This window comes from Drosophila ficusphila, unplaced genomic scaffold, assembly GCF_018152265.1.
Source record: "Drosophila ficusphila isolate 14025-0441.05 unplaced genomic scaffold, ASM1815226v1 contig_791, whole genome shotgun sequence".
In the NCBI taxonomy this organism is placed as follows: Eukaryota; Metazoa; Arthropoda; class Insecta; order Diptera; family Drosophilidae; genus Drosophila; species Drosophila ficusphila.
The window spans coordinates 5,705,923-5,850,101 of NW_025064737.1; the positions used below are offsets into that span (position 1 = coordinate 5,705,923).

Genomic DNA, 144,179 nt, shown 5'->3' on the forward strand with positions numbered 1-144,179 from the left:
GCACGCGCGTTATGAATGCGAGTGTGTGTGTGTGTGTGTGAGAGTGTGTCGCAAATGGCGACCGCAAGTTGCGGATATTATCTGGAGGGTGTCACTTTGTCGGCAACAGATACTTAAGTGCTGTCCGGCAGCCCCAAGCGCCGCATTCCGGCGTAGTTTTGCCGGACTGTCGAGCGGAAGCACGCGACTACGGCGGAAATTGCTGCACATGCAACGCACGCGGCCAGCCACTTGGATATTTCCCCCTTTTCCCAGGGACCCCTTCACCGCCACCACCCATGGCATCGAGATGCCATCAACAGCCGGAGCTGGATTGCTTTCCCACTGGTTTCCCCCCGTTTTCGAGTTAACAAATTAAAGTAAAAATTACAATGCATCGCATGCCATAAATACGAAAGTTTAAGACCTTGACAGCCATGACCAATTGACCCAATTGTTTGCCCGTTTTTCCCGCACTTTGCATGTGCCGACGAGCTCCAGCGAAAGGTGATTGTGTGTGTGTTTGTGTGTGTGGGTGGGGGTTTGTTTTTCCGGGAAGGGAACGGAGGTGGGGAGTAAGCCCTTTCTGGCTTTTGAGTGCCCGAAACTGCAGCAGCCAACGTGAGAGTGGCCAAATTGAATTTGAAGCGCAGACCCAAGCCGAAACGAAATAGGGCAATATTCCCAAAGGCCTTAATCGCCGAGCCAACATTGACTTTAAGTTTGTTCCGAAGCGAAGAGAGTGGGTTGGCTCTCTTACAGTCCTGCTGCTCGGTTCTCTTGGCTGGTTTTTATCCGGCCAAGAGATCGGGTTTTTCGACTGGCGCTTCGGCAAACGGACACGACCTAGGCGAACGGAAAATGGAAAAGCGGCGCGCTTTCCTCGCCTGTCAGTTTGCCGCAGTCGAGCAAAGAACACGCAGCGCGCGGTGATTGTCAAGCCTTCGCGAGGATAACTCAGCCAGGATAACAATATCGAGCTCTCGATCCTTCGAGGGTCGGTCGAAAAGGTGGCCCAAAAGCAAAAGCGGAAAATTCACAAATTCACCAAACAAAAAGTGATAGTGAGTGAGTGTTCTTGTGTTTGTGTGTGAGTGGCATTATGAGCTAACTTCCGGCGAGCGGGGTCACCGCCTCCCACTCCGGCCACCCACTTTTTTGACCCGGTCCACGCGGATTGAGTTTGTGGCAAAGCCGCAAATGCAACCGCTAGTTGCGAATTCACAACGTGCCACGGGCAAAACACTGACACCTCCATCTCGTTTGGCCACCCAAAAATCCGTGTCCGTGTCCGGAGTAACCCGCAATCCGTAACCCGTTACCCCGTTACCCCGTTACGGGTATTCTGTATCCCGTATCCCGTATACCGTATTCCGTATCCCGTTACCCGTAAAGCGTTTCGTATCCGTATTCCGTGTTCGCGTCGCGGTTCGTTGAGCTGGCAGCCAAAAATGTCGGTTTAGTTGCGCCATCGCCATCGCCATCACCATTATCTATATGCACACGAAGCTGGCAGATAGTGCATCCTATATCCGCGGAACGTGTCGCCATCGCCACCGCTGGCCATGTAAGTGATATCCGTGTGGGTTTTTGAGTTGCCACCGTGCGTTGGTGGTGCCACCATAAATTACCTGGCAACTGACATGTTTCCGAATCGAAATGCAGTTGCGCCGCTCGCCTCCGGATAGGCAGGCACATTCGTAATTAAATTTCTGTGAATTTTATCAAAATTTACGACACTCCTGCAGCAGCAGCAGCAACAGCAGCAGCATCAGTCCTTCTCCTTTCACATCCTTTCGTCCTGTGGTGGTCCTCTGTTCAATAACAATAGAGCCATGTCGAAATCGAGCCGCGGGCCTTTTTGCAATGCTCCTGTGATACACGTTTTTGTGTCGGAAAATGCCGCAAAAACTAAAGGAAAACTCCATTAGGAGGCTGCAAAAGCCGCATGATTTATACAAGGGTCATGCATCATATTCCTCTAAACACGCCGACATATGTACGGCCTTGTGTATATAGAGAATATATCGAAAATGTTATTGATCTTTTTTTGGCAGATTTTTAGCTGCGGGTCAAGCAATCACAGCAGAGATTTGACCTCAAATAATAGATAGTGATTTCCCTGAAATATATAGCTTGTGTTGGGATGTTTTATGTTTCGGCAAGAAAGAATCCCAAATCCACAAAATATCAATTCGCATTTTAGCATTAACATCTAAGGATACTGAAATCCCTGCCCGGTAAATAGTTGCCTGCTTTTCGGATTAGTTTCCGCTGGTTGCCTGCCATAAATGTAGGCCATTACTTCTGTGCCACCCTCACCAGATCGCAATAAATCAAAGTTCTGCTTGCTCAAAATTAGTAAAATGCAAATAACATGACAATATTAATGATTTCGCCCGGGGACATGCACACACTGCACATAATAATAAAATATGAAACAGGGCAAATACGATTCGGCCGTATTCGGAATGTCTTAACGATATGACTGGCTGCCTGCGCAGTGACGGGAAATATCGAATACCCGGTGTTTTATCAATTGCCATATCGCGTGCTCAAGCGAGCAGAAATAAAAAAGCATAAAAAAAAGAACGAATATATACATACCTACATATTTGGTAAATGAATGTAGCGAAAGCGAAATTGTTGCGAGTGGCAGCCATCGAGTGGAACAATGGACTCCCGTTCCCTCAAAGTGTGTGAACCGTTTTGGCTAACAAGAAACCTGATAGCGACCCGCACAAAAGAGCACTTTCACTTGTTCAGTTCAGTTCAGTTTAGTTTAGTTCAGTTCCAGAATGGCACGGCCCTTCGCCTTCTGCCATTCGATGTCGGCCATTAGATATTTGCTACCGCTAATCGAAGTTTATGTTTTGCATTTATGTAACTCCCCCTAATATTTTTTGGCTGAAATGGGTGAGGGTTGGTTAGGAGCAAGGCCACGCCCTCGATCGACCCACTATCAACTAACGGCCTCGTTCTCATGTTGCGACTGTCAGTTTAATACAAATGAACTGTTTATGTTAATAAATGAGCTCACCGGTTTATGCCACACTCTAGAGTGGGGCAAGTCTCTCGAAGGGGGGCATTACATCATTAGAGCAACACCTGCTGTGTGTGTGTGTGTGTGTCTGTCCAGAGGAAGAGGGGAAGGGGAAGGGGGAGGGGGAGCGGGTGGGGGTGAGTGGCTCCCGGAGTGAGTGTGTGTCAATGTCAAGTGTGTCAATGCCCACGCATTGGACCCCGTGCCACCTCCTCATTTGGACCCTAGCAACGCTGCAAGCAAATTACAGCTAATTAACATTTCTTTTTTCAATTTGTGCCACAGATATTTGGCCAGGTTTCTCTAAAGGTATACACTCAACAAAACAACACAAAAGAACAATTAGTGAATAAATTAATATTAAAACCCTTGCTTATTGCATTTTTCTCATAAGATTAAATACCTTTATCAATCAACGCCAATCATTATACCGTTACTTTAAAGGCCTTTTGAAATGATTTATTTTCTCGAAATTCTAATTTATATTTAAGTGGATGAATTTATAAGGGTATGTACTGAAGAAATATGGTAAAAAGCTAAAAGTGAAAGTTGGAAACTATTAAGGCCGAAAAGCCAAAATGTAAGACTTAACGTATCTTTAATACAAATTAACGTTGCTCGGTACAACAATTGATTACAATTATTTTATTAAATTGCTCAAGAATTGCTTTAAATGATTTGACATCACTTAATGGATAAATAAAAGTCAATTTAAACTATAAAACTTTCACGTGACAGGTATCTTTTGCCAGCAGTTTTTGAAACTTAGGTGAAAATATTTTAAAGCGCTTAATTTGGATTAAAACATATTAAATTAGCTTTTTTTGGTGATCTGCTAAAAGTTACTGGTTTTCTCGCAGTGCTGTCAGCTGAAAGCCGCCCGTGAGAGTCTTTGCCGCTCTGTTGGGCGTTTAATAGCCGGAAATCTGTCTATTTCCGCTTGCCGTGGCGTTGATTATACTTAATAGATGACCGGCTGGAGCTCCCCTTCTCGGCTGGCTGCTAATTTTTCTTTTCTGCTGCTTTTTGCCTGATACTCGAGTATTAGTCGAGCTGTAATTATGCTCTAATTATATCCCATATGTGTGCAGGCGATGGTGTGTGTGCGAGTGTGTGTGTGAGTGCGCTTGTGTGCCTGTGGCGCAAAGAAAAATCTCTGCTCTGATGTAATTACAACCCGACGTGTAAAAAGCTTGAGTGTTGCCTCCTCCGCCCGACTGCGACTTAAATCCAGGATTCCTTTTTTTTTTTTGGTTTTTTCTGCTTCTCTGCAGGGAATTTGGGAGGCAGGTGGTGAAATCCAGATAGTGGAGGCCCCATTCGAAGGTCCTTTGAAGGGGCAGAGTGGCAGAGAGGCCGAGTGGCCGAGTGGCCTTGCATGTGTTTAATTGGGCTGTCACTTGTGTGAAATTATCATTGTTAACCGCAAATAATTGTCTACATTAAAACAAAAAATTTCAATTATGTTTTTTCTCTCGTTTTTTTCCAGGTGAACTGAAAAGCAAGCAATTAAAGCCGAAAAAACCAATTAATGACAAATAAAGGATAAATCGCAGAAGCGATTAATGTAAAGACAAAATTTAAATTAACGCCTAACTTTAACGATACATATCAATGTTAGTCTGATTTTAATTTAATACTATTAGAGCAACAAATGTTTAATAAACACCAATTTAAATAACGAATAATATAAAGTGCTCAAATTGATCAAAAATATCGAAGTTTGAAGAATATCCTAGAGTAATTTAATCGATTAAAAGTTCAGAGAACAGCAAGTGAAGCGTTTAAACAACAAACTCTGGTGGCAAAATAAATCCTTAATTAAATCGACTGTGCAGAAGAATGCATTTTAATTGAATGGAAATAACGAATCACGCGAGTTTTCCTATAAAACACGCACATTTCCTGCGCGTAAAATCGCTTTGTCATGTAATGTCTTTATGTCTTTATGCCTCTCAGCGGATCAAGAGCTTAGGCGATAAGCAAAAGCAGCTGGCTGGCTCTTTCTTGGATTTATATGCATAAATGAAAACACGCATGCTCCGGTTGTAAGCCAAAGTTGAAGGGGGCCTAGAATTTCATCGCACGGCGGATTAGCTGCAACATAAAAGGCGCAAAAACACAAAGCAAGAAGGAAATAGAAAGGAAAACTGGGGGAAAAGCCCAGCAGGAAGCTGCGATTTGGCGCCCTCCGTGACGTCAACAGTGTGTAAATGGGCAAGCAATTAAGCCGTTAACGATGTGCCCGCTCCCAGAGGCATCAAGCAGGTCCAGGACCTCTCCGATCCAGATAGCGATAAAACGTCAGATAGAGTCCTTTACGAGCATCAGCGAACCAATGAAAAATGCATTCAACTGCGCTGCGTCCAATGTCGCTGATTAATTCCAAGTAAGTTGATGAGCTTGTGCTTTTACGCTTCTTTTTACGAGTCCACTTGGCAACTTTACGGGACTGCCGAAGAACCAGCTAACGCGTTAATTTTCTGGTAATCATCAGGGTTTTAAAACCGAGAAAGTGGGGTTAAAATATAGTGTCGAGGTATGTGAAAAATCAGAGCTCTTTTGATGAAGGAAAAAACAAGATTTAAGTCACTTAGTTAAGAGTTTATTTCATTTTTTCAATTTGATTCCGCCGTGATGAGTTCCCCTATACAAAATATATATCTTAAAATGGGAAAGTATCTTAACAACTCAAATACTTTAAAACAGAAAATTAATTACTTGCTGGTGCTGGAAAATGTTAAATTTACCTGTTCAAAAAACACTTTATTTTTAGGAAATCAAGTTTTTCCTCCTTCTTTGTATTCGATTGCAAGCTAAGAGCAGATTAATTAATTTTAAAAATCCTCTCGGGGTAATTATGTAATTACGGTAGAAGCAAAATATTCTGCAATATTCTGGCTGCAAAAAACCTTGTTTTTTCCCGAATTTAATCTCTTTCATGTACAACGTGCAACATTGCATGCAACTCGTCTGGAAAAACAGCACCATGTCAAACTCATAATAAATTCTTATCCTTTATGCTCTTGCAACCGGCAATCAAACAATTTTCTGGAAAATGTTCCTCATTTTATATATGTAATTTCGTTTTTAAAATTAGATTACAGACATTTGCCTGTGGGTAGCGACCAAAATAGCAGCATACTCTCCAGCGCTCATCAAAAATGCGAGCGAATTTATAAAGAGATAGCAACGTGCCGGCAGCGAGAGGAGTTTCAGTTGGCTGGCGTTCCTATTATTGTTAGCCTGGCTGGCTGGGTTGTACTAAAAATACAACGTCAAAAATACGAGTTATTTCTGAAGGCAGGCAAGCGAATAGAACCGAACCGAATGGCAGGCGGCCTCAAGGTCTGTGCTTTCATAGAGTCTCTGCGTGAATTAAGTGCGGTGAGTGGACCTGGCATTTTGTTTGCCAAAAATCAGACGACCAGACAAATACATGCATAACTTGAAAGCGAAATCTTGGCAGCACGGCCCAGAAAGTCATCTAATTCTCTCAATTCAAACACTTTTACCTAAGCCGCACTCGCACTCGCACACAAGCCCAAACACCAAACATCGGAGCTTGTTTGTTGGCAGCCATTGAAAAGTGGGTAAACTGAATGCGAAAGCCAAGCCCAGTTGATGTCTGCACTGCGAAAACAAGTTAACGAGTTATTTAGAGAGTGAATGTGCTATGAAGAACCTATTCATAAAAGTTAAGGACTATTTTAATGAACCATCTTAAGTGTGAGGTTGTATCTCATATTTATTGCTCTATTAAAGTTTTCTTGAAGTGTTTTTAACAGTTTTGGAAGTCATTTTTCTAGAAACGATTAAATTTATCAAAAGCAAAAAAGGATTCTTAATTTGAAAGGCTTATCAGCATTTAAACATTAAACATTTGAATTTAAAAAAATTTATATTTTGTTTTGAAGATTTATATCTTGTTTTAAGTGTTCGTCTAATTTGTTGCTTAACTGGTCGTATTTTTAGTTTCGGGTAATTGGGTCGTATACGTCATTTAAGAATAGAATAACTTGATATGTGGAAACTTTAGCATGCCAGCTCAACTGAAGTGAATGCTTGCAGTCCAAATATTTAATGATATAGTACGTCGTAGTTTTAACCAAAGCACTTTATGATACCCTTAAAATTAAACTTCGCCAGTGAATCATATTTAAAAAAACTTCTGCCTTTGAACTGCAATCATTTTGAGCTGACTATAATGCTCTGAAATATCGCTTGTAAGTAGGAGATACTTGATTTTTTACTCTGTGTGCCGACATCGAGAGCCGGGAAGTGAAAAGCCCGGCCTAAAACAGGCAATTCATAGGCAACTGGGCTGCCAGCTCGGATTCAATGGCGCTCATTCACCGGCTTAGAGACTTACCCATCGGCAGGAAAAGTGGAAGGGGGGTAAAAGTGTGGCATACACATGTGTGGGCGGGAATGAGGGTGGTGTATAAATCAAGCACACACACACAGATATGCACACACTAGTGGGCGGGAAAAGAGACCGCCCACCAAAGCTGCAGCCGATGGCGCTTAAAGGCATTTTCGCAAAAGTTTTTGACTTGAGCATTTCAATCGCCTGTTTTATTGCTCACATATTTTATGCCGTTTATGCTCAAAATTCAGCTCAACATGCGCGACTTTGGCTTCGCACACACATAAACAGCAAGGAGCAAGGAGACTTTCGCCTGTCTGTCCGCCTGAGTATTTGTGTTGGTGTGTGTGTATGTCTTTGTATCGGTGTGTGTCCTGCGGCGTTGAGCAAGCAACTCTTGCCAGCACTGAGGAAAAACCGCATTGCGGCACATTATGCGCGCTGGAATTCCCTCAAGTCCCTTTCATTCCCAGAAAAGAAGGAGGGAAAACGCAGCCGCGAAAGAAATGCGCAAATGTTTGACGGCACCCTCGCTCCCCGATCTCCGCCCTCCCTCCCCTTTTTTGGGGGCGTGGCAGGCAGTTGGACATGGCTATTTGGTTGCATTTTCCCGCCGCCTGATAAACTCTGAGCCTCCCAGTGTTTGCCTTGCGGTTTTCCGTTTGTTTTACCGTGCTTTGCTCTACATCAACAACAAACAAAAAACTACAACTAATTAATGTTTTTGTGCGTGAAAATGTATTTTAATTGTGCACCTGCTGCTGCCGACATTGCGGTTGGGTAAATATTAATGTTGCCTCCTGTGCGTTGACATTGCTTTAAATCCCGTCTGCCGACGACATTTTGGCCCTTTGCCTTTTGGCAGGAAAGGCAGGCTTACGGACTGGGAACTGGGCCTTCCACTTTTGATTGAAACGGTTGTCAAGTTTATTTGCCGGAGGCCCCCCAAAAATGATTTGCCAGGCAGGCCGGCAACAATGTAAACACTTTTGTGTGCGCCCGTGTCCTCAGCAAAGATGAGAGGAATCCGGAGGAAGCCGACACGGCCATGAGAAAGGACTCAAAGGCTTCTCGGCCTTAGCTCGGTTCAATTAAGACAAAGCTGCACTGGCCGACTCACATATTGATTTTCATTCACTAATGAAAAGTGAACATAAAAAGCAAAAGACACTTAACCCTTTTATTGAATCGGCCACGCAATCTGCCGATGACGTCAGATACTGCCTGACTAACGGAGAACTCGCCGATCGACTGACTGACTGACAAACTGACAAACTGAGAGACTGACTGGCTGATGGACTGACGGACTGACAGACTGGCGACTGAATTTCCCGACAGCACCGGCAACAACTTGGTTCAGCGCCTCCCGAGTGGCGGCCCTCGCCCACTGAAACAACACTTTAAAAACAAGGCACTGACACACTAAAGGAGCGTGTGCACACTGAGAAAAATATGTATGCGAATGACAAGTGGGGCTTTTAATTTTAAATAATATTTTTATTCCAAATTGTCCAAATTCCAAATCTGTAAAATTATATTTAACATTGGCAAGCGTTTTAATTTTGTCATATATTTTACATGATTATTCTAAAGTCTTTTCTTAATTTCCTTTAAAAATCTGATAAAATGGTCTTGTTATATAAAATTTGAGAAGATGGGTTCCAATTTCGAATTCCCTTTCCATTGCTATTTCTTCAGAATCATTCAAATTATGGGTTGTAATTAAACCAATGAACCTTTAATTAAATTACTATGGAAATTATTGATTTCCGTTGGTGTTTTTCTGCTCAGTGGCAGTGAATGTCAGTGTTTGAGGACGTGTTCGTGTCTGACTGCCTCTTGAAGCGCACACAGCACGCCTCTGGTTGAAAAGGGGCTTTTAACCCACATAATAATTACTGTAGTGAAAGGTTACCGCGGTCGAATGCGAACAGTTCGAGTCGATAATTGCAGCGGCTGTTTGGGCCTTGGCAAGCGATTGTTAAATATGACTATTTGCAGAGCGCTGTCTTATAATCGGGTACTACTAATTGCGCCAGGCATTCCCCCATATGAAGTCGGGGGAGCTCCTTAATTGTGGAGCTACGCATGGATAGCTCTGAATTCGGTTTTCTCTCGTTTTTTATTTTGGTATTTCCTCGGGAATTTGGTAGTTGGTTTTTCGCATTCGCGATTGAGTGAGTAAGCAATGCGCGGTCGGCTGCATGTGCCACTTCCGCTTGATAGCGTCATGGTTCCGGCTCCGTATCCGTATCCGCGTGGCAAGTGGAGAGTGGGTGGCAACCGAAATCACCCACTGGCTTTTTTTCGGATTCCAGGACAACTGCTGCAACTGCTGGAATAGAACAACGATTGCGTGACACTCGCGCGTTAGTCGCAAAATGCGTTTGTTTTTGCGAGGAAATGCCACATTGAGACCGCTTTTGGTATTCCTCACTATGTTCGCAGGACTTTATTAGTTGTTTGTCTGCGGGACAGGCGCACGCCAAGTTTTATGATAGACCAACTATTAATAGTTCCCCCCAGCAAATGCGGGACAACTTTTCACATTAATTTGTATAATTTGAACTATTTTGTTTAATACTCGAAAGGTACTTATGCATTTGCTTAAAACTCCGCCTTTGCAGGACGGCTGACCACTTGGCGCTGAAATGTAGGCAACACTTTAATCCCGGAGTCCCCAAGGAACCTTCCTTTGGTTGCATTTAATATGAGTTTGGGTGTGTTGGAGCGGGAGAGTGTGTTTGAAAGTAGAAAATGCATTTAGTATGCAAACAAAATGGGCACAAAACTGTCGTTACTTATGCAAACCTAACTTCTGCTCTTTAGAAATTATTATTTCGCTCCTTTCACATTCGCCTTCTCTGCTTTTTTGTTTATTTCATCCAGTCCGTTGTTTCTCTTGCTGTTGGTTGTTGGTTGTTGCCAGTTGGTTTGCATTTCCGTCTTTATGTTTGCCCACTCGCACACAGACGCACTGCCACCAACACTCTTACACTCACACGCACACAAGCGCAGACCACACGGAAGTGGAGACGCATAATGAGCGGCCGGAGCATTTGGCCCGCTTCCTTCCGTCTTCTCCGCTGCCATTTAAATTGTGCAAGCTGCATCCCTTCGCCCGGACGGCTTTAACCCTTGACGCGTCGTTAAACACAATTATTACGTCAATAACATAAAGGGACTTCCAAAAATGAAGCTTCAATTTTGTTAAATAAAGAACTTCCATTTTTGCCTGTTTTTAACTTGACCGGTAAAAATAAAGGAAAAGGTATTTTTAAATACCGTTTATTAAGTATATATAGTTTTAAGAGGTTAAGAGTTGTTTAATTTTATTGAAAGTAATTTTCACCACAGAGTAAATCTGACTTCTGTTAGCTTTTGCATTATTAACATATTTCTAATCATACAAAACAATTAACACAATGGACAATGGATTTAAGCAAAAAGCTATGTAAAAACAATAACAAAATTAAATGTACTATTTTATTTGTTTTTTTTATCATATAGTTTAAAATAATATATAGTTTTTTGTTTAACTAAATCTTTTCATTGCTACATTTTTTATTGTTAATGTGTTTTTTTAAATATGTTCTTTAAATTGTATAATAATTTTAAGTCAAACAAAACACATAACACAACCCATAAAAAACATAAACAAAACTGAATGGCTAAATTATAAACAGGTAAACTGTTTAGATAGCGGAAACATTTGTTATCTTAGTTTACCGTTTAATTAAAATGTTTAAGCAAATGCGTTGCGTAACGAAGGGTTAAGCCAGCATTAGGTTGAATTGCCAAGGGCTGGCTTAAAGTCATCGCCTGGTGCCATCAATTAAAGCCAAATACTTTGTGCCGTGCGCCGGGGAAATAAAGAGGAAAAAATGTATAACGCCCATTGACGTGGCCCGGGATTCAGGGACAAAGCCTGGCGCCCCGTCACCAAATGAATGGCCACCTGACAGGCATCTATTAAGCCGGCTTGGAGTGGGCCCATTCTGATGGGACTGGCTGCTATGAGTGGCATGGCTGGTGAGGATGGTGGGGCAAGAGGGCTGGCTAATTTGCCACAGGCCTGCGGCCATCCACTGCGTTGTCTGCGACTGTCCACGCGGGGTGGAGTCCGTAGTTGGAAATTATATGGCGCGGGAATCATCAACGAGTCGCCATCTCAACAATCACTTTCCAAATATGTCAACATAATTAATTTTCAATTATCCCAGTGACATTTGCCGCACACACATACACACACACCAACACGCTCATACACTCGGCCACTTGGAATCGAGCTAATTGGGAGGGGCCTTTGGGGGGCAAAGTGGGCGTGGCCTATTATTATTAATGGCAGAGCTCGCTTTTGCCGACGACCCTCTGGTGTCATTTAGTATAATTGAGCGGCGTTTGATGGAAATAATTCACAATCCCGCTGGCTCACAATCGAGAAAGTAAATTATTTTTGATGGTCCTGCTGATGTTGATCGATTAATCACGATGCCAAATGCCGATTCATAGTTTTTGAGAAGAAATAATGTACTGTCTGTTGACCCCTCGATGAACCTGACCCAATGCCAAACCGCAGAAAGGTGACAAGTCTGTGGTTTTCCTGGCGTGCGTGTGTGTGCACGATTTAATGGCAGTCCATCAATTTGACGCCTCCGGATTGGGCCAAAAGCAAAAGCCATGCCGATACGGACTGAGTCAACAATCGTTTCGTGCCGCATCTTCATTCTCAGTCGAAAACGTGTCTGCCGTTGGGAGACATGGCATTTACCCAAATTAAATTGGAGCTTCAAAGACCTTTTTATCACCTGGCGTTAATCAAAATTCAAAACCCGGTAAATGTAGCGGAAGTAATGAGAAACGCTCGAGGAGCCGAATCGGATCGGATTGGTATCCATTCCAGCCGGTTGCCTCGTTTTTCGGCCTGGCCCGGGTAGTTGGCTTAATCATCGCCTCCGGCCTGGTGTTAAACCGCAAATGTATCGCAGCGATGGAGTCGGAGCTTTCTTGCCAGCTTGGATGCACTGACAAAAAACACTAAAATACCTATGAAATAGTTTCTCTTAATTAAAGGTAAAAATTCAAACTAAGTATTTTTCGCTTTCAATAGCTAGCTTTTGCTAAATATTTTAACGTATTATAAAATGTTTTGTTTACTATCAATAACACTCATCCGAATATGATGGGATTTTTGCTAAATTATGAGATATGATCAATGCAGTTCTATTTAAATAACAAAAAAATTTCGTGCACTTATTTTTTGTAGGTCATTTGTAGGACAAGAAGGCAAAAACGTTATATTTTACCTTTGCATTAAATTGCTAATTTAACAAAAAGTATGAATTATAAAATTTACACAATATTAGCATAGAATTTAGTGGATAAAGTAAATAAATAATTTGTTAATTACGTTTTTATAGTGTACTGCCTTATCATATTGATTGCATATTTATAAAATGACTAAATTGCCTGATAATCGTTTTCAAGAAAACTTATTAAACACGAGGAAACATTCACATTATTATTTTGCTTAGTGTAATTACGGATTTGGCAAGCTTCTTGTCTGGCGCTTTGCTTTCCGGCTTGCATAATAAATGTCACAGCTCACGACTGCGAAGGCGAATGGCAGCGGAATGAACTACAATGGCTAAGAGGACGCGAAGAAGGACGAGAATGGGAATGAGAATGGGAATGGGAATGGGAATGAACAGTGGCAGGGGCAAAACAAGTCGCTTAACAAGCAACAGCAACTACTTATGCTCAGGTGGAGTCCCGCAAAGGAGCACAATGGGTAGGAAAAAATGGCAAATGGCAGAAAAGGAATCTTAACCGGAATTATTCATAATGTTCAGGAGGCACGCATACATTTGCATTTCACGGATGCGAGTGTCACTATAGAGACGACGGTTGGAGCGGGGCGGGGGCGGGGATACATTAACATGCCGCCTGAAATGGAAACATTTCGGGCCGGGGTGACAGGATCGCCGGAGATATGGGGATACGGAGATATACGGGTGGCGGGATAACCCCGATACACGGGCCCAGCCAAGCAAGTCATTCAATTTAGCCACCAGACATTCACACACACGCACACACACACACATTGCCGAAATAGGGACACCCACAGACATACACTAATAAAAGTGAAAAAGGACGTGAGCAACGCTCTCGGAATTTCAAACATGTTGCATCTCCGTCAGCTCGCAATCAGTCGAAACTAAACGAGAGTGTTTTCAAAAGGGCGTGGAAACGCTGAAAGCGACTGGAACAACAAAAACAAAAACAAAAACAGTTGAAACAGGAAGCTAAACATTCAGCGGAATCAGCAAGACAAACAGAAGGACAGCTGAAAAAAAATAAAATCAACAAAAAATGGAAGCGCAACAAAAGGAGACAAATAATTAAAGTAAAAGTTTCCTTCATCAGTTTGCTTATTTTGTATTCACTTTTTGTCAAATGTACTCGGGCTAAGGTACTTTACTTTATCTGTGTGGGTGGTTTCTAAAAATGTTCTTACTTTTTATTGGACTTGACCTTGTTCTTGGTGATATCTAAACATTGTTTGTAGCAGAAGGGCAAAAGTTGCTACGCCACCAGAGGTTGAAACCCTTAAATCCTAGTAAAGTATGATCAAATTAAAATAAACATATTGTTAAACACTTATCGTTAGATAAATATTATTATTATTTTAATAGTTCTTAGTGTTTGATTTTTTAGGATTTGGGTATATAAAAAATATAAACCATTAAATATAGTATTTTGCAATACACAGTGTAGATTGTTTACCATAGCACCTCATTCTTTTATGTAAAAATGGAATTTTAGAGCATTCAACATTCATTGCTTCTAAGTAAACATTTGAGCCCGGTTCTTATTCATTTCACGTTGATTTTTGTGGCTGGGTCAGAAGCTCTTATCAGACGGGCCAGGAAGAATTCATCAAGGTCAAAACGTTGATGGCCTCTGCTTCCTGCGCCTCCTGCTCTGCGCCCCATCGCCATGGATTCGGTGGTTAGGTCAGGTTCCGGAACTTTTCCTTTCCGTTTTTTTTTTTTTTTTTTTTTTTTTTTTTTTTTTTTTGGTTTTTTTTTTTGGTTTTTTGTGCTGCCTTGTGGCTTGTCTGCTTCGGCTGACTGCCTTTGACAACGGCTCCAATGACTCGTTGGCAGATGGCTGTCGGTTTTTCGGGGAGATTGGGCTGCAAACCGCGTCTTGTTCTTCCTTCGGGTTCAGTGTTTATCGGCGGGCCAAAAAAGTAATTTCTTAAAAAAGTTTAGCGTGACCGGGGCCAAAAGGGTCGAAAATCGGCAAAGAGTGTCAAGTGTTATTGACGATTTGTTGATGATGTGACACAAAGAGTGGGCGAAAGACTGAGAAAAAGACTGAGCAAAAGGTATGCGAATGTAAATTGGGAAAGGGTAGCATCCTTTGTAGTAACTCGTCTCGTTTGTCCAACTCCGGAATTTCCATTGCATATGCTTAGCACACAAAGGGAGTTTTCCCTGTTTTGTCCTTTGCCGCATTCCCTTTTCTAATGCTTTGGTCCAAGGAATAGGAATAAGGGATAAGGTATGTCCAGGACTTTTTCGCTGTCATGGAGGTGAAAGCGTGGCAGCACAATGAAAGCTTGGCAATCGAAAATAGAATACCCTATTATTAAAAAATAATACAAAGGGATTTTACAACCATAAATATATTTGTTTTTTTTGTTTGTTTGATATGGAATCTTTTTATATGAAATCACACACAACATACTAAGAATTCATAGTCCTAAATGTAAGTGGGATGACTTTCTTGTGGATGATAAAAAGAGAAACTAAAACTAGAGAAAGGATGTTTTCTTTTTTTTAAATTACCTTTTGAAATGTCAGCAAAACGAAGAAAGGTGAAACCTTTGATAATTTGTGTCTCAGAAGTCAGGGCTCTGCATATATAAACTAGAATTTTCTGAAGTCGTAAGGACCCTTTTCAGGCTGTCACAAACACGTAGAGGAACAGCATATACCCAATATTAGATGGAAAAGTGACGGCCGGGAAAGCAATGTCCAAGGTAAAAACGCAGAGCACGAAACATCTTTTCAGTGCGATAACAGAAATATTCCGCCATTCAGGCGGACACGAGGCACGTAACAGTTTTATCTCTTATTCAAAGTGCTGGCCTTGCCGTGGGTGTAAGTAAACTTCTGGCCGACAGTGTAAGCCGCCGCCCAAAAAACTTTTCAAGTGTTGAGCAATAATCAGAAAGGCTGGACGAACCAACGCACGCCCCCTCTTCACCCGCCTTTCATCGCAAATGCCCTCTGTCCTGGTGGAAAAGTTTTCGTGTTCCGGGCATTGCTTAAATGGGTTTATGGGTTCATTTGCAGTTGTAATAGGCGTTGAAATGCCGGGGATTGTGGCCCTTTCAGCCGCCGCCTCTTTGTTTCCTTTCCCATCCACGGGATTTCTTATCCGCACCTCTAATTCGCTCCTTCATCTCCTTGATGGGCTGCAAATGAGGGCCAAGCTCCAAAGTTAATTACACTTTGACCCCGAGCGTCACGCAACCCGCAACCAGCTAACTCGCCATTTTTTACATTTTTATTTACGGCCTTAGAAGTTCCGGCCTGTCCTCCGCAAAAGTTTAGAGCACATAAACAGTTTTGTATTTCAATTAACCCAATGGACACGCCACGAAATCAATCCAAACCGAATCATAGGACCCAAGGAGCATGGCAGCCGATGAAATGAATCAAATCAAATATTTATTGTTTTCGATCCAATAAATTTTTATCACTCACCGGGTAGCTGGCGAATGGCCAGCAACGTGGGCGTGGTAGGTGCGAAACATCCAAGTGACAACGCCGCCGGCGACAGCGCACATTCGCTTTCACTTACAGAAGGCTTTTACACAGAAGGCAAAACAGAAAAAAAATCGAAAAAAAAATTGGCAAAAAATAATAATCATAAAATGGCGGATGAAATTCACAAATAAATGCGAAAACGAATACAAATCAAGCCCGGCCCTTCGGCATATGAGTGGGTGGTAAAAGGGGGAGGGATTGAAAGGTGGGTGGGATTCTGGGGTGTTTATGCGTGAGCCGAAAATGCGAGCATAAAGAATTTGCAATTTAAAAGGGATTTACTGCGCCTCGTAAAACAAACACAATAAAAGATCAAACGACATGACAGGCTAAGGCCTGTGTCCCTGACCCCTGACCCCTGACTTCGGCCCCCTCGGGCTCCAAAAAATGTCAAAGGATGGGGCACAAATGTGCGACATCAAGGCAGCGACAACAGATACGAGGCCGAAAGATGGCAAAATAAAAGTAAAGCCGAATTTGGTGTGACAACTTTGCAGCCAACGAGATCGAGATGGATATGACAGCACCATATATGTATATATACATATGCGTGGAAGTGGGCTAACGCACACCCACACACACATATATACAAAATCCAACACACGAAGGGAGCTCGGCGAATTGTTTTTCCTTGGCTTCAGCTGCCTGCCACTGTTGACGTTTTAATCGAATCAATCCGGCAGCCGAGCGTGCCGAAAAAAGTTATAAACTTGTTGGCAGTTGGACTGAGAGTTCATGTCCTCGATTCTCCCCCCTCTCCCTGCTACCAATGCGGTTTTGGCCCGAATTAGGGCCAAGATTGGGTGGCCCGCACACATGGGGCTGCTGCTGCTGCTGCTTCTCTATTTCTATCTGGCAAGCTAATTTGCGCAACAATATAAAAGTTGTTTGCTTGTTTTCCCCATTTTAGGAGTCAGCCTGTTTGGAAAGCATTCCATGCAAAATCAAATGAATTTCGGTTGTCCCTGTTCCGGGTCCGATGTGCAAATGAAAATTACTAGCCCAGCTATGATTTGATTTTTTTATTCTTGGTGGCTCTTCCTGTGGGTGAACTTCCCTAGCTCAGCTAATCAAATACGAAAAGCTACCAAAATATATATTTTGCTTTAGTCTGAATATAGATACCCTCCAACTTACATACATATTTATATCTGTATAATATTATTCAGTTAGGATTTTTAATTTGATTTATATAATTTTTCTAATTAATGATTTTTAATTACCATTATGTGTCTGTACCCCGAAAAATAAAAATTCAGATATACCAAAGACCTCTTTTTGAACTTGGACTGAACAGAGTATACATTTTAAATCACAATTTCGAAATGGAAGCAGAGTTGTTACAAAAATATCACATTCTATTTCAGGCCAAATATAAAAGTTGTAAAGAAAGTAAGGACCAATGCCTAGGATTATTTTTATTAAATTTGGTCTTAAATTATTCCTAGTAAATGAAAACCAATTCCTTGCTGACCATTACTGGCATTGTTTGGCCAAATCACCAGAAATATGTTGAGGAACTCCAGTAAGTCAGCTTAGTTTAATTGCCAAATGTATGTTGGTTTTGGGAATGACAGACAATGCCTTATCAAACCGGCAACAAATCAAATTTACCGAGCTCAAAATTAAATTTAATTGACAACTCATTGAACCAGACTCTTGCCATTCAATTATTTCTGCTGTCTACCGCAGAAGCGTCCAAACAAATGTCAAATGATGAACATCGTACGTGCATTTCTGTCTGGACGACTGGGTTTGGGGGATTAATTCGTAATTTAATAAGCTTGTCTGCAATTATGCAAAATAAATAAATTAGAAATGCGGCGACGGATAGGCAACTTCGCCGACGTGGGGGCATTATTGCACATGAGCAAGGGAGTGCGATGAGTGGCGCGCTCGAGTAAACAAACCACAGACTTAATCCAATTAATGTCGAATTTAAATGCTCGAGACGATTTGGCATGCCCTGACAGGCAGCTCATCCCAACTCGATTGGCCATCGAGGGGTTAAGGGGGTCGGGATCGGGACATCGGGACATTGGGACATCGGGGGAGTTGGAGCTAGCGATTCACATTTCAGCTTGCAGCCACAACCGCATCGTGTACGAGTTACTCCTGGGAACGTGGTGGAAAAAAGGCAACTTTTTCTGCGACGTAGATAGTTTTTCCTAACAGCTCATGTGTGTGGGGGCGTAGCAAGAGGCGTGGCAGCATGCAGACTCTATACTCTATACTCTACATTCTACTCAGCACGTAGACAGCCTCTCAACGAAATCATGCACCGAGAAAAATTGTTACATGGTTGGTTTGGACTATGAAAAACCACAAAAAATAAATACAAAGTTTTATAAAAACCAATCTAAAGAACTGGTTGAGAAATAATATAAAAGCAACCGCATATATTTGAAAACTTTAAGCATCTGATTAGATCTTAAGATTGAAACAGACAATTTTGTAAATTTATATCGTGGAACAATAATTAAAAATCGGTGATTTAAAATATTCAAATATTATTAGGACACGAAAATCTTCATAAAGAAAAACTTTATTTTCTATGAAATATAGATAAATCTAAATATAGGGTGCCTTAGGTTGTAGTTTGAGGTTTATTGTGTTGAACAAAATTCTTATTAAATGTAAATTCTTTATTGACTCTATGAATTTGTTTTTCTCAGTGTGCGTGTGTGCAGGGCGGGAGGATAGGTAATGCGTCATGTTCGAGTTTATCGTTGGGGCCCCGAAATTGCCATACTGGGTGGAAAAGAACAGCCAGATAGATAGCCCCCTATCCAAGTCCTTTGCTGCAGGGACGTGAGTCGAGCCTGGTCTCCTGATGACTCGACTGTGGCCAGAGAAAGGAGAAGCAGGCTCGGGGAGCAGACGGGCCGTGGCCAATGTCGGCGGCAACTTGCCTCAAACTGACAGGCTGTTAAGGAGAGTAGAAGGAGGAGGGGAAGTGGGAGTGGGGGAGTCAGCGGAGCATGTGGCAATGTGCTGTTAGTAATGGAACCGCAAATTGAACCAACCAGGCTGGGCGAAAGCGGAAACGGAAGCAGCCAGCTGGCCGCCTGCAATTTGCAACCAGAGACCTTTCGAAGTTGCAACAACTGAAACGCCTGCTCATCACTTCGATTCACGAATCGCTGGCCACCATAAAACATATTTAATGCATTTGCTTGGCAAATAGTAATTAGATTTCCCTTTCATTCGATTCAAATTGGACGACTGAGTGCACAGAATCCAATGCACAAGCGCACCGATTTAAATTCCATTTCGGTCGGAAACTAAAGAGCGGAAAAGCGTTTGTGGTTTTTAGCAAAAATAAGAATGACCCAATTGTGTTATTTGGCATTAATATCAAATTTTAATATAACGAAATTCATATCAAAAAAGAATCGATTTTCTATGACGTGAAAATTCAGCTTCTATAATTATATGGTAATTATACGGCGGAAAGATTTCTAAACAAAATTTTTAGCACGCTGAAAAGCTTTTGTTTTTCTTTTTTTTTTCAAATTTCATTTTATTTTCGATTTTTTTTAACTGGTCGCGAAATGCTCAATAGTGGCAACTAATTTGATTTCTATTCCACTAAAACCAATGAAATGAATGCACAGGATCCATCGCATATGCTCACGCATTTGATTTTGGGCGGAAACTGAAAGGCGGAAAAGCGTCAGCGAAGCGTGCTAATTCACCGGTTCAAAGGCGTTCCGTTACTCGGAAATGTGTCCGTTCACATGCTTAGCCGCCGCTGAGTTTCCTTGTGTGCCTGTCTCAGCGGCTGTGGTCGGTTTGGTCACCTGTCGCACTTTCTCCGCTTTCCCCACCTTCAATTCCTTTGCCTGGCTGCACACGGACGCACCCTCACGCACACAAACGCAACTGTCGTTCTGTGGCTGCTTTGTTTTCCTCCTTGCTACTTGACTTTTGCTTTGTTTTACTTGTGGCATGCAAGTATTGTGGTTGCTTTACACAGAGAAAAATAGTTGATGCTTTTTTGTTTACTTATTTAAAAAAAAATTATTTAAAATGCACAAATGAACCTAATGCGACTCAAAATAATATAAAATAACGCAATATTGCAGTTTTAATTTCACTACACAATTATATATTGCTTAAATATTTGTTGTACTACCGCTAAATTATTTATTTAAATTATTTTCCCCGGTTATTGATAACCTATTTTTAAAGCATCAGTAATGAATCCATTGAACTTATATAAACACCTGGATTGAGTGCATTTTTATTTACCAATAGCGCGTTCCCTTTTTATGTTACACATAAAAAAGAAACCAGTTAGTACAATTTTCTTTATGTCCGAAAAAAGCAGGCATAATGTAATCCTGCATAACTTGTTTTTGTGTGTAGCAACAGGATTGACCGTTCTGTTCTGTTGTCCCGACAACAGGATTTATGCAAAACGATTTTATTGTTGTCTCGAGCATCCAACTTGAGCCCTTAACGTTCTTTGGCCGATTGTTGACATAGCGGTTGGGCCAGCTGCTGGGCCATTTTAATCACTCAGATGCTCGTGGCTCATAAAATTAAATTCCCTCTAAATTTGGGCGACCGTGGAGGGCTGTCAGTGGGCCTGGCCGAAAGTAAGCTGTCTAAAAAACCGGAGCTGAAAGTTGTAAATGTGCTAAGGAGCAAGATGAATTGCCGGTTATTATTGCCAACTTCATTTGCTATGCAATCAAGTGGGGGCTAACTGGGCCAAGAGCCTCTAAATGAGGGACCATCTTCAAGATGCAAAACGAAATGAAGAGGGCCTTCAAATTAAGCCCACCTCGCCAGTTGGTCGGCTGCGTTACAAATGAATATTAATTATGTATGGCATGCTAATTCCTCGAATCCATTAATCACAATTATAATTTATGCTGTTATTTTCACCTTTTTACGTGCATTAATTTTCGCATTTTTATCGAATAAATTCCGCCGGCACTCGAGCGCCCATTTGCCTCATTAGCATTGCCATGGATAATAGAAATTTAAGTTGTAAAATCAATAAAGTGGCACATTAATAATTACAGCAACAAAAATAATCACAAGGACAATGCAATCACGCGACACTAATAAATCCCCGGGGCTATGTACAAATCTGCGAATAATTAATGTGTGAACTCGAAATGGCATTCGAAATGGCCCAAACCATTATGGAAATTATAATTGCATGAGAGTGTTAGACTCGAATTATTATTAGCATTATCCTGAGGTTGGCAGAGTCACAAGAAATTCCAAAGCATCGAAATACATAAAGGCCAATGGAACCTCCAGGGCATCAAAGGATTTATTTTTGGAAATGTTAGCCAACTTAGTTCATTTAAAATGTCCAAGGTCGAAATTTATCTCGTAAAATTAAGTAAAGCAATTTCAATTATAAATATGGGATTATTTTTACAAATGGAGATAGGGCATAAACATTTCGCTGCTTGCATTAAATGGAACCCCGTCAGAAGCTATTTTAAAACAACATCATAATTTTATTTATGCTAGAGTAGCTTGACAAATGAATTTTAAGCACTTCCTGCTGACTTTGGTCCAATCAAAATGTGCATAATTTGCATTTCGCAATTTACATTTGCCAAGATGCAGCCGGCCACTTGTATGCCGTGACACTGGCAACATAATTGTACAGTTTACATTTCGTATTTATTATTTGCTTTTCTGCCATTTCATTATCCCCACGAATAGCGTTGGCCGCTCAAAAAAGGGAAATTGTAAATATTGTTACGTGTCACAGTTTACTTTATTTTTCTTTGGCAATTATTCAACTGTTCGCTTCAATTTCAATAATTAATTGAACAAATTGTATTTCTCTCGATTGCAGTTGAACGTCCTCAGATATCTGGATTTAATTTGTGAAACAACCAATGACAACATGCTGAAACCGTTGGCCGTGATTATTGGAATTTTTTATTTAGGTGAGTTCTCAGAAAGTCTGTTGCCGTCAAGCGGTCGGCGCAAATAAATTTTTTTTTTTTAATTTTATCCCGGTGCCACAAGTGTTATATACTTATTATTATAGCCTGTTTGCTGGGCAAGGATTTTATTCAAGTATTATGGACTTAAGAACTTACTTAAAAACTTTTTAATTTGTCTGTACTTTTTTTTGCTCATTAAGTTGATTCGATTCAGTTCGATATGCGCCGAGTGTTGAATACATTTTTGATGAAGTTTAATATATTGATGGTCGAGAAGTAATATTATTTATTCAGTGGGCATTTAATCACTTACGGAAATTGCATTTATCATGTACATAGTGCGTAACAGTTTGGAAAGGATTATTGGTGTAAAAATGGTTGGCAAAAAGGATACTGTAAGTGTGAACTGCTTAGTAGATCAGTTCCTCTCAAACTGTAATTGTAAGCAGTTTATATTTGTACGATTTCGTTTCCTTCCGAAAGTGGCGCTTTCAAAGCTGCAGAAGCTTACGACGTAAAGCTTATCTACTCGAAGCTTAAAAATCCTGTTCTTTTGCGATTTGGACTTAACAAAGTTTTTTGGAACTTTTCGGAAGCTTTAAGGATTATTTAGGATTACGTGAGCTTAAAAGCTAGGTTCAGAAGTACTAAAATACGCACCTAAAGCTTTTGCTTGAAGTAAATTTATTTGTTCGTTGTTCTAAAAATATTTGAGTATATTTAAGCTTTTGTGCTTTCCTGAAAAACATTTATCCTTACACAGACCTCAACCATTACATAAAATACTGTATACAAATCGTAAAAATGTTATCTATCAAATGGTAAACGCTTTTGGCAAAACAATGAATAACAATTTTTGCTGTCAAAAAATCCTTAAGATCCCAGAACATTTATCAAAAAATCCCCCCGAAGCATAACTTTAATCGCATTTCAATCGCCAGACTTTCGCGATTAGAAAGCCACAAGGGCTGCGGTAAAAACCAACACATAACGGCAAACTATAATTATGTTTATCTTAATTATATTGCGTGACGTAAGTTTCTTATTAACCGGCAACAAAGTCACAAAAGTCAGCAACAATTTACCATGTTTATGGGCGGCGGGGCCAAAGCCCCAAGGAATTATTATTACATTCAGGTGGTCAGGAGGACCTCGCACGGTCCTTTTGAGTCGCGTGAGCAATCAGAGCACGGGTGGGCAATCACCAGAAAGCCAGAAAGTGACCGAGCCGGACCACCAAGTGGTCACCGCCGAGTGGCGCCTTTGTCCACCTGCTCCATCTGTTCCTTTCGGGCCCCCTTAACTTTATTTGCATATAAAACGTGTGATGAGTGAGGGGGGAAAACGCGTTTCTAATGGAGCCACAACAATTGCCAGGACGTCGCTGTTGTTCTTGATTTCTTGCGCCTTGCAGCGCCGAAAAGTATGCTAAGAAATTAAGCACGTTGGTCATTTTCATTTGCGTGCCTGCGAGCTGTTTTGGGGCCACACGGCGTATGCGCAATGCAAAGTAAATGCCTCGAGTCCAGCGACACACGCAAAAAAATAAAACTGCACGTCATTACCTTTGTGGCGACTTTCGAACTCCACCCCTTTTAACCCTCAGTCCTTCGGTGGTTAGGTAAGCCTTGCAGATTTCTCAAAGCGATCGAAGGGCTTAACTTTAGCAGGCCTCATCATTTATGCTAATCAAAGGCACTTTAAGACCGCTCATCGATAGTTCAAGTGTCTTCGCTGGCGATAAATCAAAATAATTAAGTCGCCTTAAATTGACTCGAGTTGCAGTGGTGGTTGAGAAAGGGGAAGGGGGGACCATAAAGTGACTGGCATTAACCAAACTCCCAAGTGGGGCTAATAAGCTTGAGACAGCGCTAATTTTACCCTCATTAAACAAGCTGACATGCCAGGCCCAGGACCAGGACCAGATTGGTGGCACACAGGACGATGCCTGCTAACGGTTTAGAGAGCTCAATAAACTCAAAGGGCTGGCCGACGTTCGTCCTTCGCTCCTCACTTCTCCCTTGGCCCACAAAGCCCCAAACCCCCTGATTTCCAAACTGCGCCCCTCTCGATTGCCATGCCAGCAAGCGTCGCCATTTTGGCAGTCATTAACGGCAAACTGCTTCATCATTTAATAACCCAAAAGTGAGCTGGTTAAATGCCGAGCGATGCGATGGGGTTTCGGGCTCTTTCGGCCCCAAATACTCCCCCACACACAAAAACAGGCACACGGACACATAGTCGCACAAACACACAGACAACAGCTTGGGCTGGCAAGAAGCAAAAAAAAAAAAAAAAGAAAGCCAGAGTGGCACAGAACATGCCACACTTATTTTTATAGATTTCATTTTAACACCGAAAAAGGCAAACGCATGGAAACTTAACCGATGCCGTTCCCTCTGCCAGACCCTTTGCGCCCCCTCCCCGCCACGCCCCATTTTTCGGTTGGCAGGACCGAGACTACATAAAATTGGCAAGGCGTCAAAAGCAAGAAGGCGGCGGCGGCGGGCACGAAAAAAAGGGTTCATTATGGCAATTTGCTTAAACTCTTGGCGGATGCTCCTCGCTTCTAGGGGAACTTTAGCTTTGTGGCCCCTTTTTTCTGTTTTTTTTTCGTAGCGACTATCTTAAAGCCAACAATGATTTTTGAGGGTTTAACTGGAAAAGAGCGGCATCATTTGCCGGTCTGGCATTCATTTCACATTCGCCACACTTGGCGTGTCGACCGGGCTCATAAAATATAATGAAAAGCAACATTTCCGTTCTCGGCTAATTCCCAACTCCTGTCACCTTAAAGTCGAAAGAAAAGTTCAATGCACTCCTCTGCATTTTCTTTGCTTATGGATTTTCCGATATGTGCGCCTAGTGTCGCTTTGTTTGGACGACTTGAATTTATAACATGATTTCAGTGCAGCAGGCTGTACAAATTTTTTAATTGAGCCCCGATGGCAGTGGCACACACGACACGCAACTCTTGACCAGGACTTGAGTCGCAATTGGCATTAGTGAAATATTTCAAAAAGCACTTAAGTTACGGTCAGGTTAAAATCAGGCACCCACTACAAAGAAACTACACCAGGAGAAACAAGGAGGATATAAACCCCGGAATTTTATAAAGAAAGTATTGAGTTCGATTTGGAAAAACTTTTAGACTCTGTTTTATTAAAAATCTGCTATCTGCTTTAAGATATTTTTTAGAATCAAAAACAGAAAATATTGTTTTTTTTTGAGTTATACTACACTTTAATTTTAGATTATTCGGTTTTGTTTCACTGGAATGAAGATACTATAGACAAATTCGAGTAGTCAAGTGAGAAAGACTGTAGATGGAGAGTTCTAAATAACCGAATTTTAGTCTTTATTCTCAAAAGCTCTCACTCTCAATCGACAGCAGAAAATTAAGTAATTCATATTCAATTTCGAGTTGTGTAGTTTTTCCATTCAAATCCTTCGCAGTCGTTTTCCCAGTTGTCGTCGCTGTGGCCGGAAGTCCTTGCCGCGGCAAATTGGAAGGAGAAAGCCGCTTGGCGTGTCGAGTTTTCATTTTTCGTGCGTGCCTAATTATATTTGCGTGTGCATGGCCAATTGCAGGTCGAGGATGAGAAAGAGAAGAGGCCTGCGGCTCCGCCCGGCTTTAAAGCCATTTAAAAGGATATTAGCAAGGACGCATCATCGGCGGGTGACAAGCGACATGTGTAGGCGTCGCTCGATCTGCTCGCCATCAGCGTGTCCTTGGGCCCGCAATGTTGACTTTATTGTCAGCAATATGATTTGTCACCTCACAGGACATGGCCAGCGGACAGGTCCTCGTGACCTCCTGACAGATGGCTGTCTGGTGAAGTGGAGTCCACTTCGCAGGACATGGCGTGTCGGCTTTGTGGTCTCACCCACCTTTTGGCCGGCGCCTTGATCGATTACCATTCCATCCCGATGCCAAGGAAGACGAATAAGAGGGGCCTTAATGGGTAATAAGTAGATTGCGTGATTGTTCCCAGAGCTCGTCACATTTTGCAGTGATTGCTCACTTTTCGACACTTTCGGCCAATGGCAGACAAAGGCAAAAGGTCCAAAGGTCCGAGGGTTTAACTCCTGGTCCTTCGGACCTCAAGTGGGCGTCCATTAATCAAGTTGGCCAAGAAGAGATGAGTGTGCTTCGAAAAGGGCGGAACTATTCGTTTGCATTTTCTATTATTATGAAGACATTCCGTGTCGCAGGCCTAACTTTTCTGTTTGTTTCTGCTTTAGTTTTCCACCGCGCTGTTTGCCGAGTAATTAGTGGCATAAGGCAAAAGTTTTTGAGGCAAATGTGTTGGCATTTGATTTGGAGGCGCTTCCTGAACGGAATAGAGAGAGAAACTCGGCGAAAGCGCCGCTTAGTTTGTATTCGAATTAAGGTCAAAGGCCACACACATTTCCACAATTTATTCCTTCAACGGCATTTAATCAGTCGTGCTGGCGGGAAATTTACACATTTATCGCTGCACCGAATCGCTTTCGATATCCCTTCCATTCGATCTAAATTGTTTTATGCGTGGGACCTTGCCGAATATGTTAAACAGATAGCAAGTGGATTCCATTCGATTTGCCTTTTATTCGCTCTGTGAGTTCCGTGGGGATTTTCAAATTTATTTTCCGGCATTCCTCGGGCTGTAATTGTTTCACGCTTGAATTTACAATTGTTTGGGGGTCGTGTTCCTTTGGTTTGCCATAAATTTAAGGCCAGAATGTTCGAGCGGACGGGGCCGAGTGTTTTGGCCAACTTGTTTTGCATGAAAAAGTGTCAACAACAAGCGGCGGGTCCTGCCTGAGGCTGTGACACCAAAGCTGACAACACTAATGAACGAGCGATGGGCGCACTTGCCACGCCCCCCCCCGCCTCATTGCCCTTTGACCCCCGCCCACCGGATTGCGCCTGCAACTTTACGGCATTTGTTCTATGCAGTTTTCACCTTTCCTTCCCTTGGCATCTTTTTTTTTTTTTTTTTTTTTTTTTTTTAGTTTAGTTCAGTTTTGGTTTTGTTTCTGCCCGCCCGCAACTTTGACATAATTCAGGGCAGGGCTGCCAGGCTGGCCAAAAAATATGAAAGTTTGCGGGTGTCGCTGCAATATTCTCTCTTATTTTTTGCCATTTCCCCTTGGTTCTGCTTGTTGTTGTTGCCGGCAAAAGTTGATAACGAGCAGGTGTTAAAATGTGACCAAGTGCTGCCTGGCTTCTGGCACGCCTACTTCGGCTGCCGCCCCCGCCCTACGCCCCCTGAATTCACCCTCAGCCCCTTTGGCTGCCTTGGTGATTACAAGTTGTTGACACTTTTGCAGTTTGCGGCAACAACTCAACTCAGCCCAGCTCACATCGGCTCAAAGCGAAAGCCAAAGTTGGCTGGCTGGCTGGATGGCTGTGACCATGGCCAAAATGTCGCCACATCACATCGTTCGTCCCCTTGAGCTGAGCTGCACTTCTGCAGCTGGCAACTTTGGCGAGACTCTATGTGGCAGTGTTGCCAAAATGCCTGATGGATGTTAAACGGATCTAAACGCAATCATAATGATATGCGGGAAAAATCAGGGCGTACGCCTAAAATTCTCACAAAAAAATGTTTCTTAAATTGTATACATTTTTTTAAATAAGTGTTTTGTAATGATTATCTAAACCACTTCAGTTGCAATATTTTTGTAAGGTGGACGTTAAAAAATTTGACGAAATGTTTAACACTGAGTTTAATAAATGTTTTATGTTTCCAACGTAAATGTATACTGTACGTTCGTTGAATCCTATAAACCTATTATGCCAAAATTGGTTTTAAAAGTGTGTTATAAAAATATATTAAAAATGGAAAAGATTTTAAAAACTACGAGCTAAAGTTCATGAAATCTTCAAGTTTTACTTAAAAAAGTATCTTAAAATTAATTTTATTTTTAGCATATATTTTGCATTTTAAATATAATTTTTCAGGTGTATCACCCCTATTTTGAAAAGGATTTCTTGAGAGCATCTCAAATTTTGTTTTATTTCCTTCGATAATTTTTAAAGTGTGTGTGCATATTGCCCCTGTTACAGCCCCTTTCTATTCTCCTATTTTCTGGTTATGTACAAGTTTACGACGCTGGCGTTGACTTTTTAATGAACACGGCAATTTGCCGAAAGGTGAGCAGGAACACTAACACACAAACACACACTTATACGCACACACCCACTTAAGCAGGTGGAAAGGGGGCGTGGCATGGCCTGGCATTTTTGATCAGCCTCGAATATCATTTCACATATCGTTAAAATTCGTTTAGGCACAGCATACAAATTGCTACATTTCCGCCAAACTTCAAGGCGTTACCAGGTACTCTCGACCTCAACCTCCAGTTCGACCTTTCAAAACACCACCCACAGCCCACCAACCACCTACCGCCTACCGCCCACTCCACTTTTCCTGCTCAACGTTCCGCTGGTGGAGTACTTTCAAAAATTTCCTGCGTGCGTCTGCGGTGGGCCTCGTGTAAATTGAATGAAATTGAAAAATTTAACGCAACAGCAATTCCATTACGTTTGCCAGGCTCATTTTCACCGCGTTTTGGCTTGGCCTTTGCCACCCCCATCCCCCCACCACCCACTTTGACACCCCGCCCCCCCGTTCAAGTCTCGAAATTTATTCATTACATGCAATTTTTTGCGCCGTCTTCACTTTCGTTTATCTGGGTTTCCTCAACATTTTCGAGCGCATTAGGCTTGGCAATCAGAAATCATGTGTGAAATGGGAAAAATGTGAGGAATAAAATGAAAATCGCGCTGCGAACAGGAAAAACACTGGGAAAACAACAGCACACACCGTCAACTTTGGGTCCCAATGGCCTTCGGGCATTTGTCTTCATACGTGTGTGTTTTCAATTACAATGGCAATTGTTGTGGTTACAACCGCACCGCCTTCGGGGCGATGGGACAAAAAACGAATCAATGTAAATAAATAAACGCTTACAAACAGAAAATGCACAAATAGATTGTCATCGGGTCTCATCAGGCTTCCACAGATTACCGCATTAGCCAGGGAGCAAACAAACAGCCAGGGAGATTGGAATTCAGATACAGACGGATACGAATGGATGGCTGGATGGATGGATGGATCCGGGAACCGGGCTGCATATTGTATTTATGCAATCTGCATTTTATAAATATTTTTATAAGCAATCAACAATGACAGCAGTCGAAGCCAGAGCCATCAGCCCTTGGCCAACATGTTGAGCATGCCAAGTGCGTTGTCTTCGCATTTCGCATTTCGCATTTCCCGTGTGTTATGTTAATGTTTAATATAAATGCCCGCTGCCAAGTATTGGCTCCGTCTGCTCCTGGCTAAGGAGCTTTTGAAAGCCAAGAGGAAGGAAGTGCTTTGCTGCACTGCGAGAAAAGCTACAAGATTGTTTTTCCATCAAATTTAGGGGGTTAGCAATTAACTTGGGAAGCCACACTCATCTGCAGTACTTTCTTATACAAAAGCATTTAAGCATTAGTAATGTCACTTCTTTTATTACTATTTATTACTATTTATGAAATTCTACATAATATATTATTTAAGAATAAATAATACAAAAGAACATTTAAGCAATAAACGTTAAAAACTTATTTATATTTATTAATCAGTAGAACTTGTAAAAATAATTTTAGGTAACAATCTAATATTAACATACTTGTTAAGGGTAAAAATATGTACTTTTTTTGATGAGCCATTCTGTTTTTGGTTAAGTGCACTTTCATCTTCCTTGGGATGCCTGCCGCATAAGCAAATAGATATTGCAGTCATCTGACTTGACCAAATCCAAATCCCATCATTTCGATGTTTATTCTGTAAGCTGCAGCAGAAACATTTAAATTGACAACGGGAGCGGATCGCCGGATAGTCCTGGGAATAGACCATGAAAACGGCTGGGTTATTAAATTTTAAAGAACGAACATTTAAGTTTTTTTGTGTCTGATGAGTGTGCATGTGTGTGCAATTTTGGTTAGTTGATGTCGCCAACAAACTTGCATACTAAACAAGCCGCTGGCTGCCACTATCTTTCTTTCTACATCTCGGTGCTCTCTTTCTTGCCACTGAATTTCCCCACCCACTTTTCCGCCCACTTTCCCATGCTGCCGCCACTTTTCCCCTCCAATCCACAGGCCTCATGCATTTTACATTTGCAGTCGTCAGCCGCTACTCATTTGTTTTCCTTGCGCCCAAAGGCGAACGAAAAGGAAAAAGGACTCTCCCACCGTCACACACCACCACATGCTACTGCAATTACATACACCGCACACATGCACAAACACACGCATTGTTGCAGTTGCACGGGAAATAGACTTTTTGAATGCGAACGCGTTGCACATGTCAGATGAAATGCGCTTAGAAAAAAAGCTGGAAAAACGTGGCGAAAACGAAAAAGAAAAAAAAAGGCGAGAAGAAAGAAGACAAAATCCCGCAGCAATTCGAGGTTTCCTTTTTTGGCCTGCTTTTCTTTTACTTTGCAATTGCAAGAAAGTTTTTCTTTCCTTTTTTTTGTAACAGGAAGAACAACAACTTGCTTTCTATTCTAAAAGCAGACATTGGTTAAAAAGTATGCTGGGGCAAGTTTGTATAAATATATATATATTTTTTTGAAAAGGTGGAGAAATTTAAAACGTATATTTTTTGTAACTCTACAGTAAATTGATTTATATCATTCTTCTATCTTTGTTTTTACTAGTTGATATTAAAAGCTATCTATACCTTGTAAAACAAAATTTATATTTATTCGTAGTCAAGCCTAGCATTTCTTAAATCACCAAGTTTTAAGCATTTATAAAACAATCCACTGTACAGTATCCTTGTTTTTGTTGTAGTTCCTGTTGAATTGGTTCTTACAACTATTGTTGTACTTGTTGTTGTGCTGTTTGTGGGCCCGTCTTCATGTTTCTCCATGTTGTCAGCAGGGCAGTAGTAGTGGCAGCAGCCAGCATCTCGGCATCTCAGCATCTGCTGTTCCGCTCACTAAATCCGTGCTACTTAAATCGTCCCTAAAATCCTCGTGGCAATTCTTTCGCCATGGAGCACATGCAGCTTTTGTGTGCTGTATGAGAATTTAATGACATTCTTAAGTTGTCATCAGTGGCTGACTGCCTGGCTGGCTGGCTGGCTGGTTGGATGGCTAAAATGCAGGGCGAGTCTAGTCGCCGGGGACAGCGATTGGGCCAACTATCTTGGCAGGCTGACTGCCTTCAGCACTGAGCCCCGACTTGGTGGCATCTTATCCTGTCGCCGTCGCGGTTCCTTTCGCCCCAGCCCCATTTCTTTCCATTGTCGTCGTGGCACTAGTTCTACTAGTAGTTGAAGTTGTAGTTGTTGCCGCTGCCGGCATGGCAGGACTATCAAATTGAGTAAGACCAACAAAATGAGTTGAATCATTAGCGTACACAACCCACACAAACAGAGGAGTTGGGTTAAACATTAGAGGTCAGAGTTGTAGGATTTTCAAGAAATATTACAAATTAAATTATTAAGAACATGAAAATCAGAAACATGTAAGTGAAAGTACCTTTTTTTATTGAACATTTTATGAACTTCTTTTTGTATTCTTTGTTTTCAAAAGTAGAATATTGAAGAGGGGTAGAAAATAAATTTAGACATAAAATTTTGTTCTGTTTTTTTTTTATTCAATAAATATATAAATTAATAAATTATAAGGCGTACATATTTTAATCTTATGGTTAGAAATCGGTAAAAGATAAGAAGTTCACATCTTGAATATATTTATGTAAATTAGCCTTAATACGATATTAATTATATGTAATATTCTTGTATTTTTTTATGGATTTAAATTAATTGTCTATTAGGTATATTTATGGAATGTAGAAAGGTTTTAGACAAAGTTGACTTCTGAACCATTTAGGCTTTTAAAACATATTGTAACACTCCTAAAAATTTTATCGCAGCTGTTTGAGTGGGTAGGAGTATCATCTTAGAATCGTCTTGCCCCCATCCACATCCCACACATTGCGCAATCGCTGACGTTGCCGGGAACCCCGCGGCAACTGCGCCGCTGGATGCACTTTGCCTTTTGAGAGGATGAAGCCATATCAGCATTAGCGTCTGATGTCTCCTGTCTGCTCTCGGGGCAGCATCTTTTTGGGGACATTTCTTTGGGGCGAAATCTCACAAGACAGCTCCCGTTTTTCCAGGTCAGATCGGGTCAGATATGAGCCATGTGGAAGCCGATTGTGCAACTCTTTTTTGGTTTTTTTTGGGAGATGGGGGGAATTTAATTTTCAATTTTGGGCCAAAACATTTGCGCCTTTCATTTCACGCTGTCTGCCAGTCAAATACGAAGGACCCCATATACCATGCACCATAGTCAGCCAGTTATTTTTGCGCTGCATGAGCAAATCTTTAGTATTTGTACAAGCGACAGCCGCAGACTGGAAAAAGCCGCCGCATTTGAATATGCAATTTGCAATTTGACTTGGCTCTGCCGCTGAAAGGAAGGAGGCCAAAAACCGCGCGATTCTGTTGCCTGTCGACAGCTAGGACCTTACCGCCCCCTCCCCCTCGATGCTCCCACCACCCCGATCCTCCCTCTCTCCTTGAGTTAATCTGCGAGCTTAAGAAACCCCAGACTGTAACGAGTGAACGGGAGCCTCCAGCAAGTGTAACGTAAGCTAGGCACTCTGATAAAAATTGTTCAGGAAATCGATTAAAATCAAACTTAAGGTTTATCATAAGTATTTCTTGTAAGCCAAACATTTTTAAAGGTTTCCTTATTTTAAAGGCTACGTATATTTACTTGTATTTGATTTGAAAGAATAATATATTTGATTTTTTGGGCTTAAAAGTTTTTTATTTCATATTTTATATTATTTTATATTTTCCTAATTTTTGAACTTACAAGGAGCATTGTTTGTGGTACTTTTTATGACATTCTCAGCAGGTTTAAAAATATTTTCTGAGTGTCAGTAGCTATAGTGTCATATAAAAGCCGCACGCCGGCCATTTTATCACAGTGCTGGGCGCGTTTTTGTCGTACGTCCTGCGCTGACATTTCCGCGCAAGATTTATGCACTCGGGCTGCAGTTGAAGACAGCTGTCGTTTGCCCGGCTGTCTTTTCTCGTTTTTCCCAGCTCCACGCCTAGCCCTAATAGCTTTTTATTCTCGTGCATGAAATACGCCGTCGAAATGTGGAATAAAACAGAGCGCAGAGTTCACTTTGCGGAATATGGAAAGTGTCAATCCGGATTTGCCATATTTTTTAGGCTCTTGCCGCCTTTTCAGCCGCTCGCAGTGCTCCACTTTCAAGTTCATCAATTGTCAGCCGCAAGTAAATAGGATTCCGGAAAAGGGGTGGCGAAGGTGGCCAACTTGAGAGTACAACAAACTAAGCTAAGTTCAACTGACACACCAATGACAAGTACACACGTCTGCACAGCAACACCCGCACCCACACCAACAATTAGGACTTGATAAATTGCTTTTGTATGCTGTTTCAGTCATAAGCCAACGCGGCAGCAAAATGAAACAATAAGCCACGTCCGTCAAGTCAGCTCTTGAGGTGGCTAAAAGTCGAGTCGAGTTATGAGCGGAAGTCAGGACACCCTTACCCATACAACTACACACACACACACAAAAATACCGATGCACATCCAGAAGCCTCGCACACATTCACAGACAGCACTTCGTCACACTTGCAAAGACAATGGGACTAGACAGCCAGACAGACACCTTCCTAACAACGCGTCTGAATTCAAAGGTGTTTTAAGGGAGAGCTACAATGTTTTTAGACTGCAAGGAGTGTGAAAAAGAATTCTAAAATTAGCTATATTTCCAGGCAGGAAAAACCATCAAAGTATAGTTTTAACTACCTTAACTTAACTTACGGAGTTAGCTAAGTTTTCAATAATCTATTCTTACAATTTACTCTCTTAAAGTATTATTTTAAATTCACAGTGCTCAACATTTAAGATATTCGTCTCAAAACTAATTATTGGTCATTCATTTAATTATACTTCTGGTTTAAACTTTATTATTATATTAATTTGGTGTTAATGCTTCAAGTTGCTTTTTATTGTAAGATAAAGTGTAGGTTTTAATCGCGTGCAGCCGAGTGTTGTGCAATAGTTGGCTATTCCAAAGCTCTATTAACAAGCCATTCCAGCCATTTCCACGTTTATTTTCCACCTGTCTCTCTTAGTTTACAGTTAGCGTAAATGCACAAATGAGTGCCGAAGTAGTGGTCCCTTTGAGCCGCCTCTGTTTAGCTTTGTTGGCTAACTCCACGCTCAGTGAGCAGCAACTTTGGCTAATTGAAAACGCGTGTTAACACTTGAATAGAAAAGGAGAGGGTGGGAGATCAGTCAGGATAACTAACTTTCGGGTCCTCCGACAGCAGTTAATTCTGCCTCAGTCAATGAGCTATTTACATTTTCCCAGGACTTTTTGGATAGCTGTTCCTAGAAACACCTTTGGTGTCCAAGGGCTGATAACTTTTCGGCTTATTTGCCGCCTGTATAGAATTGTGTGTGTGTGTTTCCCTTTTTGAGGCAACTAACTGGCAATCTATTATACGTGTCCTTTGACCGTAACCGAAGCACACACACACATCCACACACAGGGCACTCCATATATATTTGCACAGGAGAATGAGCCAATGTTACCTTTCGGCCTGGCTGGCTGCCTTGTGCGGGCCTTTATTGAAAATTGTTCAATTTGGAAGGACATTTTCACACCCCCTCAGGTCCCGGCTAATACACACAATTTGCTTTGTATATCCGTTTCACGGATCTCGTCCTGCCTGCTTCGACCCGAAAACATTAACAATTTCTCAATGGGAGTTTTATGAAGCAAAAGGGTTGAGCCGCTCGTTCTGCTAGAGAAAAAAGAACGAGAACGAGGCGACAATTACTTTGAGGAGCTCAACTCTAACTTTCACTCCAATCAACTGGCTGAGTGACAGCGGCAATTGTCCTGGCTGACATGGATGCGAATGGGAGAGCGACAAGAGTCCTGTTGGCGCCGTTTCCGCGTTGTGGTTTCGAGTGTCTGGCTAGCTGGCTGCTGCTCCTGCTGCCATTGCTACTAATTATGCACGGACTGCAGGGCAACAAACCACGCCGATGTTGACACACAGCCAGAAAGGGGTTCTGCTCTGAATCTCTGTCTTAGTCTCGAGATGGATGTGGAGACGGAGATGAAGAACCGAAGCGGAGATGGAGATGCAGCCAAGGAGCCACTGAAGTAGCTCGCAACTGTCACACGGACGACTGGAGATCCTGCTCGAGCTTCAGGAGCGAACTCCTTCTTGCCATGTGTGTCATTGCGCTAAGAGAAAAGACAGTCCTTAAAGCGGAATATAAAACAAATATATGAATATGATTTTTATTTCGCTAATAGACTATTTATACCGTAACCGTAATTCTTTAATGGGCTTATTAATAAACTTGTAACTATTAATACGCCCAAAAATGATTCAATAACTTGCCTTTATGTTTGGTTCAAAATATTATTTCAAATTAAAATTGAGTTCTTATTTAAATATAACTATAGGCGTATTTCAATATTTTGACATAAAGCAATTGACAACTATGGCTACATGTGTTTGTTAATTGCTTATGCATTATTAACCAAAAACTACTAAGAAACCAAAAACTTTAAGAAAAGAAAATATAAATGGGTTGAAAACATATAAAGATTTGGATTTAATAAATATCTATGTCTTAATAAAAATTCTTCCAAATTCTTTAGTTAATTATGAATATGAAAATTAATTAAAAACAGTATAATCGAAGAATGAAAGTCGATCTTGTTTTAAATATTTATTTAATAGAGGCAGTGGTTTAGTTGGATCAAAGCTAGCCCTACAAGACTTATTGCTTTACTCTCAGTGCACGCACAAAGTGGAGTGAGTGTTTTTGTGCGTCCTGTGATATTTTCTAATTTTCACAAAATAAGCAATTCTCACGTCTTTGTCCTTCTGCCTCGTTCTCGTTCTCGTTCGCGCCTCGGTCGCTCCTGCGCCGCTGGCCTGTGGTGTGTCCTCCGCTGTGGATTCAATTCCGAGCGGGGCATGTTGTTGTTTAGCCAACGGGCTGCAGGTGGCAACGCCAAATGCTTTGTACTTCAAAAGCAAGTCAATTTGCAACTGTGAGCGTGTGTGTGTATATGTGTGTGTGTGTCGGTCGGTGTCCTACCTGCTCAACTCAGGAGCAGAATTGTCTCGCTCGCTGCATTGTTTCTCTGCCACATTGGTTTGTGCTTTCTTTTTTGAAAAGTAAAGTAAATTTGTTTTATTTCTGCTGGCAATCGATTCGGTTTAGTTATTTCACTGGCTTTGATGTCGGAGGGGAAAGCGCCCGCTTACATTTCCCGCCAGCAGCACTTTTTCCCTCACTCACCGCATGAATAACATTTTCCTCGTCTTATTTACTTTGCAGGTAAGCCCCAACCACCAACCTCATTCCACAGGGTTCGCAGTAAGGAACATGTACTTTTGCACTACAACTAAGCTGTTTTCTAAATTGATTAAAAAGTTAAGAAATAAAATATGTGAAGTATACTACACATAACAGTTCTGTTCTTTTAAGAAATGTTGCTTAGGTGATAAAAGTTTGAATAAGAAACTGAATTGGCGTTTCCCAGTGGTTGCGCGCAGTGTAACCTGTAAAATAAATCACCTCGCAGTGAGTATAAATTAGCAATGGCAATGTAATTACAGTTTCATTAGATTAAAATATCATAAGTGCCATAAAAATTAAGTTATGCCAGTGGGCGAGCACAATGGAAATGAAATAATCAGCTTAGCTCGGCTGCGGGCGGCAAACATAAAAGTACGAGTACGACCGCACAAAGGAGCCCCTCAGTCGAGGAGCCGCGTTGCCAGGACACCGGCCGGGACTCATTGTTTTGGCAGGGCATTGGGTCCCAGCCGGCATCGCTTTGATTTCACGCGATAATTACAACGTGCTCTGGAAAGAAATACTCGTGCTCCGACTTGCGTTCGTGCAGCTATTCAGAACTTAAAATGGGAACTCCCCTCCCCAAGTCGGTCAACTCACCAGTTCAGTGGAGCGTTCCTCGTGTCTCGGGGGCATCGGACGGCCTATACAGATTTATAGCCCCGGCGACATGTTGACATGCCGCCCGTGCCGAAGTCGAGGCCAATTTCTTGAGGCGCGGTCGATCCGGTGACCAATTTCGAACCATTGTTTTATGGCTAGCCAAAATTACGCAAATGCTATTTTAGGAAATAATCGCAAAAATATAGTTTGCCATTTCCTATAAATTTGATGTGTACATTGCCTTGTCTGCATTAAATCAATGTTATATCTTTAATTAAGATCGAATAACCTTAATAATAATATTGGGTAAGGAGTTCTTAAAACTTTATAAAAACTTATAATATTGGGTATCATTTTTACAAACAATTTACCAAGATTTTACACTATTTTATAAATATTGCAATGAATATGAGTACTGTTTTCTTTACTTTATGTTTTATGAAAAAAAATATCCAAAGAAAACATGCATAAATATTTTCATACCATACAAATATTTTTACTTCTTAGGAGCTTTTTACTCTGTTCTGTTTATTGGCTATTTAATTGTGTGGGTGAATTGTAGAAGGGGTACTCTTATTTTTGTTGGTCCTTTATTTTTGCCAATTACCGCACGCTTCGTGGCGTTGAGTCGCCGCTTCGGGCACTCGCTGCGTATACGTAATTTTTATTGGACACTTCCACGCGTCGTCATCCATCGTCTGTCGTCGTTTCCAGCCGCCAACCGTCCGTTTGTGTGTCAAGTCCTGAGCTTTTGGCTCGTACGCAGAGTCCTAGGCCAACACGGCGAGCTTTGCTCGGCGAATATGCAACCAAAACAAAAACCGATAATTGCACGGCCACCTGAAACTCCAACTATCTGTGTGTGAGTGTCTCTTTGTCTCTCTTTCCTTCTCCCTCTCAGCTGGAAATCTCTCCACTGGGCCACCTGTATGTGTTTGCTTGAGTGTGTGTGTGATGAGGAGAAGAGGATGCTGATATTAAGACTACTTTAAATTACACAACTGCAGTTACACATTGATTGATTCATTAAGCGCTTGCTTATTAGTTAGTTATCGTAATAAGAACATAACTCATAAAGTGCTGTAACCTTAAATTTATCTACTGTAAAAAGTTATGCTTACATGAACGCTTATTGGCATTTTATGTTTTTTTTTTAAGATTTACACCCTAACTTGTTTCATTGTAGACAAATTAAGGCTCACTAAAAAACTTTAATAATTAACAACTTTAATTAAAATTATTAAATCATCTAAAATACTTTAAACGTTTTACCCAATATAATTAGTAATGTTTGTGCTATATGATAGTATTTCTTAGACAACCTTATTAGTGGATCTTGCTTACAAATATTAATCTTACAGTTTGTGAAGGTCAAAACCTGCCATATAGCTTGCAATTTTTTGAATTCAAAATTAAAAATATCAATTACTGAAAACGTAAGCCTTAAATAGGGCTAGTTTGTGCTATAACTAATTTAGCCAAATCGTTTGATGCGAGTCCTTGCAGCTTACAGTTTGTGAGTCACAATCTCCACGGCGGCCCAAAAATTGGCGCCAAACGATTCTCTACACTTTGGCACGCTCGCTCTCACTTCCGCCGAGGAACGAGCCCTGCCGATGGCCCAAAGACGAGCACTCGGAGCCGAGTCCTTTGGGCCAACTTCGTGGGCTTACAGGACCCGAGGACTGGGGACTCCAGCGGGCCAAACAGTTTGCGACTGAGACTCGTGACGAACGGACGCGCGGCCAATGGCAAGCGGGCAGCGCGAATCAATCGGACCGCTTTTTGGGCTTCAATTCGATGCGAGTCGAGCGGAAGCGGAAATACGAATGCCAACGAGTTGCCAATGGCACGGCTGAGAAGGCTGATAAGTGTGCGTGCCGCGTGCGAGGATCGTCGAGCAAATAGAATAAATATCCACAAGCGTGGCTTAGCCAAGTGAAATCGGAGCTAAGCTGTAAATCATAAAGTGTCAGCAAACCCACGGAAAATCAGTCAAGTGTGCACGCTTCGCCCGAGATTTGTGCCACTGCATACTTATAGTACATAATTTAATTTGCCAAATGTGTTGGAAAATTGTATGACCGGGCGAAAGGGAAACTCCGAGCAGCAGCTGCCATTGCCGCACGGCTTACTGCTAACTGCTTACCGCTTTGCTACTTGCTACTTGCTATATGCTACTTGCTACTTGCCGCTATGCTGGTAATGGGTTAATGCGGTTGAGCACTCGCATGCCTCCGCACTTAACCCCCCACCGATCCACTCCTTGCCACTCCGCTCCGTACCTTTCCCTTACCCAAAAAGCAAATATTTCATGTTATTTACCTAGGTGCGCCACTTTCGTTAATTGTATGCAAAAAAGTTGCCAACATTCGCCCCGCTGCGGCTGTGTGAGTGAAGTTTCTGGCTCAGGTTTATTCGCTACAACAACTTTAGGGGCGGCGGTTGGTTCAATTACAACCCCATCGCCCATCGCCCATCGCCTGCCGCACTATTTCCGCTCTAAAATTTGAGCTGAGCCAACTTGCCGTTCCCGTTGCCGTTGCCATTGCCAGCTGGGCTCCCAAAGTTCGGGCTCCAAAAACCTGCGACGTTGCTGCGCCTCACTGGCGTTCACTTAGTAAATAAATTGGCAATCGCATTTAATGTGAGTTTATGTGCGTCGCTACCTTGGCTTCACCGCCGTTGCCGTCATTTGCTAGTTATTTTTTTTACCTACCGATTTTTTTGGTTTTCTTGGCTCGTGCTCATGTGCAAATCGTAAATTCACGTTAATGCCGAAATTTCACGTGATAATGACGTGATTACCTGGCGCACACAGGCCCGAAATGTTGCGATCCCTGCACATGTCTCGTTGTGTCCTCCTGTCGTCCTGTCGCCTGCCTATCCCTTTCTCAGGACTCGGGCATAAACTACGGCTAAATACGTAACATCCAGCTGGGGAATGGGGAACGGGAAACGAGAAGCGGGGAACTGGGAAGCCCACTCCGCTGGCAACTCAACTGAAAAATGAGTGCCCCCAAAATAGTTGCAATGCATTCAACTGAAGCGGAGTGGTAGAAGTCCTGCCGAGGAATTTCTGGTTAGGCCCAAGCGTAAAATTGTTGGCGTACTTCGCAAGTGCTGTTCAATGAGTTGGAGTTGAAATTGCTGCAATTGTTCCGCTGCCACCGAATGGGGCATTCGTAATCAAAAATTTAAAAGGGTTTTTTTAAAGCGTCTCGAAGTTCTTTGCTATCGCGTAATTTGGCCGTATTCTTTGCGTTTTATTTGCAACTTTTTAATTACTTTTGAGCAGCGATTTGAACTTTGCGCCTGTCGCCCGTTTACACTCTAATTAAGCGGCCCATTCAAGGGCCCTGTTTTGTTTTTTGTTTTTTTCGTTCTGCTTACGCTCCTTATCGGGCCAAGACGAAGAAGTTCTCGGCTTTTTCAAATGCAGCTGTCCGAAGTTGGTGGCGCTTTAAACGTTCGCTGGCATTTCCGTTTCCGTTAAATCGCTCCTAAGCCAGTTGTTAGTTTTACCTTGACATTTTATGCAGTTTTTCCCGATGTTACGTGTATTTTTTTCCAGCTACCTTTTGTGTGCATTGTTTTGCTTGTTACCTGTGCGCAATTTTTTCTGGTTACACGGGACAAAATTATCTGAGAGAATGTTGGATGGTTATTTATAGTACAACCTCTATACAAAATCAATACTTTACTGTAATTGAAAGTTGACAAAACAAATGCTTAAACTAGCGTGCAGACATATTATTATGACGAAAGTTTTTTGGTCTGACAATTTTGATTGTCGTAAATTAGCATGACTAAAAAATGTTTTTTAGAAATCCAGAGGGGGAATTGTAATCATATATAATTCAAGGACGATTTAAAAAATAACTTTCATTTTCACCAATGGTAAAGAAGCATTCCCAGTTAGAAACGTTTTTTAGAACAAACTGTTTGATATAATTCATACATTTTGCACATATATTTGTTTTTCGTAGTTTATATGGAATACTAGTGGGTAAGGTGTTGAATCTAATTTATTTTTCTGCCTGTAGTTGCAATGGCAGCAGCTGCTTGTGAAACAACTTTAACAATATTTGTTTTGCTGCCACACTCCCCAACCTTTTGCCAGGCGATCCGCTGCCTTTGTTCGTCGGCGGACTCCTTTCACTTTGAATTCCCCGCTGTCCGCACCCGAATCATGAATCATTTCCACGGCTGCACCCACTCACTGCCATCGTCCTTTTGGCCACATCTAAGTGTTGTTTAATGCAGCTTTTCAACTCATTCGCTTTGACACACACGTGGGCCACACGTTCCCGGTCTCCAGTCGCTACTTTCTGTTTCTATTTGCCTTGCAACCTTCCTGCCGTTGCATGTAGCATCAGATTTGCTTATGCAAATGTGTCGCTGTGGAGGGGATTTGCCACCTGCACCGCTCGTCCTCGATCGAAATGTTTACGGTTTCTATTCGGGGCGAGCTGATGTCATGGCTTGTCGATGGCTGGTTTAAATAATTGCCACCGCAATAAATTATTAAATCAACAACAATTACTCACTGGCCGGCCAGCGAAGAGGGGAATCAATCAATGTTTGCGGAGGGTCGAGAATTGTGAGTGAAGTGAAATGAAATGAAGTAGAGTGAAGTGGAGTGGACTGGATTCATAAGCTGACAAAATGGCAGCTCACCCCATTCACAGAAGGTGTATTATAACGAGTTTCATGACAGCAATTATGCGAGGTCGGGCCCCCACACCCCCACACAACTACACACACACACACACAAACGCAGAGAAGCAGGCACACATGAAGTTTGTAATACGCATACGCAGTGTTGCCGGCGCAGGCTAATATGTAGTTTGGGCGTAGCTTTCGAGGGCTTTGTAATCGATATTACAATGCCATTGTGTTAGGCCCCCGATATGCTGGCAGTACGAAACAGTACAGGTTTTTCTGCCCCTTTTTATCGCTCCCTGCATCGCCCACAATGGAGAACCTGGCCCATAATCGAGGGGTCCTGTTTGCCCAGGGGAGTTGACAATGCATGTTTAATGTACTCCACCAGTAATTTGTAATTAATAATACACGACCTGCAGGATGCCCGCCGTTCGCCGCCTGAGATTTCGCCATGTGCCATATGCATTTGCTCACATGCAATCTGCTGTGCGATTTGCCTCATTTTCTGCGTTCACCGATTTTCACTTCGATTTTAGTTGAGCTGAGCTCAATTCTATTCGTTTCGTTTCGATTCTATTCGATTCGATTTGATTCCGTGCCGCATGTCGGCAGTCTGCCATGTGGCAGCTGCCTGACAGCCAGATCACCAGCCAACCAACAATCCGACCAGCCAGCCAACCAACCAGCTGCTGTTGGTACACTTTGTGTCAGTTTTTGATTTATGTGTGATTAGTATTGGGCGTCCTTCGTCTGGGCTGTCAGTCAGTCTGTTGGAGCCCCCGAAAAAGGGGCAAGTGAGATTTTCCATTTGTCTGGCTCGCTTGTCAGTTGTCGTTTCATATATGAATACATTACAAAAGTCCAACTCGAAGTCTGCCTCGATCCCAGCTCCGCTCTCAACAGCTTTCGGTTGACTTTTATCCAAGAGTGCAGCAGTCGAGCTCGAAGTCGAAGAGTCGAATAGTCGAAGAGGCACCCCTTGAATTACACGCCTCGATGTTTCTGTAAAATGTGCAAATGAAGTCGCCCCAAGAAATTCCCAGGCTGACACACATGGGGCGAGAGACTTGAGACTTGAACAATATAAACAATGACAGGCCATAAAATATGCAAGCACCCTAAATACCTGCAAGGCCCAAGGTGGATTCTGATTCAGTTTTTCACCCCAAGAAGGATCTGAAATCCTTCGAACGGGAGGGAGCTCTGTTTGCTCGCCTGATTCCGATTGTTGATGTAAATGTCAGAATAAATAATAAATAGCAATTTCAGACGCCACATGCGCCTTAAATTTCATAACGTACCGACGTTTCGTGACTTTAACGAGGCTTTAATTTCAGAGATTATGGATTTAATCCGCTTTTAATTACAGGCAAAGTTTCGTTGTTGCTCGGCCGACGGTTGTGTATAATTAAAGTATCAAATGTGTTAATTGATTATGCAATTAGCGGACACATCGTGTTAGTTAATTAAACGTCGATGAATAAATTTATGGCATTTATTCATCCATCATTGGGTAACGCTTACAATTGCGATGAATGAGGAAGAGGTTTATTAAATTACGAAAGCCCGCAATCGAAGGCACTCGAACTATTAGTTTATTTGCCGTAAGCATTCATTCATTCCCATTCAAACGGGAAAACTTCTTTAGCTCCACATCCTCTGCTTTCTCTCCTGCTTTCTCCTTTCTCCGTTCTCGCATCTCCGTTCTCCATGTGCCAACCTGCTTTCTTTTCGTTTTGCAGCTCTGCTCCGCTGAGCTCTCATTTATTCATACGTGCGCTTATTGCAATGTTCATTGCTTCATATTCATTATGGCAATGGAGCAATGTGCGTTCGCTTCTCCAGACAAGAGCTCTATATATGCGTGTGTGTCTGTCTGTGTGTGTGTGTCCGTCCGATACGTTCGATAATCCAATAAATATTTATGAAGCACTTTATTGGAACAACACTGAATTACTTTATGGCAGATGTATGTATGTACTATATGCATGTATGGATGTCCGTCCATACGTGTCTACTGCTGCCATATGCAGCACATCCTGGATTCTGGATCCTCGAGCAGCAGCAGAACCAAAAAACTAACAACCAAGCGGCTTCGTATCATGCGGGCAAGGAAAACATTCGGGGAGAGAAAAAAGGAACTGTATTTGGCATTTGGTGAAGTGCTTCTCGGTCTCTTCCATATTGCTCATACGCACTGGGGCCCGCTTTGATGCGGTCACTTCGGTCAGACATGGCTTGTTGGTATTTTCGGTTTTTAATATTTTTAAGAGCCCTGTCTGTGGGCTCAAGTGCCGTCCGGCACTAATTGCCTCGCCACTCCCATTCACTCCAAATGTGTGCGCCGCATTCATGTTTAAATTATAGACTGTCGACTCAAGTGATTTGGAGGTAAACTGCTGCTGCAGTTTGTTGACCCAATTAATCTGTCAAAGGCCAAGACAATTCACTGGCAATATCTATGCACAGTTTGCATTGTTAACTCCACACCAAGGGTGTGATTGCGTGGAAATGGCGTTTGCTTTACGGCCCCACAAGTCCTGCGAAATATCCTGGCACTGGCAGTGGTCGAGGGATTTTAGCTTCTAACTCGCTGATAATTAAATTTAAATCCATAAGCTATGCAAATTAATTTAACTTGATAGTAGGTGCCAAAACAAACACGTAGATATTCACAGTCGATGACAAACGAGTGGCTCTTCTTATTTAATATTCAAACTCTATTATATATTTTTTAGGCGATAAACCATGCATTTTGTTGTTCAGTGAATTTAGAAGAGGATTTGCAAGCATTTTTATAGTTATTTTGTTGTTGCTTATATTCTAGTACATAAATCTATTAAAATGCTTTTGTTTTGTTACGATTTTATAAGGCCTTAATGTGAGTATATTATTCTGTTAAATTGATCGCAACGATGAATCCTTTTTTTATTTTGTTTAGTTTTTTTAAATAGTAAACTCGTTATCACGTTTGCCTAATTGTTTAAATAATTGTGAGCAGTGGGGGGCTTTTCAATTTGTTATTAGCACTTGAATGGAGTTACGGTGAGAAGGAGTAATTCTATTATACTGACCGCAAGTGTGACTATGTTTTTTGTGCTTGTACGCAGCTAAACAAAAATTTAAATGCAAACACAAGTGAATGCACAAATGAATACGACAAAATCAATGCAAGTGCAAACATTAAATGGCAACACGACAATGACAAACAACAATAGCAGCAAATATGAGTGATGTGATGGGGCTCGACAGGGGGCGTGGCTACCGCCCACCAAAACCCAACCTCATTGGCAGCGAGTTTAAAATTATTGACCAAATTTTCGGGCAAACATACCGCAAAAAACGAGCGCAAGAGCAAACTATGGAAACAATGCATAACTGGGTCAGTTTGACATGTCGTTGTCGCAGCAAACCCTGACGGCTTCTCACCCTCTCTCTCTCTTTCACTCCACTAGCCCCCTCTCTTTCGCTCCATCGTTATCCGTCGCCCTCGCACTCGCTATGTAATATTTGGCAATGGATGTGGGCGACGGGGGGAAAGCAAAGAGGAGTGGTCGACGGAATGGGGACGAATGTCAATGCATAAAATTCATTCAATGACTTTTGCAGCTATTTTTCTTCCTCTTTCAAGATGGTGGATCGCAGGGGGTAAGCCACTAGTTGGTGGGGTCAGGGGTCAGGCGTTGGAAAAGGAGAGGGGGCGGTACTGGAGGGGCAGACAAATAAATTGCAAGACATGCAATAAGACGAGGACGAGCCAAATGTGTGTCTAAGTGTGTCTCTGGCTTGTCTAGCTGCCCTCCTGCTCTCCTTCTTGTATGCAAATAAAATTGTACACGAAATTGACTTTATGCAGAGCCCTATCCACACACACGTACATCCACATGTTGGTCTGCATTAGGGTGAACCCTAATTGATTTCTTATTTAGAAAATTTGATACAACTTTGCGCTCAAAAAATATGTTATATATTACATGTAATCCTTATGTAGTGCCTGCAGTGGTTTTGCATTTTTGTGATGGAAAAGAAAAAACACTAGGCCATAGCTAGAGTTAACCAAATATAAATGTGATTTTACCAATGTAATAAGGTGCATTAACAAAAAAAACATTTTTCATGTCCTAAAAAACAAACAAAGGTAGTTTATTCCAATATTGTGTTAATGTTTCTGTCCATTCAATGCAACTTTGAAAATATCTCACATTGAAATCTGTACCTTTGAGAATTTAAATCAGTTTAAAAATGAAAACTTTCAGAATATAACTATCTACAACATTAAGACTAGAATCAGTTTGCAATTCATTTAATTAAAAAATGAAATTTTATCCAAAAAAAACTTAGAAAATTAGTTTAAAGAAGTTTAAATATAGAATCATCAAAATTTGCAATCATATAAAAATGCCTTAACTATTCAGATTCCAGAGGTCCACCTTGCCAACGTGGGCTGGTGGATTTTGTGTGAAACCTTAGTGCGAGACATGACTTTGACTAACGTTGCAGCTGCATGTAAATGGCACCATGCCGCACGCCAACCAGCAGGAGCCGAGACCCGTACCCAAGCCAGTCCTACTCCCAATCCCAATCCCAATCCGGAACCCGGGCAACGTCAGAGGAGACCGTGCCACACGTTTCCCCGTAATCATCCATTATCCTAATGCCAGGTCCATGCGGAGGTCCCTTGAGTCGGAATCGTGTGTATATGTGTGCTCACTGGTCGATTGGATTACGCCTTTAACCGGCGTACACTGCCCGACTTTTTGCTACCTTTGCAGCGACATTTATTAATGATGCGACTTGAATTTTATTTCGGCCCACTTCCGTGCAGTTGAGCTGCCCTGAACGATTTGCGGCAACCTTTTAATTGGCCCATTAAAGAAGACAATCGATCGATAGTCGAATCGCTGTAAAATCAGAAAGGGCAAAGGACCACACTCACTTCTTTGTGCGTCACTTCAACTGCGGGCAATTAAGGGGAGCCACACTCCTCCCACATTCGCCACCTATAATTTAAATGTTTGATTCGACGTTCCCTAACCCATTCTGTCCGCCCAGAAATATTCGTGTTCCCCTTCTGATGACATCTGCTGCGATTCTCAGACAGTCACACGTTCGTTCGGGGAGTCCTGAAATCAATACTCATAAATTAAAGTCATAAAAGGGCAACATACCATAGAGTAAATATAAATAGAAGCCAGACACGAATTTTCAAGTGCTACCATCAGTCTGCAGGCTAGAATCAATCGATTCGGCTGTCAATTTATGGCGGAAAAAGGGCATGGGCTGAAATCACAAACTTGAAAGCCAAACCAGGTAATCAGTGATGGCCAACGTCTAAATCGAAAACCGAAAGCCGAGAAAGAGCTCAAAGTGAGCTCGGCAATTATCATGTGTGTCGCTCATTGAATTAAAGCGAGACGAGGTGGTTGGGTAATCAGGATCAAGACAGGTCGGCAAAGTTTGCGATGGAAGGGCACTTGACAGCATCCGCAGACGCGACCTCCGGGCCCATTTAAACTTTCACAAACAATAAAAATCGCCGTACATAATAGATGAGACCGTGCTACGGCCCCGTGACAGAAAGACAGACAGGCAGACAGCCCGAATAAGTTCACTTGATTCGCGGCGGGTTGCCAAACAAGCCAGCGCGCGGACTGAAGTGGTAAAACAAGTTTTGCATTTGAAGCGGCAAACATTTGCGCACTCATTACGGTTTTGATTGTTTACCCACCACCGACTGCCCCAAACTTTTGCCTTATTAAAATTTCATTAGAGTTTCACTCTTGCCAGTAATTATGAAAGGAGTTAAGCAGACAGTTGACCAGAAACTCTACAAAACTTTTTCTATGAAAGAGTTAGTTGACTGTGTGAAAGTTTTATTTATAGAGCTCTTAAAAATAACTTGATAGAACGCAGAAAAATTATAACAGACAAACATATAATTGGACATGGTTTATTTTTGGATGAAATGAAAATTAACCTTATGTATCATATTTTCAATAATTATTATAAGTACACTTTTCTTAAGTCAAAAACATATTCTTGCAAAAGGTGAATCTTTTAAAGACAAATTCCGGAATTTATTATGTTTAAATCTTATTAAAAGTAGCTTATTGTCATTTTCCCAGTTTCAATTATACTTCCAAACCGATGAATTAAATGTTTCAACGCTTTTGTATAGTTTCAAGCGATATTTATCAACCTATTAAATATAATTAATTAAACGGCATACTTATATAGCAATTATATTAATTGTAGAGTCTTGCCAGCTTTAATCAGATATTATTTAATAATTGAAATCTGTTAGTGAGAGATAGTGGTGGTTCGTGGCAAAAGTGATTCATGAGAGGAATCTGTTTTGTGAAATCCGAGACGCACTCTTCATTTAAAGGGGGTTAATTACACTGGATCACAATTAACTTTGCCAGCCGACTGCTTGTCGGCTCCAATTGCATTTGTCATGCATAGAAGGGGGACTAAAAAGGGGTTGGTGGTGAGGGGGGAGGGGACAACAACTGTCACTCGACACTGCATCTATTTGCCGACATGAAGGTGCAACCGCAGAAGAAGGAGCTCTCCAAGGAGTTCCGGGGGCTGAATGGGGTTGGGTATCAAGTTGTTATGTTGCACATAATTATATCAGGGCGCGCGAAAGTTTCCCGGCAATTTCGTCGACTGCCAGTCAAAGGAGGAGCAACTTTTATGAGATCCTGACACTGGCAGGCGGCTAATTAGATATTCTATCGTCTATTTAATGCACTTGACTCGGCATTCTGCATTCCTCGCATTCCTCGTGCTCCAAGTGTTGTGTCACTCAGTACGGCTCTTAGCTGGCTGCCCCTTTTGGCTGCAATTGGCTGCCGGACTTAAGAACTAAAGAATTCCAATTTAAATCGAATTTTCGGCATGGCATGTGAAAGGCATGTGGCATTCTCTCCATTTTCCAGGCCAAAGGCTGGCCAAGTGTGTCGATGCACTGACTCACAGAGCTTGACGTACAAATTTGTGGTACATTTATTGGCTTGTTTGGTCAGCCCGCACACACTCACACACACACACATACACATAGAGGGGTGGTGGGGGTCAGAGGGCAGAAGATATTTAAATGCTAAGCTGACTCTCAAAGTCGGGGGCCATTGACACACATATTTGCACAGCTGGTGAGCTGAGACCGGACTTTCGGTTCCGCTCCAGAAGGTCGAGCCTGTGCGCTTTAATTTGCCTTATTTATTACACATTACCAGCCCAATTGCCGGGCACAGCTGGTTGCCCCTTGGCTTCCAGCGATAACTTATGCAAAAAGTTGAAACTTTAAATAAATAAACTTTGAGGCGGAGGCGGCTGCTCCTGTGCTCCTCACACCTAACAATTTGCGAGGTAAACATGGCTTTATTTTAGTTTCAATTTTCGCTTCGTTATTTTTCCACACACACACACCCACACACACACTTACGAACATACACACTCGAACACACCCACACACTCACAAAGAGCGGCTGTTTGTTTTTAGATTGCAGCAGCGCGTTGCATGTTGTCTTTGCCCGTCGTCTTTTTGCCGCCATTTTACGCTCGTTATGGCAACACTTTGGCTCAAAAGCAAACGACAGCCATGAACACATCTCAAACGGCGGCCGCGTTTGCACAGTGAGAAAAAAAGGTACGAATAATATAAGAGAACGCATCTCCTTCGCCGGGGCAACTGCATGCTGGCTGGCTGGCTGGTTTGCTGGATGGAAAAAATCATTTCGAGCAGAAACAACAAGGGAAATGCGGAAAACGCCTTCGCGCCATTCCTTCTGCCTTCTCTCCCCCTTTCCCCCTTTTCACTCCTCCTCCGTTTGTCGTCTGTGTTTGCCTGCATTCGCTTCGTTGACTGGCAACTTTCGTCGCCTCGGCCTTCGTCCTTCAACCTCCTGCAACCCACTGCCGCCCAACCACCCGTTCACCCATTCACCCACCGCCCACGTGATTGACTGCAGTGCGACGTGTCTCTTTCACAGAGAAAAAAGGTGGAGGGTGTACAATTCTTTACCTCAGAATGCTTACTTCTTGGAATATGAACCAAAATCTGAATATAAACCCCTTTAAAATAAGATTCAAAGCCGCTTGAAAGGTGTTCTGTATGAAAATACACGCCAAATATTGTTGAAAAAGAAAAAACAAAGATCGTAACGTATATGATTTTTGTATTCCAGATTATATAGAACTCACACTTAAACATTTATCTCTTGGGAACACCTATATTTTCAATCGTTCTCGTGTTCCTCCGTGTTGTTTTTTTTTCCTTGTCTGGCAATAATTTCCTCCAGTCGCTTTTCCAGCGCCAAAAGATGCGTGTTGCATTTGCCTGTCTGACTTCCGTCGTGTATCGCCGGGATTTGTTTACATGATTGTGCACAAGGGGATGGTTTTCCCTCCCCTCCACATTTTCCTTATCGCCATCCTGCTGCATTAGCACTCGAGTGTTTGCATTTCCTTTGAGCCAAATCGCGGCAAATTATATTTTTATTGATTCGGCAAACATTTGAGCTGCGCGATTCGCCCGATAAAGGCGCTGCTAAAGTGGCAAAGTGAATTAATTTTCCCGCTCGGGAGTGTGCAGTTTGCCTTGCTGTGCACACTGCATATTGCGCATACGCCACCGACATGCCGGATTTAGATAGCGGCGCGGTTCAAGGCAAAAACCGCAGAAGGAATAGCAACAACAACAAGAACAAGAAAAACAAAAACAGTGGCGGTAGCCCACAACTTTTCGCATTTACCAAAAAACTTTTCAACATTTTCTTGTTACCCGCTTGTCTTCTTCGCTTTGCTACACGACCATAGACCCACTGAGCAAATTGTAAATGAAAAAGTTTTTATGTTATTCAGTGTTTTCAGAGGGCGGAACCGCCGCCTGCCTCCCTTTGTTGCTGCTGCTGTTGTTGTTGTTGTTGTTGTTGTTGTTGCTGTCGTTATTGCTGCATTATGTCTATTGTTGTCTATATACATTTTTGTCGAAAGTAATTGTAAATGCTGTTCATAGTTTGACTGTCGACGTGATGTCCCCTGCTCTTTATTCCCTCCTGTATTTTCCTCTGTGGCACTCAATTCGAGAGTTTTCCTTTGCCCAGTTTCCCGGCTTTCACAACGCCAACACAGTCCTGTTTTAAAGTCAACAATTTGGCATTCAATGGTTGAAGTTTCTTCATAGATTGTTTGGCTTTAACTCCTGAATTTATTTAAAGGCAAGCCATAGTGATGCAATGCTGTCAGTAAGATAAACCCATTTCAAAGCTCAAAGCATGTGTGAACTACGAAACATGAAAATAATGCCGCAGAGTGCTCAAAACGTAAATTAAGCCGGCGACACAGTGGTGAGAACAAATAGAGAAAATCAACTTTAACCAACGCTTGAAGTGGCGGAAAAGGAGGATAAAACCACAACATGACCCGCTTTCGCATAAAAAACCTGAAAATCCTCTCCTGCTGCCTCAGCCTGTGGGTGGTGCTCTTCGGCGGTGCACTGCACCTGGCGCAATGCAGCGAGTTCCCCGAGCGCGAGTGCTGCGACCTCACCACCACCTCCACGGTGGGTCCGCTGCCCATGCCCCCCGCCGCGCTCCCCACCGACAAGTCGCTCTCCTCGGCTACGACGGCCTTGGAGACGGATCTGACCATCGGACGATCGGGTAAGTGCTTGCAACACCATTTTTAGCCTGCTGACCTTTACAAGGCTTAGCAATAAATTGCACTACAGGGATGAAAATAAAGATATACAATGCTTGACTACTTTCTAAGTACCTATACAAAATATTTGATATAAATTGTATGGCTAAGGTATAAGTTTTAGCTCTTATATCAGAAACAAACATTTTACATAATCCAAGGAAAAGTCAGAATTAAATAATAATTCCTTTAACAAGATAGAACATTGATTGATAGTAAATAATAATCTTTTTGCTATTGTCTGTATGAATTTCAATTGGATATGGGGGTTTGAAATGATAAGTCAAATTATGTTTACTAATATTGAAATAGAATGATATGCATACTTTTTTTTTACCTTTGAAATATTTACTCTGTTATTGCAAAAATCTTCTTTATTGGAAAGAACATTTTGGTAATCCAAAAAACACATATTGTGGTGGGGAACAAAGTGGTTAAAAATGCGTAAAGAAATTCTCAAAATTATTTGCTTCCAGTGAAAACAAGAACAAGAAACCAAAAAACAACAGAACCACATTTCTTCGACTGCATCGGGCTGCGGTTTGTGGCCCATTGCCTATTCATAGTGCCACTAAAAATGGCCAAGTCTAATTGCCAAGCGATATTTAATGGCTCAATGAGCAGCAGGACTCGACCCGAGGGTTTGGCAATAGAGAGATAGTGGAGGACATCATCATCACTTACGCTCCAATTAACACAATGACCTTTCGCCAGCCATCGATGCAGCTGAGTGGTCCCAGAGCACCCATGGGGTCGCCAGGGGGTTAACAGTTCAGTTTGCCAGGCTGTCGGTGTGGGAACAATTTGAAATTCAAAGCAAACGTCAGCTGTAAAACAATTTATATTCACTTTGAATTGAGGTTTTGTTTCGCATTTTATTGTGTGGCAAGACAGACTGACTGCGGGTAAAGGGGGGATGTAGTGTATGGGGTTATGGTACGTGTGTGTCTCAGTTTCTGCTGCCAACTCGAGTCGTATTAAATGTTTGCTGAGCGTTGCTACGTGCCGTAAACAGCAGCAGCAACAACAATTGGCTGCAGCACACTAAGTTAATATTGAATTCGATTGAGTTTTTGCTCAGGTTATAGAATATTTTTTGGATTGTGAGCTGCATTCTATTTAAATTTCAGCTTCTCGCAAGGATTTCAGTGTGTGTGTTTGTAGCTAGTGAAAATGTCAAATCCAGAAATAAAAAAATATTCAATCGTATTCCTGCCCTGGGTAAATGTTTACCAGCCATTTAATTGCTATTTTTTCCATACCTCGAAAAGTTTTTCTGCCTGAGTGCACAAAACTTTTTTGGCCCACAGAATTGTAAGCTTTGTATGCATCCTTAAATGTCAAATTAGCCACGAATTAAAAATGTCAGTTGAAAAGTTGAAGGCTCCACTCCACTCGCAGGACCTCCCTCCTTCCCCTCCGTTAAACTTTTACCTATGACGGACATTCGATTGGATGGAAGAGCATTAACCCCACGACTGCAGTGGGCTGAGTGGGGATCAATACACGCACTTAGTGGGGGTTCATGTCCTCGTAATTGAGTTTATTAAATAATCACAAATATCGATTGGCTTCGATTTCGCTCGGTACTTGACTTCAAAGGGCCGAACGATTCGCATGAAAAGGGCCAATTGGCCAGCACAAATGCGAAATGTTAAAAAAAGTTTATTATGCAACAACTTGATTGACTGACTGAGTGTCAGACTGGGACAGACACACACACATACACAGGTTGGCAGGAAAAAATTAGTCATTAAACGATGCTCTCAATGTGCCAGACGCACAGATTGCAATGCAGGTCGAGGGAACACTACAAAATCGATGGGACTGAGTTGTAAGAAGCTGCCGGCTTACACAGAAAAAATATAGTATTTCTTGAGCTCTTACCTCTTAATGATATATTTAAATGAAAGCCTGGACAAAGTATTTCCTCAATCATAAGCTATTATATCTTGCATCTTTTCAGTTTCATGAGTTATATCTTTGCACTGTTTTGATATCACTTCCGTTTCAAAACAAAAACCCATGAGTTTACCTTTAGATACAAAGAAACTTCTTGACGTGCAATTCGCAGGACGAGAGACGAACCAGCTGGCGAAAAGGACATAGTCCTTACTGCAATGGGTTTGACGTTGAGGGACATAAAAATTTCCGTTCTATGTAAGCGGCTTGCCTTTTTTCCTACCGCTCCTAACAATGTTACTCGGACATATGTCGGGTGGCAGTGGTTGGGCGGAAATGTAGGTGAATCTTGTGTGTGTGGAGCGTCGGTCGAGAACATCTTGCAGTTTATGTATATAGCCTTTAGATTGAGTTTGCACGAATGTACACAAGTTGTTCGAATTCGCATTTGAATGGGGAATTTCTTTTAGTGGCCAACGAGGACGACGGATGTGCCTCCTTGAGCTGTGGACCTCCGGATCCCAGTCCACATGTCCATCTGTCTGCACGGCTGTCTATGCATGCCCGCCTGTCTGTCTGAACGTCTGACTGTCGTTGGGCTGAGCCATGACATAAGATTTTAATCAGCATAAAATTTTCGTTATTCCGTTATTTCTTCGATTGCTTTTCCCCTTTTGACATTTGCAAAAAAAAAAAGAAAAAAATAGAGAGTTGGTCAATGGAAAATGGAATTTCATATTTAACATACTTTGGCCTGTTCATTCAAGTTCCTGCTATTTAACCTATTTGCTTTCGATTTTGCTATTGACGGACTGCTTGGCAGTTTTCTATTTAAAGTTGAAAGTTATTCTGGAAAAGGTAACCTACAGAGAAAGTTTTTTTCTTTTTGAATACTCAACCTTTCCTAGAAAAAGAGAACAACCATTTTAAAGAGAATAATGCAAGTCACTTATATTTGTCAGGTGCCAATTTTCTGAAGACAACTTATGAATTTACCTTAATAAAAACTTAAATGAAACAAAATCCACTTCAACATCTATCCTGCTAAAAATATTTTTATGTTTATTTTGAGAGAAACCACGCTTATCATTTTGTAAACACCTTTTAACAACAAAGTTATTTAATCTTTAAGCCATGGGAAAGCGAGGTTTTTTTAAGTCGAAAAAAACTCAGAAAAAAGGTGCTTTAATCCGAAAAGAAGGTTATAGCCTTAAAGGACTAAAGCATTGTGTTGCCTGAAATATTGTTGCAACCGCATTTGCTCGCTAACACGCTTGCCCTTAAATCGCATCAATTTTAAACGCAACAGACACTTCACTCCGTACACAGACACACGTGCACGGGCACAAACACTCGTAAGTTATTCCACCTTAATTATATTGCAACACCCCGACTCGACCCTCAACCCCTTGACCCTCTTCCTCTTCCTCATCCTTCGCCGATCCAAGCCGAACCGACCAATTCCGAACCCATTCCTACCCATTTCGACCCAATTCGAGGCACACAACGCGCCCAGGTGCCTGAAGGTCCATGTAACACAATGTTTTATGTACTCCCAGTGTGTGCGTGTGTGTGTCTCTCTCTCGTAGCATGTGAGTGTGTGTGTGAGAGCTGGCCGGTGTGTGCGTGAATTAGTTATGAAGCCAAAGTCAAAGTGGGTCAGCAGCAGTTCTTCTTTTCCCGCTGCAATTCCGCCTCGAGTTGCCGCCGCTGCATTCGAGTGTGGCCATATTTTTAGAGTGCCGCCAATGCCAATTTAATGTTATTGCGTATACGTGCCGTTGGCCGGCATTATCAATACTCGATGCGAAGTGTGTTTGTGTGTGTGTGTGCACAGCGAAAAAACACAATAACTGCAGTTCTTTATAGCGGTCTTAAGATTTGCATTTACATTATTGCATATGAAAAAATCCATTGGCAAGACATCATGATTAAATATTAAATTATTTAAAGTACTTACCGAACATGATTCTTTAAAAATAAAATAAATACAACATGCTGGTAGCAGCAATGAAATACATTTTATTATTTTATTTTTGTTTGTGGTTCAAAGACCATTAACGCATATTTTAATACTGTTCTATACATTTTCCATGCTGTATTTTATTACCAGAGCGAACAATTGCAATTTAGGTAATGGAAACACCACATAGTTTTAATGAGAGAACCAATTTCAATAACATAAAATTTAAAATCAAAGACTGATTTCGTTGTTTTCCGTGCTCAGTGCATTGTGCAGTTGCAGCAGTTGAAATCGTAATTAAATTCAACACCCGCACATGTGTAATGTAAATTATGTATGCGTGTCACAGCCGGCTTGCCACAATAAAATGCAACACGAGATGGAGAAACAACTGCAGCCAACATACATTTCAATTTGTAGCACACTCGACCAAAAAACAGAGCCCAAGAAGTACAGGCTCTCGGCACTTAACCTTCTGCCCGAAACAGACCAACTTGAGATGGAGATCGCAATGCGATGGCGATGGCGATGTTGATGGTGACGGCATCCCGCTGCCGTCAGTGCGACCTTCATCAAATCAACGAAAGGTAGCTGCTTTTGCTTTTACTTTGGCTTTGGCTCTGGCTTCTCTCGCTGTTTGCCAGGCAAATTAAAAATTCAGCACAAGACTGAGTGAGGGCGACGACGACCTCAGTGCGATGCCAAAGGTTGGTCGGTCTCGACCTGTCTCGATTTCACTTGAAATGGAAAAAAATGCTCACTGTCGGAGAACTCCAAGGGCATCGCGCACACGAAACAGAAAAAAGTAAATTAAAATTGTCTGTTTATTTGCACAAAATTCCGGCAAAGCAAAGAGTCAAATATGCTGACTTGGCGGCAGTCCTTTAAAGTCATCTGAGGCGGCTTGGTTCAGTGGCGGTGTAAAGTGGTTTGAAAAGGGCTTACATAATGTAAGCCCCCAATTTCTTATATTTCACAATAAAATACCAAAATATGAATTCAAGAAACCATAGAAATCTATTAAAAAGTCTATACACTTTTAATAACTTCCTTTTGTTACTTATATGATATGTCTTGTGGAAAATACAGATAAATTTATTCGGTTGTTAAAAAGCAGTAACACAGTGAAGCTATTAAAGCAAAAGCAGATTATCATATTGCAATAAAAAGCAATAAATCCAAAAATATATATTTAATAAACTACAGTCATACATCTGTGCCAGACACATAAATCAACATATTATTTTATTTAATATCATCATCTGTTGATCCCATTTATAAACACTTAAAATAAACACTTAAAAGCTCGCCCAAAAGAGTGTAGTATTTCGAGTGCGCTCCTGGCGGCAGTGACTGCTCTGAAAGTCAAGGCTGCTAATTAAGTGCTTTTTTGGGGTTAAATGCATGTGTACCAGCAGCCTCGTCACAGTTACAGCTCAGGCTAAAGCCGGGATTTATCCAGCCGATTCCGACTGTGCTGGGCCGCAGCTATTAAGAGTCTCTTTCCTTCTGGCTCTGTGTGTTTGCCGGCTGGATCATGTTTTAAGCTACAGAGATTAACATCAATTTTTGAGAGCTTACACTCTGTGTATCTGTGTGGGTAAAGGACCTCTACAAGCGAACGAGACTCATATTGTTGCAGTGCCTTGTATCTGGCGGATTTTCTCATTATTAAACTGGAACCCATCTAATTAGGATGCGGTATTCAGCCACATATATATTCATCTCGCGTGTGGCATTTCGTTAATGACACTTTAATGTGCTACAAAATCAACTGACACAGCTGGAAAAATAAATCACATTTTTAGCAGCAACATTTTTAAAATAGACCTCCGCAGGGCGCACATATATCACCGGCACGCCCACCCACACTCGGCATCTATCAAAATTCACTTTTCATATAGGCCCCAACGTGGCTCTGTCTATATGTTGGAGTGTCGGTCCGTTTGGCTGACTGGATGACTGGATGGCATACATTTAACCCGCACGTAGTCGCAATTTTAATATAATGGCGGGCTGGAGCGAAGACGGGTCGAGTTGAAGGCATATCAACGACCTAGTAAGCATCTTTATACAATTTCATGAGGCTGTCATCACACGCACATCCACTCACCCATACACACACACTCACTCACCTACACACGGATACGGAGGACACCTGGCGACGCGACCGCGCACTTTGCATAAATTTGTTATGCATATAAAATTAAAAGCATATTTTTAGGCACCCGCTGTACTCTCATGCCGGCAGTCGGCAGTGTTGATATTTTTATGGCAAATACTCGTAATTTGTAACTCTTACAGAACTCGAAAACTTCAAAGATACTGGGATAGCCAGAGGATCCGAGGGCGGGATGTAAGAGATACAGATACGCGCACGCACCGCGAAATTACTGGGCCTACAAATGAGCAAAGTTTTACTTTTATTTGATTTGCACGAGAACCAAAGCGAAAGTAACAAAATCGCTGCTGTTTGCCTCTGTTTCGTTTTTTTTTCCTTTTTGGTTTCTTTTCAGGCCCAAAACAAACGACAGAAAGTTAAGTTCAAATGAGGCAACACAACGAAAAGTCATACAAATTTGCCGAGCAAATGGTGGAAATATTAACACGCGTGTCTGTTTGCCACTCGCATGTCTGTGAAATTAAAAATGAACTCACACAGACACTGCGAAAAAATTGGAAATTAATATTGACAACGGTGAAAATAGAGAGGAACCTAACTTCAAATAAAAAGGCATTCAATAAACAAAAATCTTAGATCAATACGAAATAATAACATATGAAACTGATTTTTAAGCAATAATGTCAAACACAGCTTAAAGTAAATGTCTTCTTATCGTTATTTACATTTCACCAAAGATAGGTAAAAACAATGTTCAAAAAGAGTGATTGTTAAAATATTTCAGTGAAAAGAAGAGACACAAAACCTTAAAGAAAAAGCAATATTTGCAAATATGCAATCTGAATTTACGTTTTAATTAAATGTCACATGTTTTGTTTATTTAAGTAAAAATTTCTTATAATTGAATGTTCACTTAAGTCGACGGTTTTTAGGAAAAATAAGTCCCAAAATCTAGCAGTGGAGTGAAAAAAGCAAAAGAAGGCCTAATGTTAGCCCCTGTCGGCCTGAAATCAAAATACATTAACGCGTTGCGTGCCTGAGCCTGTGTGTGTCCGTGAGTAGGAGGAGGGGGTGTGGTGAGGGGGGCGGGGCAAGACGAGTGGGTGAGCCACTTCATCACCGCGGCAGGACCAACGGCATATGCAAATATTTCAGGCAAACCAAAGCGACACTCAACATTCGCTGCGAGCCCGCCACTCCGCGCCATTGCCAGCGGCTTAAGTTTGCGTTTTTATTTAATTGCGGAAATTGTGGCTTCGCCCTGCCACACACACATACATATATACTCGTACATGCACAGCCACACGCCTACTCAAACCAATACAGACACAGCACACGAAGATTCTTGAGAAAGCGTTGCCTTTATAATTTCTTTCATAACGCAACCAAGCATTGTAACATATTTTTATGGCCTCACATTTTTCTGCTTTCATACAGTTTCGTGTTGGTTTCTTCGGCTCCATTTCCCCCCTGCTCCCCAGCTTGTCAGAGGTTTTCCCCGAAACATTCTCGGAATTCCAAAGCAGATATGAGTTTTGATACCGTCGAAGTGGTTGCAGCCTCCCCTGCTGCTTGCTTTGACTTCCCTTTTTCCACCTTCACCCATCTCCCCGAAAAAAAGAAGCAAATTGAGTCAAGTGCGTCTTCCTCGATGGCAAGATGGGGAAAATGAGTGGTAGAATCCTGCCGATGGGGCTGGGGAACACAACCCGCCTCGCTTGACAAGCCAAACTAATTAGAAAGTCACTTTAGACGCCGTTTCACCGCTCCCACAGGTCGAAAGTCGTCGAGCATAAAATTAAAACCGACACAAATGTGATTTTTTCCCGTGTGAATCTTATGAATGCTAATATATAGAAATATGCCTAATCAAAACTCAATTACAGCCTGAGCTAATGCAATTGAACTAATTATTTCTCCATTTCTGTTTCCTTTTCGTTTCAGGTATGTTTTCCCCATAATTGCTGGTTGATTTTTTTTTTATTGGCACCAATTAGTTTCCAGGTATTTATGTATGCAGGAAAATTGGTAATTAGATGGTTGTATAAAGTGAAAGTTATATTAACTGTTTGCAAAATAGATTAAACTCTTCCTTATTCATCTTTATTCTTATTTAAAATCGAATAGTATACTTCTTTCCAACAACCAGCTGCAAACAAAAGAGCCATAAGAACATGCTTTATTTCCCGAATAATTGCTGAATCATTACGGGCCACGCGCGGTATACGTAATATGCCATAACTTGACTTTATTGATTTCAATTAATTGCCAGTGGAGTCAGTGGCACTGGCATTTACGAAACTGCTCATAAATGAATTGGAAAAGCGTCGAACGAAACAAGCAGCCAACAAATGGCGGGCAATCAGCTCAGTAAGTGGCTTACGCTTTTGCCAGGCGGCTCAAACCGAATATCGATGTTGGCCTTCCCTTCTCCTCCCCACGAAAGCTGGTAATGTGTTCGAGCGCGGGCCCATATCAAAGCATTACGATCTAAATGACACTTTGACAGGAGCACGGACCAGGCACGGAGTTCGGGGTGCGGTGGTCTTCCACCAGGTGAGGCGCCTCCATCCCGCTCTGCTTTCGCGTTCAGTTGCACGCAGTCGATGGCAGCGGCGATAAGGGGAAGAAAAATCGAGGCAGCCCGCTCACATGCTCGCGACACACGCTACTTAACTGTTAATATTTAAAGTTGCAACGGGAAGTCAAAAGACACTGGAAAAAAATGTCGAGTTTTTTTTTAAAAGATAGCAAAACGAAGCAAAGCCACAAATGCTAGTGGAATTTCTTTTAGATTTTGGCATTGGTTTACTTTTAAAAGATTTATGTTAATAAGATGACATTAATAATTTTACAAAGATGAGAATCTGCCACATTTCAAAAATCGCAAGCTTAAGGGACTTACATTTTAAAATATTTTCCTAATTTTGGTCTAATCTCCGCACAAAATTTTGCCTGCAGTGCATGAGCAATCGCAGCAGCAGCAAAACTGCGAACCGGAAGCGGAAAGCTTTTCGCCTGCGGAAGTGTTTCGTGCGCGCCAAGTTTATATAAGCGATGGCGATACGTACAAGCAAGTGTGTGTATGCGTGTGTGTGTGAACAGTGTGTGATCTGTTCATGTGTGTTGCTGTAAGCTGCAGCTACGTGTGTGTTTGTGCAAATTGCAAGGAGTTTAATGACAAAAGCAGCAACAACCGCCGAGCACAATGCGTTTAAGCAGCCAGCACTTTGTTGTTTCGAAAGGTGTTTGTGCTGCTGCTACTGCTGCTGTTTCCATTGGTGTTGCCACCGCCATTGTTGCCGTTCACCCGGACTCTAACGAACCGACGACAGACCGGGATTTCACGCCTTTGCCACCTCGCCAGCTCGCGGCTGCAAAAACACTTTCACTGCCGACCGGCAGCTGGCTGTTTGCCTCTCAGCTCGGGTAATCGCGATTCAGCGACTGCGATTCTCTTGGCTACTCCATTACACGGGAAAAAATCTGTTCAGTTATAGGAGTACAAAAAATTTTTGAATTGTAATATTAGACCAAGGGTCTATAAACATTCACATTTTTATTTATTTTTTCTCGTGAAAATTGGAACCGGATTCAAAAACTATATTTATATAACTTAGACTAACTTATATGCCATTTAATAATAATTTGATAATTTTCAATAATTAAGCACGACGAAGGCTTAAAAAGTATGAAAAGAATGCATTCAAAAAAAATAATACTTTTAGACCAGTTTCGATTTACAAATAATATAAAATGAAAAGGAAAAAAAAGTTACTTTTAAATAAAAGAAAACTGTGTCAGCACTTTTAAAAATTCCGTGTTTAGGTGAACATTTTTATAAAGATTGTTTGCAAATTGTCACTAAAAACCATCAACTGTATAGTTTTTTTTTTCTCTGCACCTCTCTGGCTGCTCCAATTTTTTTTTATCCCGGATTGCTTCTCATTTCGCCCCGATTCTAGCTCCATTTCCGTGGCAGTGGCAGTCGATGATTTTAGTCGACATCTTGTTCGCCCGCTTCCGTTTGGCTTAGCTGCCCCGATTCGGTGCATTTGTTGTGTTTTGTTGTGTTTGTTGAGTTGTATTTGTTGTTGCTCGTAAGCGCTGCACAATCACCGCAGCTGCTTTGCATTTTTCAATGGCTTTTCTTTTGCCTCCCCTGGGCGACCTGGGCGACTGTCGCGTGTCTTTGTAGATTGAAAAACATTTTCCCGTGATTTTTTGTTGTCTGCGACTGCAGCTGCTGTAGTTTTTCCTGTTATTCTCTTGGCATTTTCACATTTTGCATGTATTTTGTTGACAGGCCGAAAATAATCTAGGTGGCTCCCGTGCATTTATATCTATTCCATGCAGGATCTCTATTCACGGTGGCATTCAAATGGCTTGACTACGTGACGGCTTCAATCCCAGCTTTTGTAGGATATATTTTTATAAATATCGCTCTAATAAATGTTCAAAAATTGTGTGCTTTTCTTTGAAATGACCCTCTGCGCTTAATAAATGATAGTACTCATAGGTTTGGATTTGAATAACATGTTGTATTATTTCAGAAAATAATTAGAACTAGTTAAGTCTCATAGACAATTTAGATAATCTTTGAAAAATTGAAGTAAATAGTGTTCATTCATTTTCTGAATATCTTTGCATATGACTGCGGGATAATTGCTTGCATTAAATTGTCTTGAAGGCCTTGTGAGGAAGATATAGTGGAACATATCGATTTCGAAGCCTGGACAATCAAACCTGTTTCCATTGACCAAACTTAGTTCCTGAAATTGTGCCGTTTATTGCCTTAACCCATTGTTTTGACCCCTGTTCGTCTGACATATGCTAATTTGTAATTGCTCGTTTGTGTGCACCCATTCAACCCATTCACCCCTTTAAACATGGCAGTGTGTGTATGAGTTTCGGCACACACAATTAGATGCAGCAACAACAACGGCGACCGAATAACAACGATGTGTAACAACAATTGTGGATATAATATGCATAATTTATAATTCCTGCGGTCACTTTCATGCGCGTTGTTAATTGAAGCATACTTTTGAGAGCCGACTGAATTTATTGACATTTATATGATTTAATTAAAATGCAACGTATAAACACACCGACAGGCAGCCAAATCAAAAGAGGCCACATTATAAATATGCATAAATTAATGGCACTGCAAAAGTTAAACAATTTAAACATTAAAACTGTCCATCTCTCTGTCAATTGGCCAAATTGAAATATAACTATATATAAATAATTGAGCCAGTTTGCTTTGCTGATATGACTGCTGTTGATATTGCGACAATTATGCGACGGCAAAGTCGGGAAAATCTTTCGGTAAGCTTCATAAAAGCTTCCGCATTATGTTTACAAGCTAATAAATGTCAGCAGCAAACTGGAAACCGAAAACTGAAAACGGCAACTGCAAACTGCTAACTGGAAACTGCAAACAGCCAACTGAAACTCGAACTCCAGCGATGCCCGGAATGCAAAGCCAACAAATGGCCGGCAAGGACAAACAAATTAAGCTCCTGAATTTTGCATGAAGCCAATTGCATTTTGGGCAGCCGGCCAAAGGACATGGCCGGCTTTTTGGCCAGATCAAGTTGTAGCAAAGTTAGAGAACTGCTAATACACACACACGTACACACACACAGGGTCACAGATTATTTGCAGCTCAGTGGAGTTGGCCTAATTGATTAATGATCCCCCACGAATCGACCCTTGTGGTGATGACTCAGCGATTCGCAATAGCCCACTGCTGACCTTTAATTCGCCCCCCACTTAAAATCAAAATTTGGAGGGGTTTCTTAGGCGTGGAAAATTATTCTGGTGTGGAAATTATTCTGGCGGAAATTGACTGGTATACAGAGAAGAAAAATGAAATGTATAATACATTAATTACTTATCAATTTAATAATAACAATCTTTGCTTTTAAACTACCAACTATGAATTAAAACCATATTTAAAAAGCGTTATCGAATAGTGCACATCAATTGCGGTCTAATTTAACAAGTCCTTCTACAATTCGTTTTCTCATGCCAGAGTTCTAGCTAATAAAATCAGTTAAATGTGGAAGAATCTGTGAATTAACTTAATTGAAAAGTTTAGCATTTGAAAAATAAAACCAAATATCTCGGGTTCGGATGCCATGATGATTGTTAAAGGAATCCTATAGAGCATAAATTGCCATTTTCTTGGCGTGTACGTGAGTCCTTATAAATAATAACGATTCGGCTAAACCGGAAGCTAAAGTAACAACTTCCTTTTGTACAAATGTTAACCCGTTCGGTCACATGCCACTCACATGGTTTTGCACGTGTGTGCGTGCATTCATTTATGATTGAGTGCGCTTTGGGGGTGAGTGGCTGTTGGTGTATGGGTAATGAGCCTGTGTGCCGCACACTCACGAAAAAAGGTCAAAAAACGCAGAATGTTCAAAATGAAACGTCAAAAACAACAACAAAATTTGCGTGTATGTTGTTTTTTATTCTTGTTTTTTTTTTTTTTTTTTGCCTATATAGAGGCCTACACATCATCATCAACGTGTGGTTGTTTTTTTTTTCTTTGCTGGGCACGCTGGCAACCCTTTTTGAGTCGTTTTTTTGTTGCTTGCTTTTTGAATTTCCGTCTGGCATGAAATATATAGCTGGCTTTCTTTTTGTGTGTGTCGCAAAGTCATGCAGTAAAAATTACACATGTACACATTTGTCTGCCCATGTATGTGTATGTGTGTTGTTCCAGCACACGCAACAACACCAGCAAAAATTTAATTTGAATTTGCACATCAAATTCGCATATAAATTTTTAAAGGCTACCAGCAGGAGGAGCAAAAACCCGTGTATGTGGTGTAGTAAAAAATTTAATTTATTAAGCACAACAACAACGGCGACAGAGGTTGCGAAAAAATGTGCGCGATTTAATCATTCATATGGCCATTTATGTGTGGCATGAGACGCCACGATATCGCCGTCTCTATGACATAATAAACGTCATCAGTTGACAGCGTTTTCTTTGGGTATGTGAAAATCACGGCGACATATTAATTGGCACAGCCAACTAACCCCGTCTCCGTTTTACCATTCCATTTTGCTTGGAGCCGGAAGATAACCGGCGTATAAGGAACAAGTTTTTCGACCCGCAGCTTGGCTTTTACCAGATTTGAACGTTTGTGCGACTTTCAGTTGGTGGCGTCACCGAAAATTCGTTAACTGCAATGGTTTTTGGCCAAGGCAGAACTTCGACAAAGTGATTATTATTGTATGGAAACTTTTGCGGCTTGGTCGAAAAGTCTGTCTAGTTCTAGTTCTCCCACTCGTTCCCCCTTGTTGTTGTAGTTACATATGTAAAACCAAAAAGGAAAAGCGACCAGCCCGAAACGAGGAAAAACTTATGGGCACAAAGTTTGGGTAGCATTTTCATACCCCTGCCAAAGGAATATCGCCTGACACGGCCAACAACAAACTGGCAGTGCTGAAGACAACGTGAACTAACACCAATTAAAAGTCATTTAACGTCTGCCCTCATATATAGGGCACTCTACAGCAGCGGTCATAATTATATGACACGTGTAGAGCATGTTAGCAAGCAATAAAATCAAATATTTTTCAGTCAATTCTACTAACTAGAGTAATAATGATTTCCCATTATAATTTTTGGCAATCTATTTATCGCTTATTCTATTACATTCTTTTCTATTATTACTTAATAGTCAGTTTTAATATTGAAGGGATTAATTACAGAAATATTAGATTTCCTAGTTTTGATGATGAACTTTTTTATCTTATTAATTAAAATTAGTAATGGAAATAAGCTCTAGTTTAAACCAAGAAGATTTCATTCTTTATTTTATCATTCTGACTGAAAATTTTGGTTGAGAAATGTCTTGAAATATAAACAAACAACCAAAAACGTATTTCTCAGTGCCATTATTTTAACCACAACTGTCTTTGACCAAAAAGGAGGCGTGGTCACTAAGGGTCGGTGGCCAAAGACTTCCTCTGACAGCTTCTGGTCATACAAAGTAAATGGGTTCAAGTGTTTAATATTTCAAAAGTGTTTTGCGCCAAACGACGTGGTGTGATGTGGTGCGAGATGCTGCCCCATGTAGATGCCTCATGGAGTGGGTCGCAATGTTATTGGAAATGGCCGGAGTTGGAGCACGTGTCGGTTTAGTTGTCGACAAGTTTACTATCACAGTTGGGCACGCAAAACTTTGTCCAGTCCTTCATTAGTCTGGAGTGGGGGTCATAAATAAATTAACTACTTAAATTTGCTTGAGGTGGAAGCAAATTGGGGTTGAGCACTGTGAAAACAATTGTGATTGGAGCAGAAGAGCTCCTTTGAAGATGAGAAAGTAAGTCAAAATATCAGAAAAGAGTAATTCATTATTTTTGCAGAATTTATTTCTGGTTGAATTTTTATCTGTGTAATAGTTCAGGTTAAATTGTATTTTAAGAATCAAATATCATTTGTTTTAAGTGACTACGTATTATTTGCATGCGACCTTCGACCAAGAAGTAATGTCAATCAGCCTTGGCCGAAATGAAAGCATCTTTTACTCGGCCTTTCGACCAGACTGTAAGCCGAAACGGCCAAGTGGCCATTACTCTAATTAACCTTATTTCATTCTCAATTATAAACGGCCAGAACAAACAGTACAAAAACAACACTAATTGTAACAAGCCGAAAAACATGCCAAACTCGTGGCAGAAGGCAAACGAAAACCGAAAAGAAAAACCAAAACAATTGCCTTAAAACATAATTGTTATTTTGCGCCTTTTCCACTTTGATTTTCCCTTCTGCCAGTTGCCGTTTGCCGACTTTTGACTCAACCCAAAAAGGCAAGAACAAGCAAAAAAAAAAAAGGCAAATTAAGTTTTTTGCTCTAATTTAGTCTGACGCGCGTTGGCAAAACAACAAGAGCGGCAGGAGGAACAACAATAATAACAAGCCGCCTTGGCTTTTGCTTTGCTTAATTTACCATTTTTCACTCTTATCGCCCCTCGAGAGCGCGGGTGGCCATAAAAATAAGGCCAAAAGCAGCACAGTTGGACTGGCTGTCTTAAAGTTTAAGCTGCGAGCGTAACAATAATTTAATGCGGCCCTTAAATTGTTTGTAAAATGTTCAACAACCGCGCGCTCCTCTCAGCGGCAAAGTTAAAAAGTGGAAAAGTTTTTCTTTTCTATTTAACGTAATTTTCCCTTATTTGCTGTGTCTGATCCTCTTTCCCCCTCCCATCCACTTTCTCCGACGGCAGCTAGCTCATTTCCCCACGCAGATTTTCCGGACGGTTGTCGAGCATATGTTGCCCTTGCCTCATAATGTGGCATATTTGGCAGCTCGACAGCCACGATTGAGTCCCGTGCCATGTGCTGTTGTCTTCATTTGGAGTCCTTCCTTCCGCCACGGCTTTCCTTTCCGTTTTCCCGCTCATCATTTTCTTGGGGGAAAATTACATGGCGGTCGACACTTCGGGCTTTCTCTTTCGTTTTCGTGGTTAAGCAAATGTTTAACAAACCAAATCTGAGATTTGCATTTTACGCTTTCTCCTTCCCTTCGACGCTTTCTTTCATGGTCGGATAAGCTCAGCTTTAATGCTTCTAATCGGGCTTAAAATCAAGGATGTACGCCAAGGAACGAGGCAGCAAAAAAATCAAATAATTTAAAAGAACTTTTTGTCACATCAATCGCTGCTGACGTGACATGGGAAAACTTTGCGGTCTGGCTGAAAAGCTCCTTAAGTGCTACAAACCCTTTTTAGGGGACGGGGAAATCCTTTACTTATTTGCTCATTTCTAATTCCATTTCCACTTGGCTCTTATTTACACTTCAGCCATGGCAAAGGAAAGCTCGGGACAAATTATTGACACGCTCAAAGCACACAGACAGCCCTCCCAAATCCATTGCTCAAAGGCATGAAAATGAAAACATTTTCACTTATTTTCACAGAAATTGGATAAGAATCGAAATGAAATTGGATCTCACTCATTGTCGATACACTTGCCACAGCCACAGCCTCCGCTGAGCGTTGGCTTTTTGTTTTGCTTTTAACTGCCTGCCGCTGGTTTTGTTGCTCCGCCAGTCACATCAAGCATTTTCCGGCTATTTTCCCACCCCCCGGCGAGCCAATGGCCCACCCCCTCCGCCGCACTCCTATTATCGTAATAGAATTTGCCAAATTGAGGTTGAAATACCATCGCTTGGTTTGCGTTCTTGCACTAAGAAAATATCTAGTTATTTGATTTCAAGCATTCCTGCAAAATAAGTTAAATAAATTGAATATCTAAAACTTTGTTCGTTTTAAAATTTAAGTCCAATAAAAATTATTAAGTTTGTTTGAAATAACCAGATGCCTTGAATTACTTAACCGAAGGATATTTGCCATAAATTTAAATGTATTCATTTTATATTGAATCATTTGAATTTGAATTTTAATTTTAATCAATTTAAACAAATATGGATAAAGCTCTTAGAAAAGGCGTACTTATTTAAGAAAGTTGTATAGATTTATTTCCGCTTTTGTTTGATAAAAAAATAATTTTCTTTGAGTGCATGAGCATGACTTTTTCCTTTTTTTTTGGCATCCGTTTATCGTTTGATTGTTTGTCTGCCTCGCCCTTCATTTCGGCAGTGTTTGGTGTGTTTGCTGCTGGCTTGTTTGCTTACTTGGCGGGGCTGCTGCTGGTTCGCTTATCAATTGCTGTTTTTATTGCCATTTTAGCCGCCCCGTTGTCGCAGCCTTCCCGCTCTCCTCCTTTATTGAGTACGACAAAAATTCATTGCCTTGCCCAGAGGCGCGTGCCATTAAACAGCCTCGGTGGAGGATTGTCGAAGGAGTCGCTTTGGCATTGACTAGCCTGCGGTTTGGGCCCACTTGCCCCCAATTTAATTGTTTACTTTGTGGCAATTGACCTTTTGTGGCATTGCGGTGATTGAATGCCAGATATCACATTTCGCCACGGCTATTAGGGAATTATGATATTCGGTTGGCAGTTGGGGGACTGGATCACATTGCGCATAGCTCATAGCTCATATTGATTTGTCAGCGATTCCGTTTGAGAAGTCAGAAGAGTGACAGCTAACAAAAAATGGGGGGATAAGCCCCAGCTGGGAGGAGCTCATTGGGAATATGTCAAGTGAACCCACCTGGCTGGAAACTCATCTCGGCTCACGCTGCGTATGAGTAACGCGCTCGTCACGGCACGTCATCAACTTTGTTGCTGCCACTGTGCGAATTTCGCATTCCCCTTCCGTCCGTCATACGTTGCCTTTTTTTTAGCCACCACGTTTCGTTGTGGCCTTTTGTTCTTTTGCGTTGCACCGCAATGTAGCTGTGGTTAGCAACAAAAGCCGCAGGCCCAAAAGGGGGAAGTTGCTAAAGCATTCTTTGTTTCTAGGCAATTTCAGTCACTTACCCAGGCCGTTGTTATTGCGACTTTCCTTTGCCGTTGCGTTGTCGCCGGCGATAAAACTGTTACTGCTGCTCGCACAGCTACTGCCACAAAATTCCGATGTCGTTACTGCTGTTCGGTTTGTTGAAGCTGCACGGAGCTTAAAATTTTTATATATACTGTCAATAATCTCGAGTTGATTATTTTATATTTTTAAGCAGGGAAATACATTTAAAGAAAGTGTTCAATAAGAAAAGAAATGTTTAAAAGGTCTAAACTTTAAAGAAACTGTTTTGAACAATATGTATAATAAGAATACCATTTCTTTTATTTCTTCAATTTTCATATTATGAAATATGGTAAATATACATTTCCGCATTCAAATTGAAATATAAATTCCGCATTACATACTTGATCAAAGGTATATTATTTATTTAAAATGTTTAATTATAAATTACTATCAACTTGGATTTACTTTTAACTTTAAATCAAGCCAACAAGAAGAGAAATTTCTAGATACTCTATTTATAACAGCTTAAGTATAGAGTATCTAGAACTTACTCTTCTTCGAATTCAATCAGTTTTGTATGGTGTATCTATTGGTTTCGAAACAATTTGGTTGAAACCCAATTTAGTCTAAGTGTACTGCCGTTTCGTGTTCCTCTGGAGCTTAACCCAGCCTTGCCTTATATCGGTGTCGTGTGTGTTGTCTGTCTCCGCTTGCCATAACAGCAAACTTTGCTACAAAACTGCTGGCAAAGCCCCAGCCCCAGTCGATACTCGTGTCCTTGCTAACCAGTTCAGGAACCACACACGTGGATACCATGACAGCCTCACCTTGGCCATATTGATGAGGCCAACACTTTAATTAGAGCGTCAATAAAATGGATAAATGCAGTCCCAGTCCCAGACTCAGACTCAGTCTCAGTCCGACGTCATGATGTCGACGGCAGCCTGTTCTTGCTCGTTGGCAGAAATTTAATTTGCCATTCACTTACACGCCACTTGGTCCTGCGGCATGTTTGCACCAATTAACCAGGGCTGAATCCACTCTCCCTGAAAATTACAATTAATAGTCACAGTATTTTTCACTCCCTTTCGTAGGCGGATGAAAAGCCATGCAGGTTTGAGCCAAGTCATTGGGCCGGACAGGCGTGCAAATCGCTATAAATTATGGTGTCAACTCAGGCCTAAATTAGTCTCGACACGCAGACAATGGCCAACACCTACCACACATACACTCGAGGTTGAAGTGATAGCACTAAAGTCATTAAATTTGTATTCACTTCATAACCGATTTTTAAGTGTTGTTACTCATTCCCCCTGAGGTTCGTAAAGAACTTTAAGATATAGCAAAAAGACTATCAACAGTAGATTCTGAATCAAGAGTAAAATTCTTAACTTATTTCTCAAATTATTCTTGTATCTTAGATCTCAGAATTCATATATACTTCTGCCTTCCGGTGTAAGTGCTGTGTTCTGACCCTCTCAGTGCCCTTCAAGTGTATCGATCTATAATTAAGATAACTCCGATACTGTGCTGTGTATCTGGTGTGTCGGCCTGCATGGAATGGCTTCATTATGGCCGCGCGGCAATGGGCTGGAACCGCACTCTCAATGGAATCCAGATAATGCCGCCTTATTTGTTTATGAAATTGACCCGCGATTATCGCTGCAGCGGAAACAGAAACTCCGACAGGGACAAAGCGAGACTTATTGCGTGTGTGCCTCATGAATAATACATATGGAATGCTCTTCGTGGGCGTGGCAGTCTGGCTGTCTGTCTGACTGTCTGTCTACCCGCTCACACAATAAAAGTTTACCAACAGCGAAATCGTTTTGTTAACTTGTTCACAAGTGTCGGTATGTGTGGGCCAACAACTTGAAAGTCTCTGAAAAGTCCTTCTCCACACTCCCGACGATCCGGCATTCTTGGCCTTAAGGATCTGCTGTGCAAAACCGTTTACACAATTTAACGCATAAGTTTGACAAAAAAATAAAGTTTCCGCAAATGCATAAAACTTTTGTATTGACAATAAACGCCGGCAGAAGACTTTCAAATATGGAAAATGCTAAAGAGATGCTCTAGCCGAAGGGGCAAGGGATAAAAGTGCATATTCGCATATAGCTTAACTGCACATATTCCGGAAGATAAAACCCGCAGGCAGCGACGATGCTCTCAAATAGGTTTAGTTTGTTGCGGAGTTCTTCAAAGAAAAGAAAAGGAGTGCCAAGTGGCAACTACACATAAAGAAGAAGTAATCATTTTGAAAGTCCTTACGTTTTTTGTAATAGTATTTTTAAACCGTTTTTCCCTTCAGCTCTTTCAATTTTTTACCTTTTTTGTCACACCAGTTTTACTAACCAAACCTTGAAATTTATAGGATCAACTACATTTTTTCATATTTGATGATTTTATAAAATGTATAAAATCTTGTCTTAAATTTCAATCTATCCTCAGGAGTAAATGAAACTAAAATTTAACTTTAGGAGCGCTATAAAAATTTGTTCACAAAACCATAATTAACTAAAACAGACATATTTTAAAATCGGAAAAGTATACAACTTTTTCATGCGAAGCCAGAAAGAAAAAGTGCGTCCACTTTTAAGGCATTGGCATTGGCAGACAAAAGCGTAAGAAATTCAATGAGCTGCAAAAAGCAGCCAAAGTCGCTGCTGCTGCCAGATTTACGCCAAGAAAAATGTCAGACAGGCAGCTGCGGGCAGCCAACCTGCATTTCCCACACTTTCAACCTGTTTTGAGTTCTCTCACCCAGCAAAAAAAATATTGGCAAAAAAAAGTTTGGAATCCAACTGGAAGTGGAGTTGACTGCGGTCTGAGCAGGCGGCAGACAAATTGCGTCCGTAAATGCTTTAAATTGTGCACTGTGCTCGCCCCAAATTGAAGTTGGCCAAGAAAAAGTGAAGCCGCGACGAGAACAAAACAGGGCGAAACAAAAGTTGGAGGAGCGTGCAAAAAATTGCGGAGCGTGTTAAGAAAAATGTTTCCGTAAGCTGCGAACAAATGCGCGACAATATATTTGTGCGGGGCCAATGTGGAAATCTTCGCTTAAAGTTCTCCAACACCTTTACCTTTGAGTGGGCGAAGAGAAGGACGTTGAAGTGGTCGGAGTTTTCCGCACCTCTCAACTGCAACCAAAAACGAGAAATGCCAGCGGCAACACTTGCTTTTTCCTGCTTCTTCTGGCGGCTTCGCTTAGGTTGATAACCCAAAACCGAGTGCCACTTAAGGCCACAGCCAAAAGGGCTGGATACCGAGAAAAACATTTATACTTATTAAATTTAACTAGTAAAGAACCAGGATTTTTCGTTAAAATTGCAACTAAATGAATATCTCAACATATAAGTTTTCTTTAACTTTGATAAGATACGTGTTGAATTTTTAAGTAACCCAAGGTTTATATTAATTTTAGCTATTTTATTATTAGGGAACACTTTTGTTTTTTAGTGTATGCAGTGCACACTTGAGTTCTCTGCGGCTGCAACAGTTGCAAGGTGTTAGATGACAAACTGCTAAGTTAATACACCTACACCCCGACTTTTGAACTTCTGAACTCTGTTCGGCTTCTTTCGGTGTTGAATTTTTCAATTTACAGTCTCCGCTCGCTCGCTCTAATGACCTGTTTTTGAACTGATATTAAGTGGCATTAGGACACTGCTGCTTTTCGCCAACTTACTTAAGACTTTTGAGCGCTTTAAGGCCACGACAAGGTCATGTTGGACTGACAGTCTGATAAGGGCGGCGTAAATTCAATAAATTCGCTGACGTAATTCCTAATTGGCCGGTGAAAATAAACCAAGCGAAGCACTTAAATTAATTAAAATATAATTTCGAAGCTTGGTGGAAAGTAAACACAGTGAAATCACCGCCTAAAAGAATCCTTTTTTGGCATCGCCGACCATCCAAGTGAAATCGAAATGGCAAACAAAGCACGAAATTAGATGGTTCCCAGCATTATTGTCAAAATAACATTTCCTTTCGCTTGCTGTTCTTTTTTTTCCGCCTTTTTTTGCGCCTGCTGAAGGTCGTAAATAATTTATGTAAACTTGAAGGTTTGCAGCAGAGTTGGGCGGAAAATGGCAGTGGGAATTGTCGCAGACTCCTTTACACTTTGATGCTGCTGTGTTATGAATAATAACTTGGACCGTCCGCCCATCGCCCGCCGCCTGCTTTTTGTTATTGTGCGTTCGAATTTCACGTCACTCTCTCCACCATCTACCATTCCCCTCCTCCCCCACCATCTCTTTTCTGCATTTGGCAAAGCTTTGAATATTTTACGCAGGCATAAATAATTTAAAACAATGGAACACACGTAAAAAGGGAAAAGGATAATGCAGCAGCAGCAGCAGCAGACGGGCAAGGCTCGCAAAAAAAGCACAAAAACAGGACAAAAGTGAGAGCGGAAAAGCAAAAAATGGGGCAAAGAACACGAAGATAAGAATAAAAATTTATATATATATTCCTTTTTTTTTAACGTGGCCCAGAGATGCTGGCCCAGAGACCCACACCCAGAGAGTGGTGCTACCAACCACCCACCACCCACCGCCGACCCGAGCGCAACACTTGACATATGTGTGCCGCCCTTTGACCTCTTTCCCTTTTCCCATTTCCCGGCTGCGGGGGATGGCATTCCTTGTAAATGAGACGGCAAGGCGGCCAAAACATTTGACGAACGACAAAAAATGAAATGTAAATGCTGAAAATGTTGTCTCTGCCTCGTGTGAGCCCTCTTTTTTTCCCCTCTAAGCCAGTGAGTGATAGCGGCTCAAAGAAATGTCAACACACACAAGGCTCACGCACAGGCACCCGCCCTTAGACAATTTCACTTTGACTTAACAAATAGAAAATCATTTATTCTGCATGCGCGAGCGTGGACGCGCTGCCAGCCGGGATTTGATTTCCCACTGAGGAGGAGAGCACTCAAAAAATCGAATTGGTATAAATATTTTAAGCAGCGTAACCCCTTTTTAAAATTTTTAAAAATTTTGGTTTTTTGCTAGAAGTAATTTATTAACGATTGATACAATTGAATTGAATTTATTCATGTAAAATGTGACATACTTTTTGTGGATAAGGGATTTTCCAAGTTCATTATTATTTATTTTTTTATTATTTTATAATATTAATTTTAGCTGATTTAATATCTTTTTCAATATGTATTGAACAACAAAAGGACAAACAAAGTAACTTCCCTTTACTGCAGGAATTAATTCAATTTTGCAATTCAGATTTTTAACTATTTCTTTTATGAAGCCATAAATTAATCAATGTTTGATTTTGATCAGAAAACCATTTAATTAAGGCCTAACAAAATTGTTTCCCATATTTCACCAAGTTTTTTTTTCAGTCTCTTTCAAAGGCAGATGGGAACTCATCCGGAGCCTGCCTCCGCCGTGATTTCCGTCCCGTGTCGAGCCTTTAGATTTATGCGCATTTTGCATATTTCTTTCCTCCTCATTTCAAAAGCAACAAAAGTGACTTTGCCTCCGCTCCTGATTCAGCAGCTTTTTTCTCTTTTCTGAGGGATGGTGCTCCAATTTTCATTGCGCGACTTTTATGACTTTGCCTGCCGCTGCTTTTGACTTTTATCGAATGCAAATTGTTTTATAATAATGCAATCAAATCTTTGTCAACTCTGTTTATTGATGTGTTTATTTTGTTTTGGTTTTTCCTGATAATGCCGGCAGCTGAATAACATTTAACAAGTGGAATAAATTTCAAGAGGAGCCACTTGGGTCGACACTCAAGTTAACAAGCTTATGATGTTTACTAATAGCTTTCCCCGGGGGCTTGTTGAGCGGCTTCGAATAATGTTGTTTGTTAGGATTACAGGACTGTCAGTATATTATGATAATTTAGAACATTGTAGTGCAAGGCTTACAATGCATTGCATTCAACAGCTCATCATTGTAAGGATTTTCTACCTTTTGTTTGCTTATCTTTTCCTAATGCAATAGGCTTAACATTTTTAGCATTGAGAAGACTATTATTTCAATATAGTTTTAGCTGTAATAAGTACTTATTGAACATCATATTGAAATCCATTTAGATATTTTCTTCAGCATGACTTATTGCCTTGGTCGACATGGCCTGTCCGTGTTTTGAAAATAAATAAAAATTGAATACTTGAAGCTAGAAAAACTCCATGTAACTCCTTGAAATCGCAATCTTGGCAAGAGCTGCACTGGTGACGTGACTAAGCCAGAATGGGGAAGACCACCCGGTGATAGCGAGGAATTTACTGCAGCGTCTCTGCAAATGCTGCTTTACTTGTACTTACACTTCTTTTATTGTTTCCTGATTTCGTTCCTTTTTTGTTGGAAATGTACTTAAATCACGGGGAACGTGCCAAGCAACCAAACAAGGACAATAGCAGTGGGAACGACACTTACGAGGAATCCTGGGGGCGGGAAGGTCACTGGCTTGTGTTTTAAATTGGCGCATTTAAATGAATCGATCATCAGACCGGCGTGCTGTGAAAATAACAAATTTTATGCATTGCACAGCGGTAACTACAATTATGGAAAAACATCAATGACTACGGCAATAACAACTACAGCATTAATAAAGGCGACAACAATAACAATATCGTGAAACGGCGACAACAATAACAATAATTGTATTTACACATAATTGACCATAATCCCCAGCAGCATTCTCGTTATTTTGCTCTGCCCCCTCGAACTACAGATTTTTATACTCCCTGTTATAATGTTTTGGGGGTATACTGTATCTGAAAAAATTTATCATACCCCATAGAAAAGTGTTGCTTTTTATTAAATATCAAACCCTATGGCAAATTGATTAATATAAAACTTTACAATTATTTTTACACCTTGTATAAAACAGCAATTCAGTTTATTATTTCAATCTCTTTTGATAGATATTTCGCATAATTTATATGAATAGGTAAAAAATAATATTTTGATACTTTTAAATATCTTAATGGTACTATATTGCCTGACACGCTTAAGCTTTAATTTAAAATTTTAAATGTTCATCATTCCCTTTAGATTGAACACTGTAAATATCGAATGTTCTAAACGTAAAGCGTATATTCAGCTAAGATTGCTTGGGTTTATTTTTGAGCCAGTTAAGCTGGTACTTTCGAATAATCCGGAAATTTTTAGGCAACGACGAGTGCGGGGTATCCACCATTCGAGTTCCTTAAGGCCACGTTTCCTCAGTGCCTTCTCTTTGGAATGTTGTTTCCCTTGTTTTTGTTAAGGCCCAACACCAACTTCAACACCCAATTCGGTCGGTTGCCCATGAAAATGGCCGCAGGCGACATTTTATGTTGCTGCTGTTGCTGTTGGTGCTGCCGTTGCTGTGCTGTTGGGTTGAAAATGTTGGTAATGTTGTTTGTGCAAGGCTCTGTTCGCATTGTCTGACTGTAGTTAAATTTAAATGCCAGTAGGCGAGGCGACAAGGACTTCCACTCGGGGCCGGTCCATAAATTAAATAAAATGAAATGAAATAATTTGGTCACGCACTTTCAACTGTTGACATTTGCCTTAACAGCCTCGCCCGGAAAGAGTGTTATTACGGCTGATCCAGGCCGGCTTTAAGTCACTACTCTGATCCGGTTGGAGCCGCGAAATCAATGTTTTACCCAGCGATGGCCCATGCAAATTGTGTGAGCTCCGTGTAGCTGGTGTGGCAGTGCTGCATATTTATGGGCCGGCGAGTGTCGGCAACATGCACCCAGCGAAATCCACTTCATGACCGAAAATTAGTTTTTAACCCACAAAATAATCCCGAATGACATAAGGATGGCCTCCGAGCAACAGTGGGGCAGGAAGAGAGGAGCACAGAAATAAAAAAAAATACGCGGCAGCCACAGCGAACATATTACTGTGGCAGGAGCCTTCGTCCTGCACTGGATGGCTGGTTGTTTGTCCGTAGTCCTTGCCTGCCGGAAGTTGTAAAGCTGCCATTTCTCGGCCATGTTGTTGATGTTGCCACTGCCGCCGACTTGGCTTTTCGAGCAACGATTCGCGGCCTCGTAATGCGGTCATTGTTATTGCAATTGTTGTTGCCGCTTGCTGCCGGGTGGCAGGCAGCGCATTTGTTGTATTAACTTTTTCCAAGTGGCATGCAGGGCCAGCGGCAACGGCAGCCCCGCCAACCCCAACAATACCTCTCGAACGCCACCCCCAACGTGGGCCATAATTTATTAAAGCCTGCACCAGAGTGCTCCAGCGTCGGGCCAGCGCCCCCGGCACACAATTGAAATTTAAGCAGCACCAGTGGAGGCAGGTCAGCGGGAGGGGATTGTAGGTAGAGGTGGAGGGCGGAGGGCAAGGGGCAACACTCCAGCGAAGTTGCAGAAAATGCGAAACACTGGAGGAATCCCCATCCCCCTTCCCCTGCCGCACATTCCCCCGCTGCAACGCGCCACCAGGGAAAATGGTAATCGAAATGTTCGCCGCACGAATCAACGCAAACAAGGAACACAGAGAAAAATGCGAAAATACATTTCGGCTTTTAACATAAATATTTCTCCTTAAGCTTTGGAGTAGTCAAAAACACAAAGATCACTGTAAAAATAATTTTACTCGAGCTGCTCATTTACACACTATAAAAATAGAATAAAAACTAAGTTGCCTTGTTTCATCTTTTCCAAATTAAGTTAGCTTTAAAAATGCTTATTTAATGGAATGTTTACTACATAATAGAATCCTGGCAATCTAGCACCTTAAATCGAATATAATAATGATTACAAATATTTCAGGTGATGAATTTAATTAAATTTTGGATTGCTCTATATATGTTTCAATTTAAATTAAGAAATGTAAACCATTTTGTTTGGGCTCAGTCAATAAGACTGTGGTTTGTTTATTCGAATTACGAGATTGCAGGATCGCACACGAATAAAAGTATTGCACATTGCAAATACGAATACTAAGGTCTTGGTCCTTAAAGCAAATCCTTTTCCCCAGTGCAACGCTGAGCAGCGGTGGGAGTTGGCTTGCAACACTGGCCAGTTACCAGTTACCAGTTCCCAGTTACCAGCTCCGAGTTACCGAGTTCGCAGTCAATGTCTTGCCTCCTTCGCCTTTTTTTCTGGCCTTTTTCTGCAGTCAAAGTTTTTGGTCGAAAAGTTTTTGGGGTTCGGGGAAATAATTCATGAAACATGGCGAGCGCGAAACGCGAAAAGCGAACATTTTTGTGCCTGTGCCGAATCTGATTGTGACACAAACGAATTGTTCTGGTTGTCGTCGGCGGACTTTTTGGAGGTGGGGCAGGAACAGGACCGCCGCTCGGTCGCATATTTATGTGCCTATTTCGCCTTTTTTCTATGTGGCCGGGAGCATTACTCTTCTTGGCATGCAAATTTATGGTGTGTCCCAAAACAATTGTTATTGTGTTTTCAACTTTTGCTTGATTTGTGAGTTTTAAGTGATTCCAAATGGGTCGCGGGGGTATTGAGCGGGCTGTCCCGGTCTGTTGGCAATTTGCGGCCACGAGTTTTCCCACCAGAGCTCCACACCGCTACCCAAACCAGCGAAAAGTGCTGATAATTTCTTGGCTGTCATCGGGCCAGACGCGCGCTGCATATCTCAATGCAATCCAAAGCACCCAATAACCATAAAACACTTTAAAGTCCAGCCAAACTTGCTATTTCGTCCGCGGCATTCCCCTCTGACTTTTGTTTATTTGTGTTTCCGCAAACAATTCGACTGGCAGTCCGTGGAAACTTCTGCGGCCATGCAACTGCTGGAACTGCTGCAAATGCTGCCAGTGTGTCCTGGTTACTTCTCGTTTCGTCCTGGCAGTAGGCCACTTCCTGCAGTCGCCGCGGAGTAAGTTCAGCTGCGTCCGCCTGCAATTCGTGAATTTTTGAAGGCACTTCTTTTGTTATTCCGGCTCTGGATCCTGCTCCTGCTCCGGATCCACCTCCTCTCCTCCCCTTCTCCTTCGCCGGACTTGCAATATGCAAACGGTCATTTCGTTAATGAGCGTGGGGCAGCAATGGCAACAGAGGGAGGATTGGGGTAAGAAAAAAAAGGAGAGTCAGGAGCAACTTTTACGGGGCATCCGGCGGATGAAGAGGGATTGGCGGAAGGACCGTGACCGGTAGGCAGTGGCTATAAAGCCGAATGCTTAGATAGACAGCAGCCCCTGTTCCCAGTCTGCTGCCCGGATGACTTGGTTTATTTTACGTAATGAAATGAAATTGAAATGAATGTTTTATAAACCGCCAGCTCTCTCTCTATTTTTCCCGTGAACCTCTCGTAGAGCATAAAATTATGATAAAAACTAAGAGCTACATATAAACATAATTGCGATGCTTTTTCCCTGCTGCCCCTTTCGTGTTTCGGATTTTCAATACAAATTATTGTAAATGCTTTAAACCGTTCACTCTGAATTAACATAATTAAACCGCCCGCATAAATATTTATGGGCAATTCGCAATTACGTGTATAAAGACAAATAAGAAAAAGCCAACATATTTGAGGACTTTTTGCACACAATTATTTGACATAAAAATACGAAAATACAGTACGAAATCTTTTGTGTAAAGAAATCGCACTGAGCAGAGACTGGGGATTTAATTAAATTTGGCTTAATGTTGTCACCGCATGGGAGCTGCTGCTCCTCCTGCTTGTTGCATGTGGCACGTTGCCGCTGTGGCTGCCGTCTGGAATTCGGTTATTAAACATTCTGCGGATTCTCGCCACGGTTCTCGTAGACCAAGAATTTATCGAGTTCAATTAGTATGGAGAGCAGAGTCTCGAATTGTCCGCTGCGGAGAGCAATGAGAATGGAATAACCTATCAAGGATATTATGCATACCTGTTGATCAAATCATTGGGCGTGATTTTCAGCGGATTCCTTGGACTAGCAATTCAAATAATTGAAATTAATGTTTTACATTTGGCTTTAACTTGTTATGGGGCCGTCCATAAACCTCGTGACGCTCCTAGGGGGGTGGGGGGGTTCTTCAGAGAGTCACGCTTTGTTGTAAGGAGGTTGTAAGTTGTATATGTGATGCGTCACATAGGGGGGGGAGGGGGTCAAAAAAGCCAAAAATTAGCGTCACGAGGTTTATGGACGGCCCCTATACAACCTTTAAGCAAATCTTTAAACTAATATGTTGTTCGGTTGATTGAGTCACTTTCTGCAGAACGTTTCTATATTTTTATTCAGTTTACTCTTAAAATTCTTTAAAGCTAAATGGTTTCGATAGCCCAATTTCCATTTTATGAGAAAATACAAATGTAGAGTACTATATGTTTTGAACTTGATTTAATTCGCCTTACTTTCTGTTTTCAGGTTCCACCATTAAAGGTGTCGTGGCCATACTGAATTGTATTCTGGCACGTCAGCTCTGTTTCGAGGATCCATCATGTTCGGCCATACTGGAAATAATTCCGCGTGTCTGCGGACCCATACCAGGTAAATAAACAATAAATAAACAAGCCGGCAAAACAAGGTCCAAATCAAATCGATACTTTTACCGCGCACTGAGGAAATGTTTACACAATATCTATGGGTTTTTGTGTCAAGTGTTTGCAGAGCTCTTGAGAACTCGCGGCGTTCAGCGCTGATTATGCGCAAGTTTTGGTCATTTGAGAATTAATTTCCGCTGCCTGCGCGAGTCGGTTGAATATATTTTATTTTTACTCCGTTTTTATTTGCTCCCTGGCTTCTGTGTGGCTGTTTCGACAACTGTGTAATTATTTCAGCAATTTTTGTGTGTTCCGTGAGCAGGCGCGCGTGCAATAAAACAGTAAATAACAGTGTACCCTTAAAGCGCAACAAAGAAAGAGGAGGATATCGGCCGCGAAACGCCTGCGAAAGACATTTGAATATTCAAATGCCCCAGAGAGCTGCGACGCCCGTCGAGTCGAGTCGATGGCCTGTTCCTGCAATACCCTGTACATAGGAGAGTCCTGGAATATAAGCACTCTTTAATAGCAATCGATTATATATTTATTTAAACTTTATTATTATATTTATATTTATTTTAACTTTTTGTTGAAGAATCTATGAAAAGAATCTAAAAACGTTTAATAAAAAATGAGTTATCCGTTTTGATTGCCCAGTCATTTCTCAGCTAACACGATTTAAACATTTAAATACATTCATTTTTATTTTTAGAGCTTTATCAGAGCTCTTACTTTTTATGACATATGTGAAGTTTGCATATTTGTTTGGTACAGAAGTATAAACCTTAAACTCGACTAGCGAGTATTTTCCTAACTTTAACTTTTCCTTTAATTTTCGTTCCCTAGAGAACCTGTGAGTGTGTGGGGCGCTTATATGACCTGAAGGTGCAAAATGAAAAAGAAATGCGTGGCAGAGGGGTCCTCCTCATCCGGGTTCCATGCCCCCATTCGCTGCCTGCCACCCACTTCACTCACCTTCATATTCATTCTGCCGCTCAAACAAAGAACGACGACCGACGAATAAGCGCGCCGCAGAAAAAGTTAATTTATAAATTATTCAGTAATTTGTTTTAGACTCTGCTTTAGTCGCTGCCCCACCCACCGGGGCAGCAACAACAATGGAAATAAATTTCTTTTGTGCCTCGCTTTGATCCGCCCCTTACTCAAAATGTGTATCTAAGCCGGGACTTTTCCGCGAAACTATAGAATATATCCGCCATCCACTCACTCCGGTTCATCGTCATGGTCGCGTAGTTTCTGCCCTGTTCTGCTCCTCGGGCTCGAGCCGAGTATCGTGCGCATAAGTCCGCACTTACATTTAATTATTAATGTTCATTCAGTTCGGCCAGCGTCTTGTGGCATTTCTCAGCTTTTGCCGAGCTCCGCCTTCCGCCCGCCAAGCCATCATCAGCCGGCTCCATGTTGGCTTCCATTTAAGTGGCTTTCACCTTTGTGCGGTTGTGGAAAAACACGGCGAAAAACTCGCATTTAAAACTGAGTATTAACGGCTTTACTTTGCTCAAGGCGAACTTTCTCTTTTCGTCAGGCACTCACAAAAAGTGGTGCCTATAGTATTTGTTAAAGTGAAGATTTCTTAAGCTTATTCAAATAACTAAATACATTTAAATAAAATCTGTACAAGCAATGTATATAATATCTACCCACTACATGATAAAATAAATTCTTAGTGGTTCTACATTGATAAATATTCTTTTCGCCAGAACCAACAACAAATATTAAATACATATAATAGATTATATTTTGCTCGAAGTGCACACATGCTTTATTTTGATTTTTTGCGAGCGTTTCTCATTTCCGTGAGCGAGTTTAAACTAAAAATCATGCATAGAAGGGTATACCCTTTAAAGCTGGGGCTTGGACCACTCGACGGATAGGATCAGGTGGTCGTAGCCATGCCCATTGAGGATTTCCACGGCAGCGGCTGCATCCTGGCGGAACTTGAAGTGCACATATGCAAAACCTTTGCAAAGACCCGTGTTCTTTTCGCGAGCCAGATAAATCTTGGTGTGCGGACCGATCTTCTTCACCAGTTCCTCCAGATCTGGTTCGGTCATGGATTCGGATAGGTTCGATATGCGAACCGCCGAAGAATCGTCCCGCTCGCGACCCCAACCCTTGCCAGAGGAGCCGCCGCCTCCTCCTCCTTCCTTCATGAAAGGCGGCACGTATTTCCCGATCTTGTTGGGATCGCTGATGGCAGCTGCGGCGGCAGCATTGGCCTTGTTCTCCATCACGGTCTTGCTGTCCATCGAGGTGCCCTTATAGGGACAATTAACGCTCCAGTGCTCCCCGTTGCAAATGCGGCATCTGGCGATATTTTTGCCGGCATCCATTTGCGTTTCGTGGGTTTGATCGAACTCCTTGGACCCGATGAACTGCATGAAGATCTCCTCGGAGGCCATGGTCGTCTGGGAATTAGGACCAGGTTTGTCCATGCGTGAGTCCCCGAACTTCACCCAGTTGCGACGACGAGCCACCGCCTTCGGAACGATCTGCTTCTCAATCTTGAAGGTGCGCACCACCTTCACCTTCTTGCCCTCCTCGTTGAACTTGTACTCCGTCACATACTTGTAGTCGCCCTCGATGTACTCATTCGATGGCGGCAGACCACCCACGTAGTCCGCCTCCACCTCGTCGGCCCAGGAAGTTGTGAAGGGCTTCATTTATTTGGCTTTTGATTCTCCGAAATCTTTAAAAAATTTGTGAAGTACAATGTTACCCTAAATGAAAGTAACTGAAATTTTACAGAGGCGCCTGTTTTGGTGAGATATATGTGTTTTCAAAATAAGTTGAAAGTTTATTAATTAAAAAAAACATTTTCATATTTAAAAAAAATTATATTGGAAAAATCTTTCATTTATAATCATTAATTGAGCAAAATTTTTATAAAATAATCAAGGAATAGGTCTTAAAAAACTTGTTTCAAATTTTAAAGAATATTTACTGATAAGAATAACTAAAAATAATATTGCAAATTAGTCTTTGCCACCAAACAAAACAGAGATTAATATATTTCTTATCACCGGCTTAACGAAGAGTGGGAGGCGATCCCTCTCTCACAGATAAGAATTTGTTTAAGTCGAAGCTCATCAGCTTCATTATCAGCACTGGCTTCATTAGTTTACTTTCACTCTTCGAATCTGCTGGTCGCAATATACCTAGAAAAATGTTGATCTTAAAGCATCCGAAAACCGGACAAACTCTGGAGGTTAATGAGTTTTGGCTCCGTGACCACTGCCGTTGTGGAGAGTGCCTAAATTTGGATACAAGTCAACGGCGTTACGATCTCTTAGACCTTCCAGCTGATGTGAAATCACTGGAGGTGAAGTACGAAGGGATAGTGCTCCAAGTTTCGTGTGAGTGGAAAAATACAATATGTAACTTACTCCCAGTAAAACTATGAATATAATCTTAGGGAGCGATGGCCACCAGTCGAATTACGATCTGGACTTTATTTTCCATTCCCAGCTGGATCGTCTGATAAGCCGGCGATCAAAGTCCACTAATCTGACGCCCTGGAATCGCAGCATTATTTTGCAGAACGAACGTTACTTGAGATTCTCTTTGACCGAACTGGTTTCCAGCGATGAGGTTGTAAAATCTCTTGTTGAATCTCTAGTTCGGTATGGCATTGTTTTCATCGATGACGTGGCCCCCACAGCAAACATGACCGAGTTGGCCCTGCGAACAGTTTTTCCGCTGATGAAAACCTTCTTTGGTGAAATGTGGACCTTTAGCGACAAGCCCGATCACGCGGACACCGCTTACACGAAATTATATCTGGGTTCCCACACGGATAATACGTATTTCTGCGATGCAGCCGGACTGCAGGCACTTCATTGCCTCGAACACTCGGGTTCCGGTGGAGAAAATTTCTTTGTGGATGGTCTGCATGTCGTCCACGAACTGAAACGCCAATTTCCAGCAGCTTATGATCTGTTGTGTAAAGTTCAAGTTCCCGGGGAGTATATCGAAAAGGGGGAGCACCATCGTCATACGGCTCCCATTATCCAGGTGGATCCCCTCACCCAGGAATTCGTTCAACTCAGGTTGAATGTCTACGATCGAGCGGTATTTGATACCATACCTCAGTCCGAAATGGGGAAATTCTATGAGAGCCTTCGTCAGCTCCTGCGAATTGTTAAGGATGATGAACAACAGTGGATAGTGAAGCAATCTCCAGGCAGCATTGTGCTTTTTGACAACTGGCGGGTTCTTCACGGTCGCCATGCTTACACAGGAAGTCGCACAATGTCAGGTTCTTATATCCAGCGAACGGATTTCCTAAGCAAGGCTCGTGTCTTGGGAATAATAGAGTAAAAGCTAATAAAAGTAATGAAAATAATAAATTAATAACAATTAAGACTATGAAAAATGTTAAACAGAATCTTTCAGTTTTATTAGTGCCTGCTAAAAAGCGTCTTAACAATTTAAATAAAACAAAACTGATAGAATCGATTGAGAAAATCAACCAGCAGCATATCTCAGTTTAAATTGAAGAAAAAGTCTTGTAAAGCGGTTATATATTCAAGGTGGCTTAAACATATTATCCTCTGTTTCAACCGAGCCCTTCTCCAATTCAATTTCGATTGCAAATGCCAACGCATCATAATAAAAAGTTACGATTACAATTGCTGGCCAGCGTCTAATTTTTGTCATAGGGGAGGTGGAGCACATACAGAATACCGGCAGCAAAAATCATTTGGCATTTGTTTTTATGGCCATATGGGTGTGTTTGTGTGTGAGTGTGTGTGAGTGGCATAAACAAACGCACTTTGAACTTTTTCATTTAAAAGCGAAATTACTTTTTGTTTGCTGTGCAGGTTAATGGCTGTCGCGCGGCTGTCCTTTAAATGTCCTCCAAATATGGATGTGCCTTAAAGAGAGAGGTCGCCCGCTCACAAGCCGCGTCTGAATATTTATGATAATTGCATTTCATGCAGGTTTCCCGTATTTCCCCAGCCCGCTTTTCCCGCTTTTCCCGCATTTCACCCGGCTGTCATACGAATATGCGCCGGCACGACCGGGGAAAGCCTTTAAAAGCAGCTTCGATGCCCCAGCTGGGCGATAAACATATTTTTGCTCGCTTTTCCTTCGCCGGAAGTTGCAGCGCAGCAGTCGTGCCTTTGCATGGCATACTTTTCGGCATTCCACTTCCGTTTTAAAATGCTGCACTCACTTTGAGCCACCGGGGCACTTGTCGATGGTTCAATAAAATCAACAAGCACACCCACTGCACGGTGCACCGTGTACGGCGCACGTTGCACGTTTCACGCTCAACAGGGACACAAAGGACACACATGTGTGTCCGCGCAGGAAACAGGACATTCCGGCCGAAATAGTTCAAACACAAAGTGCCAGCGCCTGCTTAACTCACTCGTAATTAATATGCTCGATAATAATTTATTTGCCCCCGAATGGCTACCTAAACTTAATAAATGACTCATAAATTTCACCTACCGACGGCCATAAAAAGCCAAAAAATAATAAAAACAATGACCGGGCAAGGAAAACAAATATCAAACTAAAATCAAATAAAGCACGGCAAAAAACGGGAAACTCACACACACAAACACACACTCAGAGTTGGCAGCAACAACAACAAAAACAAAAAGTAGGAAACAAACAAAGAAATCATTGAACCAATTCAGCGACCAACTCAACAACCGGAAACGCGTTTCGAATAAAAACGAATTGAGGACTTAACAATAACAGTAAAAGGCAAGGGCAATGGCGGCGGCAGTGAAAAAAAAAGCAGCACAAACAGCAAATGGCGTCGCTTGATGGCGACGAAGCATAAAAACCACTCGCCTTGGCTTTATTTTTTATGACTGCCCAGCATGCAATGACGAAACCAAAGCCAGGTGCCACTAGCCAAGAACAACCGGTGGTCGATGGCCAGGAGCGGCGGGCCAAGAGCGGGAATCTAGTTAGCTAGCCAGCCATCAAATGCAGCAAACGCCACACAGGCACAAAAACTTAGCATTTTATACAAACTCAAGGTTACTAAGCTCTTAAGTTAATGTAATGGCAGAATGATATAAGAGACTAAAAAGAGTTTTCAGGTTAGTTCGTTTTGTTTCATAAAATTTGGTTGAATAAATATAGTTAATAGTTACTATATAGTTAATAGTTATTATTTCATAGTCTCTACTTGAGTAATTCTTTGCTACTTTCAAAAATATAAACTTATACACTTTAAAATGTGGCTAAAAAAACACTTCAGGGCTTATTAATCTACACATTTTTTGATAAGCGCCTTTACATTTTTGTTTTAAAAGCATAAAAATAGTCTTTATTTTGGAAACATAGTAAAAAGTGTCCCCAATGAAATAAGTTCCCTTAGCTTAAAACCAAAATCCGGTTTGTCTGTAAAAGTTTATGACTTTGCCTTTTACCTTTCACTATAACGAGCATGTTGTGAACATAACTTCATATTTTTTTATAATTTAACGAGTTTTTAAAAGGGAATCACCTTTTTTCCATCTATGAAAGCAAAAACATTTTCTGGGGCATCTGGATTAATCGTTCGTTTGTAGTTTAATTGGAGAAGCCCTCTTTTTAATATTTCAAAAAAGTTCTTTCCATTTTCTTGTGTAAGAACATAAGTACTCTGCGTTTCGCCTCTGATCTGCAGCCAAAGAGTTTTAATTGACACCACGAAGGGACCCAAAAATCCCCAAACCCGAAAACCGAAGGGACAATCCAGAAAAAATAAAAGCCCTGTGGCACCAGGGGGGAGCATAAAAATGATGGATGCCTGTGAAAAATGTCACTTGTTGCGCAGTCGATGTTGCGTTGTGTGTATTCTGCCCCACTTTCCCACTCCAGAAATCTCCTCCCAAAAAGCCCGTGCGGAAGCAACTTTATGTTCAACTAGCAAATAATCATGTCCGGTCTGCCTGGACAAGGGCGTTATTGGGAGGTCGTGGGGCAATCACATGGGTTACCAAACGGATGGAAGGGGGAAAAGGGTGGTTTGAATTGGGATAGGGTCAGTTGAGTGACGTGAACCACATGGCGTGGTGGCCACCACCACTCGCTTCCCATTATGCCGGACTCCCATTGTCCGGCAGTTTGCTTGTTTTGCTTTTTGGCGATTTTACGGCTTATGACGAGCCAAACGAGTCTATATATCTGTATGTGTGTGTGTGTGAGTGAGTCTGAGTGTGTGTGCGTCTCCGGTTTTGTTGGCTGTGCTTGTGAAGTGTTGGCGTAGCCGGGTTTATTAGTAGGGCTTATGTTTTATGGCCAAAAGGACAATAGATGGCCAACAGATGTTTGCCTTTTGTTTGTCGCAGTAGTTGTCATATGCTCGAATAAGCTGTCACACACCCACGTTCGCCCGATATCCTGAAGTGTGCGTAGTCTATGTGAAACATAATTTATTATGTTATAAAATATTATCCGGACCACGTTCCCGGCGCATCGCTTCATTGGCCGCTTAAATCGACCGTTTTGTTTGGAGACTCAATTATTCATATCGTAGTTGTTGTAACCTCTCTCTCGGCTCTTATTATGACATGTGTCTGGTTTGTAGTTGTCTGGCTGCCATTTATAACAACTGTCATGGCCCACACCTGCACAGGAAAAAAGTACTACGTCATATGAGTCATCTCGATTTAAAATTAAAAGAAAAAATTATAGGAACAAACTTATTACTGAATTTTTTAATAATTCGATTTTAAACAAGAAAGGAAGCTAGCTTCGGCAAGCCGAAGCTTATATACCCTTGCAGTCGTCAAATATGTCGAAAAAAATACATAAAGGCTAAACAACATCGAAGCTAAGACGATTTTTCTATTCATTTTCCATATTTTCGACTATAGATCATATGGGAGCTATATGATATAGTTGTCCGATTTTCATCAAATTTAATTCGTAATTCAAGAGTCGTTAGAAAACTTTAAATTTCAAAAATCATGCTTATCAAATAAAAACCAACGATGTTATAATTTTATTTCCGTTATTTCTATATAGATTTTTCGAGCTATAAGATATAGTTGTCCGATTTTTATGAAACTTTTTCTCAATATAAGGGTTTTTGATGTTCAAAAAATCATGCTCGTGGGATAGAAAACAACGATGCTATCAATTTATTTCTATTAATTCTATGTATATTTTTCGATCTCTCCTATGGCAGTTATATGATAGAGTTATCCGATTTTGTTCAAATTTAATCCGAAATTCAATAACAGTTAGAAAACGCCATCTTGAAGAATTCAAGTCGATCTGATCAAAAACAACAGAGTGAGAATTTTTATTTCATTCTCTTGTATTGGAGCTATCCGATATAGTCGGCCGATCCGGCTCGTTCCGACTTATATACTGCGTGCAACAACTACACAACTTTTGGGAAAGTTTCAGCACGATAGCTTAAAAACTGAGAGACTAGTTTGCGCGGAAACGGACAGACGGACAAATGGACAGACGGACAGACGGACAGACGTACAGACGGATTTCGATTCTGCTCGTGATGCTGATCAAGAATATATATACTTTATGGGGTCTGAGGTGTCTCCTTCACTGCGTTGCAAACTTCTGACTGAAATTATAATACCCTTTTGCTCTGCAAGGGTATAAAAACAGAGATGTAATATTTTTGTTTTGTATAGATTTTTCGATCGGTCCCAAGGCAGCTATATAACATCGTTGTCCGAATTTAACGAAATTTTTTTATAATTCAATGCTTCTTAAAAACTTTATACTCAAATAAAAATCATGGGCGTGGGATAAAAAACAACGAAGTTATCAATTAATTCCCATTAATTCTATATATATTTTTCGATCTTTCCTATGGCAGCTATAAGAAATCGTTGTCCGATTTTTATGAAACTTTTTTCTCAATATAAGGGTTGTTAAAAAACTTGATATTCAAAAAATCATGCTCGTGGGATAAAAAACAACGATGTTATCAATTTATTTCTATTAATTCTATATATATTTTTTGATCTCTTCTATGGCAGCTATATGATAGAGTTATCCGATTTTGATCAAATTTAATCCGAAATTCAATAGCAGTTAGAAAACGACATCTGGAAGAAATCAAGTCGATCTGATCAAAAACAACGGAGTAAGAATTTTTTATTCCATTCTCTCGTATGGGAGCTATCCGATATAGTCGGCCGATCCGGCTCGTTCCGACTTATATACTGCGTGCAATAACTACACAACTTTTGGGAAAGTTTCAGCAAGATAGCTTCAAAACTGAGAGACTAGTTTACATAGAAACCGACAGGAGGACAGACGGACAGACAGACAGACGGACAGACGGACAGACGGACAGACGGACAGACGGACAGACGGACAGACAGACAGACGGACAGACGGACAGACGGACAGACGTACATACATATTTCGATTCAGATGGTGATGCTGATCAAGAATATATATACTTTATGGGGTCTGAGGTGTCTCCTTCACTGCGTTGCAAACTTCTGACTGAAATTATAATACCCTCTGCTCTGCAAGGGTATAAAAAGAGAATAATAAGGTATAGAAATAAATATGTCGAAACTAACATGTTATATATATTTCGTTAAACCAAACAATGTGATTATAGTTTTGCTCAGTGTGTCCACTTATACAGTTGGTAATCGATGTGCAGCTCCGAAAATGAACCAGCACGACATTAAATGTCAAAGTTTAAGCACTGCTGCCATTTATAGATCATTAAGCATATCCACCCAATCCCCCAAATGGGTTCAACTGTCACTCACTTGCCACAACATGTTGTACTGAATCCGCCATGTCTCCTCCCTTTTGCAGTGTCCTGCAGCACGGTGACGGTGACCAAGTGCCAGGCAGCCCTCCGCACCCTGCAGGCCTTCCAGTTTTTCCGGCCCACCTGCCTCTGCAAGGAGCCCGGCATGGATCCCGACTGCAACCACTTTCGGGACTTCCTCTTCGATCATCCCTGCGGATTTGTGCTGAAGAAAGGTAAGGATGTTGTACATTTTAAAGGTAACTTCTATTTTAAATGTTATATTTATTAATCTGCAGCCGAAAAGGATCCGTATCCCATTGATGCACTACCAACATGCAACCATGCTCTGTCCGTCTGCCAACAGGAACGAAAATGCCTGAAGCTTTTCGAGGACTTCAAAACGCATTGCAAAGTGCGCGACAACAAGTGCAAAATGGAAAACAGGTAAGACAAGGGCTAAAAAATTGTTAAGAGTATTATTTTACAAGCCTCTCTGGTTTTCGATCTATAATACTTTAATTTAATAAGATAATTAATGAGACATAATATAAATGAGGCACAACATATTATATTAATTAAAACTATTTGCTGTGTTGGTAATAAAGCGTACCCAAAATAATGTTCTCCGTTTATCATCACAAATTCAGTATTTAAATATAATACAAAAAAGCTTTGCCAAAAATAACTTTTTATCTATAAAACCCAATACATAATCAACAGTAAAGATATCATGTTTGATTATTAATATTGCTCGCAGAAAGGATTTATTACCCACCTAGTTTTTGCCCACTAACCACATATAAAAATCCATATCTATAAAATATTCATATCAACATTGTCAAGCCTTTTTAGTCCACCGAACGAAAAGAGATAATTATTAAGTGACCCAATTCGCCTTGAAAAGGTATAAACGAAAGTATAGAAAAAAACTTGCATCAATTTCATTATTCTGAATAACAATATCGTCAGTACTGCAAATGATTACTTCGTTTTGTGGCAGAACGCAAACATAACGATTAAAGCGTCGGTTAAATTATGAAAATGGAAAATCGAAGTCCACTACCAAGAGCCATTTCCGATAATGAAAATTAAATTTAAGCGTGTTTGACTTAATAAGAAAATTGATTTGCTTCATGCCGCAAAGTGGTCATGCCGCTTAACGGTTAACTGAAAATGCAATTTGCATTGGCAGCCGGTAAAAAGCGAATCGGAGTGGAGTGGAATGTGCCAACCTGTCCTCCTGTCCGGGGTTAAAAAGCAAGGAAAGCCACCTTGCAACATTCAATTTCGATATTCGATTTTATTGGCAAAAAACACAACGCATACAGCAGACAGCCGCGTAAACAGAAGTCAAGTTGAGCGAACAGAAGGCGAAATGAAACTTCCTGCTTGCCGGCATCTTGCTGCTTCCTTTAGCCATCACATATCCGTACTGACGCGATTTCCTCCCTGCCAGGACTCGTCTGGCTCATGGCCTGGATGGCTGAATGGCTGGATGGCTCGTTGCCCCGATACACTTGAATACAAACGTTCTGAATGTTTTAATAACTCGAAATGACTTTCTGCGGCGGCTGTTGGAAGTTGGGAGTTGGGCGCCCGGCAGTTGGGAGTTGACTTCGGCGCAGAGTTTCAAACTTGGTCTTAAAGTTCTCCACTTCCACTGCAACTTACATTCCCTTTGGCCCGCCGACCCGGCCTAAAACTTTCCACACGCATGCCAGGCATTCTGGCTGCGGGTTCGGGTTCGGGTTCGGGCTGAGATCCACCTATGCGATAAAATATTAATTGCAGCACCGTGTGGGTACACTCAAAAAAAAGTAACATTTAACAATTATAAATATTTAAAAATATTAAGTTTCAAAACTAAATTTAATATTTTTTATACCGTTCACACAAAGCATAAAATCATAAATTGTAGGAACAACTATCGCATTTATATAAAGAACTTAAGCCCCTAAGCTGAAACCACATAAAATTCAAATTAGTGTTTATTTTTCCTGCACATTTTGGAAGAGGATTAATTGAAGTTTCTTAAAGTGCACATGCATTTTTGATGTAATTGGCAATTTTAAACTTTGCATGCCCCGAACGGAAGTCGCTGGCGATGCGGCTTCGGTTGCGGCGGTTAGGGACTCGAAATGAATTCAATTAGCCGGGTTCTGGAGCTGAAAGAAGCCAGAAACGGCTTAGTACCGATTGGGATGGAACGAGTGTCTAACCGGGGTATTATCGCTATCGTTGCAGGGACGCCTGCCACGATTCCTGGACGAACCTGCGCCTGTCGCCGATGTTCGGATGCATCTGCCCGAACAACCATATGAAAAAGCGCTGTGATCGTATCTTTAATATTGTTAATCACAATCCGTGTGTGGGTAAGTTTCGTCCGGCGAGCCTGAACTGTTGACCGTGACTTCTCAAAACAACTGCAACAACAACAACCAATAACAACTACAACAAGCAACAACACAAACAGCTGAGAAAAAAACCAAAAAAAAGAAAAGAAAAAAAGCGAAAGCGAACGCTTTGAAAATTGTGGAAAATCTACGTAGTTTTTGTTTTCATTGTCCTCTGTTCTTATGTGTCTCTCTTTCTCTGTCAACCTCTGGTATCAAGTTCTTGTGTTATGAGTACGGTAAATGATGATCACCTTTACCTGCCTATACCGAAATTGATTTAGTTCTTAACTGAATTCTGAGTTGATTTTCCGTTTCCTTTTCCGTTTCGACTTCGATTCCTTTGGTTATTGTAATTTTGTGAAACGCTCAAAACCGAAACTAGCCTAAAACTAACCATTTAAGTAACCTAAACAAAACCAGAAACTAAACTATCGCACGCTTCTGCATCAAAAACCAACTAGAGAAACCCAAAACGAAACCCATGTTCTGCGATCGATCAGTAACCAGTAATCAATATGCCTATATCCAATATCTATCATACTGTACGAATATTAGCTATGCTCAGTAATCCTAAGTATCACGTATACGAATGTATATCAATGTAAACCAAAGCTGCCGTGCTATCTCTCTATCTCTCTCTCTATATACCTCTCCCTCTCTATCTCGCTCTGTATCTGTCACTATCCAAGTTTGATGTAGCAGTAAGCTAACAGCCCATAATTACATACAGTCACTCGCTAAAGTTAACTGCCACCCAGCGAACTGAGTCTGTGCTTTAGATTGATTGCACCGAAACAAACAAGCAAAATCACCTCTAGATCTAACTCTCTAACCCTAGATATAAGTCTACCGCTAGTCCAAGCTATACTAACACTCCGAAGGAGAAGCTACTATACACAGTCGTTGTCCTGTCATTCTCGCTATTTAATGTGCAGGAGTAGGGCTAGAAGAATCTCGGTCGGTTGAAAGCTTTGATTTCCCCACGCCAGACCACCAAACACTTTAAAGCATAATTTCATTTTCCACTTCACCCACCTGGCCACCTGCACTAATGGATTAACAGCACCCCAGAGCAGGATGATCCCATCCTCTCCTCTCGTTTCGCTGAATTTTATTATACAAGTACACACTAATTGCACTAATTAAATACTCGCGCACACACACACACACACACTGTTGCACACTTGGTTTAATAGCAACAATTTGCACCGCACCAGCACTAAATGTTTTTCTCTATTTCTCCGCACGCATGCCCCCTCCCCCAACGACCACCCACCTTTCTCCCCCCATCCACAATCCCCCTTCCAGATAGACTAATATTTTTCCCCAACGGTCTGCCCAAATTGAAGCAACAGAGACCGAAGGCAAAGCCGCGGCCAAAACCGAAAGGGAAACCGAAAACGAGACCCAAGCCGAGGCAGAGGCACCGTGGCAGCAACGGAACCGAGCTGCTGACCAACAATATCGAGTACCACGACGAGCCGGGCGGAGGTCTCCCCGATCCGGAAGGGGAGGAGGGCAACGAAACGGAGGACGAGGATCCCGATGGGAATGCCGAGGAGGAGGACGAAGAGGAGGACGACGATTATGACGACCGCATACGGGCCGAGATTTATTCGAATTACCCGCACTACCTGCACCCGCCGTCGTGGGGCATCAACAACCCATTGGTTCTCGCCTCGCACAGTCCCCATACCCTGGACGACGATGACGACGTGGTGGTGGAAGTGGTGACCACCCACAAGAAGCCGCCGTCAGCGCCGTCGGTGCACCACAGTGGCATCGAGATGGAGCCCGACGTGGTGGTGGTGGTGGACGCCGGTCCGCACTCCCACTCGCATCCCCACCTGCACACCTTCTACGCGCACGGCGATCAGAGTTCCACGACGGGATCTGGAGCTCCGGGCCCGGCTCCCACGGTTCCCAGCCCACCTAAGTATGCGGCTAGCCGGGAAGTTGCTAAACTTCTTGACTCCCCCTTCACCTCCCCTTGACTTTCCGTTGGCATCTTCGACTGGGAACTTTTTCGAAAAGTTTAGAGCCCGCACACATATGTCTGCGATTGCTGTTGAATTCCTGCACCGACCAACCAAAGACCGACCACCCACGCTGGCTTTCATTAACTCTGCTGCTGCTGCTGCTAGCACTCTTAACCACCGAGGAGCTGAAAACTTTATGCAAAAAGCTTTTAAAATAATTGACTCACTTGGGTATGCCACAATTTCCGGTTAAAAAGCCAACTAATGAATAAGTCCAGCTGGCGGCGAGTAAGCAACTCAACTATACGAGCGAGCACTCGTACTAATCGGCTCCCTGGGCACTTGTCGAGCATTGATGTAATCTGATTTTAATGCATTCCATCTCCGTAAATATCCCAGTGAGCCGAGCCGTCTGTGCTGGAGACACAATTCATTTGTTATGCCGGCCAGGATGCAAAAAGCCATTGCATTGGGATCATGTCCTTCGGCTCCTCGGCTTGGTAATTGGCCATTGTATCCGTAATGCCCTAAGCCGATTAATGCCAACCTCAAGTCACTTTCTTTCCGCAATAAACAAGATTTACGTAATTTGCTAAATCAACTTGAGCATTTGGTTGTTTATTTACCCCCACACCCACACTTACTCCCACGCACTCTGTTTTGTAATTTGCACTTAATTATCTGTACAACTCTGCAATTTATTCAGCACTGGCACCAAAATGCACAAAACAGCACTCGGCGATCTAGTTGCCGGCAGCGATATTACCCACCGCACCTACACAGGACCCTCGATGGAAGAACGAGGTGAGTTCACTAATTGCACTTAGCCAGGTTGCCCTGTAATTTAATCCGCACGCCCTTGGCACTCTTAAGTATGGGAACGATTGCTGCTAAATTATGGGAGCAATACTAGTATGATGTATTTACCTATTACTACAGTAATACGTATTAAATGGATCAACTAATTATCAGTAATTCTATTTTTAAGATTATTTTTAGCATTATTGCTGTTTTCAAAATTACTGGGGAACTTATATTTATTTTGCTTATTTACTAAATAACATGTGAGTGTTTTACCATAAAGTATTATTAAAAGAGTATTTATATGTTTTTGTGGAAATTCCATTTCTTACATCAAACAGAGGCCAGTCTAATATTGTGTTTCTCAATTAATTGGGCAAAAGATTTTCCCTTCGCATAATTAAGTAATTTTAATAGTGTTGTTCCACATTTGATTCCGCATGTAAAGAAAGGGAAATGCTTGTTGGGACTTACCCAAATATTCTAAATTTGCTCCTCGTTGGGTCGCATTTAATTCAAATTAAATATTTATGCACTGCAAATGAGAAATGAAGCAAAGGGTCAGGTCATAAATTAGACAATTGACGTGTAAGTAAGTATTCCACAAGGAGCAAGATGAATTTAAGCGCACCAAGAAGCACTTGACTGACCTTCCCTCCCCCTCTGGCACACATTGCACAGCATGCACCGTCTCTTTCGCACACTCACTGCCTGTTCAAAAGCTTATTAGGCAAACAAAGCTGGCAAACTTGAGCGTTCTGGCCAGGCCAACAGGCGTCCTTTGTTGTTTGCCGCTCGCTCCATGGCATTAGCTATGGTATCTGCAGGGGCAATCAGTTGCAGTTCCCTAAATGCACAAACACAAACACACGCTCTCGCACACTATCACGAGTATCCCGATGCAATGCACACAAGTGCCATAAATAAGCATTTCGACCCCTTAACGCGTCATCAAAAAGCGAATTCCAAGTCCAGTAACCTTGCACTCCACCGTGGCTTTTGGTTTATTGGTATTCTATTCTAATTAACACATCCTGTACACCAAAAAATTATATTTCTAATTTATACACACTGTGCACTTAGAAAGCAAATTCATGAAAAATATATCTAATTAATTGTAATACGTAAAGAATTTGATTCAGAATTCAAGGTACACTATTTTTTTCAAGTACACCATTTCCAACAGAATTGATTTAAAGACTGGCGTTTGTTTTTAAATTATATAAGTATATTTAAATACTTACAAAATAGTTCAAAATTATATTTTTTTCTTAACTTTATAAAATATTTGTAAAGTTCCAAAAGGTACTTTTACACCTTAATAAGTTAGCAAATTTGTTGTTTGACGTTTTGAACTTGAATTTGTTTTCTTTTACTGTGTTATGAGGTTTCCTCTCACAAAGTGATGTTTATCTGATAAGCACAGTATTTGTCAAGATATGTTAACTTTTCGTTGCTGCTTATCCACAGACTCAAAATAAAAAAACACTTTTTAATGGTCTAATCAATGCATCCTTCCTCTTTTGGTCCGCCGATGGCCCGTTGCGCATCCCTTTTTATTTATCGCCAGAGATTTCACTTGTCATTTGACGATGACCGTCCATCATCATCGATTGTGTTTTGTTTCCATCTCGTTGCACTCGGCAATCTGTTCGACAAAGTTATAAATTCCCCAGCCTGCATGGTGCATTGTGCACTTCTGCACACAGCTTTGTCTATTGTTGCAGCTGCCGAGCTATGGGATTGCTGTAAATATTAGCAAACTATTTATGCACGTCAAACGCACTGACACACTCACAATGCCGCGCACGATTTGCATACATTTTCACCGACACTTGCCTTATTTACGTTTATGACGACCAGTAAATTAACAACACAAGCCACCATAACAATAAGCCGAGTTATCAGATTTTTGGCTGAATTTTGTGCCGAGCGCAGCGTGATATGTGCATAAATATCTAAGCTAAAGGCAAACGTTCAGCAGCTCTTTTTATTTGAGCGGCGATATTTAAATTGAATTGTTATTGTTGCTGATTGGATTCTAAAATGCGAAGCATAAACACTGTCAGTGGCCTCGAGGGCATTAAATTTTCTGAAATGGCTTCAACAACATCACTATAAAGTAAATATATAAGACAATGAAAATAAATAAACAATGTAGCGATTTTTGATTTATGAATCGTCAGCTTTTGTACCGTTTAAACAGAAATAGCTTAAATGCTTAAAAGTTTCAATATTCAAAACCTAATCAATTGTACCTTGGTTCTACATTAGTTTCACTTTAATGGCAAATTGTTTTTTCTACATGTTGCATTAAATTGAAATAACAGCGTTAAAATCAGTTTACTGCCAACAACTACCGATTACATTAAACCAAAAAACAAGTAATCTGTAAACTAACTGACACCCACATAATTTAGTTAAACGAAGTTCCTGCACGCTTCATGGATAATGGGTAGCTCGTGTATAAAAATTAAGCTGAGCGTTCAATTTGAAAATTTAATTAAGCACAACTAAAAAGCAAATAAAGCGATTTGTCAGCATTGCGCCACCAACAAAATGAAGCAAACACGCTCGCTAAGCACCCTTGCACCACTACCACCCACCACCGAGCACCACCCACCGCACCACCGCCCTCGAGAGCACCACCCACATTGCCAGCTATATGGGATACATCCGCACAATGTTTGCGTGCAATAAATATTTTCATAATATTGTACAATCCACTTAGAAGTAGCAAAGGGCGCTGTTGATGCCACAAACCCTATTTCGCCGCCATTCCAAGCACCTCCGCTCGTGTGCGAGTGAGCGCTTGCATGTGTGTATCGGTGTGCGTATCTGTGTGATGCAGCTGCTCACGGCTTTCCCAATTAGGGCATGAAAACCACGGCTATTTGATATGGCAGTCGTAGACCCGGCAAACACATTCGCGTTTCTAGCGTCACAAACACACACACAGACACATAAGCATTTGGCCAGAATGTAATTTTCAAATTATTGCACATTCTTAAAATTTATTTCCGTTGTTTATGAGTTTGTTTAAATTTCGCGCACCGTATCTGCACACATAGTGTTTACATTAATGTTTATGTGTGTGCCGCTTGCGGCAAACTCAACTTTATAGGAATTCTGCGCTTTGGTACACTGTTGAATGGCATGCAATGACCCTAACCAAGTGCAGCTGAAAACGTTTTGTATTGAAGGCAACGCGTATACGCAACAATTAGATGACACAGATCCACTCGACGACAGGGGCTTACAAGCGCGATAACAGTTAACAAACGGAGCTAATCCCATTCAAGCCACCCTCCCAAGACATTTCTCACTCCTTCCCCTCCCCCTTTCCCTTCCCCGAGGCCATCGTTTATTGTGCAAATATTTGCGATGGCGGAGGGAGCGACAAACATAAGTACGTCGCACGTATCCTGGCAAATCCTTGGCCATTTAGCGCCAGCACTGGACTCCCAGACATTCCGGCGGGGAGAGGGCTTGGGGTCCTGGGATTGGCATCCTTTTGAGCTTTGCCAGACGCCACAAATGAAGCGCACTTCGGCGTGCTCTCGGCGAGATAAGCCATTCCGGCACTGGCACAAAAAAAGTTACCATTAAGGTGGTCTGTTTTTTATAGATACTTAAAGAAATTAATAGTAAAGAAGTAAATAGTTGAATAAAAGGGTAAAAATGATTATACCTTATAAAGTAAAATATTTTATTTCAGTAACGTAACAAAGAAAAACAATTAATAACTTATTAAAACAAAATGTTGTGTGTTTTTTATTCGAAGATGAAAAAAAATTTTGTTTTAAATATTTTGAGAAAAACGATTATTCAACTTAAAACAGTAGAATGGAAATTATTCTCTTTGTAATAATGAGGGGTTTTAGAGTTATAAAAGCTTAATATTTGACACGACTATAAAAATAAATTTTTTTCTTTGACTGTCGGTGGTGATGGCGCAGCCACTGCTGCGGTTGCAAACCGTTTTCAGCCCCAACCGCTCCCCATTTGCCATTTGGCCGCTCTATCAGCGCATGACATTTGACAGACACAGAGACAGGCGCTCCTGTTTGTCTTCTGTTTATGTTTTGCCATTGATAGCAAATGGCAATCGGAGCATGACGAGACGCAAAACCTGTAATGGAAATCGATTGGGGAGCTAAAAACAATTCAGACTCCGAATCCGAATCCGTTTCAGTTTCTTTTTCCCTTTCAATGCAAAACGTTTTACTCGCCTGCCCTGCACTAATTTTAAACGATAATTGTTGGCACCGTTCTGCTCACACTCTCCTCTGTATGTTTGTTCAATTTTTTCTCTCCTTTCGGTGACACTATCTGTATTCGTTTTCTTTTCGAATGGAAATTCTTTTGTTTTGTGCCAAGTAACTTCGGCATTCGAAAAATATCATTTTCTTTACAAGCGATGTTTTTTTTTTTGTTGAATACGTACAATAAAAAGTATACTAATAGCAATAAAATTGATTGTAAGAAAGGCAAGTGCTACAAAATAAAATGTATACAGAAATTTGTGCGAATCTGATTGGATAACTCAAATGCTGCGTAGCTGCAACTACAGTCACAACAATAACTCCAACTACAATAACAACAAATCAAACAACAATATAGATGGCACTGAACAACAACCACAACAACAACTACAACAATTCTACCCTCTCTCTTCTTGCTAACCTCAAATTGCAGTAAGAATATTGGGAATGGACGAGAAACTGCATCAGAGAATCTTCAATGATAATTTGGCCCTAATTGATACGCCACTTATAGCCATGGGCTCCGGCTCCGGTTCCGGCACGGTCACCTCATCCGGATCCGTTTCCGGTTACGGACTGGGCATGGGAATGGGCATGGGCCTGTCCGGCAGCTATAACTATCCGGGCTCGATGCACGGCGTGCCCAGCTATCCGTTCAATATAAGCGGCTTCCATCAGCGGCACATGGCAGCGGCGGCTGTCGATAATGAACCATTCGATATCATTGATACGGGCTTGGGCTACGGCGGAAACGGAAATGCCGGTGTTTACTACCAAAGTATGTGTACACGTATTAGCATGAACGTAATCCATAAATAACAAAATCCACGACCAACTAACTGCAAACCAACCAAGCAAAAAATTAAAAAAATATATTTATATATATATATATATCAATTAATACGCAGCAGTACACACACACACAGCCAAATAAAATCCAGATATGTGTGTGCAAACTTCTAGAACTAATTAACAGGCAAAAAGTTCGTTGTTTCATTTTGTTCGTTCGTTCACCATTTTAGATAGATTTCTGTGAATTTATTTATGATTTCCGTTTTGTGCCGTCCCCCTGTAACCAAAAACACCCCGAGTTGCAGGTAAATTTTTTGAATAAACTAACATTGAATTCATTCAAATTTTTGCTTTTGTGTTAAAGGTGAATATACATATAAATACAACTTGGCGCGATGCGTGCGCCCCTTGGCTTTGTGCATAATTTTTGGCAATCGCTAAACCTTTATATCAAACGATAAAAACCAAATGAAACTTAAGTATAGTTACAACAACAAACAATTTATACTTTACAATTTCTATACATATATAAATATTTACATATCTCGAGCTCTTTCAATTCATTTTGTGTTCAGTTCTTTTAAAGTAGCTTGCCATTTGTTTTGAGAGTTTTTTGAAATTTTTCTACAAAAAATATATCAAAACAAAATTTAAACCAAACAATTTGCTTCCAATGCGTTTAAAAACAATTTCTTTCTATGAATTTTGTTTGTCATTTTGTTTATCTAACAACAAATTCTAGAAAATTCAAACGGAATTAGAAACTTACATATGTACAAGTTGTGAATATTTTCGATACTAACTTTTTTCGTATGTTAAGTGAGCAAAATGAAAACCCTAAACAAAACCAAAACCTAAACAAAATTCATTTGATTTTTTTCCTAAAATATATATTAAAACTTAAACCAAAAACAAAAAAAAAAATACCAAAGAAAACCATTCCAATTTTGTTACATTCAATTCCAGCACACTTTTTCAAATTTTTTCCAACGCACCCAGTTTTTGAATCCAAACAATAACTGTTACTACAATCAAACATAACAATTAAAGCGTTTTCGATCAAATTTTTTGAGAACCAAGACCCCTTCCAATGCAAACCTTTGTGCCATACATTTTCATTCAAGTTCACAAGACATCGAGTTCATTGTCTCATACAACAAAGCCACCGAAACATCAAAAACTTCCTTCTTCGGGACTTCTATTCAACCTGATTCTCGAAACAGACCGAGGTTGAATTCGCTAAAAGCTGTCGCGAAATTCTCCCCCAAAAAGAAAACATATAAATTGATTTTTTAAGACATTTTCCTTTGCTTTTCCGCCGCAGCTCGACTTTCTGTTTGGCTTATTCCTACTTTCGTTTGAAATCTAATTATTTGCGTTTACATTCGTACCTTCTCATTTTATTTTTCCGAAGCAGAAATTCATTTTATTTTGCTGAGTCTGCAGCGTCGCGCTTATGTTTTCATTTCCAAGACCACACACACAGAGTACAGAAAACCAATAAAGTATGCCAAAGAAACACATTCTCACAGTCGTCAGAACATTAGCATAGAATCATGAGTCCCGAGCCGGGAGCCCGGCAAACCCAATAAATAAATCATAACCCCCCTTAAAATACACAGTCACAAAGGAGTACAGTCTAACGCTAGAATATCGTTGCCGATCCCCCCAAAAACAGAATGTTTTTATCAGTAGGTTTGGTAGTTTTTAAAGTCGAATAAAATATACCTCTCATATACATATATAGAACTTAGTTGTGTTTTGCCAGCCCTGCAGACCCTGCGACCACGCCCCTAAACTCTTGAAAGTATTATCCCCCAACTCCCAGTTGAATCTCACTCTCAATCTCAAAGCCTTCCCCGGATTCCAGTCCAGTAATAGGCAATAAACAAATTTGTGGAATATTTGCATTTCATTTACGTTATTTATGTGCATTTCTGTTATTTTGATTTAATAATTTCTATCCGTTTTTGGTTCAAGTGCGAGGGGCTGGGGTGCGGTGGCATTTGAACGTTTTGTGATTACCAATTGAAACTGAAGAGCGAACAAAAAGTTGGTTAATTAAAATGCAATCGATAGCTCCTGTCGCCCAAACCAACCAGCCTTGCTGATTGATATTCCGATTAAAAGTGGATCATGGAAATGTTATAGTAATTGAGTTGTGATTAGGCATTTGGGCTCTCAATAATCGAAAACACTTTTCTGGCCTTCAGTTAGGCATTCAATTCAGCTTAATGTGTGAATTACACCTGAATCCCATAAATAAATGAGCCAATTGAGAGTGAATAAGCTAATAAAAGGCTGAAAACGGATATAAATAAATGAAATTAATTAAGACCTCGCAGCGGCATATATGCACAAACAAAAGCTGTCGATGAGTTCAACATTTTAATTAGTTCTAAATTCCATCCACTCTCGATTGGCGTAATCAGCGATTTTACAATTCATTTTCACAAAAAGCTGGATGATTGAGCTTAAACCAAACCCAATTGGATTAAATCAGCTAATGCAGTTGGCCAAGTTGGTTGGGGACAGGCGGCATGGGACATTTTTGGGTGTGCGATTGCCGGAGTGTCAATGGCAAATCCGTATTCCATATTCCGAATCCGAATCGAATATGCTGGAAAAGGGTTGCGCAAATCGAAAACTAATGAACTATTTCAAACATTTTCTCTACGCATCTCCGTTGCGGTCACCATCTCTTTCCATCGACAACGAAAACGACAACTCCCCGATCGACCGACTCCCCTGGGCGACATTTACTCGATGCAAATGCAAATGCAAATGCAACTGACGCACTTGGGCACGTTTGGCCGGTTGCAGGTGGTCAGGATGTCGAAGTTGACCTCTCAACGGAAATAATCAAGCAACACTTTCAGGTGAGTGCAAAGAAAAGCCCCGAAACGAGTCATGGAAAATGCAAAGTGCAGCTCACACAATTTGTACCGTTTATTACAGAGCACTGCGCAAAAAAACCCATTTATTGACTAAAACTATACTTGAAATTTTATTTGAACACATAAAACCTTTGATCAATTTTAAAGATGTTAAAATCAAATTAATATTCAAATTAAAATCGTTTAGTTACAAGTATTTATAGCTTTATTAAGTTCCTACATATATATTTATATTTTACATAAAACTAATTTTAATAATTATGGAGCAACACAGGATAAGTTCTAAGCACCACTTATAACCTGTTTATAAAATTGATTTCTTTAATAAAACACTTGTTCAACGGTTCATAAAATCATAATGACAATTAACGACAATTTTTTTGTTGTTATTGATTACATTTATTATATTTCGGAATCTCTTAAGATTTACGTGTGAGTCTCTATTGATTACTAGTGTTTGTCTGCAAATTTCCTTCATTTATATCGGTATAACAGTTTTTGGTATGTTTAAATAATCTTGAGAATCCTTAAAGTGCTGATGTTGATTTTGTGTACTTTATTTATTGCATTATTTAAGAATGGTGCTGTTATGATCAAAGGGTTTATTTATTGCCCAGAAATTTATACTCATATGAAAGGTAGCCATTACAAATTACTGATTTAATGCGTTATTTCTCCCGATGCACCTCTCCCCGCTCAGAGTACCTGTCACACGGCATTGGACACTTGCCGGGAAGATCCGTCCTGCTCATCGTCCCTGCAGCCAATGCTGACGCACTGCGAGCTGCATAGGTGCAATCGCAACGCGTGCATGTCCTCGTTGCAGGCCTTCTACAAGGGGCCCCACGAGGACCTCAACCTGGACATCGCCTTTTGTCTATGCAAGTAAGTGGCTGGGCAGCCGATTGGTGGCTTGCAGCATGAAGGAACTCAACGAAAACCCATTGTTACCCGGTTTCAGAAAAACAACCAGCAGCCTGCAGAGCGGCAATGGCAATGGCAACGAGAACGGGAATGGGAACGGCAATCGGCACGACATGTGCATGATTGCACAGGAAAAACTGCATCCAGTGTGCGCACAGCGACCGCCCGATAACAGTAATCCGGCCAGCTCCAACGGCATTTACTACCATCCACCGCCCGCCTGTCACGTGGTCGCCGACAGCTGCAAGGAGGACCGCGAGTGCAGGTGGGTCAAGGGTCATATTTCAGAAATCGGGCGCGATTTAAGCGTCGAACGGAACCGGAAATATGCACGATTCAATGTATATTTCCCGACCGCGTTGGTGTGGTAATGTGCAAGCATTTGTGTTGTTTATTGCTTTTATTGCATTACCAATACTGTAACTGCTTTAATATTTTAAATGCTGAAAAGCTTTAATTTGTGTTTTTCCATTTACAAGAGAAACCCTTAAAGTACTTCAAACTCCTTAATGTATATTGTAATAAAAGTTTTAATAGGAAATATCTAACTAGGAAATAAATAATTAAATAGGAAGTCATATTTTCTTTAAATTCTAATATATTTATTTAAGTATTCCTTGTATAAATAGATAAATATTTATTAACAAATGTCAAAGTATTAGCCATTTAGAATGGTACAAAAAACTATAAGTTTTCTTGAAAAAGAGGTAAACAGGTAAAATTAAGGATAAGCTAATTCATTATTTACAGTTAGTTAAAAGCAAAACCTCTTATTTTTGGTTGCTTAAGTAAAAAAATAAAAGATTGACTTAAAAAAATAATTATTTGAATATATATTTATAATTTGGTTGACATTTTTGGACTTATTAATTTGAGAACCAAATTTAAAGCTAGTTTCCTAAAACTTCTTCTAACTTCTTTTTTTTTTTTGGTTTGTTTTTTTAAAACTTTTATCAGGAAACAACTTGTACACTACCGTATAGGCGACTGCCAAAAAAGCGTTTTTAATTTAACCCCAAATTCAATTAAGCCAAATTGAATTTCATAGATTTAGTCTCGGGCGCGCCTCGATATTGAATTAGAGGCGTTTAGCCACGGCAAAGTCAGCGCAAGCCGCAACTTTGATGGCACTCAGCCGAACTCGTTAAACTGACACCGTGCCACGGGTGAGGGTTAGTTGGTTGGCTGCCGGAGCTCGGTATTCTGCTCCCAAATTCCGTAGTTGCCGGGAAGCGGGGCATAAAATTACCAGTTTGCCGAGGGAAACTCCTCAATCTCCACGGAGCAGCTCTTCATTAGGAGGCGGCTGCTGAAACTTGCAGGCCAGACCGCGTGAATGTGTCAAACACAAAGTTGAGTTATAAATACGATGCAGCACCCACCAGCTTCCATCTCGGATGCACATGCTTAGAAATGGAGGATGGTTCGCCATTCGAGGGTGGTGGTGGTGTTGGTGTTTGTTTGTTTGTTGTCATGTTACGGCTGAACGACCGCAAAGTACGTGGTCGTAGCTGTGGCTGTGAAAATTAATTGCCTTTTAAGTGAATCGCACTTGCTTTGGTAAACAACTAAATTGGACTAATGACGCTCATTTTGTATGCTTCAACCGGAGGGGCGAGGGGCAAAATAGGGGGCAAAGCCAGGGGCCTCCGAGAAGTTGCAGGCAACGTGTGGAGTGCTTATGTTGACTTATTACGTATACGACGCGTTGTGCGCCAACACGTGCCTCTGCGAACGTGTTTCGAGCAGAGGGAATGCTCATTTGTTTGGCTGCCATCGAAGCTGCAGCCCTGACGTCTTAAACTGCACTTCGGCACCTTCGGTTGCACAAAACGTTGGTTGCGTAATGCCAACCAAGAAAGCGCAAGAAAATCTCGGCTTTTGCGTCAGCCATGGATTGAGATAAGAGGGTGGAAATATAGAACTATTCACTTTTTAAGGTTGCAAAACTTCTGTTGGCAAACGACCAAAGAGAAACTTTCTCAAACATGGAAGCCATGAAAAACTGCGTGGCGTTTTATAAGCGTTTTTCTGAAGAGGTCTTGCAACCTAAAAACTAAAGTGAGGTTAAATGGTTTTTTTGCTGCAGAGGAGTCAATTGAATAGAAAAATAATCTTTAATAACTATACCGAAAGTATTTCCTAAAAAGGTTTTTAAATTATCATCCATTAAATCTACAAAGATTGAGTTTATTATAGTAATGGAACAATACGCAAACTGAATAAGCAGATATACATTTGAATAGAAATCGCTTTACCTTGTCCATTGTAACGTGATATTAACGCTGAGTATTGCAGACACCTTAACCCAAACTGCAACCACAATTAGGCAACATCCAATCAGATTGGAATGCCCAAGTCATCGCCTTGAGTCGATAAGCTGCAATTGAAATATTACGCATACGTCGCATGGCACTTGACCAAAAATCACCACCCGAATGCCTGAGATTGGGGCCTCATAAATTAAGTCGCTTTGATGGGGTTGCAGAATGGGTATTCGTCCCAAGACGACGAAATGCCGTAGGATGCCAAGAGTAATGCCGGCACAAATTGGCCGACATCAATCTCAGGTAAGAGAGAAGCTGCAGTGCAGGTAACGGCCCACTTATCACCGGAATCTCTGGTAGAGTGGGGAGCTTTCGGCCAGGAGAATTGCATCTGCAGCTAACTGGCGCATGACAGTCACGAAGACATCGCCACAGGCACTGCCTCCATGGTGGGGAAGGGGATGTCAGTTTCTTCAATTGACTTACTTGGGGTTTACGTGGCTGCTTATCATTACACCTTGAGAAATTTAAGAATATTTATTTTATTAAAGTGTGCAAGTTGTAGTAAATAAAAAACTGAATTGAAAACTTTTATGTTAACCCAAGCAAAATACAGTTTATTTTTATTTTACACTTCATATCCTATGTTTATTTTGCTTCCTGTAACAGATTAAAGTTGGAGTACTACGAGCAGGCCTGCGCTGTGGACAGCGTGACCAAGAAATGCGCAGGCAGACCGAGTGGTTGTCGAACGGCCATGATTGGCATTCTGGGCACCATGTTGAGGACCACCTGTGCCTGCCAGGGAACAGATCCCCAGCACCTGTACCAATGTGTGGGATGGAGACGTCTTCTCTGGATGAACCCTTGTGTTGGTAAGTCACACAAACCGACTAAGGTTGCTACACTTAGAAAAAGCATACAAAAATAAAAAGCCCTTATTGCTGCTTTATTGTTTATAAAGACTTATTTCCATATAAGTTCTAGCAAACCTGTATATTTTACCAATCAACCATGGGAATTTTATAATTGGTTTAAGAAACATATACCAAACATCAACCTTAAAATATCCAATAAATTTGTTTCTTGTTTTTCTTATTTGAAACTGCGAATTTGTTGATGATTCCATGTCTTGTTAAATGGTCTTTTGACTTTCATTCACAATTATTTAACCACCTTCTCTGTATGTGACTGCTCGCTCATTAACGCACGCAATCTTCGAATCTTGACAGTTGAGGCTCAAAAGGATTTCCATATGAAGCGGTTGGCTGAGCTCGGTTTCCTCACCACCACAACGACGACGACCACCACGACGACAACAACAACGACGACGACGACCACGCGAGCGCCGCCACCCCCTCCGCCGCCCACCACAACAACAACGACGACGACCAGTTTGCAGCCAAGGCAGACGCCAAGAAAGCCGGCGACGCACATCTTCAAGGACGTCATTGCGGTGAGTGCCTGCCCGGGCGTCGGATACTCCCCCTTGGGTCCTAATTGCCCCACTGCGGTCAACTAGTGGTCGATCTGATCCCATTCAAATCGTCCCGCTCCGTTCGATTTTAACAAGCATCAACAACAGTTACCTGTGCCAAATTCCCCCATCCGTTCGTCCCGTCCGTCCGGTTTCCCCCGCCCCACCATCAGTCCATCAGGTCGTCCGTCGGTTCGTTTTCTGTTTTCCAATCAGCACTCAATCAGTGACTCAAATGGGGCGGCGGGGGCGTGGCCGACCGTACGGACAAAGCGGACAATATGCCACACAACATGCCAGGTCAAGCCAAAGTCCACACCCCGAATTCAGCGCCGGACTCTGTTTTGCTCCGGCCAACAGTATTCTGCACTCGAGAAAATTTGAAAGTGTTACACCAAATAGAGAGGGCTAAAAAAAATAAGAAAAATATTCAAACAGATAAAAAAAATTCAAGCAGCACAAAAAAATGTATTCGTTTGCTTTTGACGAACATTTATAAAGATTTTCTGAATATTGCATTTTATTAGAACACAATAGTAAACAGCCAGTGAAGTTAGAGGATCAGCATAAGGATTCTTTAAAACCAAATTAGATATTTTATTATCTTTTTGTTCTAAGTCCAACAACTTTATTAACATTGGAATTATAAAACTCCAAATTATAGTTACCTATCTTCAAAAAATAATCATAATAATTCATGATAATACACCTTTTTCCGAGTGTGGGTGCTGGTGCTGGTGAATTTCTGTTACAGTTGCTGCTTGTGGCCCAGTTCCTCGGGTTGGCAAACCGACAAAGCAATCAATTCCCGACCTACAGCCAATGCAGCTGCCTTTGCAGCCGGAGCGGCAAAAAGATTAAACCCCGCCAGCACACAAATATATATATCCGCATTCGTTTTCAAACTCTTTAACATCTTTTCTCTTCCTCACAAACAACAACATTGCAACAATGAACCGCAAAAACCACGAAAAATGCAAATAAATAAATAAAAATGCGAAACAAAAAATATGAAACACAACAATAAAAAACATGCAACAAAATTGAAAAACCGCGAAACGCAAAACCAAACCAAACCAAAAAAAAAAAAAAAACGCAAAAAAAAATGCCAACAAAAAATGTGGATGGGTTAAAAACGGCAGCCAAAGGAGAAATCAGAGCCAACATCGGTGGAACACAATTATCTCGATCCACCCGATTCAATACCGCTGCCCAGCGTAAATGTCGAGAGCGGCGGAAATGGCGGAAATGACGATTATCACAACGGCAACGGCAATGGACACGGAAATGGAAATGGCAATGGTAACGGCAACAGCAACGGCAACGGCAGACGTAAAAATGGCGGAAAGGGACGTGGCAGCAGTGTAGATTTCGATGATCCAGTAATTTTCGTCGACCCAAGGGAAACAACAGAATTTGTGGGCATCAGCATCACGGAGCCGGTAACCACAACAACCACAACAATGGCCACCACGACAACAACACAGCCCCCGAGTAAGTAAATGCAAGTCGGTTATAAATTGGACCGCCCAGTGAGTCGGAATTGGGCATCCAATTCAGGTCGAACCTGTCCGGAAAATGTATTTCCTTTGTCCCTCAATTACAAGGCAGACAAACATTGGCGGAGTCTCTTGTGCGTATTCTAAACTTTTCGCCAGCTTAATATTCATTAAATAGATGACATACTTAACAAAATAAACAGAACACATCCTTTGATTTTTAAATTCAGAGATCTACGTTAAAATAAAAATCACACAACTTAAGCTAAAAGTAGGAAATAAAATGTATGCAAGGATACTATTTTTAAATGCACAAAAAATTTAGACTATTTTTTATTTTAGTACTTAACCCAGAATATAGTTGAGTACTGAACTTTTTTAAATATACAGGGTAAGATTTGTTCTTCCTTTAAGAATAGAAATATTCTTTAACTTAAAACTTTTTTTAGTTTTACTGTAAATAGATTTTTTTCTTGGAGCTTAAAAAAATCATATTCAGAGTGCCAAAGCAAAAAAGAATTTATAATACTCATAATGAGGTTTATTTTTTCTGATGTGCACACCCATCACTCTTAATTTTTGTACTTTTAGGTATCGTTTCCGTTTCGAACTTTTAAACATAATTGATGCGGTGACTGCGGTTGTTTGGCTAATTGAAAGCATAACTCAGCTCCGGTCGTGATTATTATTTTAATATTTTGTGCGCCGATCATTCAAAATTCAGTATCCGCAATGGTTACCCCACCCGCACAACCATACGCATAACCGGAAATGAGTTTGCTTTCGGCCCATGTGGCAATTATTCGACTACTACGCAAATATGTGCGCCAAAATGCATGAAGGGACCTCCGAGCCGATTCTTGCGAAGCTAGAACATGGCCAAATCCGATTAGGTTTCGAATGCCAAACGCACACATATCACTCGGCTGCATTGTGATAATACTTCCGTTATTTAAAACCTCCTGCCGAGGCCATCGTTTGTTGTCCATTCATTTATCACGGGGACTCCGGGGTCGCAACGTGTTTACAAACATCATTAAAAATGTAAATGAGTTTGTTTGTTTGCCCACCGTCACTCATTCAGTCCATCAGTCCGTCAGTTCAGCAGTCCATCCGTTTTGTCAGCCAGTCAGTCCGTCAGTTTGTCAGTCCGTTCGTCATCCCGTGTGGTCAGCTCGTCCGTTGTAATTATTTAGACACTTGGGACATTTGGCTTTGAATTTTGCATGAAATGTTTCTGGCCCGCAGCTGAACCTGTTTGTGTCTCATCTATAATTGATTTTGCTCGTGCAGTGAGGCGGAGATTTAAAACTATATTTAAGCATTGTAAACTGTCGACCCCCGTGTGGTAAGGTTTAATTATTAATGTGCATGTTATGGCGACTTTATTGGCAAAGTTGGGCCAAAACAGGGATTTGGATTGGATGGGATGGGATGGCAAAGCCCCAGGTGCCAGTTAAGTCGCATCGTGGCAGTTTTAAGTGCCCTTTGGTTGTAATTAAGTGGCAAGGTCTTCAACTTCAACTCCGTTCTCAAGTGTTCATGCATGTGCAAATTTGTGATTCGCCCCTTCGCCAACGAAACTTTTTGGCCAGGAAAAACTCGTAATGGCGTTGATGACATGATGAATGCTCCACATGAGTGGCGGACATCCGTTATTTGGGCATGAGTGGCAGGGTCGCATTGTGTACGTTGCCTGCCACCAAAAAAAAATGGGACGTGTGTCCGCTGTGGGTGGTGCGAAGTCAAGACCTTGCCGCCAACAAAAGAGCCACGCTTCGAGCCAAATAACATTGTGCAAATAAAGTGAGAATTAAGTTCCATTAAAGGTGTTAAACTTGTTTGGCGAATGAGCATTCTGTGTCATCAAATTAGTTTAATGAATTATTCCATCAATTAAGCTCTCAATATGATTTTGCTTGCAGGAAACTGTGTTGTGCAGCGACCTCGTCAGTCGGATCAACTAATTCGAGAAGGCAGCAGCAAGCGAGTAAGTAAATTAAATCCAAATCAAACACAATTGCAGTCGAGTATAAAATACTGCAAACATTTAAGTGTGCTTTATTTATTACCGCACTTAAACGAAATGGCAAGTACGCAGCCGAATAAGTGCAAATTAATATTTCACTTATTTCTCTTGCGGGCTTTTGTTGCGAAAGTGCTTTTTAGCGCATTTACATAACTAAAAGTTAAGCCGGAGAGAAGTGGCCAGCCAACCAGGCAGCTCAAAGTTGAGAATATCCGTATGAAAAGTTGGATTCGTGCGTTGCATTCGTGTGTTGGCACGTGCTTGGGAAAATAGGGAATCATGAAATATAAATAGGAATTCCGCTTGCAAAGTGAATGGGAAGGGGAGGAGAAATAAATTTCGCTTTTGTTTGTGCCATCATTTAATTATGACTACACCTGGCGTATACGTAATATGCCCGCACAATGCTTCTTTGTTCCTTCACTTATCGCCTTTCGGGGGAATTGCTTCGTTTCAGATCTACTCCTTGGACGACGTCGAGTGCAGTGAGCTGTGCAGCTGCGGCGAGTCGCTCACCCTCACCTGCCACGCCCTCTGTGTCCCGTTCGCCCCCTGCCGCACCGCCCTCGCCTTCTACAGCCACGCCTCCCCCGCCTACCAGGCGTTCCGCGGCCGCTGCCTCTGCTACTCGGGCCGCTTCATCTGCATGAAACCGCCGCTCGGGGAGTACATTCTGCCAGGTGAGTTGCCACTTCCAACACTTTCCCGCTCCTTGGTCCTTTCAGCTGAAAAGGATATACACCCGGCTGCATTATTGCGGCGCCTCTGCGGTGGCGTGTCGGGTTCGCTGTGCGTTAAGCACTTAGCGATTATCGCCGGCGACAGGCGATGACGAGGCAAGGCTGTCCGAAGGAATGCTGCAGCATTTTTGTGTGCAACTGCCTGAGAACTCAACCAGAATCCTACACTACGCAAATTTCAATTTTTCCTTTAAGTTAGAGGAGTGGCGGTTTTGATGTCTGAAATACAAGACCGTTTTACACCTAACCCACAATTTATAATTTATTTCTGACCATTTGTTAAATTGTAGTTTTAGCAGGCATCATGAATTAATAACCATTATTTGTATTGTTTTTTAAATATATTTTAGTTGAATGTTGTAGCATTGTTGTTATTTAGGTCAATGAATTTCTATTATCTCACATTAAATACTTTTATATCAGGTGTTGAAAATATTTTCGACAACATTCCTTGAAAATATATTTCCCTAAATTATTCAAGAATGTGTACATGATTAATGTATATTTGTTGTTAATTTTTATATGATTTATATATAATTTATAAATATATATTTTTAATTGATCTACGAGCTCTTTATTTACTTCTGGTTGCGAGACATTTTTTTTATTTTTTATTGAATTCAACCTGTTTATACAAGAAAAAGATAAATATTCATTAGAATCCAATTTATATAATTTTATCAAAATGGTGTTTTCACGCTTTAATGTTATTTAATTAGATTAAAAAATCCTGCAATATTTCTTGTGGTGCTTTGCCTTTATAAAAAATGTCCTTTTTCCAACACCTTGACAAAGTAAAAGCCGATTGCATTCCAAGTGCAGCCCGCACACATTCCTTTAAAGCCTTTGTCAGAGCACCTCCTTCGCAGAAAAGCCACTTTGGAGCGTATTTGACACAAAAAGGACTATTGTGGCAGCAAGGTTGCGTGGCTCTTGTCCACTTGCCACATGGCACTTGCGTGCGTTTTCGAGCGCGGATCCCGGCAGTAAATTACGTTTGCTGCAATTGATGTTGCACTCGCTTATATTTCGTGCTCTCTCTTGGTTGCAGGTGGGATATTCCTGCTGCTGGGCTACAGTGCAGCGGACGAGGCGCTTCTGAGGCCCCACACGAACCTTGGGGTGCAGGATGCCGTTCGAGCCCTGCAGCAGTACGTAACCACATACATCGATAATCAGGTAAGCCGTCGGTCGAGCGAACGCATAATAAAGTAAGGCCAGCAATATATTAATTGCATTCCGTTGCCGGATTGCTCATTCCCCCTTATTCCAGACGCAGTGCACCCTCACGCTGTTCAATATGACCGAGGAAAACATAATCATTGCTGCGCGCCTGCCGCACGACGGCAAACTGAAGGATATTGAGTTGCTGCGTAAGGAGAAGGTATGCTCAAGAGCCACAGGCACTCTTCAGATACACAGAGGAAAAATATGAATAATATCGGAATTTGTATTTTTGATAGAATATTGAAATATTTTATTGTTTTTTATATTTTAATTTTAATTTACATATGGCTTATTCATAAAAACCAGTAGAATTTTTGGAAGATTTTAAATTTCTTTGAATGGCAGCCTAAAGTTGCTTTAAATCTTTTCTAATGAAATATTTTTACCTGCCTTTAGCTTAAATTAAAATGTATCATTAACTTATCTTAATCAATCCTAATTTGAATATAAGTTGATAAAGACTGTTGTTGTTTTAAAATGATTTAAAGTAAAGGTAAATGTAGAGTAGTAGTAGTAGTAGTTAATTTTTTTCTGTGTGCGTAACGTCAGCAAATCCATTTCCTCAACTAACCAAATCAACGACTATTACTGCTTATCTGGCTGTTTGCAGGACGAGTGCACCGCGATACTGAAGACCATCAGTCATCAAATCAATAGCGAGCACAGTGAGCTCCAATCCCACCGACTGCTGAGCATTTTCAAAATGTCCGAGGTCGAGGTCGTTTGGCCAGAGAGCACTAGTGCGGCGGCCCGGAGTGGACATGGTCCGGGCCAGTTTGCCGGATGCCACCGGCTGCTCTACGCGGCCATGCTCGCAGTGGCATGCCTCTCCAGCTGGACAACGCTGCGTATGAGCGATGTGGCGACATGACAGCCGCATGGCCGCAGGATTAGCGCAAGGACGATTGCATAACTGTACGTAGTAGATACTTGTGGGGGGATCATCATCGGTGGGAAAGTGGAAAGGCGCCAGGCAAGTTACGATATGCGGAGCGATAGCGATAACTATAAACTATAAAGACATGGTGCATACTCTTAGGCGCCGCACATGGCATATAGCATATAGCATAATCATAATGTGTTGTATACATTTAGGGGCTAGTTCTGTGTTTAGCTGCGATTTTTGTAAAGCTTTGTTGTTGACCTTTGACGATGTTGCTGTCTCTTTTGATACGTACACACATACTCGTATGTGAGGCATTATGGGATATACAAATCATATAGGACATACGCCTAGAACTCATCTAGATTAATCTATAATTTAACGTGAACGGAAACTGCTGTCTACATAATAATATTGTTAGCAAATAACAGAGGAAAACTCGATAGTTGGATTTGATGTGGTGTGTATATAGAAGGCATAAGCATTAAGTACTATCCGTAGCTAGTGTTTTGTACGGTAAACAATACTCATAATCCCTGTCCGTCTGTCCATTCATCATTATCTCGCCCCGAAAAAAACACAGCGCACAACAATTAAGGCCCATTGCATTGCTCCTTTTGTTTTTGTTTGCTCTTTAAGCTCTATAAAGTTTTTGGCCGCCTCAATTAAAAAGAATTATTAACCGCCTTAACTGTGTTTACTTTGTTAAAGGATGTGAGTGCCTCTTCTGGATATGCCAGCTCTCTTTTGACTTTTAATTACATTTTAATGTGGTCTGGCCTCCTCGCATTTCCTTCTGCCGGGCAAACGAATAATAGTGAGGCGTGCAAGTGCGAGTGCGAATGAACTCATTAAACACTCGCAGTCGCAGTCGCAGTCGCATTCGAATTCGCATGAGCGTGCAAAACGTTATTGTTAATTTATTTCATAGTTTTCCATTTCGTTTGGAGGCGCGAAAACAATTACGGTTTCATAATCAATTATGCGTTCTGCATTTCGATTGTTGCCGCAATTTCATCGGGCCGAGAGCCGTGACCTCGCCTCGTTTCAACAGGTTTCATTGCTTGCCCCAGAATCCTGGCCACCTTTTCGGTTCGCTGTACATACTCTTACCACTTTTGAACTCAATTTACGTAATTAAATACTAACAGTACATATCAATATGAACACCTAAACGAGTTTTACACGGAAACGAAATTCTTACAATGTCCCTCGAATGCTCGAATCTTTTGTACATAGTTCTTTATGACAAAACTATACATAATATTTACAACGATATACAACAAGAAAGCATAAGCCTAAAGTAAACTTATGAAGTATGGTATAAATATTTCATTCACTTTGTAAACAGTTAGAACGAACTGTATATTGAACAAACCTTCAGTTGAGCCTTATATTAATGTATGTAAAGAAAAAGAAAAGGGATATTGTATATAGAAACAACACCTGAGTGAATGGAATCTCTATGAATATTAATTGGGTGTTTGACACACACAGACAAACGCAACACACGCACTACAAACTTTAAGTCTAAGCTTGACCATTTGAAGGGAACTTGAGCGGTGTGAAAGTGCGCATATTAAAAATGGTCACAATCATGAAAAAATGTCTTCCTTAATGCATATACACGGCGATATGTATTATGTTTATACACATAAATATATATATATACTCATACTAAAATACCTTTACCTATATACCATATCTGGCGAGAACCTAGCCTGCACTTGAGTTAGACAAATAAAAGTGTAATATAGACACCAAGGGCTAAACCATATCACTATCGAATATCCTTGCAAATTATAAAACTGTTGACACAAATTATTACTAACCGCAGCTTATCTAAGACAAATATACCCCTAAATAAATATATATATAAATTATTATACATATGCGTAAAGTTATAAACGTTAGAGAGCATTGGAAACTACTTTAATAGCCTCTAGAGAAAGCAACGCTTTAACCTAAACTAAAGTACAGCAACAGCAGAAAAGTGTAAAGTTTATTGGAAACCTGCTTGGGAAATCTTCTAGCTAAATATTAGACGAATTTAAGGCTATCCAAACAAACACTAACTTATCGATGGAAATCGTAGATCGGTAGGAATAGAGCAAATTAGTAGAATTGTTGGGGCATTGGATTTCAGTTCATTTGCTATCCTATCCATATCGTTTAATGGCCAACGAAAGCAGCAACTAAGTCGTTATAGTTTCCGTTCGGAGCATATCAGTGGCAGGTCGAGTGTTTTGTTTCATCTCATCCCCTCACTTTAAGGGTGCGGACAAAGCGTAGCTACAATGTAAAGTACCGTTAAAGTAAAAAAGATAAATGAAAAATGCTAAACAAGATGGAAATGCAAAAAAAAAAAAAAAAACAAATTACAAAATAGTCGCATTAATGTAAAAAGCAAGCAAAATGCAAAAGGAAACTAGCACTCAAATAGCAATCTGTAGCAAGGATACGTATAAATTCGAGGATAGCAAATCAGAAAGGCATCGTAATAAACGTAGAAGAGGGGGAATACTTTGAAAATTATGCATGAGGAATACGAGAGCCACACTTAAAGTTTAAAGCTGTAAGTTGAAACCTAAAAAGTAAATGATATATATATATACGATATGTTAGGAATGCATACGAGTGCGTGTTTATAAGAAGGTGGGCTTTATGCTAGCGTATACAACCGAATTGAGGTAAACGGATAAAGATAAAATAAATATAAATATGGAGTAATGCAAAGCGAATGAAAAACAAGCGAAAAGTCGTGGCATATTTGTAATAAAAACAATATAAGTGAAACAACAAAAACAACCGAAACAAAAAATAAAGAAAACCACAAAATATAGAAAGTAAAGAATGAAGTTTGATTTTTGTGTCGCTTGGTAAGTATAAAAATAATATATTATCATTTATATATTTTAAATAGAAACCTATTCAAATTGAAAAATGAAGAACCAAAAGTTAAAAGTAAATCGACTTATGTATTTTAAAGGCTCTGGCTTCGGTTGCTCCCTGGTAGATACTTTCTGGGCCACATGACTCTCGATGTGCACTTCATTATTGACCCCCAAAAAGCCTCCCAGCGATCGGCAACTAAGTATGTGACACTATCGAAGCGAACAAAGCCGAGTATACAATGGCGAACCAGGGAGTGCTGGAACCGAACTGAAGGAATCAGGGGCGGTAAACAACAAAGACAGCGCAGTATGAAGAAGACCTGCACACTCGCCAGAAAGCCAGCAAGCCAGGGTAAACAAGGGCAAAAAGGCGGCGGCAGAAAAGCAAAGCGAGCTGGCTGAAAAGAAAAGCCAACCAACCACACAATGCTTTTGTGTGTGGGGCCATGGAACAAAAGATGAGCCGAAGACAAAGACACTTGCTCAAGGCAACGCCGTTTCATGGCTTAAACTCAAGTTCCCTGGGAACCACTCGACTGCACTCCACACACACACCCACACCCATACCCACAAGCACCAGCACACCCATACACACACACTCGCACAGACAAAAAACACACCCATACTCGAACAACAAAGAGTAAGGTCAATCATTGGAATTTTGCCAGTTAATTCGCATACAAAAGGCGGTGGCCCAGAAGAGAACGAAAATAACACGACCTCCTTCCGTTCTTCTGCTCGCTAACCCACCGCCCGCCCCCTTTTGACCCGCCACGCCCATTGGCATGCTGAGTTTGGCATTTATACTTCCACTTAATTAGGTAATAAATGATTGAAGAAATTATGTCTAGACGTGAGGACAATTTCGATGCCTTCCTTGCTGGAGCTCACACACACTCGGAAAACCCATTTGTGGCACGTGAGGGGTTGAAATGTTGCAAATTTCCACACAATCACACATGCTGCTGTGCGGCATCCATTTGAATAGGATTTGTATTTTATTCTCACCGCGCTGCCCGTGATTTGAAAGCGGGCATAAATTGTAAACAATTTCTTTTTGATTCAATTTGTATAACCTGCTGCCGCTAAGTGGCAATGCTTTCATACAAAGCCCCTGCACGAGCGTATGTATTTATTTCGCATTTTATGGAGCTCTCGCAGGACGAACGGTGCCTGAATAGCAAAACTGCGAGTGAATCGTAATGAAAGCGGGAACGGGGCGGATACGCGATGCGGGCTTGCCAGTTCATTAATATGGCGCAAATGCCGAAGGTCGATGATGTGAGCCATGTATCGCTTGTTCACCAACACAACGAGAAAACTAACATCAACATTTATTATTGCTTTGGCTGCAAATAATTCAAGATCTATTTCAATGATTTGGAACCAGTAAAAGTTAATATTAGCATTTTTAATTCACAAAGTAACAAATAAGGGAGGGTATCAATATAATAGTTTTCTGGGAAGCATTACAAAATTAAATACGTAATAACTCTTATATTTGGATATGAGGTTTCAAATTTTAAAAGGCTAATTAATATATGTGAGCGAAATTCTTTTATAAAAGGCTTTTGTTTGCAGGAATGAAATTTCAATCGAAACTACAAAACAACATAAGTATGATTGAATTTTTTTTCTCTGTTCAAAGAGGAGAAGTCAAGGCTGTTTTTGCACGCACATTTATCAGGCGCCGATGATTACGTGTTTGCCATTTTATTGCTAAAACTGTTGCGCCTCTTTGTTTGCTCCAGTAGCGTTTTCCCTCTCTCTCTCTTCCCTTATTCGCCCCGTCTCTTTCTCCGAGAAAAGTGGGCCTCTGTCTGTTTGTGACTTTGTTGCCGCTGCTGGCTTTGTTCTACTTGGAATTGCCTTTTATTTTGTGCTAATTGAAGTTGCTGCCATCATATTTTTCCCCCAGCACGGCACCCACTCACTCACACACATGGCTGCCTTTATTGCCGCATCTATGTTTTGCCTGTTTTTGCAATTTTAATTAAAAACGTGTTTATAACAGCGCAAAATGCTGATGAGTGAGCAGAATAATTTATTTCGAATACACGCATACATGGCAAAAGCAAGCTAATACAAAAGTAAGTGCAACATGTCAGTTGATTTAAAACGGGCTAATTAATGACAATTTTCCATCTGGTTTTTGTAACTAATCTGTAATTTGTCCCTCAAAAGGACAAATTAACTAGACACAAACAAAACTGTTTTATCGAAACATATCGTATTGTTGAATTAAACCTTTTTGATTTTTGGAGGCATCCTGGTAAATATTTTATATGTTTTGCTGACCCATTGCGAGAACAATATTAATAGTCATTTTATTCATCAGACTTTAAGTGTTTTTATAGGCTTGAATATTACATGTAACGAAAAAAATTTAATTAATCGGCTGACACCGACCAGCCAAAAAGAAAAGGCAGTTAAAGTTGAGTCGAAATTCCTTTCGACATGGCCTGAAAGTATGCAACATTTTCCGCTGCAATTTATTGCACATAAGGTGGCGAACACACACTAGCGCACAGCCATTGCCACATTACGAATTCCTTTGCATAACGCTGTGGGGAATGTATATTGCCAGGATGCCGAAGAAGGAGCCACGGCCACAAGGAAATATGCACCACAGCATCCCCAGCAGGAGACGCCTCATCTTCAGAATCAGCCTCAGCCACAGCACAAAGAATTCAATTGAATTGATATTCAAATGCGCTTTGCCGGCAGAGGCATCCATTATTTGTCGATTTTACACATGGCACATGGCAAATGTAAGCGAAAAATGTTGGAGTCGGAAAAAAGAAGCCATGCATACAGAGGTATTCCGGGAAAGTGCGAAATCCCAGTTCTAGTTTTCATTAGTGCATTTTCACCCACTCCCCCGCGCCAATGATCGGTGAGCCCTTTTTGATGGCTTCGATTGCTCCGGCGGACTGTGAACTATTTTTACGCCATTTGCCAAAAAGCCAGCGAGCCAGCACCTTTGGCCCGGAATGCCGAATGCAACAAAACATGGCCAGGACTCGGAGGAGCTGCATTTGCATAACGCGCATCCCCAAGGAACAAAAAGCAGCGCTGCATAAATGGGAGTGAGGTATACAGATAAAAAAATAAATCTTTATTGAGAAATGATTTTTTATTAAAAAAAAAAACAGATTATAAAGCATCGTAGATTTATTTATTTATTTATTGATAACTTGGTTATTAACTACAATTAAACAAGTACATCCAAATATTCATACCTATGGTACATCAAACTTTTTCTTAAAATAAGTACACGCTCTGGTTCTTCCACAAATGACATTTTTATAGATAAACCCAAGTTGCACGACATTTTTTTCAGTGCTTTACCGAAGACAGATAGACAGGCCGAAGCTCAGCGTTCGATGCGCGCCAGACAAGCAGCCAAGTGCAGAAATAACACAAAATAGATGGCAATGCGATGGGGAAAATAATAGAGGCGGAATGGGAACAAAAAGTATATGCATACTGCCATGTACATATGTACGTTTGAAGGCAAGAAAAACTGCTAAGGAGCCAAATACTCGAGCATTTGCAAACGCGGCAAAGTAGCGAAAATTTGCAAATTGATTGCATTCCTGTGCCTGGGCGCCCGTTTGAGCCAGAGCTCAAATATGAAATCTTGGAGGAGTGCAAATTTTGCACATTTTTTCTGGCATCTTTGGGAATGTGCTTCCCCCTCGATTTTTTGGTCGGAATCGAAGGAGAAACAGAATTGGCAAAACAAAGCCAGAGAACTAGGCTTTAGTACATTTCTCACTCCATTTGACGCAAATCCAATTATGCAAATCTCCAGTTTAATTACGGATAGCAGAACTCAACTTTAAATCAATTTGTGTGTTGTATTCCCATATTCCTTCTTTCTTCTGTGTTCCAGACTTTTCTTATTTTATTTGTGTGCATCATTTGAGCGGACCTTATAAAATATTCAAGCACTTTGACACACTTTGTTTGACGGGCGGAGAGAGAAAGCCGAGGGTTTGAGCGAACACAGACACAAAACCCAAACGGAACAAGGCAAATTCTGTTGGCCAACAAAATGACACTTAGTGCAAAAACAGGAGAACACATGCCTAATAAATAATTCAGTGCGCAACAAGCGGACAACAAGCGCACTTGTGGCACCACTGGAACACCACCACTGACCCGCCAGCTCTGTTTGCCCCAACTTCTCTTCATCTCCATCTCCATCACCATGGCCGTCGCCATCGCCAGCTGTTCAAGTCGAGCCCATCCATATTCACACAAGATTGAAATCCAGTCGGATGTGTCCGCTCAAGTGTTGCGTGTTGCGAGCGAGCCGATGTCCTTCAAGACGGACGCAATGCCAAAGTCCGGCGGACCGGAGAGACATATGCGGGTCATTTGCCGGGCGAATGGAGCTCGATGAGGGGCAGCAATATGTTTGAGGGACGTTGCCACGACAGAAAAATCTCGTTGTGTTCAAAAAGAAACGAACAATTCAATAAAATAACACGAAAATCTAATACGGAGACACGGAAATGCTTTTAGTCCGGCCGAAACTCGTCAAAATGTATAAACCGGGCAGCGTCCTCTAGATTCCCATTCCAATCCAAGTACCATCGCAACTCGTATTCTATCTGTGTTTTCGAGCAAGTATCCACTAGATTCACCTTTGTCTTGCCGAGCTTTCCATGGTAATAAGCCGCTCTCGCTATGATTTATTAGTGCGTGAGTTTTATTGATATTACAAACCTGGGACTATATACATGAAAATAATTTTGTCAGAGGTCATAAAAGTGAAAGATGATCCCCGAAAAAAATCATTTAGCATCATGATTAAAATAAATCATAATGTATAGGCCGACGAACGAGAGCAAGGGAGCGAGGGTGCGGGCATAAAGTGGGCCAGAATAAAACTAAGCGAACATATGCAAGTGGCGGCATTACGTATACGCCACGTAGCCGACCACGTCCAAGCCCGAGCACACAGACGGCAGCAAACAGGCTAAATGCAAACAGACAAACAAAAATGATTTATAAATTGGCAAGACGTGCATAAAATGCTGAGCAGCGGCAGGAGGAGAAAAAAATTTCCACTGCATACGTAATGAGCCTCCGAGCGGATGCGATGATTCCCAGACTCAGGCCAAGATCCGGACCAGGACCAGGACCAGGCCAAAACCCAAAACCCAAAACCCTGGCGGGACTGGGCCAGGAAGTGGCATTTAAATGCGCGCACTTATTCACTTATAAATGCTACAAATAAAAATATGCTAAGGGAAATATGCTAAAAAGTCAGACCAGTAAAAAGTAAAAAAAAAAATATTAAAAAAGGGGAAAGGGGGAAAAAAGAAATGAGAAACCAAAAGCAAACCGGGCCAAGTGTGTGGCCAGAACTTAGTGCAGGAAGTGCCATAATTGTGTGTGTCTCCCTGCCGTATCCCGTCTTTAAATCTCATTTGGCCTGCAGCGGCAGAGGAATAGAGAAATTCCTAAAAAATGTTTAACCAAAAAAAAAAGCAAGAGAGAGAGAGAGGGAGAGGAGAGAGGGAGAAAGCAGCCAGAAGGGAAACCACTTTCTGGCACGGTGGCTTCGTTACTGCCAGCCAGAAGTAGCTGTTGGCCGTTAGAGAAGGAAGCTGGCCAGAGATACTATCACCATGCCATGCATGTCGCTTCACACCAGCACACAGCTCACAAGCACACACACTTACACACCCGCACACAGGCATACATACAAGGAGCACACACACAGGAACTCACACGCATGGAACGCCACCGTGTGGTAGCGGCCTTAGAATACTACCACAGCCCGTCCCTGCTTGTCGTAAGAGGCGACTAAAGGCGACAAGGGGATGTTCTGCCCAGAGAGAGAGAGCCCCTATGGTGGCACGGTTCTGACCTCCACTAAGTTGGTAACGGTCGGATCAACTCCTCTCTGGTGCAGCTAAAGCAGCTCGTAACCTAAGACAAGGCGTCAGGTATCCCCGAACAGACCATCCTCACTGTGATGCGTCTAGGAAATACGAGAAGGCGACTAAGGCCGAGACCAGTAAGGCCCTAGGACTGACAACTGGACCCCCGATATGGAACGACGACCCATGGGCTGACGATAGCAGTATTCTAGCACCTCAGTAAGCGGAGTGAAATCCCGCCGAAATGGCTGCTAGGCTAATGCTGCTACCGCCCCCGTCCCGTTAAAAAGTGGCAAGTCTCCTAGAACGCTCTCTAATTCGGCACCATTCATTTGGCGGCGCAGGCTCAGATGTAACATTCCTGATCTACGCGGATTCGGCTCTGTACATCTAACCCCATAAGGGCAGATGTCAACCCTAGCATGGCCTCCCTGCTTTGCATAGATAACCATGGAATCACTAAACGCGACTGTGCAACGATTAGAGACAACGACTAGGAGTTGGGACCCATAAACATGAGTGAAGTAACCAAAAACAACACAACCGAGAGGAACACCGAGGAGGAGTACGCATTCGGCAGGAGTAGCAGACTCCTGAGATCGCCAGTGGGCGAGCAGGCCCCCCGAGCAGGGGCAAAAACGCGTGCACCGGGTACTAAACCTACCCAGATCACGGGCCCGGCAGCGGCCAAAGATAAGCAAAAGGATGAGGTCGGGTATAGCTCCGAGCCCACCTACAATTCACTGCAAGAGAGCAGGAAGGTGCAAAGGTCGCCAAGGCGAGCATTGGTGGAAGCCAATTTGGATGCTCAGCACCAGGGGACCCCAACGAAGGGAATCGCCCAACCATCGAAAAGGAGTTTCGAGGTTCTGGGCGAAAAGATTAGGGCGCTCAGCAAAATGCTGGAAGGGCGGCGATCGATCCACCAACCAATGAGGGATCTGATCGATAACATCATGGCCCTTTACACGACGGCAGACGAAGAGATGCCAATGGAGGCATCTCCTGTAAAGCCCAAGCCATCCGAGGGCAAAAGGGCAAGAAGCGAGAGGGGTGAAAACACTTCACCACCACCGAGACCGAAGAAGCCCAGAGGCCATGCAGAGCCCAAATTAAAGGCGGAGGTAAAGGCACCCTCCCAGAAAGTGCCGTCTAGGCCTTCCCCGGCAGACGAGCCTACGGGAGAGGAAAAGTGGAAGAAGGTGGAAAGGAGGAAGGCAAAAGCCAAAGTTCCTAAACCCGCCAGAACCAAACCCGCTAAGCGGGACGCGATTGTGGTGAAGGGGACAGAAAACTCCTCATACGCAGACATTTTGCGCTCGGTCAAAAGTGAACCATCGCTAAAAGGCCTAGCGCAACACGTTAGAGGAATCCGAAAGACGGCGAAAGGAGATCTGCTCTTTGAGCTATCAAGGCCGTCAGACCCGAACACAAGGGCGCTGGAAGAAGCCGTTAAAGGTTTTCTGGGGCCTAAAGCGGAAGTTAGGACCCTGACAGAAACCTCAATTGTCGAGGTCAGGGACATCGATGAAGTCACCACGGAGGAGGAACTACTGGAGGCATTGTTAACCCAGTTTGGCGAAATTCAAGCCACCAAGTCCTGCATAGTGTCTTACCGGAAAGCATACGGCGGCACCCAGACCGCGTCCCTAAAGCTCCCAGCAGACATGGCGAATAAGCTGGTGGAGACGGGTAAAGTCCGGGTAGGGTGGGTGATATGCCGGATAAGGAGGAAAGTGCAGCCGGTCCGCTGCTTCAAGTGTATGGACTACGGCCACATGGCTAGCCGATGTCCAGAAGAAGCCAACTGCAGGGACACCTGCTTCAACTGTGGCGAACCTGGTCACAAAGCTAAGGACTGCAAGAAGGGTCCGAAATGCATAATTTGCGCCAGGAAAGGCGAAAAGGCAACGGACCACAAGGCTAACAGTAGTAGGTGCCCATACCTTAAAAAGGCGCTGGCTAAAACACAAAAGAGATGATCTGTATTTACCAATTGAACTTGAACCACTGCGAAGCAGCGCAAGACCTGCTATCACAGAGTCTCCGAGAAAATAGGGCCGACGTCGCCATCCTGAGCGAACCTTACCGTATAAGACCCACCAATACTTGGGCTGGGGACAAACTGCGAAAGGCAGCAACGTGGAGCTGCGGACAACACGCTTCCCCTCTTACAGACATTATGTCTGAAAAGGGATTCGTACGAGCTAAAGTAGATTGGCTATATATATATAGTTGCTACTTAGCTCCATCGCTTAGCCTGGAAGAGTTCACAGGCATACTCGACCTACTGGTGACAGATGCGAGAGACAAGTCGCCATGCCTAATCGCAGGCGACTTCAATGCATGGGCGACCGAATGGGGTAGCGTCAGCACTAACCCGAAAGGGAGAGCAGTTCTTGACGCTTTTGCGGCACTGGAGGTCACCCTTCTGAACAACGGGCGCGAAAACACGTTCATTAGAGGTAATGCAGGCTCTGCCATAGACCTGACATTCGTAAGCAGCACACTTGTACCCAGGACGTCCTGGAATATAAGTAAATGCTACACCCATAGCGACCACCAAGCCGTAATAACCGTGATCCATAGTCGAGCCCTCGCTCCTGTACCCACCAGAGTTACCAGATACAAATCAGAAACCCTCGATAAGGAGGTCTTCGAATACATGCTCCAAGGACTGTATCCAAGTGGGACAGCCACAGACATGGCGTGTCAGGTCATGGCCCACGTGACCAGGGCATGCAACGCCTCTATGACGAAGACTGGAAATGGGCCCAGCAGGCAGCCCGTTTACTGGTGGAATGAAGACATTGCTAAGGCTCGGAAAGAATGCTTCCGTTCGAGACGAGCATACCAGAGAGCACTCAGACGTGGGGTTACCCACGCCGCCGCCCAACAAAGCATCTTGAAGGAGAAGAGGCGAGAGCTCAAAGCCCTGATTAAAGATAGAAAGAAACGGTTGTTCCTGGAACTCTGCGACCAGGCTGACGCGGACCCCTGGGGTACCGCCTATAAGCTAGCGATGAAGAGACTGCACGCATTTAGGCCAGCCAGCCCAAAATGCCCCGTTCTGTTGGAAAAAACAGTAGCCCACCTCTTCCCACAGCAACCGCCCAGACCGGCAGACAGGATGGTACATGCAAACTGGAACGAGATCACCCCCCAACAAGTGACGGAAGAAGAGGTCCTGATAGCAGCGCGGCGTATAAAACCAGGGAAAGCCCCCGGCCCCGACGGAATACCGAGCGCGGTCATGAGGAAGGCCATCGAGCTTCAACCAAGCTACTTTGCTACTCTCTTCAGCAGGTGCATCTCGGAAGGGGTGTTCCCCAACTGCTGGAAGAGACAGAACTTAGTTTTGATCCCAAAGGGAAGCAAAGCGCCTGAAGACCCCTCAGGATACCGACCGATCTGCTTGCTAGACACCGCTGGCAAAGCTCTAGAACGGGTCATATGTTCCCGACTAGAGGCCTCAATCAGCAGCACAGGAGGGCTCTCTGACTCCCAATTCGGCTTCAGGAAAGCTCGCTCTACCAAGCAAGCCATCCAAGAAGTCGTAAATTTGGCCGCTAGAGCGATCGAAGGTAAACGGTGGCGGTGGGGCACCAAGGAGTACTGCCTGGTGGTGACGCTAGACGTCAAAAATGCTTTCAATTCGGCGAGCTGGGCAAGGATTATAGAATGCTTGGTCAACAAGAGCATAGATCCAACCCTAACACGAATTATAGGAAGTTACCTTAGCCAGCGTGTGCTACGATACGAGACCAATGACGGACCTAAAACATATAGAGTGACGGGAGGAGTTCCGCAGGGATCGGTCCTTGGGCCGACACTGTGGAACCTGATGTATGACGGGATCCTCCGTTTGAGCCTCCCATCCGGTGTAAAGATGATCGGATTCGCAGACGATGTTGCCATTGTAGCAGTAGCCAAACATACGCACGAGCTGGAGGCTATTACTAACGAGGCGATCAGGCAGGCGAGCGAATGGCTGGCAAATGCCGGTCTTAGCCTCGCAGAGCACAAGACGGAGGCGGTGCTCATAAGCTCCAGAAAGGTCGTGGAGAGTGTAACTCTCACAGTGGGTGGCACAGCCATCAGATCTCGGCCTCACCTCCGATATCTAGGAATAATCCTGGATCATAGGCTCTCCTTCAAGGAACACCTGAAGTACACAGCCCAGAAGGCCTCGATAGCCTGTTCAGCATTGGCCCGTATCATGCCAAATACGAGAGGGCCCAAAGAGCTGCGTAGACGGCTATTGAGCAGCGTGGTAAGGTCGATAACGACCTATGCGGCACCAATTTGGGCAGACGCCACAGCGAATAAGACCTACACAAAAGAGGTTAGAGCGGTCTACAGAACCTGCGCCCTGAGAATCGTCAGCGCGTTTCGTACGGTCTCAGGAGATGCAGCCGAAGTTCTGGCCGGTATGATGCCATTTGATGTAGGCATACGCGAGCTCGCACGTGCACACGAGCTTTCCCCAGAGGAAAACAGGAAGAGATCCCTTGCCGAGTGGCAGCGAAGATGGCAATGCTCCGTTAGGGGCAGATGGACGCACAAACTCATCCCACGGGTTGAGGCGTGGGTAGACAGGGCGCACGGGCAGGTGAACTACTACCTGACCCAATTCCTAAGCGGCCACGGCTGCTTTAGAGCGTACCTCCACCGCTTCGGGCACGCGGAAGACCCGTCCTGCCCAAGATGTGGCACTAGTTGCCCAGAAGATGCCGAGCACGTCATCTTCACCTGCCCAAGGTTTTCCGGGCAGAGGGACGATCTGGAAAGACAGTGCGGCGAGCCGCTGACATCAGAGAACCTGGTCAGTAACATGCTGGCAAGCGTCGCAAACTGGGATGCAGCTGCAAAAATGGCATACAGCGTAATGAAGGAACTGAGACGCGAGGAGCAAGTCTTAGGAAGGAGCCACTAGGGCTATACTCCCCCCCGAGGTAATACCAAACGGTGGTTCCGGGGGGGCAGTGAGACGCGCAACTAAACAGGAACAGTCCTGGTTTCACAAGGGCCACTTGAGTGTACTGCGGTACGCCAACGTCTATGTGAAAGTTGAAAAAAAAAAAAAAAAAAAAAAAAAAAAAAAACACGCATGGAACGCACGCACATATGCCATGAATTTCATTTAGTCCGTACGTGTGTGCGTTAGTTAATATTGCCCACGTTGTACTCACTCGTGTGCCTGTGTGTGTGCGCCTTTAAATTACCTCAACCATAAAGTAAACTTGCTCCGAACAACACACACATGGCAATATGTTGTTGATGGCGTTTTAAAGATGCTTTGGCTTTGTGGAATATTTTAATTAGTTTAAATCACCTCGGCAACGGCAACAAGAGCCACGCAATAAGATAACTGCAAATAATGAACCAATCACAAAACAATCAAAGTTAAGAACAGTCCGTGATAAAGTTGAGTCCCTGATGGAGTGGTCTGCACTAAACTATCACTACACTAAAAAAATATTTATATTTTATAATACAAGTCCTTGAACCTAAATAATTGGTCACAGAAAATATCGAATCAGCCAATCTAATTTATGAACTACCCAGATATTTTGAACTTACTTAAAACTAGTGAATTAAATGATACCAGAAAATGATGTACTCTGTTTTAGTTTAAAGTTTTCAAAATTATAGACTTACTTAGAACAAGACTCACTCATATTTTCAGTGTGGACCATCTGAAAGTGCATAAAGTGCAGCGCTTTTTCCCCGCACTCTTTGCCAGCTGGCATGTGTCTTAGAGGGCGAAAATCTCAGCCAGCTCAACCGGTCGGTCCCTGGGAAATTTCGTTGCATATTAAAAGCATGCCGGCGCTGCTCGTCCAGGGTCTTTTGGCCGGGCCAGTGATGATAATGCGGCACACGTGCACTAAAATGCAAGCACTTGAAATATTTATAAGCTGACTGGCTGGCAGATAAATCAGAGGGGCCTGCACTCAAGCTGTTGTGCCAGCCACGAGCACTAAATGAAGAAAAATGAAGCGCGGCGTGTTGCAGGTTTAGGCAAGAAACTGTCAAACTGCCAGCCGTCAAAATCCTGGGGACTGATCCGAAGTGCCAGTGGCTGTGTGCACTTTGCCGATGGCTTTTCCTCTCCCAGATTGATGCTGTCAAAGAAAGTCGGGCCAAAACCAAAACCGAGCAAAGGTCAAAATTTATGCGCGGCAAAGACGGCGAAAGTGTTGACAGAGTGCATGGTGACGATGTGTTTAAATATTTTATGTCGCCAAAGACGCGCATAAATATTTGAGTGCCAAAACGTGTTGTGGTCTCCCAGAGAGCCTCATTATTGGCATCTAAAAATATAGCTAAGTAAAATAACAAACAATAAATTAAATATTTAAACGGGAATTGACTTGATTATTTACAAATCATTAAGTCAATAAATTTTCATTCAATAAGCATACTCCACCTTCTGCTTTATCATTTTGTTTAAAGTAAATAAATGAAATAGCAATTAAAATTTATCTTTAACACTTACAATTTATTAAAGCTTATTAAACGGAAATGTTTTAAGGCAGTAAAAACAGGAAACTGTTTTCGATAAACTTAAGCTAGCTCTATTAATTTTACTTTAGTTTTGGTTAGTTTCATTTAAACATCACACTTAGCTACCAGCTGCGTTGCCGGGAAACTTTGTCCTTAAGTACATGGATCCTTCCGCCCTGAATCGACCAACGCTTATTTACATGTCAATTGTAAATTGTTTTTCATGTTTCGGTTTTTTTTGCTCCCAGTTTCGTGAACACTTTTCACTTTAGTGATTTGTTGTGCTCTTTGTTTATCCGAGAAATCGAAAACATGTCAAGCACTTGCCGTATATTGAGGCATGTGTGTCGGCGCCTGTTCGGATAAGTATGCATATTCCCCCAGGTGGCTCTCACTGACAGACTGCCAGGGATTTAAAGTGACAGCGATCTGGGATGGGATGAGATGAGACTATAGGCAAATCTCTCCTGCTAGGCATACGAAGCAAAAAAAAAAATGGAACTAAGGAAATGTATCAAATGTCAATCTAATTTCATTTTTACGCTCGACCAAGTCTGCAGGAAGCCGCTGTTGCCTCGCACTTATATATAGATTTCTCAACAATTTGACAAATCGCATGTTGACATTTGTTGACGTCTCACACTCACACACAACAAACACACACACTTACCCTAGGCACACACACACCAATGTACTCGTACGTGACAAAGAGTACAACTCGGGATCCCATTGATATCTCGCAAAATGACAGAAGGGGCGACAACAATCCCAAATCACTGATGACGCCAATGGATGGCAACTGTAAAACTCAATGAATTGGAAAATGTTTTGTTAGCTTTCCCATCATCACTCAAACAGGTGAAAAGGAAAGCAACCAGGTGGGCACAAAAGCGCTGCCTAAATGGCCAAACGAAATTGATTCGCCGACCGAGTGCTTCGAATTGAATAATTATTTACAAATAAGGGTGCACAAAATGATTTCCGAAAATTGCTGCGGGTTAGCTCTAATTTGGAACTGCGATTTAAATTGGACTGGAGGTGAAATAGAGGACAAAAGATTTGGAAAATCATTTTAAATTTTTGGATGCAGGCCACATATACTCAAATGCTGGCATTCAACCAATTTTATGCATACAAATAAAATGAAAGTAAATTGATTTATCTGCGGCACGAGAAGACTTTCGGGGGTGCAAAAAAAGTAAAAGGAGGAAAAGCAGTGGCCTGGAGGGTCCGCTTCATTCACTGGGGACACATTAGCCGCGAGTCCCTCACACACACAAGCGAATGCAAATGAATACACAGGGAAAAACCTTAAGCACTAACAAAATACTTATATCCAATGCACTGGAAATAACCAAAACCAAAGCACTTGATAATGGCTATCAAGACTTGCGCTTTTCTTGGAGTTTAAACATTAATGACTAAGGGGCCGCTTATATACAAATGTATTTATGAAAATAACATTAATTTATCATTTTGTTTATTAATCGTTAAAGGGAGGGGCAATCACTTAGGCTACTTAGGCTGCTAAGGCTTTACATTTCAATAATTCTAAATACAAGTTTCAGGGATTAAAATACACGAATCTAAGATGTTTCATTTGTGTAAGCCAGTTTTCAATAAATCTAGTTATTTAAATAAGTCAGTGGGTAAGCTGTACAAAGTTGTACTTTGTCGGATGGCAAGTACTTCTTGTTATGATTTTGAAAAGATTAATTAAGACTAGATTTTAATATAATAAGTTTTGTATGTTATGGACTGGTTTGAGTTTAATTTGAGACAATTTTACACATTTTGTAGTTTTTTATGAGTGAGAAAATATTGTGTTACAAATATTTTTCTGGTAGACTCTCAACTTACGTCAGATTTATTAGAAACATAAAAAATATCTTAATTATATGTATTTCTTAACTAAGCACGCACCGCGGAAACGGAAAGAGGTCCTCGCATTTTATAAGTATTTTTCAGTGCACACGCGACTCACACACGCATGCTAATATGCTCGTAAAAAGGCAATTTCCACAAATTCAACGCACCTCAGCCACCTCACGCATTTGTTTGTGTGTTGTTTTTTCTTTTGCGCGGTGGCATGGGGTTTTTGGAAGGACGGGAGCCGCTAACTCAATTTTCTATTTGCAAAAATTTCTGGTGCCATTGTGGTTGGGCCTGAGGTCAGAAGGGCGCCAGTGGTGGGTGGAAATGGAGTGGGTGGCACCACCCCCTGTCCATTTGGCCACCAGCGAGGCATAACTTATGCCACAGATACACACGCACACGGCCGCGTTTTGCATACAATATGTCGGTGTGGGTCCCAGCATACATTTATTTGAATTTTTACAACTCGGATGCCATTCCTCTCGCACTCTTTTTCCCGCTTTTCCCGCCCGCTTTCCCCCCTGGTTTTTCCGATCCGCCAACGGCGCTTGTAATGCGCTTTAAGGCTTCGACATTGGCTTTCGTATCGTTGGCGGTTCTCCGTCCGCTTTACGATTACGTTTTACAAGATTTGCATAAACACTTTTATCGAAATATAAATGACTTAAAGTGCTTTGAATATATAAGCATGTAACATACCCTTCTGAAGGAATAACTCAGCAAACTCATGAATGATTTTCAGGGTAATAACATAAGGATTCCTTGATGAAATAAAGTATTACAACATTTGGTCGTAAAATATTTTCAAAAATTAATTCGGACTACTTATGTGCCAAATTCTATAAATATTTTATAGCTTATAAGAGTAAACATTTTTCGACATCTTAAGTTGGGCAATTCCTCAACCTGAACTTTCTTCACATTGCCTTCATGAATTTTGCAATTCTCGGGCGTCACATTACGCGCTCCTTTTATGGCGTCACTTTAACGAGCTATCAGTCCCGAGCTTTGTTTGGCCAAAGGTGTATTAAAAAGGATACGGGTATTGGCCGAAGGATATTGGATAGACAGGGGTTGCAGTTCCTTCTTGCCCTTCGAGTCAATTTGAAAACCAAGGTCAATAACTCTGGTTATCTTGTTATCAAAAATTAATTTTACATAGCTATACTTCGTAACTTAAATTGAATAAATGTTGTTTTAAATTATATGTATAATCAATTCTTAAAACGAAATTGAAAAACAGTTTTAACTTATCAAAAACAAATAAAAGACTATCTACTCAGAAAACTGTTAACAAGTTTTGATTATTTGGATTATTTTATGAACCATAACATTTTTCTGAAATGTTTTGTATAATACTAGTAGTTTATTACATAAAGAAACAAGAAGGGTAGCTAACTTCGGCTAGCCGAAGCCTATATACCCTTGCAGTCATCACAAATTTCGATAAAAATGCAGAAAGGCTAAGCAACATCGAAGTAATAATGATTTTTCTACTTATTTTTCCATAAATTCACCGATTGTTCCTCTGACCCCTATATGATATAGTCGTCCGATTTTCATGAAATTTAAATCACACTTTGTGAGGTCTGAGGTGCCACCTTCAATGCGTTGTCAACATTGACTGAAATTATAATACCCTCTACAAGGGTATAAAAACGGGACTGTGGTATCGGGAAACTGATTACGAATCCCCACAGAGAGCATTTTTTGAGGAAGCCATCCCCAAGAGATTCTGGATATCCGGCAATGAGATGCATAATAAAAAACGCCAACGACAACAAACTAACAAAAGTCAAAGCAATTGTAATAAATGACAGTCAGACATCTGCCAAGTGGCCAAAGGACGAGGACGTGGGCGGTGTCCTGGCAAATGCCAGCTCTGCAAATCCTTACCCCCTCTCGACTTCCCGAGCAATGATATCCACTCCGAACGGCGTCCCCGGATGGGTAGGAAATTTTCTAGCATTTTAGCATCATTAGCATTGATTTATGATTAAGTTCAACCTCAATTTTCAGTTAAATCGTTTTCCTTGCCAGCCTCGTTTTGCGCTTGTGCGTCCTGCCCCCTTTTTGCCAGATATTCGGGTGAAAACTTGCGAATTGCCGGGGTTTGGGGAATTTTCGGGATTTCCACGGACTGCGGCTGCTGAGGGGCAGTGAACAGAACTAAGGAGGCTGGTAAAACGTCGAAAACAAGAAATCAGAAAATCAGAAGTAGCTGCGATTCTCACAATCGGACGCACTGATGTGTATAATGATCTTTAGCTGGGATTTAAAACGGATAATAAATAATAAAAATACATGGCGATAGGGAGGGCCAGTCCTGAAAGGAATCTCACTGAACGAGCTTACTGTAAGTCGGCGGGCTGCCTTATAAAAAATGAATCGTTAAAAGGCCGCACAGCGAAACGAGAAGGAATATAAATGTTCGTTGCCACAACAAATCAAAAAAACGTAAGGCCAGAAACGGAAAAATAACGCAATATGCGAGGAATGTAAGTCGCAAATGGAAGACAAAGCTTGACAATGGCAATGATATATGATGAGTCGCTCTCCCCCGCCGATTTCCCCTCCTCGTATTAGGCCTGCAGATGGAAATTGAAATAGAAACAGAAATTGAAATAGATAGAAACTTTAATGACGAGCCTCCTGCTGTTTGTTGCAACAAACTGATATGAATGATACTTCGCTTCGAGTTGAGTTGAACAAATAGAGCCGACAATACAGCTTCATAATCTCCGCCGAGCAGCAACTCCATTTGAATAATGTTGTTCAATAAAGCGAATTGCTTTCATTCACCCAGTATTCCCATTGATTCCGAGCGCTATAGGAAGCTCACATCGTTGGCTGGCATTTTTCTCGGTTTAAACTGCTGAAAAAAGCGAAAAGGCAGATGCAGCCGCCAGAGCAGCGGCATTGAAATATGGAATAAGTTAACAGGATTTATTAACTTTTAAAAGCTTCGCACACAACAATGCCAAAAGGAGCAGCTAGTGAGAAACGACAAATATTGCATGTTGACTTCGGAAAAACCAAAGGTACTTGCTTTCGGAATGTTTAAAGCGATTCTAGGGATTTACTTACCCACTTCATGACCTTTTGTCGCTCAATCGGAAGTGCCTCATATGAGGAATAAGTTTATGTCAAGCAGTTAGAATGAAAAATGAACGAAGCAAATGATATTTTGCCATTATTTTCCCTGAGCATCTAAAAAGGTTTATAAAGCTAAAAATTTAAAAATTAAGAGAGCATTGCATAGATGCCATGGTACAGTGATTAACTCAAATTACGTTTAATATAAGTTATACAAACCAAATTCGTAGCAATAAAAATATTCATTACCTTACTCAATGCAAAGAATAAAACCTCGCTTCCACTTAAGGGCCCGCATATATCAAATCTCATGACAAAGTCGTCGAGTCGGCTTTCGGGGTAAATGCACATAAAAAATGCACTTCTTTGTTGCTCCAGCAATACCATATATCCTTTATACAATAAACATCACCCACACTCGTGCGGAGTGAGGCTTTTGGCTGGTGCACCCATATTCGTGAATAAATTGTGCTGCCAATAAAAAATATAGCAAACTCAAACAAAAAATGCTCACAAAGCACATAAATTGCCTTCCTGTCGCCAAGGCAGCGACTTATTCGATGTGAGCTCCGATCCTGAACCCGCCACCGCCACCGCCACCTGCACCACTTGCACCACCAAACCCCTGGCAGGAGCCCACTGGCTGTGAGAATATATAAACTAACTGCAAGCGCTGCCTTTGGTGCTCTTGACTCAACCAAACAGGAAACAACCAAACAGCAGCTACTTTTCCGGCCATGGTCAAAACCAAAGGCACTGAGAAAAAATGTTTTCAATAAGACAGTATACAGAGTCCTAACGTAAGTAGTTTTTAAAACACTTATGGTAATGTCTATGGATAAATGGAAAGTTTGTTTGCCAAAACTTTGTTGTAATTCATATCTTCCACTGTAAAAGATCTAAAAAATATTGACAGAATTTTTGCTAAAATGATTGGATGGTATACAAAACATTCCAATTAAGATTGAAGTCCTTAGATTTAATATAAACTAATTAAAATCCAAAGTGTCTCAACTTTGTTAAATTTCTATTACACCCAAAGTTATCCTTTTTCTGCAGTGCACCATTTGAATTAAACACTTTTCATGCGCTGCCTTTGTGATGCTGCTGCTTCAGTGCAGCTCTCAATGGAAATTAGCACACTTTTCACATTTTCTCTTTGAGTGTCTGGCGCTGGCGATTGCAGTTTTTAATCCATTTTCGCTCCCTTTTTAGCCCGGTTCGTAGATTCAAAAGTTCGGAAGCTGTTAATAATGTCGACAGGCGCACGACACAAGTATTTCATTAGAGAAAATGCATCCTGCTCTGGCTGCTGTTGGGTTTGCCCCACTGCATCCTGTCGTCACTTTTCCCCGGAGCAGCGTTTCCTCTAATTTTCAATTTGGCTTTTGCCCGGGCTCCGTGCACGAAATGTTCTCGCGTGTCGTGATATCTGTTCAAAAGCAATTACACCAGCGCTCCCATGGCAAATGAAAGAAAAACTAATTAAATCCTTTGTCCAGCATTTTGTCGTACAAAGCGGGGGGAAGGAGCGGAAAAACAGGAGTGCATAAATAGATCGTTGGGTCAACTATTTAGCAGAGTTATTCCAATCGGCATTTGCATTTCTTAACAATCCCGAGCTCTCTATGCAAATCAAATCTGCATTGCGCCAAAACGACGTAGCTAAGTCCGCTTTAGTCTTCAGCACTCAGTATTCAGTACTCAGTACTCAGTTTTTATTCTTTATTCTATGTTAATGTGATCGATATGCTTTCGATTTCAGCATAAATGGCGCATCAGCGGCATTCATCTTGATGTAAGTGGGATTACGGGTGAGCCCGCAGCGGAACAATGTCATCGACAAGGACCTTTCGGTCGAGGAGCTGAATGGCAGACGAACGGACGGATACGGATGGCAGTAATAAATTTTACACTGGCTCGAAGCCCATTAGGCTAAAAGAGCGGCCAGTGAGTTGGCAAAGTGTCTGCGGCAGGTGCATTCCCTGCATCCCCCGCTGCATTGATTTATGCCAATCACGATTCGCTAATAACTCAGCGGGTCTACTGGCGCTGCTCCTTCACTCTGCTCCTTCACTCTGCTCCTGATGCTGTCATAATGGCAGCAATTTGAGGGTTAAATTGGATATGCCTCAAGCGTTGACAAAGTTGGTCACGTGCTCCTTTTTTTACCCGTTGTTTGAAAAGTTTGAGGGTTTTAAAAATGCACTAACTATTATCATATAAAATAACAAACATTTTAAAATATTTTTCTAAATAAATATTATACTTATTACAACATGTTATAAAAAAAATATAACACAAATAAACATATTAATGAACAGGTATCTAATAGTCGTGGTTGATCCAATCACCTTGTAATATATTCTTTTGCTACTTGTAAACGGTCGCACATAATTGACGTTTCATTAGCATCATCTCTTTGGTCGCTTTAAGGACATTCGCCATGCAAATTTCCATCTCTTCAAACCTCATCGAACGCACTTTAAACTTGATACCTTGGCAATTAGGAAGGTCAATCGAATAATGCTGATGGTGGCAATAATGACGCTGATGCTGATGCTGATGCTGATAGCACTCGTAAAAACTTAAATTCGTGCACACCCACACACTTGATTTTTCCGCCCCCGAAGCACTTGGGAAAATCGAACTTGTGAACTTTATAAGCGCTCACACACACACACACGGCCACCGATTCACAGACACGAAATAAAATGGGAAAATTTCATAAATGAACAAGGATTCAACATCAATTTATGACATAATGATATTTGAGTGGGGCAAATTGCGTTAGCCCAATGTTTGTGTGCGGGGAAATCTAGGGAAGTTATTTTTTTGACTTCTTTTTCCCCATTTTGTGTGTGGGTCACAACCTTCTTTGTATGCTTGTCCCAGCGATTTGGCTTCATTTTATGTAAATTATGGGATTATGTTGTGATTTAGAATGGGTTACATTTAAAGCTTAAGGAGCGCATTATAGGCTATTGACGGGGTGTTGAGGTTAATTTGAGGCCTTATTCGACGGCAAGAACTTGCGGCCATTAAGTAGAAGCACGATATTCCCAAAAGCTCCCTCCCCTCGCCCTCTTCGAGTGATTAATAGCCGAAAAACTTGTTTTCTAATTATTTAACACCCGAAAACTACGACAATTAATTATGTGGCTGAACAATGAAGCCCCTGACGGACATTGTGGGTGACAAACACACACAAAACGAAAAGAGCTTACAACAATTGCTACTACAACAATAAATTTTATTGTGCGACTCACCCACTCACACACAAAGACCCACACACATACATACGCACACGCACATAGAGACATTCAGCATTGATGTTGCGAGTTTTGTATAGAACATTTTTTGCTCCTGTTTTTTTGGCAGGCAAATGAAATTGTAGAGAAATGCACATGCAGAAAAATAGTCGCATACATAAGCAAATGCATACATTGGATACTAACAAACCAATTCGCAAAAAGCGGTCAGATACACTAACTTGAGTAACTGCTAAAAAAAAAAAAAAAAAAAAAAATGCTTATGAAGAAACTAAATTAAAACGGAAAGTTTATGTTCAATAGGTATGCAGATATTCAATTTATATTTTTCTCACAGAAACATAAAAGAAAATAATTTTGAAAAAAAAGTAACATACAAGGTTCAACCTATATTGTTAACAATAAAAACACTTGATAACTGTGCTCTACAAATAATAAAAACATATGCTTGGTAACAGGTTCAACAAAAAAGTTTATAAAAAATATACGAAAATAAATTACATGTGAAAAAAATTTCTCACGGCATGTAAATCTTTTCATAAGCCTCTAAAAGACACACCGAAGATATTTAATCAATTGAATACATCAATAAATTAGCTAAATTGAGCATGATCTTGTGTTTTAACTCATTTTAATTACAGTTAATAGGCTTAAACATCGGAATATTTAATGTAAACCAACGTTAAAAGGTTCTCTTATTTTTCCCCGATGACATTTTTTACCGAGCTTTTTCCCACTATGGTAAATTTGAGCTTCCTATACAAATTTGCCCACATACAGACAACCATGCGTTGCATAGCATTGCAGTTGGGTTAATTGTTTTTTAGGCATGCAGAACCACAAACAACCGAGAGAGAGAAGCTGGAAAGAATCATTTAATGGCATCGCACATTCATTTGAAACTTTTTAATTAAACAGAATACTGTGACAAATTATTTTAACGAGCTTTTCGCATTGCAAGTTGAAAACGAGAATAGCTTTAAAGACCCAAAAACTCAAATGTCAACCCCAAAAGCGCTTAAAAAGACAACAACACGGTCTCAATCCCTACCCACAAAAAAAAAAAAAGAAACCAAAATAAAACAACAAAGGGCCGCCCACGAAATCTGCTTAAAACAATTATTTCAGAATAATTGGCTTTAATTGCTGCCAGTTGCTTCGGCCTCCACAACGTCGTCGTCCAAGAGGGAAAACTTATGCCCAAGAGTAGGTCATAATGGCATCTATCAGTGGGCGAAAGCGGTGGGCAGTCGAGGGTTAAGGGGTCGGAAGCGGAAACAAGCAATTTTGCGGCAAAGTTACGAGTGCCGCAGACAAGAAAAACAAGAACGTGGTGATAAGAAAGCCTGGATGGCCCCCAAGTGTTCAAGTTTTCATTCTCCTGCCAGAGTAACTCAACAAGTTCTTGCCTGAGATGTGGCCAATTTTATAATTAACTTACTTTGTTTATTTCTTAGTCTGCCTGTATGGCAAAATACTTGAAAGTTTAAGGTCATAAAAAACGTATTTCATCTTAAATCTGGGCAAATTGAGCTCACAGTTAATATAACCATTTAGAAAGAGTAAAACCATCATCAAACCACTAAATGAAAACGAAGTTGCTTGGGGAGGACTCAAAAAGTGGCAACTGCTCATTGTTCTCCAGAATAAGGTCTAAAATTCACCCTAATTGCCGCCTTCAACTGCTCGAGTACACCTCGCAAAATGGCTTTGCAAGATTAATGGTGGAATTAAAAACCAAGCCATGTACTCGGCTGTGCGTCGAGCATTGCACTTAATTAAAAATGTTTGCCTAAATTATGTACAGACAATTAGAGAGGCAGACGGGCCAGACAGGCATTTCCGCAATTTGCGGTTAGCATTTTTCCCCTGCCGACGCCGAAGTTCATTGTTGGGAGTGAAGCATGAGGTTTCCTTCGGCGCTAAACTCACTTTGCCGAGGTTATTATGAAGGCAATCTGAGTGGAAGAAGTCCTTAAGTGGCCCACGCTTCATATTTTTTTTGCTGCTGCGGCTATTTCTCAGCGAACAGTGCTAATTAATTGCTTAAACAATTGCACTCCTAATGGCAGCCGCATTGTTGTGGGCCCCCGCTGCGTATACTTAATGTGCGAAATTATTTCACGCTCACTTACAAGTGTCACAATTTCGAGTTGTGTCCTCGTCGCAGTTCCAAATGAGACCGCATAAATTTTGCAAACCATCCTGCCTGCCGCCTGCCACGCGCCACAAATGCAATAATTGCGCATTTTGCAACGCGACCCTGGCCAAATGTGTGACACTTGGCCAAAAGAGGACTTGGCCGCTGGGCCACACACGCCATAATGCCATGGTAAATATTTGTCCTCGACATGTCTGTGTTTTGCAACATTTTTAGCGCGGCGCACCAAATTGTAATTAAGCGAATATCGTTTCTGGCAGACATTCAATGGTCAGTGATATGTTTTTACGTTTGTGGTTTAGAGACCGGGCTTATTTATTGGTTTTCATTTGATCGATTGACTATCTATCTACTTGGTCTTGCAGCACTGGTCCTTGGGTCCCTTCTTGCAAACGCAGCTGCAGTCCTTGCTGCAGGCACAGTTGTCGCCGCACTTGGTGTCCGTGCACTTGCAGTCTATAAAATTAAGTTTAAGTCAATCCCTCCATTGAACGATTAATTATTATTTATAAACTCACTAGCTCCGCAACCTTTGCAAACCATTGTTTTTAACTTTTTGTTTTTATTTATTCAACAGAATACTGAATAATTTGAAACTCTTTTTCTGGTCAACTGCGAAAATGCCTTCGGTATTTATAGGCCTTACCACCAACGAAGTGCCGGGTGAAATTTTTGCACTCTGTTTTGATTGATAAGAAAAAGCGAGCGCAAAATCAACAAAAATTACATGACTGCACCCAACTCAAACCAAGTTAAGACCACACAGCCTTATCAGTCCAAGCAGTCATACGAGATCTAGCGATAAGATATCGAATGGAACCGTTATATTATATACACTGAAAATACAGAAGGGCACGTTTTTAGTTTTAAATTAACTGAAGTTTTCAAGGTTTTAAATATATGAATATATAACATTAATATATAACATCAGATCGGATATAACATCGGATCGCAGAAAATATTTATCCGAAGCAATGAAGTGTTAATATTATATTATATTAGATAATTAACGATTTTTATAAAATTTTAAGTCAAGAGTATATAAATCTATACATGCTTATCAACAAAAGACACAAGAACAATTGCTTCAGAAGGGTTTTTGCGTTGTTATAAATTACTGACTTTAATACATTTTTTAATACTTTACACCAACTAAAACCTGAGTGGCCCAAAGTTAAGTTTAGATATAAATACAACTTTGAACTTATAGGATTAAGAGTGAGGTGCATGTTATCAATATTATTTCTGTCACTTTTCTTGATCTTTAGTAGTATTAAGCCAAACCACCTAATACGTAAATTGTGAACTAATTATTTTCCACCTAGGAATCATATTCGTTGTCCCAACGCGATTTTGCTCTCTGTGAACTTGTCCCAATCCAACGCTACAACTATGTACTTGCTATGCGCACTTGGCGTCCAAGGGGTTAAGAGTGGAATTACCGCAAATTGCAAAAGTTTTTAATTGTTTATCTCTCGGTTTCTCGGTGTCGGGGACCGGCTCTCCGAATCTGGGGTCCCCGGTCTCGGGTGAAACATTAGCGCAACATGGCCCCCGCACCCGTGTTGTCCTTGTCGCAATCAGCAAACAAAAATCTCGGCGGGCGGATGCAGAAATTAGCCCAGACTCTCGGTCGAGTTTGCTAGCTTGTGGCAGTCACAGGATGAGGTCAAATTATTAATTTAATATGCATCCGTGCCGCCTCGGACTTTCGACTTTGCCCGACTCTTCGACTTCCGTTTGCCGCAGCCGGCAGTTTTGGTCTCTTTTTTTGGCCCACTGGCCAACTAAACTGGCCAGCAAAATGGCCACCATTTCCGTATCCTCCCCCGCGTTTTTTCGGTGGCTTTGCCTTGCCTGATTAACGTTTAAACTCATTAAGATAACGCAATTTTTGGCGCTCCGCTGGATTCTACTTTCGAGCAGCTGCGCCTCGAGGGCCAAGGAAGGAGTCGCGTTTCGGGTTCAAAGGTCACAGCAAGCTGGAAATCTGTTGCCATTGTCTGCGGCTCGCAGTTTTGTAATTGGTTTGTAAACAATTTCACCGGCTCTTTGACAATTTGCTTGGCCATTTTACTTTTCGGGGGGCTAATTGCGTATTTCGCAGTTCCAGCTCGGAGCTTCTTATCAAAATTGAAGTCCGCTTTTCGGCCGCGCATTATGCTCTCTATGTTCACGCTCAATTAGGGCCTGTGGTTTTAGCCATGGCCCCGATTCTGGTTAGAGATTCTGGTTATATTCTGCTCCGGGATCTGTTTACCCGTCTTTTTTTTTTAGGGCGTGGCATCCGGGTCGACGCTTGTTTGCCCACCAATCAATTCAATTTGCGACTTGTTTGCCTCCATCCGCATTTCAGCTTCCATTTTTGGCTGGGGCTTGGTTTTGGTTTTGGGTCTGGGTTGGGAGTCGATTCGAATCGCTCCCTTATTAAATGGGCAAATATTTTCGCTGGCATATTAGATAAATGCTATGATTATGATTATGGCCTGCTCAATGGCATAATAATATGGGGAGCCGGAGTCTTGAAAATGAGCGGAATAATCAAGCAGATTAGGTAACAAAAGGGGGCGTGGAGTAGAAGTAAAAACCATTTCCATTAAATTTATTATGTGTCAATTCCTTTATATAGTTGATGGGTTAATTATTTTAGTATTTGCCTCAACTTATTCCTTTCTTCTAACTAATACTTATTCTGGAAAGTATTAAATTTATTTTACTATTTTAATTTTTAGTATTTTATGTACATTGGTAGTCTCACATTTGGTGTAGCAATACAATAGAATCGAAAGAAAGTATCTCACAATTATAATTTATTAATTAACTATAAATCAAATGTGTAGTGAAATTATATTTGAGTTTGCAACACTTGTTATCACTACAAGTAGCAAAAAAAATGATTACTTTATTGTGCAACTTGCTAATTGTCTTGTTTCTTAACCGAATATATTACGAGCCAACGGGACTCACTTAACAAAGTAACAAAACTACATAATTCGTTGGGAAACGCTTTCTCCATTTCGCTCTAACAGAATTTGTTAGCGCCAGTGACGCCGTTGGCCTTTCCGCACTCACTGCTCTATACATGTCAAATCGCATTCAAAATTTTCTAACAGCACTAAAACAATTTCAGAGTACGCACCCTTGGGCAGCTTTTGGATTCTGGATTCTGGACGGTGGACTTTGGATGCAGGACGACTCCGTCATGTGGCCGAACAACCGGCAAAAGCTGGGCGAGACTGGGGAATGGGCTAGGATTCAGTCAAAAAAAAAAAAGTAAGAGAGAGAAGGAGAGAGAGTGAGAAGACCAGGAACAAGCCATGGACCAAATGCTGCCCGGGCTCTGGTTCGGGTTTGGGATCTGCCTGCGTTGCGGCTGCTGTGGTTGCAGTTCATGGTTGTGAGCCCCGAAAAGCGGGAAAAAGGGAGGATGAATCACAGGCCTAGGCCGACCGGACCCAAAAATGTTCTGCAATATGCGTCGAGTTGGAAAATTCATCATAAATTCCATGCGACAACATGGGAGCCAAACTTTTTATATGCTCCTCAAAATGCCGCACTGCACTGCACTGCCCACGTCCCATGTCCCAAGCAGCCATCCATCCGTCCGTCCATCCCATTCCACCCAGAACCATTCCCATACCATCGCATCCCATGCCGTCCAATCCCAAACCGTCCGTCCAACAGCTGCTGGCGATTTTTATTTATACATACGTACACATCGGGCAGACTGTTGCCGCATCTCGACACGCCGAAGTGTGTTAAATGCATATTTGCAGAGCTTAAATTCCATAACCGACCGAACGACGACAATCGGAAACAGCTGGGATAGTAAATTTTATATATAACATTACAGCCCTTGACTGCTGACGTTGTTAACCCGAATTTCGATTTGCATAAATGTCAGTTGGATAACCCCCTAAAACAGTGCTGCCAATGTTTGTCTCTTCTTCGGACAGATCTGTCCCTTTTTGTGAAAGGGGAATTTACCCGAAAAGTTGTCAAATGCCCTTTTTCTCATCTGTACAGCGGAACATTTAAATCCATGTTCATTTTATTCAAACAGTAAAACTATCTAATTATCAAATTAGTAGTAGCAAAACGTTGATATTTATGGGGTCTCATTTTAAAATCCTGTAGACTCTTAAGTAAACTATCCCAAAATGATAAGATAATTAATTAATATAAAATATTTTCCATGT

At 41.6% G+C, this 144,179-nt stretch overlaps 4 protein-coding genes across 9 annotated transcripts; 2 read left to right on the forward strand and 2 right to left on the reverse strand.

The window, feature by feature from the left end:
- Positions 1-1,058: 1,058 nt before the first annotated feature.
- LOC108093344 lies at positions 1,059-117,123 on the forward strand. Of its 6 annotated transcripts, none has more exons than XM_017193347.2 (20): positions 1,059-1,546; positions 4,512-5,411; positions 22,068-22,161; positions 80,254-80,376; positions 90,159-90,329; positions 90,393-90,540; positions 92,341-92,468; positions 93,801-94,428; positions 95,178-95,275; positions 103,153-103,208; positions 103,927-104,111; positions 104,188-104,415; positions 107,087-107,292; positions 107,650-107,873; positions 109,037-109,388; positions 111,319-111,383; positions 111,880-112,102; positions 113,214-113,341; positions 113,436-113,546; positions 114,000-117,123. In XM_017193347.2, the coding sequence occupies exons 3-20, from the start codon at positions 22,119-22,121 to the stop codon at positions 114,258-114,260; spliced, it is 3,378 nt and encodes a 1,125-aa protein (XP_017048836.1). In that variant the 5' UTR covers positions 1,059-1,546; positions 4,512-5,411; positions 22,068-22,118; the 3' UTR covers positions 114,261-117,123. The 6 variants fall into 6 exon arrangements, with proteins under 6 accessions (XP_017048836.1, XP_017048841.1, XP_017048835.1 ...); XM_017193352.2 differs by lacking the exons at positions 1,059-1,546; positions 4,512-5,411; positions 22,068-22,161 and adding exons at positions 38,928-39,173; positions 51,095-51,538; positions 99,971-100,315; XM_017193346.2 differs by lacking the exons at positions 1,059-1,546; positions 4,512-5,411; positions 22,068-22,161 and adding exons at positions 39,098-39,173; positions 51,095-51,538.
- Positions 82,124-83,136, reverse strand: LOC108093346 (eukaryotic translation initiation factor 3 subunit G-2). The gene has a single exon (XM_017193354.2). It carries the CDS (start codon positions 83,051-83,053, stop codon positions 82,232-82,234), a length of 822 nt encoding a protein of 273 aa, XP_017048843.1. The 5' UTR covers positions 83,054-83,136; the 3' UTR covers positions 82,124-82,231.
- On the forward strand, positions 83,522-85,007 carry LOC108093345 (trimethyllysine dioxygenase, mitochondrial). The gene is made up of 2 exons (XM_017193353.1): positions 83,522-83,746; positions 83,806-85,007. The coding sequence occupies exons 1-2, from the start codon at positions 83,557-83,559 to the stop codon at positions 84,708-84,710; spliced, it is 1,095 nt and encodes a 364-aa protein (XP_017048842.1). The 5' UTR covers positions 83,522-83,556; the 3' UTR covers positions 84,711-85,007.
- Positions 117,124-140,260: 23,137 nt separating the features above from the next.
- LOC108093299 (metallothionein-3) lies at positions 140,261-140,603 on the reverse strand. Its single transcript, XM_017193275.2, has 2 exons — positions 140,499-140,603; positions 140,261-140,436 (listed from the first exon to the last, which is right to left on the reverse strand). Exons 1-2 carry the CDS (start codon positions 140,521-140,523, stop codon positions 140,330-140,332), a joined length of 132 nt encoding a protein of 43 aa, XP_017048764.1. The 5' UTR covers positions 140,524-140,603; the 3' UTR covers positions 140,261-140,329.
- Positions 140,604-144,179: the final 3,576 nt, after the last annotated feature.

Coding starts and splice junctions, on each gene's coding strand:
- LOC108093344 (XM_017193352.2), top strand. CDS start 51,295: ATGACCCGCTTTCGCATAAAAAACCTGAAAATCCTCTCCTGCTGCCTC. Junction 100,316..103,152: donor TGCCGGTGTTTACTACCAAA/GTATGTGTACAC, acceptor GGCCGGTTGCAG/GTGGTCAGGATGTCGAAGTT. Junction 113,547..113,999: donor AGTTGCTGCGTAAGGAGAAG/GTATGCTCAAGA, acceptor GGCTGTTTGCAG/GACGAGTGCACCGCGATACT.
- LOC108093346 (XM_017193354.2), bottom strand. CDS start 83,053: ATGAAGCCCTTCACAACTTCCTGGGCCGACGAGGTGGAGGCGGACTAC.
- LOC108093345 (XM_017193353.1), top strand. CDS start 83,557: ATGTTGATCTTAAAGCATCCGAAAACCGGACAAACTCTGGAGGTTAAT. Junction 83,747..83,805: donor GATAGTGCTCCAAGTTTCGT/GTGAGTGGAAAA, acceptor ATATAATCTTAG/GGAGCGATGGCCACCAGTCG.
- LOC108093299 (XM_017193275.2), bottom strand. CDS start 140,523: ATGGTTTGCAAAGGTTGCGGAGCTA. Junction 140,437..140,498: donor TTGCAAAGGTTGCGGAGCTA/GTGAGTTTATAA, acceptor TTAATTTTATAG/ACTGCAAGTGCACGGACACC.